Source organism: Pseudonaja textilis, chromosome 18 (assembly GCF_049901715.1).
Source record: "Pseudonaja textilis isolate UNSWEBS1 chromosome 18, rPseTex1.2, whole genome shotgun sequence".
NCBI classification, from domain to species: domain Eukaryota; kingdom Metazoa; phylum Chordata; class Lepidosauria; order Squamata; family Elapidae; genus Pseudonaja; species Pseudonaja textilis.
The window spans coordinates 1,606,209-1,741,889 of record NC_142007.1 but is presented as its reverse complement, the minus strand read 5'-3'; the positions used below and the strand labels follow the sequence as shown (position 1 = coordinate 1,741,889).

Here is a 135,681-nt window from a genome sequence, read left to right as displayed (position 1 = left end):
ATAACAGAATTAACAGAGTCAGTGGGGACCTTGGAGGTCTTCTAGTCCAACCCCCCTGCTGTCCAGTCTCTTCGTAAAAGCCTTCCCACAACGTTCTATTCTGCATATTTTCCTGTGTATTTTCTCCATTGTCTACCCTATTCTCCTATCCTATTATTCTATTCCACATTCTATTTCCATTCCATTCTATTCTATTCCCATATTCTATCCACTTATAGCATTTCAGACTTATATACCGCTTCACAGTACTTCCCAGCCCTCTTAAGCATTTTACAGGGCCAGCCTGTTGCCCCTGACAATCTGGGTCCTCATTTTACCCACCTCGGAAGGACGAGTCAACCTAGGCAGAGGTGGCCCGCGGTACAGCACTCTAACCACTGCACCCCCAAGGCCCCTCCTATCCTATCCCGTATCCTGTATTATCCTCTATTCCAAGGGGCTTCCAACCTGGCCAGTTTAAGACTTGTGGCACTTTGCAAACTCCCAGAATCCCTCAGCTAACGTGGACCGGAAGAGGAATTCTGGGAGCTGGAAGTCCGCAAGTCTTAAAAGCGGCCGAGTTCGGAGACCCCTGCTCTTAATCCCATCCTGTATCCGATCCTATTCTGCCGTGGGGGCACCGTGGCTACTAGGCGGCATTGCAGTTTCGTCAACTCTGCCCACGCCCAGCCGTTCGATCCTCCTCGCCGACTCGAGGTTGGCTCAGCCGTAAGTCGGTAAAACGAGGATCCGGGTTGTTGGGGGGCCAATGGGCTGAATTTAAACCGGGTAGGGCTGTAAAAGCACCACGAAAGGGTATATTAAGGCAGCTCTTGGTATCGGGCTGGACTCCAATCCCCAGAGAAATATGTACAGGTGTTTTCCTCTTGCCTGCCCCCGGATCTTAGCAGCTGGGTTCATTTCCCCCTCCCCACCCCACGGCCACCTGGTCCAAAATAAACACCAGGCTTCCCACTCAGCATCTCCAGGCAGCCTCACCTTGCCAAAAGCAACATCAATAACAGGGAGGCTTCATCGGGTGAAGAGTAGGCAGAAAGACTCGATTGTGTTGGAAGACCAGAAGGGGTCAAGAAAGGAGGAGCTTCAGGCAGAGGGGCTGAGACACCCCCCCCCCCCCACACACACACACACCTGAATTTGGGGTGAAGGTGGGAGAGGCCAGGCAGGCAAGGCAAGGCCTGATTCCAAGCTCTGGGCCAGGGGGATATAAATATCCCACCAACGGGTATCCTTGGCGTGGCCAGAGGCTCCCAACCCAAGTGGTCAGTTCTGCAGGGGGAGAAATGATGGAAGACAGGCAAGAGAAGGAAAAGGAGGAGGAATGAGGAAGGACAGGAGGAGGAGGAGGAGGAGGAGGAGGAGACAAGGAGTGATCGAAGACATGCAATAGAAGGAGGAGAAGGAAGAGGAGGGGAGGAGTGATGGAAGACAGGCAAGAGGAGGAGGAGAAGGAAGAGGAGGGGAGGAGTGATGGAAGACAGGCAAGAGGAGGAGGAGGAGGAGTGATGGAGAAGGACGAGAAAGAGGATGGGAGAAGGAATGATGGAAGACATGCAAGAGAAGAAGGAAAAGGAGACAAGGTGTGGTGAAGGACAAGAAAGGAGCAGGAAGAGGGGCAGAGACAAGGAGCGATGGAGGAGGAGGAGGAAGGAGCCATGGAGAAGTTAGGGCGAAATCAACACCTTTAGAGATGATAAACAGACACAGGTCGGGAGATGACAGGTAGGGTTGATAGACAGATACAGAGGACAGGCAGACTAAGAGATAAATGGGGCCCCCCCTGTCAATTCAAGGGCCGCACCGTATTCCGCCAGAGGAGCAGCCTAGCCTTCCCCCCCCCTGGGCAGAACCGGGCTCCCCACGCACGCCTGGGCCCAGCTGCCCTGGCTCTTTCCAGAAAAGCTCTTGTTGATGCCTTCAGAGCACGGATGTAAACAACTCGGCAGCCGGTCCAGGGGACGCAGCCAGCGCCATTGGGGAAAGATGCTGGAAATATAAACCACTGGGGAAGTGGGGAGGTTTCTCCAGTGGATGCAAGACGTCCCCCTGAAACGACATAGAAATTTGGGAGGTGGGGGGGTGTGTGGCTGGTGGGGGTGGGGGAGAAAATGGGAGAACGAGCCGGCTAAACCGACTCAGTTTCCCCATCTAGTGGTTCCCTTTCAAAAGTGCAGCTCTGCAACTCTGGAGACTTAAAACCGGAAAGAAAGGAAGTTTGGGGTTTTTTTTTTTGTTTTGTTTTTTTTAAAAAGGCAAAAAAAGCAGCTTTTGCAAATGGAAGCGATTGGCCCATCGTGCATTTCTGAACAGAATGAGGAAGTGAGCATCAGGCAACTCTACATCACACATGTGTGTGTGTGTGTGTGTGTGTGTGTGTGTGTGTGTTTTCAATCTCTCTGTACAGCTAGTGCTCGACTTACAACCGCTCATTTAGTGACTGTTAACAACGGCACTGGGGGAGGCGGAGAGAGAGAGAGACTCGGGATCATTTTTCACACACTAACGGCCGTCGTAGCATCCCACATTCGGACGCTTGGCAACGGACTCGTATTTCTGACGGTGGCAGCGCTCCAGGACAAGCCAGAAACCAAAGCAACACCTTGGAAGAAAAGAAAAGAGCAAACCGCTTTCTCAACGCTGCCAAGAAAACTGAGTCAACGTTGGCACCAGGCATCAACCTGGAGGTTGTGTTGTCACAGTTACACAACAGCGGGGCAGCAGGAATAACACAACCTTGTGTGTTTTGCAAAGGAACGCCATCATGTCCTTGGAGGGAGGGAGGGGGGGCGGTGGAGGGCAGGCGCCTTTAAACCAGGAATTTGCTTCCTTGGGGATCCGTTCTTTGGGAAACTCCGATGTTTCCAGGGAGCTCGTGTCACATTGGAGTCCTTAAGCATTGTTGTCACAACACACAACCGTTTGCACAACGTGGCAACGTAACTAAGAAGGCCCCCCCCACCCACCCCCAGTCAGCAGAGAGGGAATGAGAGGTCTGAATGAACGCTGGGGAGGGGGGAGAGGAGGGGGAAATCCAGAACTCGTTGCAGCCGAAGACCATTTTTAAATAGATATTGGGCTTATTTTAAAGACGCAGGGGGAAGCAAACTTGGGGTGCTGGGGAAGGAAAGGGTAGGAAGAAGAAGAAGAAGAAGAAGAAATTATGCTATTAGCCGGGCTTGTGAAGATAGTTTATGTTTAATACATCTGGAAAAAAAAAATGCATATACAAAGAACTCAGACATGGAGAAGGGGAAGAAAAACAGCCATCAGTTCCAACACTAATGAGTCTACGAGAATTAGAATCCGGGTAGATTTGTAAAAGTTATTAAAAGCCAGAGTATATTTGGGGAAGATCCCGGTGAAGAGCGGAGTTAAAGAAGATCCTCACCCATCAGACGACCTCTTGGAATCCATCCCAACCTCTTACCAGCCCTCGCAACACACGTCATCCAAATACCTTCGCCCGTTTGGGTCTCTTTCCATGAAAAACCCCCTTAGTGGCACGCGGAGAGTTCTTTGGGCTCCAAGTGTCGAACCTCCGAAGGCAGCTTGGGGGTGGGGGGGGGGGCAAGTGGGGCAGAGGGAACTTTGAACGTAGGCCTGTTATCATAGCTGGCTCTGCTTACCAAGAGAGTTGGGGTCGGGGGTCGGGGTGGAGCAAACCACCCCAGAGGCTCTTGTCCGTTAACACCTCCTATATATGTTGCCAGGTTTGAGGGTGGTGGTGGCTTTATTCCTCAAACTCAACTAACAACGACAACAAGAAGAATACCACCCCCCAAAAAACACCAGCAATTGGCAAAAACCAGGTGGGATTTCCACCCCCGCCCCCCCACCCCCAAGTGTGTTTCGACAAAACACACCAAAACGCGCGCCGAGATGAAAGCTTTTGGCCGAACCGACCCCACGACGTGGGGCTAATATATCGAGAGGGCCGAGGTTTCCCCCGCCTGCCTGGAGGTGGAAAGGAGGGTGAACGAGAGAGCCAAGGCCACGTCAGAGGAGAGGCGGGTTCCGCCGACACCTCCCTTCCAAAGGAGCGCCCAAGTTTCGGGACGGTTCTCTTGCCTGGCCAAGCGGCCCCAAAGGATTGAAAAGCCCGCTCCAAGCCGGCTGCAAAAAAAACCCCCCAAAAAACCACAACCCCACAAGAATCCGAAATACGGACAGCTTAGCAGGGTGGAAGAGGGTCTGGAGGCTAGAGACCTAAGAATTAGTCTGCTAGGGAAGGAACAAAATAATAATAATAATAATAATAAATCATTAAGCATGCCTGAATCTTGAAAACAAACAAACAAAAAATTGAACAGTAAACAAACCAAAACAAGAAACAAAACCCCAACCCCTGGTTACTAAGCAGGGTCGGGGGGATACCTTACTCTATGTCGGGGTTTTCTTTTTTTAAAGAATTAGTCTAACCGAAGGGCCCCGGAAGGAGGAAAAAGGCGTAAGGTTTGCCTCTTGACGCAGGGAGCATGATGGGGGGAGAAAGGGGCGCGTGGCGTTTTGTCATTATTGCAAAATAAAAACAAACAAAAACAAAAAAAAGAGGAAAATATTGGAAAATCTGAAACTCTTTTAGTTTTGATTTCGACATTGCTTTTAGTATGACATCAACACCAGGCTTGGCAGGAGGGGCTGTGTGAAGAGACCGGACGTTCATAGCAGTGCACACCTGCGGCCCTTCTTCGGCTCCGGAGGCTCCAGCGCAGCCAATATTGCTTCGTCAAATACATTCTTTAGGCCTTTCTGGAAAGGGGGCAAAGAGAACAGGGGAGGGTCTCATTGTCTGGGTTATTCAAAGCAAACAGATGTAAAAAAACAAAACAAAACCTAAATGAAAAAAAAGAAAGAAAGGAAACCAGCAAAGACAAAAATTAAAAGCCGAGTTTCGGAGGCCAATGGGGACTCGGTTGCTGTGAAGCAATTATTCCTAGCCGGGTGGATCTATGGATTTAATGGCCTGGGAGGGAGGTGGCGTTATTGGAAAGCAGCACGAAACAAGTTTTAAAATGCAAAAGCAGCCCCTGAAGGGTTAAAAAGGAAAGAAAGTACGCCTTGGGACCCCCAAGTTTGGAAATCTTGGAGAGAGAGAGAGAGAGAGAGAGAAGAGAGAGAGAGAGCATGAAGCCGACACTCTCCGATTGTGCAGGGAGTGTAATGGAGGAATAGAAGCAAGTGTGTCGGATCTCACACTTCACATTTGAGAAGCAATGTGCGTTTCTACCCCGGGGTTTGAAAAGAAAGAAGTTTGAGGAGTCTCGACCAGGTTAGATCGGAAGCAAGCCAGAATGGTGGGAGGGGGGAGACTTTTGTTCCCCGCAAAGTTTGCTCAAGCGCCCGGTCACCAGTTATTGAAGCAGCAAAGGAGGACTCAGAAATAGTGGGGTGGCAAACCAACTCCGGTCCAGCATGAGAAAATAAAAACAAGGTTGGAGCGCTAAGATGTTAAAACTGAAGCAAATGAAAGCAAACAGGAATAATGCTTCATCAGGCAATGTATACAAACAGCTCATTGTTTAATTTTGAAATGTTCAGGTACTACAATTGGAGATCCATTTCCTTCCTTCGGACAGCAGAGGTTAAAAAAAAAAAAGATAGGATATATTCTTTTTTTTTTTCCGCCCCCAAGAAAGCTTTTACATGTTTACAGTGCAAGCTTTAAGAAGGAATCAAAAGTGATTTATCACCATGTCACCGGAAAACAGATGTCGGCCACTGTCAGAGGAGCCCGTGCCCCAAACATCCACCCCCCCCAGAACCCCAACAAATACTGCACGACACCACAAACAGTCAAAAGTATAGCAAAAACCCACTGCACAGAGAGAGAGAGAGAGAGAGAGAGAGAGAGAGAGAGAGAGAGAGAGAGAACCATTTTAGTATTACTTGCAGGTCAGCATGTCAGATACAATCATCATGCAAATACAATTGAGAGAGAAAGAACAGGAGAGGGAGGGAGAAAAGAGAAATAAGATTGTACAGTCCTTTTCATTTAGATATAAAAATCCTATCGATTTCTTTTTCGAGTATTCCTCCCTGTTTTTTTGTTTTGTTTTTTTCAAAATTATTGTTATTCTAAGCAAAGCTACCACGGCATCTCCGAGTGACCTACTCACATAGTTATTAAAGAGCCAGCAACCCTGAAGCACATTTTAACGGGTCTATTTTCATGTTTCCGCAGCCGCACCCAACTTATTTATTTTTAAAAAGCAGTTTCTACTAATCCCTTTCCCAACCCTCAAAGCTAATACAGAGTTTGCTCTAAAGACGTTAAGTAAAGACACGGCTTCTTTTCGTTCAGGATTGGTTTTATTGGTGGTGGCGTTGGCGGCGGCGGTGTTTTTCCAACCAACTTTCTACAGCAGGAGAGAGGAAGCAGCAACAAGGAGGAAAGGAAAAGAAGAAGAAGAAGAAGAAAAAAAAAAGAAAGAAAAAAAAAAGAGGAAACTGTTTAGAATATACAGCATTTCCGTTTGGGTTGAGTTTCCGGGGGTTCGAGAGCGGCTAGGATAGCCTCATCAAATACATTCTTCAGACCTCTCTATAAGACATAGGGGGGAGGAGGAGAAAAAGATAGTAGCTTTGTTAGAGGGTTAGAGAGAGAGAGAGAGAGAGAGAGACACACACACACAGAGAGAGAGAGAGAGAGAGAGACACACACACACACAAGCAGATACAAAAGAGCATTCGGGAACAAAAGTGCACAGTGGAAGCAGATTTACTTTTGGCCCAAAGAGGATCTTCGGAGGAGGAAAGGAGAGGCAAGCGGAGCAAGCGAAGGGTTCACATGCGTTCTACCTGAATGCCGGTTCCCCTACAAGGAGAGGCGGCCTTTACTTAAGGAGCGGCGTGGTGGCCTAAGAGGCAGAGCTCTCTCACCTCCCAAGCAGGAGGTGGTGAGTTCGATCCTAGGGAGAGGCAGGTCTTTCTCTCTCCAGGCACAATGAGAATATATCTGCTGAACAAAACCCCGCCCTGGCGACAGGAAGGGCAGCCAGCCAATAAACACGCAGCTCCGTTCAGCTGCCTCCACACCGCAAGGGATTATGGGGTCATTAAAAAGAGGAGGAGGATAAGGTCTTTACTTAAATGAGACATCGGATTCTTTCCACATTAACACCGGGGAGGCAGGTGCGGGACGGGGACGACACAACCTGATTTTTGTGTGTGTAGGAGGCGGCTCTGACTATCCAGGCCCATTCGGCTCTGCAAACCACATGATGGCTTCTTAACCAGAGTTACAAACTGGCCAGCTCCATGCCCTCGAGAGAAACTAACCAGGTTTTGACTACAAAGTGTGAAAAGGAGAACTTAGGTTAACCAACATGCGCTTCTCGGATTTGTGAGCAAAATTCGCAGGATGAATTGGCCATTCCAAGGGTGGCCATTTCCAACTCTTCCCTTACTACCCTCAGCCCACCCCACCTTCAGAGTTAGTTTCTCGGGAGATGGGAGGCTGCACAAGTACGGCGGATGAATAATCTGCCCTCTGGTTTTAATATTTCAGCCTGCCACAGGCAGAGTAAAATTAGAGAAAGGCATCAACTTTCCAACAGCTGTTCCCATACAACTGGACGTGAGTTTGCTCGCAAGAAACACGTTAATACTTCAACAGGAAACTAATTACATTCGTGTCTAGAATAGCTCCCTTTCCCATTTTCTGGGCCGAGGGAAAACTACTCGGCGTTTCCAACATGAGAAATTCAACCTGTGGGATACTCGGTCAACTCCAAGCGATAAGGCAGACAGGGGGGGAGGGAAATTGCAGATAAAATGCCCTCCATCTGTCTGCAATAGTCACATCAGCACGCAGAGTCCTGATCTGCAGCAACAGATTATTTTCTAAGAAAAGAAACCACCACCGCCGCCGCAGCCAACGGGAACACTTGGCACAAAACTGAACTAGTCTTAAATCTACTGTGAGATATGAAATTATCTATCAGCACAAGCGGAGGATCTCCTACGAACTGTATATGTTAACAAAGCTCTCCACAAAAACTTGCAAATGTGGCTAAGGCGTGCCTGTATTTATGGAAAGGGTCTCTAAAAGGCTGGTTGTCTAAGGGGGAAAAAAAAATGAGAATTTGGGGCTTCAGGACTAACCAACTTCTCCTAGGAAGCTCATCTGACATGAAAGAAGCAATTGAATCAGGTTTCCTATTTATGTACCAGATATTTCCTAGCAATGTAAACCTGATTAGAATATATACATACACATATATCCTATTAGAAGCATTATAATTGGTTCTAAATTGTTTATAATTGATACTGGGCTACATTTTAAGATCAGTGCCTTAACAATATTACAAATCTATACATAGTTTCAGAAAAATGTTTACATAGTTTCAGAATAAATTGAGTGCTACAGACTAAAAAAAGGGTTTTTCCTATAGCATTTCTTTTTTATATAGGAGATAAAAATCTGAACAGACTCCTTCGTGTTCAAGAGACACATAATTAGTTCTAAACAGAGTTCCCATTTCATGGGCATTTATTTTAATCTGCCTTTTTATACAGAAGCGTTCTTCGGATTAATAATAGCATTTAATTAATCGCATTTTTTTTAAACAATCCTATCTTTAAGAAAACAAGCAGGAACGTTTGATCGGCATTAGAATTTGTTCTTGGCTGTACGCAGCAGCCACGACACTTGGAACGAAGGAAGACTAGACAATTGAAAGTTTGTTTTAAAACTAGGCTGAATTACTTCTTGCACCAAACATGCTTCGGTTTCTTTTCACTTCTGTTTGGTTTTGTGTTCTTCTTTTTTATTTCCTCTTATGTTCATATTAAAACAAGAACTTTTTTTTTTTTTTTTTAAAAAGGCTAACCACATTTGCTGAGGCTTTCCAAGTGCAAGAATTAAGTTACTCTGGACGTACCTTGATTTCTATTGCTTATTTGACACTTTACGCTCCAGAACGCCAACCTCCCTCTCAAAAATATTGTTTAAGTAGGGGAGGAAACATTCCTTATCTCCATTCCCCCCCAGAAGAAAATGCTTCTAAAACTTTCCCTCCCTGACACTTTAATGTAGTTCAGGTAAGATTTCAATTACAGGTAGCCCTTACAACAGTTCGTTTAGTGACTGAAATTACAACGGCACTGAAAAAATGGCATCCCCGTGGCCACCTGATCAAAATTCAGGGGGTTGGCAACTCCTATTTATGCTGGCTGCAGCGCCGCACGAATCCCCTTTCTGACAAAGCAGCCCATGGGGAAGCTGGGGCTCGCTTAACGACCGCGGGACTAACTTAAGAACGGCAGGGATTTGCTAAAGAATGGTGGCAGGAAAGCCCGTTAAATGGGGCAAAGTTCACTCCACCACGGAAATTCTGAGCTGAAAGTCAAAGTCTACCTTTTAACGGCTGGGGGAGAACTCGAGAGAGCTATCGTTCAAAACTGTGTATTAATACCATCCTCCTTTGGCTCTCCCTGAAGGTGCTCGGTTTCTGACAATACCGCCTCGCAAATTCTGATGCTGCGTTTGTTAAAAGAAAAAGTGGGGGGCACACTGTGTAACTCAGGCAATTTAGCCCCTTTCTGCCCAAGCACCAAGTCCCTTTGCCACCATGGCCATCGCCTCCCTCCCTGCCTCGTGCCATCCCGGAGCCCTTCCTCCCTGGGCCTGCGTGAGGAGGGCGCACTTATCAGGCAACAGACTCTGCACAGCATCCATTAAAAAGAAAAAAAACCCTTTTCTTATCTTGCATCCACAGACCAGGAATAAATCGTAACATCCGAGTTGGAAAACTTTGCAGGGTGAGCCTGACACAGATTCTGGGTTGCCCAACAAGCCTAACCCGCTTGTTTCGACCTTCGTCACCTCCTCCTCCTCCTCCTGCCTCTTGCAATTATCCAATTTCTCCTCCAAGGGCTACTGAGACACCGGCTCTGCTTGCAGTTAAGGTTTTGAATCAATGGGGAGTTAAAATACGAAGGGTTGGGAGTTGCTCTTTTGGAGTGCCGGGACGCTGAATGGCCGCCTCCATTTGTCTTTTAAAAAGCACCGCATGCAAAAGTTGGTCCGAGAGATTTGTGGGGTTTTTTTTTTTGTGGCCGATCCTACCTTGAGAATGTTTACAGGTGACTGACAGCTGCACAAACCGATGGCGAGACCCTTCCAAGAGGAACTTACCTGTCGGAAGCCCCGTTGCCCTCCGAGGTTCTCGCCCACCCAACTTCCGCTAACAGCCGCCATGCACATAGATTTGGACTGGGGGGCTGGGGGTGGGGGCTTACCTGTGTGAGCGCAGAGCATTCCACGTATTTGACAGCTTTCAAGTCCCGCGCCAGTTTCTCCGCGGCCTCGGGAGTGATGGGCTTCTGCTTATTCTTGGCGAGCTTCTCGATCGTCGAAGGGTCGTCTCGGAGGTCAATCTGGGTCCCGACGAGCAGAAACGGAGTCTTCGGACAATGGTGAGTGATTTCGGGGACCCACTGGAGAGAGAGAGGGGTGGGGGAAAAAAAACACGTTACCGGCCGTCAGCCGGGAAAAAAAAAATCATCGCATGAACGAAACACTGGGCTGTTACCGTTGAGCAGGGCTTTTCAAACTTGGCAGCTTTTAAGGCTTGTGGACTTCAACGCCCAGAATTCCTCCTCCCGTCATGTTAGGGGGGCCATATTGCTGACTCTAACCCGCTTAGAAAAGGCGGTAAAGCAGTATGAAGCGGTATAAAGTCTACTTCTCTTCTATTTCCCTTCTGTTCTATTATTTTCCTGTTATTCTGTTCTGTTCTCTATTCTGCATTCTATTCTATCCTATTCTATCCTATTCTATTCTATTCTGCATTCCTTATTCTGTTCTCTTTTCTATTCTACGATGGCACAGTGATTAGAATGCAGGATTGCTGGCTAACCATTCCCACAGCCAGGAGTTTGATCCTGACAGGCTCAAGGACAATTCAGCCTTCTGGGGCCAGTAGGATGAGGACGCAGATTGTTGGGGGCGACAGGCCGGGCCTGTTATCCACTTAAGAGAGGGCTGAAATGCGCCGTGAAGCGGCACACAAGTCTAAGGGCTACGGCTGCTGCTATCAGTCTGATGATATTGCCCTAGTTTGGTTAATGAAACACCCGCAAGAATGCAACCGAGGCTCGGGGAGCACCCGGGATCAAAAGCCTCTTGCCGTGGGTGCAGACCGAAGGCCCTCACCTTTTCCTTGACGTTTTCAAACGAAGAGGGCGAGACCACAGAGAAGCAGACCAGAAACACATCCGTCTGTGGGTAGCTGAGGGGCCGTAATCTGTCATAATCTTCCTGTCCTGTGGGGGGGAAAAAAAAATAAGAGACCGAACATTAGGAACCTGGTCTCTGGATGAAGAAAAAAGTACAACAACAACATTTCACACAGGTGTACAGGTAGTCCTCGACTTACTGACCCCCAACCTTTTATGCCGCTAAGGGGAGAAACATGTTAAAGTGAGTTTTGCTCCGTTTTATGGCCACAGCTCTTAAGGTAATCCCTGCGGTTGTTAAGTTAGCCATACGGTCATTAAGTGAATCTGGCTTCCCCACTGACTTTGCTGGACAGGAGACCCCGGGGGGCAATGCGACCATCATAAATATGAGTCCGTTGCCAAGGGCAGATTTAAATCACGTGACCATGGGGATGGCTGCAGCGGTCCTTAAGTGTGGAAAAAATGGTGCTGAGTCATTTTTTTCTCAACGCCACTGTAACTTCAGTCACTAAGCGAACTGCTGCAAACCGAGAACCACCGGCACAAGCAAAACTGCCCTCTTCTTTTCCAGGCGACTCAAACTTGAAGCATCGCTCCCCTTTGCGCCTGTGACTCAGAAGTCCAAATGATAACATGCAAATAAGCAGGGATGTAATTCCCAGAATACTTTCAGATTGCTGCTTCTAACAGGAAGAACGGAGCCCACTGTATCGGAGGGCTGTGAGGACAGAAGTCAAGGTTTACTCCAAGGCCAGACACAAATGCTGTTAATTCTCCACTTTCTGAGGAAAGATCGAGGCGACGCTTGGGACAATAAATGTAACGGTGCAGATCGCTAGCGGTTCTGCTTCTGAAGAAGCTGTACCTAAAAAAAAATCTCCTTTCTATCCGAGATATGCAAAGCAGGAAATGACAGCTGTAGTCATCCCGGGTGTCATTTCCCAAACCAAGACGTTCTGGCAGATTCAACTCGGTGTGTTCGCAGAGTACAAGGCCCAGAAGGGATTTTAAAGAGGAGAAAAGCGAGAACTATCCACCAAGGAACGTTTTATTCCTTCCCTCTTCTAGGAAGGCTTCCAAAGCAGCTTACAAATTAAAAAAACGAACAGTCCCACCGAGGGAAAAGGGGTATGTGCTTGGAAAAGAACCACAAAACAAACTAGCATTCTTTACATTACATTGCTTTGAGCGGTTATAATATTTCTCTGGCTTTCGGCATACTTGTACATTGAAGTTTTATCAGCAGTCAGTCAAGCTGTGCCATCGCAACTACAAACCCCTCTTCGCCTTCTTCCTCGAAGGATGAACAGACTTAAAAAGCAGTTACCTGCGGTATCAAACAGGCCTAAGGTGTATGGCTCCCCGCCAATCATCACGGTTACAGCATAGTTATCGAACACCTGCGGAGTTAAAAGACAAGGAACAGCTTTCAGCATCGATCATTCACCTTCCAAACATAAAGCCTACCTGGGGCTCAAATCAACTGTTTATATAGAAATATGAACCTGCAAGAAACCAGCAGAACAAGCCCATCCATCAGTGGTGGGTAGCAGTCTAATCTCGTTGGGAAAGGAACCCCCTTTCAAAATTTGCTATCGCTAATTTAATCAGCAAAATATTTCCTTAACCAACAGGCAACAACATCAGTGACAATGGGACCCAACCTGCCCTACTCAGAACCATTATTTTTAATCAAGGAAGTCAACGAGTAATTACAATATTTTAAGTTTCCTGCCTACAAATCAAAGGCTTTTCTTTCTTTTTTTTTAAGAAAAACCAGCAGACTGACATTTGAACCTAAGTGGACATTTTAAAACAAAAGGTTGTTATAGATTAAATAACTTGATTTAAATAATCTTCCAAGCAGTGAAACACACTTGAATATGCTGGCTTAAAAACCGGGAAACTTGAGGGCTGGGTTTTCCTTAGGCCTGAAAACCAGTCACTCACTCTTGCCCAACCCACTTCACAAGGTGGTGGGTGTGGAGCAAACTGGGAGGCAGGAATAAAAATGTAATCTAACTGGTATTATAAAACTAATTAAATGGCCATGTACTAAGGTCGGTATTCACATATGTACACAGCTAGTCTTATTTTGGAGGGGGGGATTTTGTGCTGCATTTAGAAACAATTACAAAATGATAAAACATAACTTAGGATACATCAGTGCCTGTAAACACACCTTTTCACTGTTGTTCAACCCAGGGAAAGATATATTAAGTTAATGCTGGTTAAATGTACTGCCAACAGTTATTAACTTACCTTTGTTTATGTAAAGTTCAGGATTTACACATGATCTCGAGGGGCCGCTGATTTGGGAAGGTACAACTGATCCCCCATTTATTTATCTACTTCATCTGAAGTTTGGGTCAAAATCTCCAGCAAGGTTTAGTATTTAAGTATTTAAATCTAAACCCCTTGCTCTTAGTACTGGGCCAAACACTTAAAAAGTTTTGTTAAGCATGTCAGAGCGAGCAAAGTAACCCCGCTGAAAGCATTAAGCCACCTTTGGAATATTTGAATCCACTGAGAGAATATTTGTAGCTCAGGGTTGGACCGTGGGGTCCTTGGTGCACTGATGAGGTTACTTAGTTTGGTAATGAAATGCCTGCAAGAATACAACCAACCTCAGAGAGCACCGAGGGTACCCAAGCTGTCACCAGTTGTTTGCATACCTAGACAATTAACTGAGACTGCCAGAGGAGAAGAGCCTTCAGCATATATATACGCTGAAGACTATTCTCCACTGGCCGTCTCAGTTCATCCATTGTCTTGGGGTGCAAATGCAGACAGCCAAGCCTTGAAAAGGATGTGGCTCCTTCAATGCTCACTCATCCATGTTGCTGAATGCCTCCTTCAAATGCTTTGCCGGACCTGCTAGCCATTGTTTCTACTACCATCATCACTGGTTAGGGTTTTATTTCATACATATATATCTAATTGGCAGCGCCATAATTCTCTGTTAACTTTGTACAAGAAAAAAGAAAGATAAAGTACCACCTTTTACTCACCGTTGGTACATATTCAGAGGGGAATTTATTTGTTGTATAAGAAATTAGAAGACATGTTTTACCAACAGCACCATCTCCCACAACCACACATTTAATTGTCTGCATAGTTCAAATTTGTTGCTATATCAGGTCCAAAATTAATCTGGAAAAAAAAAACAGGAAGTCAGGTAATTATGTGAAGGATAGAAAACGTGTCATCATTGTTATTGCACTTTCAGCATAGGCCTCTCAGGAAATTCAGCTACAGTAAGTAGAACCCCCCCAAAAGCAGATCAAAAGAGAACGGGAGCATGAAAGGGAGATTAAAACCAATTTCCCCCCACATAATCTAGCTGATTATAAGATTCTGAATTAAATTTTTGTTTTGTTCCTTCGCAAGGAAAGTTCTAGGAAATCCCATGAAAAATTTGTTATTCTCAAGGGATCCTGGGTGGTAGAAACATTGATGAAAAGGCTCTGAATCACGACTAACAAGAAGCAAAAGGTTCTTTTTCTCCCCCAAACAGAAAATGCCAGCATTTGCATAACACGTCCTGTACAGATTTTTCTGTAAAGCAGGAATATGAAACAAGAGGTTGTCTAGTGCAATGTAAGGACTTACATTAACATCACACATCATGCAACACAATGTAAAACTTTTATTATTCATACCGGCGCTAAGCTTCATGCCGATGTTAGAATTTGGTTTTAACCACGAGAACTTTCCTTCCTGTTTTGCAAGTAGGCACTCGGAGGAAACAATCGCATTCCATCTTACTGTATTTCTATCATTTGTACGTCACACCAAAAGAACATGCTTTTTCAGGATGCTGAAATCTACCAACACCAAAATCCTTCTGCAATGTTTAATTCTGCTATAAGTCATTCCAGTTCTGGGGGTGGGAAAATGAAAACCAGCAGCAGTTTTCTTATTCTTCTGATGAAATTTTCAAGGTTCCCGCATGTGCATGGTCCTATACTCTCAACAGCAACCTTTTCTAAGAAACCCAGAAGTTCTTAGAAGTTGGCTGGTTCATCATCTAAATGTAGAGGTGAGTTATTTTGAACAGCACAGATTTATACCAAGTAATGACAATTACTGTACGGCCCCTTCCTATTTGTGGGAGTGTTCCTCTGTATCACTGAACTTTGACTAGTTTCTTTTCATGTTTCTCTCAACACCAATGGGCCTACCAACAAGGAAGCAGAGCTGCAAAAGCATTGGAGACTGTTGATATAGGGTTCTAGGGAATTGGAGTAAATAATACCATAATGAAAGCTTGTTAAGACTTATTAGAGTCTCATCAAGATACATCTCAAGAGAATATATAATTACTTTCTTCTGCAGGAGGCCTGTTATGCAGCCACAGTAAACCTGGTCTGTGTGTTTGTACACAAACTTTACTTTTCACTGTGGTACAACATCTATACACTTCTGATTATTTTTCACTCACATTTGTTACATTTCATCTAAAATGGAAAATGTTTTTTCTAAGAGTCTAAACAAAAATGACTAACTTAGTATTCTACCATATCGAGAACAAATATCTGGATCTCCACTCTGGCCAGAAAAGATTAAAATGAGCATCTTTTAAAATTTAACCAGTCATAGAAAATGAAGACGCTAAAGTGCTCTAAGTTTTTAGGTTTCAAACAGACAACCTACCTGCTGCATAACATCCCAGATGTAACAACTATTGATAAGACAAAAAAAAAAATCTGGATTGTGGACAATATCTGGAGACAGAAGAATAGAAGAGGAAGAACTAGAAAAAGTCATAAAATAATATCTGCAAACAGAAGAACAGCTGTGGCAAAAGAAAGCAAAGATAGTACCAATAGTAATCGGCATTTTGGGTGCAATCCCAAAACATCTGGAGCATCACTGGAACACTGCCAGCATTGACAAAATAACCATCAGTCAATTGCAAAAGCCACTCATACACATACACACACACACACACACACACACACACACACACACATATGGATCTTTGGTTATTTGGGCTTTCTGCCACGTAAAATTGGAAGTATTTTGGAGATGTTTCGACTGCTATATACCATATATAGCATACAATATGGTAGAGATTGGACATCTTACATCCAGTATGAAATGATACCTAATTCTTAGCATATGTACAATCCCAGTAACTGCCAAATTAGCAAATTTAATTATTGCTGTCCATTTCTTGGCATCTAAGCTGGGACTGAACAACTGTTTATTGCATATTCTGCACAGAAGTTGAACAACCCGAGAGGTTTTTCGTATGACATGTTTGAACACATTTTTCCAAAACAGGGGGAATACCTAAGTGGCATTGTCAAAATGACCGATCAGAGACCAATCAACACAAAGGAATATGATGACCGAGGACAAATCAACACGCTGATCTTCCCCACTCGCCAACACAAACTGACGGGTAGAAATTTTCCAGCTCTCTGTGCAAGTGCATACAAAAAGGAAATTTTAAAGCGTAAGCAACCACAAACAAAAGTTGACTCGCAATCCCTCAAGTTATTGGCTCTCCTGCTTCGTGCCTGTCTTGCAACCTTTCTTGCAACTATGCCAAAATGGGTGCCTGACTGGGACAGGCAAGCAGAAACTCTGCAGGCACTTAAGCCCACCCGCTCCTTCGCCTATCCGAGGTCAGCATTCAAATCAGCAAAGATAACAAGAAGGTCTCCAATACCATCTCCGGCCAGGCTTACGTTTGAAACCTCTCCCTATCTCTTTCCTTCACACAATTCAGCCCACCGAGCCTTCAACCTGGACTGGTAATAAAAACCTAGACATGGATGGTGTAGCACATTTGAAGTGCTTTGTGTGTCAAGGAACACAAAACCTCTTATCATCCCGAGATGGGGAAGATTTCTTTGTAGATTATTCTGCATTCCCAGAACAGATGGCCTACAAAACAGGGACTTTCTAATTCAGAGGGTTTTTTTCTACATTAGGAGAACAGCTAAAGCATCTCAAAAACAAGACTTAAACTTTATGTTATAAAGAGAGCTTCTTCAAATTCAATCTACAAAGAATAGTAGTTCAACTCAAGACAAGGCAAGCTTCCATAATGATTTTTTTTCAGAATGTCCACATTCCATGTATCACTCAGGGGACAGAATTTTAGATTGAAAATAAAGTGTGCATGCAAAATATTGACCTAAATGAAGTATTAGAAAGAGCATTATGAGACATATTATATACCGAGTTCATTCACAAAGAGTACCAAGGACACTGCTCTCTACAAATATTATATACATGTAAGCAATCATTAAAGGACTATCATGTCCACATTACAGGTGAGCCAATCTCCATTTGAATATGTAAAAAAACTAATTGTTTAAAAAATGCTCTGATTCAACTCACTATATCATTATATAAGAGAATCCACTTTTATGATTCCCATAACTGCTTGCTTAAATACTAGTTACTAATATACAACTGTATAATCTGTATTTATGTTGTTGGCTCCCCTGAATTATTCTTTATCCTAAACCAAGGAAACGAATGGACATTTAAACTGTAAAAATTCTACTGGATTAAGATTGGGGTGTGTGTGTGTGGAATCTTCGCTAATGTAGCGTATAATGCTATTTAAATCAGAGATGGTCTAACTAGCTTTTATAATCCCTTTGCTTCTGATCTTGGGGATTCAAACTAGCGATGACACAGTATAATCCTGCCTTTTCCACCTATGAAATTCAATGCTATACACACCCATTCTTGAGACAGTGGGGTTCAAAGGCTGCAGAAGCCTCCTCCACAGTGGTGGTGAGACCTCCCAGAGGTAAATTCGATTGGGGAAGAGAAGCAAAGCTTCCCACCAGTAACTCAAATGCTGCCATCCAGATAAAAAGAACATATGTCAAACGTACCAGTCAGGGTCTCCCATCAGGCAGAGGGTGTCTCCAAACTTAGCAACTTTGAAGACTTGTGGATTTGGCTGCATGGCTGGCTGAGAATTCTGGGAGTTGAAGTCCACAAGCCTTAAAATTGCAAAGTTTAGAGAGACCCCTGAGGTACGCCATTACATTTTGGGTATATACAACATACCTACAGTACTGCCTAAATTAATTGGGGAGTTTAGCCCATGCAAAAAAAAACACAACAACTCATGACTTAACATTCCCAGTCAATGCAAGAGAGCCTTGAACTGGATTCCCAGCACTTTGTGTGCATGTTTAAACCTGCTGAGATTTTAATGGGGAGTCTTTGAGCTGGGTTGCCTTTGGCCCCACGGTATAGCCCAGCAGAAATGGGCGAAATCCCCCAACCTGCCCCCTTCCCTAAGCATCCTCAACCAGCCCCATCTTCGCAAGCAGTTTTCCGCCTTAGAATTCTAGGGCTGGAAGGGACCTCGGAGTTCTTCTTCTAGACTTCAACTCCCAGAATTCCCCTGCCAGCAGCCTTAAGTGCTTTAAGGCGAATTGAAACCATAGAATCACAGAAAAATGGAAAAGTGAAGGAAGGAAGGAAGGAAGGAAGGAAGGAAGGAAGGAGAGGGAGAGAAAGAAGGCAAGGAGAAGGAAAGGAGGAGAAGGAAGAAGAGGGGGAAGAAAGGAACGAAGGAGAGGGAGGGAGAGAAGGAAGGGAGAAGGAAGAAGAGCAAGTGGGGAGGAAGAAGAAAGGAAGGAATGGAGGAGGAGGCTGGAGAAGGAACGAAAGAATAAAGGGAGGGGAGGGAAGGAATGAAAGGAAGAAATCATGGGGGAGGAGAAAGAAGGGAAGGGAGGAAGGGAGGAGAAGGAAGAAGGAAGGAAGGAAAGGAGGCCTCTTTCCCCATCTGCCTCCCTCTTCCGCCAGGAACGCTGGGAAGGCAGCGGGGAGGACCCCCCCTCCCCCTATTCTCCCCCACCCTTTATCCTCCCCTCCCCCAGAGCCGGAAGTGGCCGATCCTTCCCGCGGCCCGGCTCTCTATGGTCTTCCGGGCCTCTTCGCCCCCTTCCTGGAGCGATCGGGGGGGGCAGGGAAGGAGGGGGGGACACAGGCAGATCCCCCCTCCCCCCTACCAGAGACCCCAGCTTGGAGGGCGTTTCCTCGCCCCCCCCCCACACAACACACACACAGGTTGCCCCCCACACAAGCGCCTCCCTCCTCTCCCCTCCCCTCCCTCGCCGAACTCCAACGCCCATCCTCCCCGGCCGTCCCGCGGTGAGGGGGGAGCTGGGAGCGAGGATGGGGGAAGGCCAGCACCCCCGTCCCGTCCCCGAGCGCCGCCGGTAATCGCAGCTCCCATCATCCCCGCCCGGGGATGGGCGTTGTAGTCGCCGCCGTCGTGTGCCCCCGTCCGTCCGTCCGTCCCCCCGCCACACACACATAGACGTACCCCGGGGGGGGAACCCCTCCCCCACCCCCTCAGGAAAGGGCCGAGCTCCCCCTCCCCCACAAAGGCTGAGGCGAGGCCGACCCGGGAGCCCTTTCTCCCCCTCCGGAGACGCGCCGCAGAGGCCGCCCGCCTACCTTCCGTCCCTCCCTCAGCCTCCGCCGCCGACCGGGCCGAGAATCCCGCCGTTGTTGCCGCCGCCTTCTTACCTCACAGCGCTGCTCCGCCGGGCGTTGGCAGCTCGCTGCGGGGTCTCCTCGCCTGGGCAGCAGGGGCGGGCGGACGGGCGGGCGCGCTTACATCACCGCGTCCCTGCAGAGGCGGGGCTTCAGGCGACGCCGGGGAGGGGAGGGGGGGAGCACGTTACGCTCGTGCGTCGGGCGGGGCCGCCGCTCCGCTCTCTTGGGAGGGGCAACCTGCCTAATGGAGGACAGAGGAGGATCCCATCTAGCTTGTGTCTGTCTGTGTCTGTGTGTGTGTGCATATACACACGCATACACGAGCACAGATAGGCTACATGCATGTATGCTGTTTTGTGTATCTGTCTATATATCTGCATGAATGTGTTCTATGGACATACGTGCGCATATCTATACATACGAGATAGTGCATATACACATATGCCTATGTATATGCACGATTGGGGGTGTATATTAGATATGCATGTGTGTGTATACACACCGGAAATAGTGTATCTCCATGTTTGTCTCTCTATATACATCTATGTGGTATACAAAGGCAAGCATATATACATATACAGATTATGCATGTATACATATACATGTACAGTAAGAAAACAAATATACAGATTTCATATATACACATACACACACACACACACACACACAGAAATACAGATATATATATACATGGTGTGTCAAATTTTTCAGCTTTCAATTTCCAAACACAAAAGTAGTGATGTTTGCATTTTTATTATATTTTTAAAAAAAATTCCATTATTGTTATAATTCAAGGCGGTGAACATATCTAGTAGTCCCTCCTCCTATTTTCCCCACAATAACAACAACCCTGTGAGATGGTGAGAGAGAGGGACTGGCCCAAAGTCATTTCATTTTGCATGAAACAAGAAAAAAATACACTCATGGTTTGATGGTTGGAAAAAAATGGAAAAGGGGAGCCTTTTCGTAATCTTCGTGATTATTTTATAATTATGTTTTGCTGTAAAGGAAATCGGAAATTTGTGGTTTTTTTATTCTTTCTTGTTGCATGTTTGTGTTTACTTTTTCCCTTCTCTTTCCTTCCTTCTTTGTTCTGTTTCAACTAGTTTCTGTTCGTTTTTAGGTTCTTAAAAAAATAATTAAAATATCCAAACTGTTAGGACCAAGATCTGTTTCCTCATACCGGACACTCAGCATTCCCCGTGATAAACATTCTTATTGCATCCGTTACGGGAAGAGAATTTTCTCCTCAATGCAATGGGATTCCTAACTAAATAAAACTATTAGTTAAATCTCCTTCCTCTGATTAAAAATAAAATAATAAAAAAAACCTGTGGTTTTCTTTCGGTCCAAACTACCTCTCAGGTTATTGGGAAAATGAAAAAAAAAAACAACTTCATTCTAGAAATAAATAATCTTCCCAATTGGGAAAGCAAGACATAAATATAATTACAGTCAAGTTTGTCGTGATGGATTTTATCCCTGGGGACAGGGTGGGATTAGATGACCTCCAAGGGGACCTTACCGCCTCTTACCTTGTCTGCTGAAGACCAAGGGGATTCCCAACTTGGGGGGGGGAAAGGAGAGGCGGTCTTAATTTGGACTATCCCTTGCAGGAGGGGACCTGAAACGAGGCAAAAATTACTTTCTCAGGCCACCGTCCTGTCGCTAAAGGGCTAAAACTGCAAGGATGGGAAACTAAAACTCAAAGCAAAAATCAGCCAAAAATTTCCAAATGGGTGTCGAAGAGGAAGCTGTTCTCCAGTCATTCTGCCCCCTTCGGTTTCTCAGAAGCAGCCAGGAGAGAACGATTTGCGAAGAGGAGAACCGGACATCACATTGTAAGGCCGCGAAAATTGGGTTCGCTACAAGGGGGCAAAATGGCTTGTTGGTCCAGTAGCTTCTCCAAGACGTTGAGTTCGGCGTCCCGTTTCTCCGCCTCGTCCAAAGGGGTCCAAGAGAGGTCGTGTTGCAGCCTGTAGCCGGCGAGGAACTCGCTGGGGCAGTTAGCCCCCCACTCCTAGACAGACGGAAGAATGGAGCGTATTAAGCAGGGTTTCCGCCCCGGAAAAAAACAGCGTGCCAACCAACCCCGCTTTTTTGTAGTTCAACGGCAGCAGGTGAAGACAGCTGAGGTCTCGGAAAGCGAGGACTCGGGTGAGGGGCCTGTGTGGGATGCAGGGATGGGGCCAGGACCATCAGGGAGTGGAGTGCTGCCTTCAGAGCTTATGGAGGCTGGCAGCAGTGAGGAAGAGGACCCTGAGGAGCCTGTGCCCAGTGCGTGTGCGCGCAGGAATGTTATCTCTTTTCACCCAGGAGATTTACCGCGTCAACTTTTTCTCAGTTTACAAATACCTTTGGGGAAAGCAAGGAGAAATAACGCTGGCCACTTTCTCTCCTGTACAGGTAATAAGTATTTCCAGGTTTTTTCACAAAGTTACAAGCCACGTGGTGGAGGTCGGCGTCTCTTTTGGCATCTTCCAGAACCTACAAGTTAAGAAAACCAGGTCATACTTAGTGCATAAAAATAGGCGAATTCCCATCAAACATATATATATATATTGCAATTTTACTTAGAGTTTTTTTTCTTTAACAACCATTAAGTGTTTGGTGACCAGTGAATTGTCTGGGTCCAGATATATTAAACACAATACTAATAATAATACTATTTAGGTGTACATAATCTTTCAACTTCTAACATTTACGTATATATAGTAATTATAATGTATTCTATTATATCTCTGTATACATAATACTATTTTCCCAATTTCTGCTTTCTACCTTTATTTTCGAACCCTTAACAAAGCAGGTACCATATTAAGAAGTAATATATATCTACATCATCTCTTGCCCTTTTTAGTATTTCAACTCTTCTTCAACTCTGGATAATTCTGGTCTGGCGTCGTGCCCATTATTACCTTTCTGGCTTGTTCTTGCAAATATTGGATTTGTTCTGCAATGACAGTTAACCGGTTGCAGGCATTCGCTCGGACAAACTCATCCGCCTGGGGAGACAAAAGGCCGGATTCTGAAACAGCAATTCGGGGTGGCGTACAAAATAAATTAACAACTCCTCTTAGGTCCTTGGTTAGGAATTTGTTTTTAACCAATCCCAGACTGTGAATCGAATTGAAGATTAAATCAACAACAACAATACCAATAATACCAATAATAACAGGAAGTGTCATTTGTGCATAATAATAATGGTAATAATAATGGTAATAATGGCAATACCAGTAATAATAATTTTTAAATATTCAGTTGACTGAGTTTCATGTTTAACAAAGAGATTATCATTACATTATTAATATTAAATTATAAAATATTATTAATAAATGCTGGCAGCATCCCGTATCAACCATCAGTGCCAGTCAATAATATGTTTTCAAATGTTCATTTGACTTTTATGTTTAATTAATTAAAGTTTATAATAATAGTAATAGTAATAATATGCAAAAAAAAAAACTTGGTTAGGACTTGAACTATTTTTTTTGTCAGTCCCAGACTCTGAATCGAAGACAATAATAATAATAAATACGTAAATAATAATATAATCCAAACAACTTAGATATAAATACAAAATCCAGCACACAAGAGGCCTCTCTTATATTATATTCGTAAAATTAGGGTTTTTTCTTCATTAACCCCAAATAATAGACTCCTATCGTTGGAGTTCCTTCGTCGTAAGCAGCCAGGTCTCCCTTGGGGTCATTCTGGACACACCGGGGATCTGAGATCCTTCGGCACTCTGCACATGCCCAGAGGCACTCTCGCTCACCTTCTCCACTTGCTCGGCCAAAGCCACCAGATCCGACGGCTGCGACTTTCGAGCGGCGGGGGTCAGCTGCAGACCCTCGGAAACCCCCCGCTCGACCAGCGCCGAGCTCGCCGGCGGAGGAACCGGAGGAGCGTCCACTTCCACCCCTTCTCTGGCCGCCATACTGGGAGACAGCACAGGCCACGCCCACTCGACTTTCCTATTGGAGGGCCTGCCCTCGCGTCTCAGTGAGAGGGCGGGGCGGAAGGAGCGGAGACGGCTTTTCATTGGAGGGATGACGAAAGAGCTGCGTTCGGGGGAACAGGCGGGACTCGCGGGGTACCTGCCAATCGGACGTCTCCCTGTGAGAAAAAGGCGGGGCAAGAGCGACTGCGTCATACCGAGAGATAGCAAAGGTTAGAGGTGAACGAAGAATTAGTAAAGGTAGAATGGGGAGTTAGTTAATGTAGAATATTGTGCGTTCAATGTAAAACTTTTTTGTAAGTAGGCCTAAGAATTTATTTAAATTTATCAGCAAAAAAAGGTGAAAGCTAAATATATTTAAAATAGGAAAATAAAACAGGTAGTTATCCTTGCAGGGGGTTGGACTAGAAGACCTCCAAGTCCCCTTCCAATTCTGTTATTCTATTTTATTCTATTCTCTATTCTACATTCTATTCCATTCCATTCTTTTATTTTATTCTATTCCTTATTGAACTTCCAGGTTCAAATCTTTTTATTAAAGGCAATATTTTGGTGGTGATTTATGAGTTCCTTGTTGAAACCTCACCCATGGCAAGAGTAATAGTCTATGCCACAACGAATCTGCCTGTCAAATGCTAAGAGGGTTGGACTAGATGGCCTCGGCACCCCCCCCTTTCATTCCATTGGTTTCAAGAGTTTTGCTGCAGGCCCCCATCCTGCCCTTCTGACTATTGCTGAGCCACAAGGCCCATCCTTTCTTCAGCCCTTTGAATTGAATTGAATTGATTTGGCCAAGTGTTGTTAAGACACACAAAGAATTTGTGTGTCTAATTGCACTAATTGACCCCAAAAGTTTGGGTTGCTTCCCCGAATCTCCCAGGCAGCCACACAGCCAAAGCGACTTAGGTACAGAAATTCGAAACTAAAGGACCACCCCGCAAATAAATCCGTGCGTTTCATCTTAAAAAGAGAGAATTTGTATCATATCACAAAGTTTGAAAACACTGCAGCCACTTTAAGAAGAGTGAACTACAACTCCCAGAATTCCCCAGCCCAGCATGACTGGCTGGGGAATTCTGGGAATTGTAGTCCACCCGGAAGAGGGGGGAAGGCACCATCGCCACGTGTTGCTCAGAGTGGGCGTGGCCGAAGAACGGGCGCGGCCCGAGTGGGCGTGGCTCCATCCTGCCAGCCCGGGCAGTGCGCGCTCCCCTTCGCTTCGCCAAGATGCTGCGCTTGCTGCTTGCGCTGCTCCTCCGCGCGATCCTGAGCGCCGCCGACGGCTCGCGCCCGACGGTGGAGCAGCTCCGCCCGGCCGACGAGTTGCTAGCGGCCGGAGCCGAGGCTTACAACCGCGGGGACTGGCCCGGCGTCATCCTGCAGATGGAGCGGGCGCTCCGGGCACGGGCCGCCTACCGGGAACGCCTGGCCGGCTGCCGATCGGGCTGCGCGGCCAACCACACGGCCGAGGATCCCGCGCGGGAGCCCCGCCGCCCGTTCCGCGACCTGCGCTTCTTCCAGCAGCTCCTCCGCCGCGCCGCCTGCCTCCGCCGCTGCCTGCCGGACGGCCCGTCTCGATACCAGCTGGGCGAGGAGGTGGAACTGGAGTTCCGCAAGCGCAGCCCTTACAACTACCTGCAAGTGGCGTATTTCAAGGTGTGGGGGGCTGGGGGAGGATCGCGCCCCCGTCCCGATTGGCACCGCCTCTGCCCCCCTTCCCTCCGCCATCCAATCTCCAATTGAGGAAGAAGAAGGGGCTGGTCGTGATCCCCAGCGCGCAATCGGGGATTTGAAGTGGGGGAAGGCGGTGGGAAACTTTGGGGGTGGGGGCCGTGGGAGCCCCGCCCGCTCCGCTCTCCGCCCCGTTTGCCACGTCGGTGGAGGGGCTGCGCCTTCTCTCCGCGGGGTCTCGGCGCAGGCGCGCGGGTGGAAAAGTGGGGGGGGCTTTGCAAATCCCTCCTGCCCCCCCCCCCCTCTGGGAAGGATGGAGGAAGTGGGGAGTGGGCCTTGGCTGGTTTTTTTTGGGGAGTGGGGGGGAGTTGTAAATGCCCAAAGTGGAAAGTTTCAGATGGAATCTCACCATCCCCTCACTCCCTTTCTTTCCACTTCCTCTTCTCTTTTCTCTTTTGTTTTCCTTCCTTTGTTTCCTCACTCTTTCTCTTATCTCTTCTTCGGCTTTTTTTCTTTCTGGTCATTCATTTCTTTTTTTTCTCACTCTCTATTTCCATTTTCTATCCTTCTCTCCTCTCCTCACCACATTATCCCTTCCTCGCATTTCTCTTTTCTTCTTTCCTTTCCTTTATTTTCTCTCTCTCTCTCTCTCTCTCTCTGTTTTCTATCCTTCTCTACCTTCTGCACTCCTCCTCTCTCCCTTATCCCTTCCTCAGCTTCTCTTTGGTTTTCTCTCTGGTGACTCCTTTTTTCTCGCTCTCTTTCTCTCCTTTCCCCATTTTTAATCCTTCTCTACCTTCCGCTGTCCTCTCCTTAGCCCTTCCTCAGCTTTCTTCCTTTTTTCTTCCTTTTCTTTTCCCTCTTTCTCTCTCTCCCCCTCTCTCTTTCTCCCTCTTTCTTTCTCTTTTAATCCAAATACAGCCGCATTCTTTCCCCAAAAAATATCAGAATTTCTCTTCTTTGTCAGATCAACAAGCTGAAGAAGGCTGTGGCAGCCGCCCAGACCTTCTTCTCAGCCAATCCGGACCACGCCGAGATGCGGCAGAACCTGGCTTATTACCAGATGATGGTTGGGGTCAAAGATTCGGATTTTATTGATTTGGAGGCTAAACCCCACATGGTGAGGTCACGTCACAGTTTGATGCACGCCCTTTCCCCCCCCCCCTCTCCCTTTTTTAAAATTAAAGGAATTGCAGAACCTTGTAGAATTAATTCTACAGAACTGCAGCAAAAGAGAGAAAAAGAATGTGCAAAATTATAAAAAAGGCAGGGGGGAAAAAATACAAGAAACTTAAAAAGCAAGGAAGAAAATCACCCGGGGTGTGTCTTTATGGTATCGAAGCTTTTTTTAAAAAATTTAAAATTATCTTGAATAAAATATTTTATTACATGTAATAAAATGCATGAAATTGATTAAAAGTGTCCTCCATCCCACCTAAGCGATTCTGCGGGGTGGTTTACAACCTATAAATGTGTGTGCGTGTACCATATAATATACGGTATATATGCACATATGGACATATAAACACACACACACGCACATGGATACATGTATGTGATGCGATGGTTCAGAAGCATAAAGGCAGTTCTCAACTTATGACCACCGTTTTGAGCCCCAAACTTCTGTTGCTAGGCGAGACGGTCGTTAAGCGAGTTTCGAGCTGCTTTACAACCTGTCTTGCCGCAGCTGTTAAAGAGATTCTTCACTGCAGTTGTTAAATGAGTGAACCGTTGACTTTTGCTCGCCGGAAGGTTGCTCGTTTAACGACTTGTCATGGTTCACTTAACAACTGCGGCCAAAAGAAAAAGTTGTAAAATGGGGCAAAACTCACTTTAACAGCATAAACTTTGGCCTCGACTGACATCGTAAGTTGAGGACTACCTGTATTTATGACGGTTTTAGTATCTCTCGATTAAGTGATCAGCATTTGCCATCTTCCCACTGGGCTTCTGATAAACAGAGCTGGATTTGCCGGTAGGAAGGAGTGGCTCTCTTAGCGACCGTACTGCCTAGCGATGGCCTCGAAGAGGGACGAAAGTCAGGGACTACTTAAGATAGAATTGCTAGCTGGAGATGCTAAGACGGTTCAGCTTTGCTTTCTGGGGTTCAAAGCTGGCTTCTCCAATTCTCTCCCTAGCAAGATTTCCACCTGGGTGTGAGTTACTACACGGAGGAGAATCCTCAGGCGGCCATTTTGCACCTGGAGAAGGCGCTGGATGAGTACTGGGTAGCCGACGAGGAGTGCCGGGTCCTCTGCGAAGAGCCGTACAACCACGATGGTTACAACTACCTCGAATACAATGCCGACTTCTACCAAGCCTTTATCGGTGAGCGGAGGGAAAGAACGGGACAACAAGTCCCATAAGGCTCGGTGGGAAGCTGTGGGCTGCTGGCTGGGAGAAGGCCATGTATCTGGGATGCCTGACTCGGTCAACCCTGCGAAGTCTTAGAAAACCGGTGTTCAGATATTCTGCTCCTGGATACGGAGGTTCTCTGTAGCTCGTTCCGTTAGAAGTCTTTAGGGGTGACACGGTCTTTTAATATTTTAAAACAAAAATGCTTTTCTAACTAGAAATGAAACAGGCCTCGTATGGAAAGGGTGAGGAGAGGTATTGGCTGCTGGGGGATTCTGGGAGCTGAGGACTCGTGAGTAGGGGATTCTGGGATTTTATTTCTTCATTTAAATTGGTTATGAGCGCTCTGCTCCAATGGATTCCGGGCAGTGTATGAAACCTCCAAAATCCATTTTTAAAAAAATAATAACATTGAAAGTCAACCAGAAAATAGATGCTGGCTAGGGAGTTCTGGGAGCTGAAGTCCATACAGTTAGTTCTCGACTTACGACCATAATTGAGTCCAGCATTTATGTTGCTAAGTGAGAAATGTGTTCACTAAACCAACTGTTGTATCTTGAGGGCTTATCTGTGCATGCTAGCTAGGGGATTCTGGGAGTTGAAGTTCACATGGGCTGCTTGCTGGGGAATTCTGGGAAGTGAAGTCCAAATAGGCTCACAAAGGTTCCAGGAAGTCAAAATCTACCTAGACTGGCTGGGGAATTCTGGGAGTTGAAGTCCACCCATCCTAAAAGTCGGGAAACGCTCGTCTGTCTTAGAACGATGTCCGAACCTTCGATCCCAATGGCTCCCTGTGAGTAATCCTCTTTTTCTCGGACCTTCCCGGGGGCAGATCATTACACCCAAGTGCTGAACTGCAAGCAAGGATGCGTGACCGAGTTGGCGCAGGAAGCCGGTCAGGAGAAACCCAACGAAGATTTCCTCCCATCTCACTTCAACTACCTGCAGTTCGCCTATTACAACAGTATGTGGGGCTTGGGGAGGGGAGTTTGGGGGGGGGGAATCCCATTAATTGCACCCCGCTCCGTCTTCCAGGGGGCTCTCGGGGAAGTTGGCTACCTTTAAACTGAGTTTTGGGGCATGTTGGTTTCTAACCTGTTAAGGTAACCTGTTAAGAACTGTTAAGGTAACACCTAAGTATGTGTTTATATGATGTTATTGTTATTATTGTTATTGCTATTATAGATTTAATCTTCAATTTGATTCACAATCTGGGATTGGTTAAAAAAAATTCAGGTTCTAATCTAGGACTTAAGAGCTGTTAGGGTAATGCCTGAATATATATTATTACGTTATTATTATTATATATTTAATGTTCAATTCGATTCACAGTCTGGGACTGGTAAAAACTTAACAGTTCAGGTCCTGGCCAAGGACTTAAGAGCTGTTAGGGTAATTTCTGAATACATATTATTACATTATTATTATTATTATTATTATTATTATTATTATTATTATTATATATTTAATGTTCAATTCGATTCACAGTCTGGTAAAAACTTAGCAGTTCAGGTCCTAACCAAGGACTTAAGGTAGCGGTAGCTCAGGTAGCATCTGAGTATATGGGAATGATTGTCTGACGATGATTGTGATGATTGTGATATATTTCCAGTCTTCCCTTAAGGCTCTCCTTCCGCCCTGTCACAGGTGGCCACTATGGGAAGGCAGTCGAATGCGCAAAAACCTACTTGCTTTTTTTCCCGAACGACAATGTGATGAAGCAGAACGTGGCTTATTACGCAGCTATGCTGGGAGAGAACCTGGCCAAACAGATCGGGCCCAGAGAGGCAAGATTTCTGCCCCACTATCCAACCACCCACCCACCCATTCACACACACACACACACACACACACACACACCCAGGCTTGAAAAGAGGGTCTTTTGAGGGGTCCCTTAACGCCCCCAGACACATTGGAAGAGAAATCTGGGCCTAGGCTGACACTGTAAAATAGGCAGTGAAGAAAAGTGGAAAGTGTATCCAGAGGTCATCTAGTCCAGCCTCCCCCTCCCGCCCAGGAAAAGAATCCAAACTGAAGCGTAGGATGAGAAGGTCGGAGGGGGACCTGGGAGGCCATCTAGTCCAGCCCCCATGCCCAGGGCAGGGAGCCAAATGGAAGCGTTGGGTTCTAAAAGGGTAAGATCAGAGGGAACGTGGGAGATCATTTAGTCCAGCCCCCTCCCCCCCCCCCGAATCCAAATGTACTTTTCTCCAAATAGAAATAGGCTCAAACCTTGTGCCCAGGTGAGCAGAGGCCAGAATAAGCCAAGCTGACCCCTCCTGAGCTTGATATAAAAATGATATTATTATATAATTTATTTTGTACTATTACATTATGACCACAAAGCTCATTCTATCCCCTTGCAACATCATCTTTATAACCAACAGCCAGAAGAGGAATTTACATAATATAGCCAAAACCGTAACAACTGAAACACTGAGGACTAGAGCCTTGCAAAGCCTAGCTCTCTCTCGAGTCAAAGGATTTTAGATGATTCCGTGCTTTTTTCAAAGCTCCACCCAGTTTTGTGCGACATTCTGAACTAGTGTTTTTACAGCCTCGGCCCCTTTAAGACACCTGGACTTCAACTCCCAGAATTCCCCAGCCAGCAAAGCTTTCTGGGAGTTGAAGTCCAGATGTCTTAAAGGGACCAAAGTTGTAAAAAAAAAAAAAATCACTGTTTTGGACATCCATTAGGTCAGCTGACTGGCAAACAGATCGATCTGATCTCATTTCTCTAATTTTGACCCATTTTTCTGCCTTTTTTTTTTTTTTTGCTGCAGAAAGTCCAGATTTATCGCCGGCGGAGTCTTTTAGAGAAGGAATTACTCTATTTTGCATATGACGTCTTTGGCATTCCTTTCGTCGATCCGGTAAGCAAAATGTGTTATTTTCCAAGGAACTGAAAAATAGGATAGACAGATTTAAGGGGACCCCCGTGCATGCGTGTGTGTGTGTTTGTGTTGTTGTGCTGTGCCCTGAAATAGCCATTTTTGATAGTGACTTAAGACCCACAAGTTGGACTCGAAATTCAAAGGAAAACAGAATATTTTGAGAAAATGCAAGGTTCGAATTTAAGGTGGGTGGACTCCAACTCCCAGCATTGCACGCTGGCTGGGGAATGCTGGGAATTGAGGTCCATATGTCTTAAAGCAGACCAAGGAATTCTGGGAGTTGAAGTCCATCCACCTTAAAGCATTCTAGCTCGGGGATTCTGGGAGTTGAAGCCCATCTTAAAGCATGCTGGCTGGGGCATTCTGGGAATTGAAGTCCATCTTAAAGCATTCTAGTTGGGGGATTCTGGGAGTTGAAGTCCATCCATCTTAAATCAAGCTGGCTGGGGGATTCTGGAGGTTGAAATTCATTCCTCTTAAAACCATCACAGTTGAGAAACACGAGTTTTGTCCAGAAAAGCGTGGCTATCTTCTTTAACCGTCCTTATCTTGCTTTTAAAGGACACATGGACCCCGGAAGAAGTCATTCCCAAGAGACTTCAGGAGAAACAAAAGTAAGACCTAAATGAATCACTATAAGCCAAGGACTACCCAGGATAATATCACAGCAATAACATAGCTAAAATCGAGAGAGAGAGAGAGAAAGAGAATCTCTTCGGGGTCGCAGGAAAAATGAACCTGGATTGCAGGGTGAAATCCCGGGTTCGGTGTCGCCTCGCGGAAGGATGAAACCTGCGTTCTCTCTGTCTCCGCAGGGCTGAACGCGAGACGGCGGCCCGGATCTCAGAGGAGATCGGTAACCTCATGAAGGAGATTGAGAATCTGGTGGAAGAGAAGACGAAGGAATCTTCCAACATGAATAAACTCGTACGGGAAGGTGAGCTGCCCCCACAAATCGGGACCTGAAGGCCTCGGGAAACCACAAAGGTGCTAAAATCAGGTAGTTCTCGACTTAGGACCAGCGTTGAGCCCCAAATTCCTGCTGCTAAGCGAGACAGCGCACCAAGGAATTCTGCCCATTTTTACGGCCTTTCTTCCCCCACCCAGTTGTTGAGGGAAGCACCGCGGTTGTTAAGTCAGTCACACGGTCGTTAAGTGAGTCTGGCTTTTGGTTGTCCAAAAGAGATCGTGTGACAGAAATTATGAAATGTAACGATATGATGTGAAATTGAACGGTCATGTTTGGATGGGAATATAAAAACCTGGAACCAACGCTGTTCACCAAAAGAGATGTTTTTTGAAACCTAAAAATAAAAAAAACTTTTTTACCAAAAGAAAAAAGGTCCCCGTTGTCCCTTCAGTGCGGTCGCTAAGTGAACTGTTGTAACTCGAGGATTTCTTTCCCGCCAAGGGGGCCCATTGGTTTACGATGGGCTCAGGGTTGCCATGAATTCCAAGACCCTGAACGGCTCTCAGCGCGTGGTGGTGGACGGAGTCCTTTCCCAAGAAGAATGCCGGACGTTGCAAGCCCTGACCAATGTAAGAAAAGCACTATGGTCTTTGGAATACCTGCCCAGGTTGCACTCACAGAGCTCCCCCTCCTCCCCTTTGGGGAAACCACGTTTCGTGGTCCCGGGAGCGAGCGACCCCCCCCAAAAAAAAACACTTAACGAGTATTTGGGCTCAATTGCAATCGAATGTTTGAGGACTGACTCGCCCATACAACCTACGGCAGTTTGTTTTGTGATCACTAGATGGCAGCATTTCCTTCTCCCGCTGCCAATTCGAACCCCAAATCCTTCTTTTTTTATACATTTTTTTTGGGTGGGGGGGTGGGCATTTTCATCTTTTAAATCTGCAGTCTCCCCAATAGGACTAAAGCAAAAAAAAACACAAAAAAACAAATCGGAGTTTTCCTTCTGGGATTTTTCTTTTCTTAATCATGCAAACTTTGTTTATAAAGTTCTATGATATTTTAATATTCCTCCTCGTATTGCAGGCAGCTGCTTCGGCGGGCGACGGTTATAGGGGACAGACCTCGCCCCACACACCCAGCGAGACTTTTCATGGGGTGACCGTCCTGAAAGCCCTCAAGGTAACCCCCACCCCACTCCCCCCAAAAAGAGCAAAGATCTAGGATTTGGGAAGCTGGTCTCCGAAAGCATAAAAATATAGAGCTAGAAGGGTCCTTCGAGATCTTCTAGCCCAACCCCTTGCCCAAAGCCAGGGCCTTCATGAGGACTAGAAGCCCAGCCTTTCAAAAGACAAGTCCAAAGCTCGTGGGAGGCAATTTGTTTTTGTTTTTTAAATTCTCAAAATTAAATCGGTTTCTAAAACCCAGTGGGTCTCAGATTTGGGGTAACCCTGGTTTTATTTTTCCTCCTCCGTGTGGATCTCTCGCCCCCGACCCCAGCTGGGGCAGGAAGGCAGAGTTCCCATGCCGAGCGCTTACCTCTACTACAACGCCACAGAGAAAGTCCGCCACATGTTGGAGTCTTACTTCCGCCTGGACGTCCCTCTGCATTTCTCCTATACTCACCTGGTGTGCCGGACGGCCATCGCAGGTGAGCAGGTGGACAACGGCGAGGTGGGGGAAGGGGAAGAGAATTGATTTTAAAACCTGGAAGACACAAAGGCCGGCAGGTTGAGGCCGAGAGAGTAGAAAAGGGGGTAAGATTCCCAACCCACCAAGTTTTTTCCCCGCTCAGAATTTCAGGCTCTCCACGAGGACTAGAAACCTGCTGCGTTTTCAGCTTCTGTTTTTCCACCCAAGGGGATTTAATTCAGCCGGGCGGGTGGGATTCGTAACTCGCAGGATGCCCCGATTTGGGGTAAGACCAGATTGAGCTGGGGGGAGGGAAGGGAGGGATCAAAAGGGATCTCCCCCATTTCTCTCTCCCCTAGATAAACAGGGGGGCCGAACGGATCCCAGCCACCCCGTGCACGTCGACAACTGCATTCTCAACGCCGAGGCCCTGGTGTGCCTCAAGGAGCCCCCTGCGTACACCTTTCGGGACTACAGGTGAGTTTGGCTGGGTCGTCTGAAGCTCCCATCTTCCCCTGCCGCAGGGGAATTCTGGGAGTTGGAGTCCCCCAGTTTTAAAAGTTGTAGTGGTTGAAAAATATGGGCCTAGATCAGTCCAACCTTGGCAACCTTAGGACTCGTGGACCTCAAATCCCAGAGTTCCCTACTCACTTAAAAACTTGTGGACTTCAACTCCCAGCTGGCTGGGGAATTCTGGGAGTTGAAGTCCACAGGTCTTAAGTTGCCAAGATCACAGCAGAATTCCAGTATTTTTCATGGAGTATCTTTCCTAATGTGGCCTACCTCGAAGGGCTGCCAGATCCAGAGAGGCTAAACAAAATGGACTACTTCAGAGCCCTTGATCTGGGGCTGCCCTTGAAGACTGCTTGGAAGCGACAGCTGGTCCAGCACGCAGATAGAACGCAATTTAATCTGCCTTGAACATTGAGGACTAGTATGTTTTTCATCCATTTACAATTGTTGTTCTCGTTGTCCCGTTTACACCATCTCAGTTAAAACAACCTGATTTTCTCCAGAAAGATCTGGAAGCTTCTCCTAAAAGTCAAGGAAAAAATCAGAATTTATTTTTTATTTTGGGGGGATTCCTCAGGGTTTAATCTCCCAGTCAGTAAAAGAGATTTATTGCTTTCTAGCGCCATCCTTTATTTAAACGGAGATTTCGAAGGAGGGGAGTTTTATTTTACCGAGTTGGATGCCACGACCGTCACGGTAAGTCTCTGAATTTCTGGATTTCCAGTTAGGGTGCATTGTCAATCATTTTTAATTTATTATTTGCAACCTGCTTTTTCAGTGAATCCTTGCCTTCCAACAGTTCATTTAGCGACTGTATGAAATTACCCCCTGCACTGAAAAAAAACCCTCCGTTTTTTACCGTTATCACTTTTGTCCCCATTATCCATATCGTGGTCAAAATTGGCAACTGACTCATATTTATGAGGATTCACTTAACAGCAGCAAGAGAAGTCGTAAAACGGAGCAGAGCTCACTTCCAGTCTCCCGTAACCACAGAGATTTAGCGCATCAGCGACATCGGTTGGGAGAGCAAAGCCCAAGGTGGCCTTGATGGATTTTGGGGTGGGGGGAATTATCTACTAAAATAGTTTTTTTGCGGGGATCCCAATTTGCTCTCTAGGCCGAGGTGAAGCCCCAGTGCGGCCGGACAGTGGGCTTCTCGGCTGGATTGGAAAACCCGCACGGCGTCCGAGCCGTCACGAAGGGCCAGCGTTGCGCCATCGCCTTGTGGTTTACCCTGGACCCCCGCCATAGCGAACGGGTGAGTGCAGCACCTCCTCGGGCCCCATGGTGGGCAAAAAAGTCAAAATGGCAGCCATCTCGACCTTGTGGGGGGGTTTTTTGATAGTGGAGGGGAAATTCGTGCAGCAAGAAAATTCTAGAGGAGACGGGTAGGGGGTTTCGTGCCGTGAGAAACTCAGGAAAAAAGAGATTTTTTAAAAAAATTATTGAAATCAAAGACTATTTTTTTAAAAAAAAAATCATATCTAGTTCACACGCCTTTGTTTTAAAAAGAAAAGGACAATGGGCTCAAGGATCTAGTCCTCAATGTGCCTTGGAACTTGCTCTGCCTGCACTTCAAAAATTCGCTCTGGGCTTGCAAGAAAATAATAATAAAAAGCAAAAAATTGTTCAAGGCTGCAAAAAATGCCTTTTTCCCCATTTTCTATTTCTTTACTTTTTTTCTCCCTCTCTTTATTGGAGGGTCACAAAGTAGCTAGTCCTCAGTGTCCCTGACTCTTCCTCTCAAAGCTCCCCCCCCAAAAGCCATTTTTTCCCCTTTCTATTTCTTTTTTACTTTCTTTTTATTTCCTTCTTCATTGGAGGATCCCATGTCACTAGTCCTCAATGTCCCTGGCTGCTCCTCCTTTTCATTCACCCTTAAAAATTGCTCAAGGCTGCAAAAAAAATTTTTTTTTTCCTTTTCCATTTCTTCTTTAATTTTCTTCCCTCTCTCTTTATTGGAAGGTCACAAGCAGCTAGTCCTCAGTGTCCCTGACTTTTATGTTGACTTTTATAAACATTTCTTGTAAATCCTGCCATCCTTCGCCTGGCCTACCTCGCAGGGGCTGACAAAATGGACGCTGCCTCAGGAATTCTGGGAGTTGAAGTCCACGGGTTGTGTTATTCAATTAAAATGGACGCCCCGTTTTCTCTCTCTCATTCTCCCATTTTTCCCTCAGGAGAGAATCCAAGCCGATGACCTGGTTCGGATGCTCTTCAAAATCGAAGAAACGCAATGGCTCCCCGAAACGGGACCGAACCCCAAAGAGGCCGAAACAGCCCCCAAAGAAACTTCTGAAAAGAAAGACGAACTATAGAGCCACATCTGGTTCAAAAAGCGGGATTATGAGATAATTTGTCATAATTTGGGGTACGAATTGGGTCTCTGGAGCAAGAGAGAAAACTGACCATAAACATCAGTGACTATAAAAATACAGGCGGGAGATATCGGGGTTTGCCCTTTCCCCGTTTCTTGAATGGCTGGAAAATTCATCAGGTTGAAAGGGACCTTGGAGGTCCTCTAGTCCAACCCGCCCTGCCCGAGGCAGGAGTTTTCATACACTGCATTTTTTTTTCCATGAAATATTCCAGCGATGGAGAACCCGCAACTTCGGGAGACATAGCTTCATAACTGATAGTCCCCCAACAGTTCGTTTAGTGATCGTTCGAAGTTACGACGGCCCTGGGGGAAAAAGGGACCGTTTTTCAGGCTTACAACCGTTGCAGGTCCCCTGCAGTCCTGTGATCAAAATCGATTGGCCACTGTCTCATATTTATGACGGTCGCCGTGTCCCAGAGCTCACGCGATCCCCTTTTTACGACCTTCCGACCAGCAAAGTCAACGGGGAAGCCGGATTCACTTAACGACCATGTGACTTAACTTTATAACTGCAGTGATTCACTTAACAACTATGGCAAGAAATGTTGTAAAAATGAGGTAAAACTCGCTTCACAAATGTCTCACTTAACAACCGTTGGGCTCGAGTGTGGTCTTAATTCTAGGATTCACCTAGGATCAACGGCCGCGATTCGCTTAAGGGCGGCAGGAAGGGTCGTAAAATGGGACAAAACTCCCTTTGCCAATGCCTCAGAAATTGGGGGCTTTTATAAATACATTTTTTTGCAAACCTGTTTGTGAGTCTCTTTGAACTCTGTAACGTGCAACGGATATTTTGAGACGGACGGTTTTTGAGGCTAGAGAGGGAAGGAAAAATATAATAAGCGGTAGGAAGACAAGGTATATTTACGGCGTGGGCTTCATCGAAAGATTGGAAGGCTTGAGAAAATAAAGCTGGTTTTATTTCTAGGCCCGGAAAACAGACTCGCAAGGAAAGGGGAAAGTGAAACAATTGTGCTTTTTAAATTCATTTAACCAGTCAGAAAAGCTTTTCTTGCAAAGAAGGGATCGAAATGAGGCAGAGAGAAGAGGCAGGAGGAAATCTTGATTTTTTTTCTAGGAAAAACAGGCGGGAAAGTCCCCATCTAGGGGCCCTACTCCAGCTCCCATCATTCCCAGCCCTGGAAATTTCCCTTGGCAGCAGCTTGGATGGAGTTTGGTCCCCTCCAGAGCAAGCAATTTGTGACTGGCTTGGACTGCATCTCCCATTGTCCTCATCTCTTGCAAGCCGGCATGCATTAAGCCGTACACACGTTTTTTGCTTTATAACGGGGGCTTCCTCTGTACGTCACTGTTTGAGGCAGGACATTCTGCCACCTTTGCCTCCTCTTCCTCCTAGCAAACTGTGGTTTGTCTTTCCGCCTGGTCCTTGCCGGCTTGTTTTTTTTCCCCCCACAAACCAGGATTGGGAAAGCTGGCTAGTGCATGCATTGTCTGCAGCTGCCGAGGGAGGGAGGGAAGTGTGCAATGCGAAATACAAAAACCCGACAGGACAAATTCCTCCTTCGCTGTGCACAATGGACACCCATCTCCAAGTTGGAAATATTTAACCGCCGTTCTCATTAGCAATCAGCTCACGATCGGCCGCCTGGTTTCACCTTAATTGGCTTGTTAACGGGTCAGCTGCTTCTCAGTTACGGCCACCTGCCTCTTTGGGGGTGGGGTGGGGGACAGTTCCCAGAACCCCAAAGGAATTCACAGCACCCTCCCCTCCTCGGTCTAGACTACTGCAGGGCAGCGTTGCTGGGGCGGCCCTTGGAGACTGTCCGTTCCTGCCTGTAGGTTCGCTACACATCATACGTCGCATAAATTGCCTTTGGCGCGGTCCTTAAGCGAATCGCTGTTTGTGAACGACGTCGCCTGGTCGTTAAGTGAATCGGGCTTTGTTGAGGGGAGGCGTTGCCAAGGTCGACCGCCAGACCCCTGAAACAGCCATAAGGACGAGGCTAGCTGCTTTTTTTTTCCAGCCTGGCTGTAGCGTCGAATGGTCACTAAATGGATGGGTCGTATGTTGAGGACTCCCTGTCGAGTTCCACGCACAATGGAGTCCCTAATTTTGGGCTGCTGAGTGAAACGTTCGTGAGGTGAGTTTTGGCCCGTTTTATTTTTCTTCTCCCGGTTCTTAAGTGAATTAAGCTGAACCTTAATTCTCCCCAGGATATTCTCCCTTAAGACTCCGCAGAATACTACGTCCGTCATAAATACGAACTAGTGGGCCTAGCCTCCGAATTTTGATCATGTGACCTTGGGACGCTGCGTCCATCATAAATACGAAGCAGTGGGCCAAGTATCTGAATTTTGAGCACACAATCACAGGGAAAAGGCTACCATGGTCATAAGTGTGAAACACGGCTTTTTTCAGTGCCGTCATAACTTAGAGCGGACACTAAATGAACGTATAAGTCAAGCACTACCTATATTGAAGTAACACCTGTAATTATTTGAACCGGGTTTCTTATAAGAAGCCCGAAGCAACTTTACAACACCCCACCATAAAACAGCAAAAGTTGCACACGTTCTCGCCAGGCCTGTTGTGTGTCAATGCCTGTTTTGTTGACAAAAGACGCAACCCACTCGGATTCCAGTCGAAATGGCAAGCGGCCCCCACAATTTTCGGACACAAAGCTCGCCTTGCTTCCAAATGCAAAGGTTAACCTTTTTAGCATGCAGCTCAGGTTGTTTCTGACAGAAAAGGCTGCAAAGGGGTGTGTGTGTGTGTGTGTGTGTGTGTGTGTGTGTGTGTGTTGTGTGTGCAAGCGCACGCGGAGGGCCCTTCCAGCTAGGAATGCCCTTGTGCACACAGACCATCCCGGGGCTGAGTGCAATTCTACGTTTTGTTTCATTTTTCTGGGTTGGGTGGGCGACGTTTTTTTCCCCAACCTGGTTAGACGTTTCATCCTTGCGATCATGGTTTGCGAGGGCAACAGACCCAGATGTGTAGAGCCAGGGGCGGATGGTGGATAGCGGTGGATGGTCAGAGGAAGTGGGGAGCGAAGAGGAAACCCTGGACCCCGATTCTTGGTGGGGTGTTCAGAGAAATCGGGGTACTCTGTAGAAGGACGGACTGACTTCCGTGCAGAGAAAAATCTGGGAATTTCCATTTTATTGGAAACGAAACCACAATTTGGACAATTTTTCTCTCTGAAATAGAAAAGGACACAAAATTAGGCGTTGGGTGTCAAGAAGAAATGTTGCCCCATCCAAGAAATAAAGGCAGAATTTAGACCTCAAAATTTGGAGAACGGGCAGGAATGACAAAACTAACTAAGTATATATTGTGTATTTATAATATTGCATTCATTATAGTATAGTTGTGGTATGATATTGTACACACACAGACACATATATAGTATATACACAATAGAAGTTGTATTGCACGTACACACACAGCGCGCACCTCTGGGTCTGCTGCTGGTCTCTCATCCTGGTGAGAGTCCGGCTCCCATACTCCCAGGGGGCTTCCCAAGGACATCCAAACGCTCCTGTTTTCCAGGCTGCTGCTCCCCATCCACCTCACCTCCCATTTTCCCGGGGGCGCTTCCCAAGCTCATCCAAACACTCCTGTTTTCTGGATTGCAGGTCAGCGCCCACCTCCCGGTAGCCTACATCTCTCCCATTCTCCTGGGGGAGGGGGGGTGTCTTCCGGAGCTCATCCAAACGCTCCTGTTTTCTGGGCTGCCGCTCAGAGCCCACCTCTGGCTTTCCTGATGGTCTCCCATCCTGGCAACAGTCCAGCTCCCATTCTGGGGGGAACGGGACACTTCCCGAGTGCATCCAAACGCTCCTATTTTCTGATCTACCACCCAGCCCCCGCCTCAGCGCCTATTCTCCTGGAAGGGGGGTCTTTCTCCCCGTGGGGGTGGGGCGGGGCGCTTCCCGAGCGCATCCAAACGCTCCCGCTCAGCGCCCACCTCTGCCCGGCTCTCCCGGTGGTCTCCCCCCCTGGCGCCTGTCCAGCTGCCCCGCCCGGAGAAGGAGGAGGAGGAAGAGGAGGGTGAGGCTTGGGGCTCCACCCGCGGCCAGGCGCAGAGCCGACCGTCCCGGAGCCGGCCAGTGGGGCTCGATGGCCAGCGCGGGGCTGCAGCTGACCGGCTACTTCCTCGCCCTGGCCGGCTGGGTGGGCGCCATCTGCGCTTCGGCGCTGCCCCAGTGGAAGCACAGCTCCTACGCCGGGGATGCCATCATCACGGCCGTGGGGCTCTACGAGGGGCTCTGGATGAGCTGCGCCGCGCAGAGCACCGGGCAGGTCCAGTGCAAGCTCCACGAGTCGCTCCTCTCGCTGGACGGTGCGGGCGGGCGCGCGCGCGGGACCCACGCGGGACCAGCCAGATACAAAGGGGACGGGGGTTGGGGTATACCGGAGACACGGGAGGAGCGGGGGAAGGGGAGGGAAGGTCTCCGGCTTTGCCCGGACGGGGCAGTTCTACTTTTTGGGGGTGGGGAGGGGGTGGGAGGGGGAGCCGGGTCGTGGGAACGGACCCACGCGCGTTGCAAAAGGCACCTGTGGCTCGAGACGGGGGCGGGAGGGGCAGATCTCTGGCTTTTCCCGGACGGTCTTCGGTCTTTCTTTCTTTCTTTCTTTCTTTCTTTCTTTCTCTTCCTTCCTTCCTTCCCTTCCTTTCCCTCCCTCCATCCTTCCCTTCCCTTTCTCCCTTCCCTTCCTTCCCTTCACTTCCCTTTCTCCTTTCCCTTCCTTTCCCTCCTTCCCTTCCCTCCTTCCTTCCTTCCTTCCTTCCTTCCTTCCTTCCTTCCTTCCTTCTTTCTTTCTTTCTCTATCTATCTATCTATCTATCTATCCATCCATCTATCTAATATCTATCTATCTAATATCTATCTATCTATCTATCTATTTCTATCTATCTATCTATATCTATCTATCTATCTATCTATCCTTCCATCCATCCATCCATCCATCCATCGATCTCTATCTATCTATCTATTTATCTATCTATCTATCCATCCATCTATCTAATATATATCTAACTAATATCTATCTATCTATCTATTTCTATCTATCTTTATCTATCTATCTATCTATCTATCCATCCATCCATCCATCCATCCATCCATCCATCCATCCATCCATCCATCCATCTATCTATCTATCTATCTATCTATCTATCTATCTATCTATCTAATATCTATCCATCTTCCTTCCAAAAAAATTTCTACGTGGATTCCGTCCCGGTGGCCGGCTGGGAGGGCAGGGAGTGGCGTGGAAAAGGAATGCCGTGGGTGTGGATGAGGGGCGTGGATGGCTGCTCCGAGCCTTTGCCAAAAGAAACGGGGCGGTTTGGGGAGGAGGTTTGGAGGTCTCTCTCTCTCTCTCTCTCTCTCTCTCTCTCTCTCCTGGTTTGGCTTCCAGATTTTTTTGGGGGGGTCAGGGAAATCAATCCATCGGTCAGAATAGAGCTGGAGGGGACCTCGGAGGTCTTCTAGACTAACCCCCTCCGCTCATGCAGGAGACCCCAGACATTTTAATTAATCAGGATAGAGCTGGAAGGGGCTTAGTCCAACCCCCTGCTGATCTGGTCTTCTGTTCTTTTGGATAGATTTGGGGATTTTTTTTCGAATAACTCCCGGCGTGGGTGTCTTTAAAATTCACCAAAATAATCCTTTAAAAACTGGACTGTGGGGGAGACTTGTTTATTTCTATTTTATTTCTTTACCAAATTTATATACCTCCCGTCACCTTGGCATACGTAGTTTAGGGCCGTTATTCACACTTACGACCGTTGCAGCCGACTTATGACAGTTGCGGCATTCCAGGGCTCCCGTGATCCGTTTTGCGACCTCCTGAGAAAGTCAACTGGGAAAGTGGGGGGGGTTCGCTTAACAACCTTGCATGAGTCACTTAAGGACTGCAGGGATTCGATGGACAACTGCAGCCAGGCTCGCTTAACAACCTTGCGTGACTCACTTAAGGACTGCAGGGATTCAGTGGACAACTGCAGCCCTCCCCAAAAAAGGGGGTGGGCGGGAAGCTCGCTTTACAACCTGCCTCGCTTAGCAATGGAAATTTTGTGGTTGTAAGGCGAGGACCGCCCATAGGGACTCTTGCCGCTTTGCGCTCTGCGCGTGACCCAATGGTTGCCTTGCCTTGCAGTTCACATCCAAACGTCTCGGGCCCTGATGGTGGTCTCCATCCTCCTGGGCTTCGTGGGGACGGTGGTCAGCGTGGTTGGCATGAAGTGTACGAAGGTGGCGGACCAGAACCCCGTGGCTAAAAGCTGGATCGCGGTTTTAGGCGGCGTCTTTTTCCTGCTGGCTGGTAAGGAAAAATGGGGAAGAGCTTCCGCCCCCCCCCCCGCAAAAAAGATACCCAGCCTGAAAATTAATTGGAGGAAGAAATAAAGACGGGAAATGAAAGAGAGAGAGAGAAAGAGGGGGAAAGAAGGGAAGAAGAAAAAGGAAAAAGGGAGGGAGGGAAGAAAGGAGAAGGAACAGGAAAGAAGGGGGGAAAAGGAGGGAGCGGAATGGAAAGGAAGGGAGGAAAGGAGAAGGAACAGGGAAGGGGGGAGAGAAAAGGAGGAGAAGGAAAGGAAGAAGGAAAGGTAGAGAAGGAGGGAAGGAAGGAAGGAAGGAAGGAAGAGGAAGTGAGGAATATAGCAAGGGAAGGGAAGGAAGAAGAGGGAGGGGGAAGAGGCAGGAAAGGAAAAAAACAGAATATGTTGATCTCGTGTTTCTACTCCCCGCTGGTCAAGGGCCAAAATAAAGATATTATGGAATTCTGTGAAGGAGGGAGGGCCGGTGGCCACGTCCTGGTCAGGGGTGAGGGTGAAACAGGGAACAAAATTCCTCTTGTGGGAGTGTTTGGAGGAATTGTGCTGCTGGAAGGAGAGGGAGGGAGGAACGGACGGAGGGAGGGAGGGAGAGAAGGAAGGAAGGAAGGAAGGAAGGAAGGAAGGAAGGAAGGAAGGAAGGAAGGAAAGGGAAGATGGAAATGTAAGAAGAAAAGAGGAAGGAAGGAAGAACAAAGAAAGAAAGCTAAGTAAAACATGCCATAAAAAAAGGAAAAGAATAAAAGAGGAAGGAAGGAAGGAAGCGAAAGAAGTGAAGGGAGGAAGGAAGGAACGAAGAAAAGGAACGAAGGAAGGAAGAACAAATAAAGGTAAGTAAAACATGCCAAAAAAAGAAAAAGAATAAAAGAGCAGGAAAGAAAGAAAGAAGGAAGGAAGGAAGGAAGGAAGGAAGGAAGGAAGGAAGGAAGGAAGGAAGGAAGTGAAGGGAGGAAGGGGAAGAAAGAAGAACAAAGGAACAAAAGAAGGAGAGAAAGCAGGAGGAAGGGAGGAAGAAATATGGAAGTGGGCGCTGAGCTGTAAAATGGGGCAAAACTCTCTTAATAAATGTTTCACTTAGCAACGTCAAGTTTGGCCATAACTAGAAGACTACCTGTCATTTCCCCCTGGCTGACCCTATTTATTTATGTATTCGTTTTCTCTCTTTCAGGGCTGTGCACAGCCGGGGCCGTTTCGTGGTACGCATCCCGGGTGACCCACGACTTTTTCAACCCCAGCACCCCCTTGAATGCCAAGTGAGTAGGGGAGTCCCCTTGAGGTCATCCATCCGGATCACATGTCCCACCCGTCTCCCAAATTTCGAATTTCAGCGCCCCAGGTTTCTTTTTTAAAAAAATTAAAATACCGCCAAGACAAAAAATAAATTGATTTTTTCTCCATCTCAAAACACTCTTTAAAAATCATATTTTCCGGAAAGTTAAACGAATCTGAAAAACGACGGGGGGATTTCGAAGGCTGGTTTGGAAAAACCCAGCCAAAAAGCCACCATTTCACTCCCCTGAGTAGAGCCTCCATCGTCAAGAGCGGGTTAGCTCTGCTGTGGTAGGAAGGAAGGAAGGAAGGAAAGGAGGGAGGGAAGGAAGGAAGAAAGGAAAAAGAATAGCAGAATAATAGAATAATAGAGTTTGAAGGGATCTTTGGAGGTTTCTAGTCCAACCCCCGGCCTAGGCAGGATAACCCTACACCCCTTCAGACAATGGGTTATCCAACATCTTTTTAAAAACCTTCCAGTGTTGGAGCATTCACAGCTACTGGAGTCAAGTCAAACACGCCATCCAAATCCGCCTGGGATAACTAACCAGCATTGGTTAAGGATCCCGGTTAGAACCTGGTTCCGTTCTTCTTAACGACATTTGGCTTTCTTCCAGGTACGAATTCGGACCGGCTCTCTTTGTGGGCTGGTCGGCGGCCAGTTTGCTGATCCTGGGGGGCAGCTTCCTGGCCTGCTCCTGCCCCAAACCGGAAGACAGGAGGGGGCAGCAATATTACCGACAATCGCAACCTCCGACAACCGCCACGAGAGAGTACGTCTAAGCTTCCCTTCGGTTTGGATCTCTTCCGGGTGACGAGACTGGAGAAACGTGTGCCGTTCTCGACGCTGGGTGGGGGGTCAGGCTAGATGGCCTCTGGGGTCGCCCTTCCCATTCTACAAAATCTCAGGGTTGCTTTTTTGTTTTTGGCATAGGAGGGAGGGAGGGAGGGAGGGGGGCGGCCTCCCCAATTCATACACTCCTCTTTTTTAAAAATAAAATAAAAATAAATTGCAGCGTGGGGTGTCCCCAAAATGAAAATCTCCCACGCACGGCCGGACAAACACACACACACACACACACAAACACACAAACACACAGCTTTCCTTGCATTGATAGTTGTTTGTTTGTTGTTGTTTTTTTCCCCTTTTCAGACTCCCCGTCAAAAGAGATAATCACCAATGTGTATAGACACCTTCCGACATGGGAAGCCCAAAGGAGGCTTGAAATAATTTTTTTTTTTTTTTTAAATGATAAGAATAATGATAATAATAGTCCAGTTTTCCAACATTCAGGCCGTCTCGTTTGGGGAAAGCGAAAGGAAGAAAAGAAAACGCCCCATTTGGGTAGAATTAAAGCCGCTTTTTAACATTATTATTGCTGTTATTATTGGTAATTTTTTTTGGCGCCTGGTTCTGCTTTTGACAAGATGATGTTCTCCCGTTTTGTAAAATAAATCAGTACATAAATTCTTGTATTCTGTTTGCTTTGTGCTACATTAGGGTCCCCTCGTTGAACAGTGGGGGTCGGACTAGATGACCTCCGAGGTCCCTTCCAGCTCTATTCTGATTGATTGATTGATTAACATAACATAAGCTCACTTGCTTGAGCAGGGGGTCGGACTAGATGACCTCCGAGGTCCCTTCCAGCTCTATTCTGATTGATTGATTGATTGATTGACATAATATAAACTCACTTGCTTGAGCAGGGGGTCAGACTAGATGACCTCCGGGGTCCCTTCCAAGTCCGTTATTCTATTTCAGTAGCAGAAACCCCTGAATCAGCAATTCCGGCTCTTCAAAGTTGATTGTTCAATTCAACCTCCTTTTTTTTCTTAATTTTTGGGGGGGAGAAATGGGGAGGGAACCAGACACACTTACGGGAAAGACTCATTAATCTAATTAATCTAATTTTTCTGCACAAATTGATGCTGCGAAGGAAACAGCTGGTGTGGAATGTCCTCCGGCGGCTATTTTTCGGCATCCAGCTGGGATTTTGCCGAGTTTTTCCTCTCCGAAAGGGGGGAAAAAAAGGGGGTGGGGAAATTCTGCAAGAGTGAAGCTCAGATTTTCGGTTTGGTATCTCCAAAGCTGTTCTTGCGCACGGAAGCGTCATAATGCAGAACTTTTAAATGGGGAAAAAAGGGATGGAAATATTCGCAATCGGCCGATGGATATTGTTTGGAGGCCCTCTTCCAAGATACAGGCGGTCCTCGACTTACCACAGTCCGTTTAGTGACCGGTCAAAGTTGCAACGGCACTGGAAAAAAAAGTGACTTGGGACCACGTCTCACACTTACGACCGTTGCGGCATTCCCCCTGTGGTCACGTGATCCAAATTCAGACGCTTGGTGTGCGACTCCTGTTTACGGTGGTTGCGGTGTCCCTGGGGGCCCCGTTTTGTGACCTTCTGACAAGCAAAGTCACTAAACAAGTTGCAGGCTGAGGACATTTGTATTGATTTAGCCTTTTCTCTTTTTCATTCTAATTTTTAATAGTGGGAAGGAAGGAAGGAAGGAAGGAAGGAAGGAAGGAAGGAAGGAAGGAGAGAGATAGAAGGGGAGGGTGGAAAAGGAAGGAAGGGGAAGGAGGGAGGGAGGAAAGAGAAAGGAAGGAAGGAAAGAGAAAAGAAGGAAGGAGGGAGATAGATGGGGAGAGTAGAAAAGGAAGAAAGGAAGGGTAAAGATGGAGGTTGGAAGGTAGGAAAAATGAAGGAGGAAGGAAGGAAAGAGAAAAGGAAAGAAGGAGATTTTGGGGAGGGTAGAAAAGGAAGGGAAGGAAGGGAAAGGAGGGAGGAAAGAGAGGAAGGAAGGAAAGAAAAGGAAGAAAGGAAATAGAAGGGGAGGGTAGAAAAAGAAGGGGAAGGAGGGAGGGCAGAAGGAAAGGAAAATGAAAGGGGGAGGAGGGAGGGAGGGAGGATGGAAAGAGAAAGGAAGGAAGGAAAGAGGGAGGAAGGAGGGTAGAAGGAAGGAGAGAAGGAAGGAAGGAGAGAGGGAAGGGAATGAGAGAGTAGAAGAAGGAAGGAGAGAAGGGAAGGGAAGGGAAGGGGAGAGTAAGGAAGGAAGGAAGCAAGGAAGCAAAGAAGGAAAAAGATTTGCAGCCAATCACACATTTGCTCTTCAATATCCTCCACCTTTTTTCTTTTCTTTTGGAGACAAATTAACTGGAATTATTAATAAACACACACACCCGCTTTCGCCTTCAAAGAATGACAGCTGGAACAACCACCGAGCTGAGTTTTTGGTTTTTTTTTTAACCTTCCCCGCCAGGTTTTTGAAGATGTCGACGGGCCCCCTTGGTGCTCCCTGACCCATAAGGCTTTTAATTGCCAGAAAGCCGTCACCCGTCAAACCCCAAAGCTGGACCGACATTAAAAAAGCAACGTTTAACCCTCCCCATTCGAATCATGCTCGATCACGGGAGAAGGGAGTGGATTTGTGAAATAAAGGCTGGTTTATTTTATTATTTTTTTTCCAGCCTGTTTTTCCTGGCTCAGATCTTACTCCTGACTCATAAAATATTGCATTTGATTGACCCCCCAAGTTGGTGGGGGCATGGTCTCCAGGTAGCTTTGCCTTCACAAACCAGAGCGCCTTCTTGGACCATCCCGTCCATCCATTGTCCAGGTAAAATTCCATTTTTCAGCAGGAAAAAATCCATTTTTCATCACGTAAAATTCTTCGGCAGGTAAAATAGATAGATAGATAGATAGATAGATAGATAGATAGATAGATAGATAGATAGATAGATAGAGAAAGAAAGAAAGAAAGAAAGAAAGAAAGAAAGAAAGAAAGAAAGAAAGAAAGAAAGAAAGAAGGAGGGGAAGGGAAGGGAAGGGAAGGAGGGAAGGGAAGGGAAGGGGAAGGAAGGAAGGGAAGGGAAGGGAGAAAGGGAAGGAAGGAAGGAAAGAAGGAAGGAAGAAAAAGGAAGGGAAGGAAGGAAGGAAGAGAAAGAAAGAAAGAAAGAAAGAAAGAAAGGAGGGAGGGAGAGAGGAAGGAAGGAAGGATAGATACTAGAATGCTATTTTAATATATATATAATCTTATTTTTATTTTTAGTTGGTTTTGGCTTTTTAATTCTTGTTTCAAAATTCCTTTAGTAATTTATTCCTTCCTTCCTTCCTTCCTTCCTTCCTTCCTTCCTTCCTTCCTTCCTTCCTTCCTTCCTTCCTTCTTTTTCTTTCTTCTTTCTTCTTTCTTTGTTTCCTTCTTTCTCTTTCTTCCTTTCTTTCTTTCTCTCTCTCTCTATCTTTCTTTCTTTTTCTCTTTTTTTACCGGCACCTATTCCTCAGCCGTAGGGGGGAGGGGGGGAGGAGAGAAGAGAAAGAAATGACGTCTTTTTAAAAACCCAATGAAAGCTTTATTCTGGTTTCCTCCAGTCCTGCAAAAATGGCAGCCCCTTTGCAACTGGTGTGCTTCTTCGTGGCTCTGCTTTCCACTCTGTTTCTGGGTGCAGCGACCTGGTCGGATTGCTGGATCGTGAACGCTGATGATAGCTTGGAGGTCAGTGGCAGAAAAACGTCGTCACAACTGAATCGCGAGAACGCCGGCCGAGCCCGTCGTATCTTCCAACGGACATAAAGCCGAGGACTACCTCCAGTCATAGGGCTTTTCTTTCGTAGGTCAGCCACAAGTGCCAAGGACTCTGGAGGAAATGCGTCACTAATGTCCAAGACGGCATTAAGACCTGTGACCAGTACGATTCCATTTTGGCTGAGCATCCCAGTAAGTGGTTTAATTCATCCCATTTAATTTGATTCAATTTAATTCCATTTAGAACAATTTTGTCAACACGGGCCGGCAGCAGCGTTTCGGCCATTCAGCCAAATATTTTATCCCGTATGTTCCTCTTGGCTTCTAGGGGCTCACTAAGAAAGGATTTTTCCAAATGACCCTCAGGGCATTTAGAGTATTTCCTATATTATTATTATTATTATTATTATTATTATTATTAACACGCTCTGATGCTAAGGAGTTCGACTCCCCCTCCCCACCTGAAAAGAAATCTCTTCCAAAGGCAAAACACAAGCAGAGGAGTTTTAGTTTCAGTTTCAGTTTTACTTTCACAGCACCAAGCAGCTTTAGTACAGAACAGTTGAGCTAAGCCACACCCAGGCTCCTAGCTGTCTCCTTGCTCACACCGCAAATACTGTTTCAGTTTCCAAACAGCCTTCCACTCTCTCACACACCGATAAGACGCTAGCCAGACGAATAATGATGGTTGCTGGGAGGCAGAGGCAGAATTCCCCTCCTTGCTTAATTTTCCTCCCCCAAAACTAAGCCCCGCTACCTAGTTTCGTAGTGAAGCTTGTTATCGATAGATGACCTTCAAGGTCCCTTCCCACTCTGTTATTCCGTATGAAAGTGTCTCTTGCCTGAGTAGGGGTATTGGGATAGATGACCTCCGGGGTCCCCTTCCCCTTCTGTTTTTTTTTTTTTTTCTGTTATTTCTCTTAACTCCCTTCCCTTGCAGTGAAAATTGTGGTGACGAGGGCATTGTTGATCACTTCCGACCTGCTTTCGGGCTGCGCCCTGGTGCTTTTGGTGAGCGGCCTGGACTGCATCAAAGGCTTCCTGGACGAGCCGCGGATGAAGCGGAAGATGCACTCGGCGGCTGGATTGGCACTCGGGACCGGAGGTAAGAGATCTCGGGGGCTGGTCTTGGTTTGACGAGCGCGCCACCATTTTCGGGCCACATGCCGACAGGTTTGCTCCTAATAACTCCTCTGAGGTGTTTTTGAAGCTCGACGTCCAAGCTCACGATTTAATGAGGGCGACTACCGGAACCCTGACAGACATTTAGGAAGAAATGTTGTCGTTTCTAAAATGTTGAGATTTGGGAGAGGTTTTGGCTCAAATAATGACGGTCCTTTTTTTTTCCCCTTGACCAACCTGCCCAGGTGTACTGGGATTGGTGGGCTCCCTCTGGTACGCCGTAAATGCGTACATGGAAAAGGCTGCCCACGTGCCCCACAATGTCTTTTTGGACGCCCACCAAGACTTTGGATGGTCGTGTTGGCTAGGATTGATCGGCTCGGCGGGAAACCTGGCGGCCTGCATTCTCCTGTCGTGCTGCCTCCATTGTTCCTCTCCAGGTCAGTGAAATGGGTACACAGACGATTCTCAACGCGTGCTGAGGTCTTCCTTCACGTTGAGCCACGCTTCCCCATTAGGGACCTTCTAGAAGATCTAGCCAACTTCCAAGCAGAGCAATGCGTTGCTATTTATGAATTCATCGATCGATAGGTTCATTCATTGATTATGGCCGCTCTGTTCTGCAAGACTGGAGAAAATTCGTGTCTGTTCGATAGATGCTCTGAGGCAAACGCGTGGATGTTCGCTTAGCCCTCAGTGAGAACTCATCCTGTCCATCATCCTGGCCTACCTTACAAGGATGTTGTGAGGTTTCCAACACCAGAAAAATATTCCACAGCCTCAATGCATCTGTTTCTCTGAGCCAGGATAAGCTTTATTTTAAGAGTTAGAGGGGCCATAATTCTCAACTTCCTAAACATTTAGCATTATTTTAGTATAAGTACCGGAATGCTGGCTGGGGAATTCTGGGAGTTGAAGTCCATATGTGCCAACTGGGGAATTCTGGGAGTTGAAGTCCCCCCCTCTGAAATTTGCCTCATTTGAGAAACAGCACCCTAAAAAGAGTTTCCTAGTCTCCTTGAGCTATGGATTAATCGATTAATTTGTATTTATCCAACTGTTTTATCCATCTCGCAGAGTAGATCCCCCTGGTGTTCCTCTGCGTTTCCCAAACGCAGGCAAAATCTTTCTTATTTTATCTCCTTTTCAAAACACGGCAGCCAGGGGAGGGTTAAATAAACCACCATATAACCCCCCGTAGTCCGGATGCGGTCGAGGGAAGGAACGCCGACGGTTTGAGACCAGCTGCCCAAAAATCCATTCAAAATAAAACCCGTTTTGGTGGGGTGCCAGCCCAGCTGTTAACCTTCACATCCCGTTGCAAACTGAACTTTGCTTCCCGGTCGTTAAACAGGAGCTGACCTGGGCAGGAAATCCCGAGGTGTCCGCACCGCTTTGCAGAGATCTACTCCCAAGATGTACGCGGTGGCTTCTCGGGTCTGAGGTGGAAACCGGCGTTCGGAGATCCCATCTCTCACATCTTTGGGGAAGCCCACAGAAGATGTGTCAACTCGTAAAGCATCCCTGGCTTGCTTTTGAGTTGCCATAAGAAGGATGGTGGGGGGGGCGGGGGAGATCGGATGGAGCAGGCTGACAATGCTCGGATTAAAGATCTCATTGGTGCATCCTTGTCTCCATCCTGAGCGACTCATTGGCTGATAAAGTAAAAAGGAACGTGTCTTCCACTTCTCTCTTTCCGCTCACTTTCTCCTTGCTGCGCACAACCTAATCAATCTCACACACCATTATCAATCAATCATATAGAATTGAGCTGGAAGGGATAGGTAGGTAGGCAGGTAGATCTAGCTAGATGATAGATAGATAGATAGATAGATAGATAGATAGATAGATAGATAGATAGATAGATAGATAGATAGATAGATAGATAGATAGATAGATAGATAGATAGATAGATAGATAGATAGATAGATAGATAGATAGATAGATAGATAGATAGATGATAGACAGACAGACAGAAAGACAGAGATAGATAGATAGATAGATAGATAGATAGATAGATAGATAGATAGATAGATAGATAGATAGATAGATAGATAGATAGATAGATAGATAGACAGATAGATAGATAGATGATAGATAGACAGAAAAAAAGACAGATAGATAGATAGATGATAGATAGATAGATAGATAGATAGATAGATAGATAGATAGATAGATAGACAGACAGACAGACAGAGATATAGATAGAGAGATAGATAGATAGATAGATAGACAGATAGATAGATAGATGATAGATAGATAGATAGATAGATAGATAGATAGATAGATAGATACTGATTATATAGAGTGAATAAAAAGATGAGACAGACATATGAGAGAGAGAGAGAGACAGAGAGAGAGAGAGAGGGAGAGAGAGAGAGAAATATAGATATAGCTATATAGACACAGAATTTATTTCATGGATCACATTCCAACTCCACCCACCAGCTAAAAGCAGAGAGGCTGGGATTTCCTGCCATCCTGTCCCTTTAAGTGGAGGGGGGAGGAAGTGGGCGGGTGCCTGCAGAGCTGGTAGTGGGGGGAGCAGAGGAGGGCGGAGGCTGGTGACATCACCTCCCGGCCTGAAACCCCCCACAGCTTTCCTTATGGGGAGGGGGGCGGATGAAGTTAGCCAGGGAGCTGCTGGAGGACTCCAGACCTCTCTGCAGGAATTCCGTTCCCAAGGATGCTCTTTTAGGCCTCGTGATCCAGGTGAGGCTTCCCGATTGGTACCCGAGCTCCTCGCCTCCAGGCCCTGCAGAGGATACAGGAGCCAAGCATCCTTGCTCCCGTCTGCATCTCCCCCGTCCTCTTGGCTGGGTGGGGAGCGGGGGGGGGGGGAGACAAAGAGAAAACCGGGGGGGGTGTCCCATACTCTGACCCCCACCTTTCCAAAGGGGCCATGATTTTCCTACACTTCCCTCAATCCCTCCTCCTCCCCACCCCCAAAACGATTAAAATTGCTTCCTAAGGCCAGGAGCGAGATGTTCTCTGCGTTTGCTCCCTGGGATGATTTCCTCCCCCCGCCAAGTTTCTAGTCCTCTTGATTTTAGGTTTCTGTGCAGAGGGAAGCTTTCCCCATCTCTTGGCAACAAGCCATGGAGTGTAGAGTAACAGGGGCCTTGGAGGTCTTCTAGTCCAACCCCCTGCTCAAGCCCGATGCCATTTCACACAAATGGTGGTCCGATCTCTTCTTAAAAGCTTGCAGTGACGGAGCGACCCACAACTTCTGGTGGCCAGCTGTTCCAGGGGTTAATTGTCCTCCCTGTTAGGAAATTCCTCCTTAATTCTAGGTTGATTCTCTCCTCGATCAGTTTCCACCCGTTGCTTCTTGTCAGGTGCTTTGGAAAATAAGTCAGAAAATGTTTTATGTATCACTGCATTCTCTACCCAGATTTAAGGGGTCATTTTAGTTCAGGCAGTCTCTCTCTCTCTCTCTCTTTTTTTTTTGGATCGCCATCGATCGGCTTCCTAAATCAAAATATTTGGCTGTCTCTCTTTAGGCTTGGCAGGAACAAAAGACAGCTCTGTGAAAATAGCCATCCCCGCGCATAGAAATCTAGCATGTCAGGAAAAGGATGCGCTTAGCTTTCCAGTTGAGAAGAAGCAAAGTGGATTTTTTTTTTAAAAGAAAAAAGAGTGGATAAGCGATGGAAACCATAGTACATATATTTTCTTTGCCAGCCAACATTTAGCAAAGTGGACGAAAGATATGGCTAGAGATATTTCCATTTGCTGGTTGGCATTCAATATTTTTTAAGCTTTATTAACAAAATTCCAAACAGGTCAAACTTTGCTCATATTATATAACGATTTTTCTAGACACAGAAATTAAATATGACAAATATCTCTGTGTAAGCTTTCAAACGTATTCTTCATATCCACGACTAAATTCTGTTTCTCTTTTCTTATTTTTAGTCCCCTTTTTTAAAAGCATGGAATGTTTTATTGATTTTTTCCCCCCACCCCAGCAACCAACCAGGGTGGTTCCTAAATGTGAAATTTATTTGATCACTTTTTCTTCTCTTATTTTTGTTGTTGTCAAGGATCAATGTACGCTTTTGTTTTGTTTTTCTGTTTTGTATTTTACTCTTTGTGATAAAACAATAAATAATATTAAAAGAGAGAAAGAGAAAGAGGGAGAGAGGGAGAGAGAGAGGGAAAGAGAGAGAGAGAGAGAAAGAAACACAGAGAAAAAGAGAGAGAGAGAAAGACAGAGAGATAAAGACAGAGAAAAAGAAAGAGAGAGAGAGAGAGAAAGTATTGTCAAGGGCAGGAAAACCAGGAAGTCCAGGCAGTTCAAATCAATATAAAGATTTATTGCAAGCTTAAGCTCTCCACAAGAATGCAAACTACTGACATTCAAAGTGAATTGACAGTAGATAAGAATTCAAGGAGGGCTGGACTTAGATCGCTTGTGGGAACGAAGGGATTCGAGGCCGATGAGGCGTTTGACTCCTCCTTCTCTTGGGCTCAGCCTGGTCATCTCCTACGAGTAAACTCATCACGTCTCTTCCTTGCAGCACACCCAACATGACGGCGCCGACCATCCTCGCCAGTCCGTCCAGCGAATTGCTCTTCCCTACCGTCTCTTCGCCGGATCTCTGGAGGACTCAAGTCATGCATTATTCCAGCTCCGTCCCTCGGCACATCAGCCACCGGGCCAACAACTTCAAACGGCATCCAAAGCGGAGGAAATCTATCCGGCCTTCTCCGCCGCCGCCTCCTAACACCCCCTGTCCTAAGGACCGGGCCCCCTTCGCCGAGATCCACCCGGAGAGATCTTTTTTGGAACTGCTGTTCAACGGGTGCATCTTGTTCGGGATCGAGTTCAGCTACGCCATGGAGACCGCTTACGTCACGCCGGCCCTGCTTCAGATGGGCCTGCCCGATCAGCTGTACGGGATGGTGTGGTTTATCAGCCCAATCCTGGGTGAGGGAGTTAAAATCGGGGACGCGGTCCTGAAATGTCCGAAATGCCCTGCGTTTCCGGTGTAGGACTCATAGATCCATCTCTCTCGGCTCTTATCAAGAGAGCCCTGGCCTTAAGAGCTGTTAGGGAGAAAGGAACCAGCTATTACACCCCGGGAAAGAGGGTGAGGGTGAGAAAGAAGCTCTAGATGAACCGTTCTTGATTCTCTTTGGTGTAAGAAGTGAGGTGGATTTTCTGTCTGACAGAAGAGGGTCTTTGCAGCTTTAGGGTTGAAGAGCGCCCTGCATTTGATTGGGGGGGTGGGGGGAAGGTTTTGCAGACGTTTCGTGACCCAACGAGGTAACCTCATCAGTGCTGGAAGAGAGCGAGGTTTGCAAAGAGGAGGAGGAGGAGGAGGAGAATAATGATGGAGGAGGGAGGAAGAAGAGGAAGAGGAGGAGGAGGAGGAGGAGAATAATGATGGAGGAGGGAGGAAGAAGAGGAAGAGGAGGAGGAGGAGGAAAAAAGAAAGGAGGAGGATAATGACGTTTTATTACCGAACTGGGTAACATCCTCAGTGCTAGAAAGGAGTGGGATCTGTTCTCTATTTATATACTAGTGGCTTGTCCTGGGTTGGTGTGAGTGAACCAGCAGGAACTCAAGTCACGTGGCTGCAATTTTCTTTCGTTTTCTCCCCTACTCCAGGTTTCCTGCTGCAGCCCTTACTGGGAGCTTGGAGCGATCGGTGCACCTCCCCGATGGGCCGGCGGAGACCTTTCATCCTTGTTCTGGCGATCGGTAATTGTGGGAGTGTGTGTGGGGGGGTGTCTCCCCGCACTGAGAGAGCTAGCCCTCCAAGAAAGCCTGGGTTAAAATGCTGACACGCTGCCTTTCTGCTTGCGGGGAGATGCGTTTAGCTTATTGTTTTAGCTGGTTTGGAGAAACGCGACGAGTTGGCGGGGGTGGGATTCAGCCGGTTTGGACCTTTTGAATGGTCGCTAAGTGAATTGTCGTAAGTCTGGGACTACTTGTAAGGAGGTTTCGGGGTTTTGAAGAAACACACGGTTGTGGGGATGCGAGTATTATTGCCCGTTGCTTGCGTGGACCTACTGTTCTTCCGGCGGACGTTTCTGCCTACTCCACAGGGGCGTTGGTGGGACTCTCCCTGATGCTGAACGGCCAGGATATCGGCGCTGCCATCTCAGACACGGGCAACAACCACGAATGGGGCATCGCGCTGACTATCTGCGGTGTCATCTTGATGGACTTCTGTGCCGACTCGGCCGACAACCCCAGCCACGCTTACATGATTGACGTCTGCCGCCCGTCGGATCAAGACCGGGCGGTCAACATTCACGCTCTTTTAGCTGGTCAGTTTTCCCCACAACGCCTGGTGGTTGAGTCATGGTTAGGGGGTGTTCCCAACAGCCATAAAGCCAAGCGAAGCAAAACCCAGGCTGGGATTCTCTCCGCCAGAGTCTTGTGCAAATTCTTTTGAGCAGGAATTGTAGTCCAGCAGCTCCAATAACAACAAAAACAACAACCACAGCCATGCCTTGCTTAGATTTAAGGCAAAAGCACCAGGCACCTATTTGCAGCTCTTTAAAGTAGCTGCAACCATCTGTTTGCAACTCTTTAAAGTAGCTGCTTCCATTTGTTTTACTGAGTTTCAAAGTAGCTGCACCCATCTGTTTGGACCACTTTAAGATAACTGCACCCAGCCATTTGCAACTTTTTAAAATGGCTGCGTCCAACTGCTTTTGAACTCTTTAAAGTAGCCGCATCCATCTGTTTACAACTCTTTAAAGTAGCTGCATCCACCTGCTTGCGACTCTTTAAAACAGCTGCATCCTAGTGTTTTTGAACTCTTTAAAGTGGTTGCATCCATTGGCTTTGAACTCTTTCAACTGGCTGCATCCATTGGCTTTGAACTCTTTAAAGTAGCTGCATCCCTTCATTGGGAACTCTTCAAAGCAGCCGCTTCTTTTTCCTTTCCTGTGAAAAAGGAGCTGCTTCTCTCTAAGGATGTGGAGGGAGACTTTCCAGAAGTTAAACTGACCCAGGTTTTTGTTCCTTCCTCGCAGGACTCGGTGGCGGCTTTGGCTACGTCGTGGGTGGAATTCACTGGAACGGCACCGCCTTCGGGAAGGCCGTGGGGGGACAGCTGCGCGTCATCTACATCTTCACTTCCATCACCCTGACGCTTGCCACCGTCTTGACGTTGGTCAGCATTCCCGAACGCTCCTTGCCGTCTTTCGTCAAGGAGAAGAACATTATGAAGAGCCCAAATCTGACCCTCCCGCCTTCTCCCCCATTGCTTTTCGAGGAGTGTCCCCCGGATAGCCCTGCGGGGTCCCAAAACCCGGCCCGTATGTATGCCAACTTTACCAGCCCCATGTCTCCACTCAGCCCCCTGACCCCGAAATACGGGAGCCTGATCAGCTGGGATAACTCGTTGACGGGGCTCAATGATTTCGCCTCCTCCTTCGGCACCTCGAATATCGACAGCGTCCTCATCGACTGCTTCACCAGCGGAACCGACGGCTACCTGTCCATCCCGGGAAGCTTACCAGGGCAGAGTGTCGGTGTCAGCGTCAGCCTGCCCCGAGCTCCAGAGGGGTTACATTGTCCCGAAAACGGGGCGTTGGAGAGCAGAGAAAATGGCAGGGAAGGACACAGAGTGGGGTCCTTGGACATGATAAAGCCCCATTCGTCGGGGATCCTGAAACGGCCGCAGACTTTGGCAATTCCGGATATCATCACTGGGAACCTTCCAGAAAGCACACGGCGGAGGAATGTCACCTTCAGCCAACAGGTGAGCTGGAAAGGCAGTCGGGCTCACTCGCTCGAGCCTCCTGTTGTTGCTCCGTGCAAAATGTACTGCAGGTGATAAACGTTGGGAAAAGGTGAGGCTGTGATGGGAATCAGCCAAAAGAAATGGTGGCTCTGTTTTTTTCTTTCTTTCTTCTTTCTTTTTCTTTCTTTCTTCTTCTTTCTTTCATTCTTTCCTCCTTTCTTTTTCTTTTTCTTTTTTGTTCTTTCTCTTTCTCTCTTTCTTTTATTCTTTCTTTCTTTTTCCCTTTTTCCTCCTTTCTCCCTCTTTCTTTCTTTCTTTCTTTCTTTCTTTCTTTCTTTTTTCTTTCTTTCTGTCTCTTCTTTCTCTTTCTTTCTGTCTTTCTTTTTTCTTCTTTCTTTTTCTTTCTTTCATTCTTTCCTCTTTTCTTTTTATTTCTTTTTTGTTCTTTTTCTTTCTCTCTTTCTTTTTCTTTCTGTCTTTCTGTCTGTCTTTCTGTCTGTCCTTCTGTCTGTCTGTCATTTCTTTCTTTCTTTCTTTCTTTCTTTCTTTCTTTCTTTCTTTCTTTCTTTCTTTCTTTCCTTCCTTCCTTCCTTCCTTCCTTCCTTCCTTCCTTCCTTCCTTCCTTCTTTCTAACAACCTATTCCAGAGTGGTGTCGTAGCAAAGAAATTTCACTTTCATGGTAGCAAATTCTTCTATTTAAATTGTCTTGGAGAACCATCCCATGTAAAGTTAGACTAGAATAACAAACCAACAAATAATAGAACAAGAACAAAGCAAAATAACCCCATGGAAATTCCAATGAGGACCTTGGGATATTAATCTTCAGCGAGTTGCAATAATATTATATTTGTGTCACAGGTAGCAAATATTTTGCTGAACGGAGTTAAGTACGAGAGCGAATTGAATGGCTTGAATGATGTCCCTGAACAGCCGCTGTCAATCAAACTCCTGTGTTCCACCGTCTGTCACATGCCAAAAGTTCTTCGCAATCTTTGCATCAACCATTTCCTAGGTACAAAAAAAAAAAAAATGGTTTGATTCCTTCATCTAGGAGAATGTTTCTCAACTTCAACAACGTTAAGGGGCGGGGATTCTGGGAGGGGAGGTCCTCTAATTCCAGCGGTGGGATTCACGCGGTGTAACTGGTTTGGTGAGCGCGTGCTTCAAGCGCACAACGTTCGACAACCACCCGTTTTCAGCTCTAAGACTTGCTTTCGGCTGCAGCCCCGGTGAGTAAAACAGCTGAGCCCTGGCTACGCGAATCAGCTGGGCTGCAAAACATGGAAATATAGGACAGATAGCGGGGCTGATGGGCGGGGCTAAGTAATTGCTACCGGTTTGCTCGAACCGGCCCAAACCGGCTGAATCCCGCCCCTGTCTAATTCCTGAGGTGGAGAAACACAGATCAAAGAGATCTCTATGGCTCTCCTTTGTCCCTTAAACTCACAACAACCAGGAGAGGTAGGCCAGCCAGTCAGTTAAACTAAGTTCCCATGTGATTACAATGGTTGCAGGCCGGCCACGGTTGCCAATCCAACCATCGTGGCTGGCCAATCCTGGTTTGTTGTGTGTCTGGGGGCAGAAGATAGCTCATCAAGGTTTGGGAGGGCCGTCAGTTCTCCAACCCCCTTTGAGAAACCGTCTTCAAACCATCTTCTCCTCCTTCCTTCCTTCTTTCTCCTCTTTCCTCGTTGCCCCTTCCGACACATTCTCCGCTCGCAGGCTGGCTGTCCTTTGAAGGGATGCTGCTTTTCTACACTGACTTCATGGGGGAGGTGGTCTATCAGGGGAACCCCAAAGCCCCCCCGGATTCAGACGAGCACCAGAGGTACAACTCCGGCGTCACCATGGGGTGCTGGGGCATGTGCGTCTACGCCTTCAGCGCGGCGTTGTATTCAGGTAATCGGAGGGATTTTCCACTTGGGTACAAGACCCCTGGGGATGATACGGGGGGGCGGAGTTTCAGACGGCGGGTTTTTTGGGGTGTGTGTGGAAATTGTCCTGAGCTCTGAGAGGGCTGGACCACTTTGCAGACACGGTAAGGGCAAGGAGGCTGCACCCATTTTAAGGACTGTCTCATTGGGGGTTTTAAGACTCTTCCAGACTTTATTCCACCGGTGGCTTTCATTCTGAAGTTACAGTGGAAAATTCCTATAATTACTTTCTCTTTTTTTTCCTTTCCTTCCTTTGTCCCTCCCTCCCTCTCTCCTTCCTTCCTTCTTGTCTTTCCTTCCTTCTTTCCTCCCTCCCTTCATTCCTCCTTCCCTCCCTTCTTTCTTTCCCTCCTCCTTCCCTTCCTTCCTCTGTCCCTCCCTCCCTCCTTCCTTCCTCTGTCCCTCCCTCTCTTCTTCCTTCCTTCTTTCCTCCCTCCCTCCCTTCCACTCCTTCCTTCTTTCCTCCTTTCCTCCCTCCGTTTGACTTTCCTTCTTTTCTCCTGTATAAAACTGAAGATGGCTCGTAAACAAGACACAAAAATACACTTTTTTAAAAAAAAAAAGAGAGAGAGACAGAGAGAATCAAATCGCACGCACAACGGAAACACCAGGGATAGGTTTAGTCACTCCGAATAATTTATTTGCAATTAACGCTTTTGCAACGTGCAGTTTCTCCTTTTAAAGGTCTGGAACGGGCTGGGTTGTGTACTGGGTTGAATCAATTTCCCTTCCTTTGGCAGCCTCCCTTGAGAAACTCGAAGAATATTTCAGCATCCGCACACTGTATTTTATAGCCTATTTAGTTTTCGGCCTGGGCACCGGTCTGGCTACCTTGACCCGGAATATCTACGTGATCCTGTCGCTCTGCGTCACTTACGGCGTGTTGTTTTCCACCCTTTGCACACTCCCTTATTCCTTGCTGTGTGACTACTATCAAAGTAAGCAGGTACGGCAATTGCTCAGATTCCTCGGCCGGAGGGTCTCTGGGCATGTACAGAGAGCCCTCGTCTTTCAGAGGGGAGTCCCTTAGAAGAGAATGGTGTAAGAGTTTAGAAGTGGCTTAGAAATGTGAATACTCCTTACTCTACGGAAGTTTGAAGACGGGTGGACTTCAACTCCCAGAATTCCCCAGCCAGCCATGCTGGCTGGCTGGGGAATTCTGGGAGTTGAAGTCCACTCATCTTCAAACATCCAAGGTTGAGAAACATTGCTGTATAATTACAGTATTTTCTATGTATCTTTGTATATAATCTCTCTCTATATAAAAGCGAAATACCCCTCACGCATCATGACAAACTCTTCAGAACCGTCAAGCCTACAAACTTGAAATTTGGCACGTATGTTCCTCTTGGCTTCTAGGGGCTCCCTAAGAATGGATTTTTCGAAATGACCACCAGGGCATTTAGAGTATTTCCTATATTATTATTAACACGCTCTGATGCTAAGGAGTTCTACTCCCACATCCCTACCTGAAAAGAAATCTGTTCCAAATGCAAAACACAAGCAGAGGAGAGGACTTTCAGTTTCACAGCCGCACCAAGCAGCTTTAGTAGGGAACAGTTGAGCTAAGCCACACCCAGGCTCCTTGCTGTCTCCTTGCTCACACAGCAAATACTCTTTCAGTTTCCAAATAGCCCTCAACTCTCTCACACACTGACAGGACGCCTGCCAGATGAATACCGAAGGATGCTGGTAGACAGAGGCACAATTTTTCCCCTTCTTTCCCTCCCCAAAAACTAAGCCCCACCACATAGTTTCATAGCGAAGCACAGGGATGAAACTAGTCTCTTATTATCGCCATGCAGTTATCGAGGGTACAAAGCTAGCAAGTTTTGCAACTTTTAAACCTTTTTAATCTTCTCTCTCTCTCTCTTCCCCTCCGTCTCTCTCTCTCTCTCTCTTTCTCTCTCTTCTCTCTTCTGTCTTTCTCGTGACAGTTTGCCGGCACCGACAAAGACGGCACTAAACGAGGCATGGGTGTTGATATCTCCCTCCTGAGCTGTCAATATTTCCTGGCCCAGATTCTGGTCTCGATCGTCATGGGTCCTTTAACGGCCGCGGTGGGCAGTGCCAATGGAGTGATGTACTTTGCCAGCGTGGTTTCTTTCGTGGGCTGCCTGTATTCCTCGCTCTGCGTCTTTTACGAAATGCCCCCAGGGGAGGAACTGGCTGAAGAACAGCAGCCTCTGATGTTGAGCATATGAACGAGTGCAAAAAAAAAAAAAAAATTAGCAATTCAGGCCCCATGTACCGTGTTCTCTTTTTCTCTCTTTTTTGGGGGGATCAGGAGTAGGAAGGAGAATCCTAGATGCATATCTAATAAAAATAAAATATCCAAGCTGGCTGGTTTGATTTTTTTTTTTTTGTGGAATTATCAAAATGTCAAAGGCGGTGGGGGTTCTAAGAGACCATCTAGTCTAACCCACTGCTCTGGATCTCAAGGAAGGGCTTTATGGACTCAGAAATAGTCGGGCAACATTCCTGATTCATATGCTGCTTGGGGAATTCTGGTAGGCGAAGTCTGCAAATGCTGGCTAGGGAATTCTGGGAGTTGTACTCCAGTAGGCTGGCTGGGGATTTTGGGTGTTGAAGTCCACACATCTCAAAAGTTGAGGAAGTAGAGAAACACTAATTTAGAGGGGGGGGGAATTAATTATGCCCTAATTTAGAGAGAGAAAATAATAATGATGCACCATCTTTTTGTCTGCAAGAACCATGAAAACAGTAAGCATTACAAAAAGAAATGGTCCTGCCCAAAATAAAATAAAATAAAATAAAATAAAATAAAATAAAATAAAATAAAATAAAATAAAATAAAATAAAATAAAATAAAATAAAATAAAAATCAAGTCAAGTCAAGTCAAGTCAAATCAAATCTTTATTTTAGCGATAGCCCAGCTTAATATACACATTGAAATGATGAATGGAGAAGCCCCTCCCCTCCCCATTGCCCTCTCAAGTTCTAACCAATCAGCTTTCGGGTTTCACTTTGCCGGCCAGTCAAGACTCATTTTCTTTTCATGACGTCAGCGCCCCGCTGGAAGAACCTCGCACCAATGAGGAGCCAGGAGGGGGGCGTGGCCTGGCCAGCTGGGGTTTAATGTCTATTTTGTTTCCGAGACCGTTTGCTGCAATTATATTCTGGGCGGTGAGTAATTTCCTTTTTCTGTAATTTTTATATTTTTTTTAAATTGCATTGGATGATCCTGTCGGGAAAACAAAGCAGATACCGAAGGCAGAATAATTTTTTTGCATTGCCAAGGAATATTTTTTTTTTTTTGCAAAAGAGGAACAGGCTAGTTTGTAAGAAACTGAGATTTGTAATCCTGTTTTTTGTCTATAAAGGAACCTGAGATTTGCGATCGTGGTTTGTCACTCTAGGGAAGGGTTGGCATCTTGGAAGCGACGTCTTTTCCCCTTGGGAAAGAGTTTGCCTTGAAAAACTGAACCTTTTGCCTGCGTTCACAAAACCCGGGGGGGGGGGGAATCCCTACACGTGTTTGCGGGTGGGATGCGTTTTATAAATGCTTTAACTTGCGTGTCCTGTCCCTTTCCAGCCCCTCCAGGAAAGAAAAAAGCAGCCAGTTTTACGACCAATTTTAAGCCCGGCCAGTTTAATCCTCCAGCTTTTTTTGGGGGGGGGGGAATCCGTTTATGCTAAATGGGTTTTTTTTAAAAAAAAAACCGCTCTGTAAAATGGAGTTTTCCTCATTCCCAGAAGGAAGTCATTTGGTAAATAAATAAATAAATAAAGTCCTATCCAGGTTATGTAAGGTTAGACTCAAATAAACAACCATATTCAGGCTGGTTAATTTTTTTTTTATTGAATTATTTATTTACCTCCTTTGGACTCCCAGTCTCCTGGTGATTGGTCCAAAGTCCAACTGCCTTCCATGCCTGAAAGGTGAGTCTAGAACTCATCACCTCCTGGTGATTGGCGCAAAGTCCCAGCCAGCTTTCATGCCTAAGGGCGGGACTTGAACTCAGGACCTCCTGATTTCAACCCTGATGTCTTAATCCCACGCAAGGAGGGGATGAGTGTTCAAAAGGTTTTCTGAACTCGTTCTTTCCTCGATTAGGTCCATGGGGAAGCTCTCGTCCAGATGTCTTGCAAAATCACCGTATTGGTTATTGGCGCGGGAAACCGGGGGGAGAATTATTCTTCGTATGCTCTGTGTTACCCGGATCGCATGAAGGTAAAATTCTGGTTTGTGATTTATATAGTTATTTATTTTGCTCTTATTATTATTATTATTATTATTTGGCTTTTGAGCAGACTTTGTATGAAGATAAATCCAGCAAAATACCTCTAATCGGAGGAGGAGGAGGAGGAGGAGGAGGCGGCGGCATGGCCAGCCTCCTCCTGAGGCAACCTGAGAGCTTGTGGGGGAGCGAGAGGGAATGGAGCTGTCGGAGAGAGACGGAGGCAGAGCCTGGGCCGTCCGTCAGCCCTTAGATGGAGAGTCAGCAGCCCCCAGGTCTGGAGGTGACTGATGAGGAAGAGGAGGAGCAGCCGGGTCCAGTGCCTGACACATGAATGCATAGCAGGCAGAGGAGAGGAGAGCAGTGGAAATCTATGGGCTGGTCCTTGGGACGGAAAAGCCCTTGCTGCTAGTGAAGCCACACCGAGCTCAGGGGATAAAAGGCAGTGGGCGGAGATGAGTAGATGTGCCAGGCAACTGTTCATCTTCTGGCCTGACGGACTTGTTAGCCCGCGGTGAGAGAGAAACTCTTCGCCGGGGCTGCCAGCGCTCCTAATTAAAGGAATCTTTTGAATTCACTTCCAGAGGGTTTGTCGTGTTTGGGCAGGTGGGTCAGAACAATTCTCTTTCTTCCAGGTGATTGGTGTGGCCGATCCTCGGGAACTTGTCCGTCAAAAACTACAAGACGTGCATCAAATCCCGGCGGAGAATGTCTTCGACGGTGAGGGCCTGCTGCATTTTTAAAGTTTTTTAAATACTTAAAAATATTTTTTTTAAAAAAAATACAAAATAGTTTACATTATTTTTTTTTTAAAAAAAATCATTAAAATCGTTTTGAAAACACGGGGACGGCCGCCGGGAAGCCCAACATTTCTGTGGCTAAAGTGAGACATTGGTTCAGTGAGTTTCCACAGGGAAGATGCAATGGTTGTAAGTATGAAAAATGGTCATAAGTCCCTAAGCTGTAACTTGGAACAGTCACTAAACGAACTGTTGTAAGTTGAGGACTACCTGTAATGCGTTGAAGTTACAAGAAAGCCAATCTTGACTGTGTTAGGAATAAACCACATGCCTGTAAGAGAAGTCGGCCAGGGCATGGGGTTGGATTAGATGACCTCCAGATCCCCCCCTTCTGATTTTCTGGTCATTGGAATCCCCCAATTCCTGCAATGTTTTTAGCGGGTCCTTCTTTTAAAGATTGGATCGCCGCTGCGGAGCGAGAAAAGTTTGCTGACGCCGTGATTATAGCAACTCCAGACAGACTCCATAAGGTGAGTCCATTTATTTTTCTTTTAATTGTCATTGTAAAAATTGTAAACACACAAATCAGTTTTTAATTTTTAACTGTACGGCAGTTTGCAAGTTGTTTTGTGTCCCCGGGAGCATCTTAACCGCCAAAAACTGAAACTAAACATTTTGCCGTTAGAAAAAAAGACGTTGGAAGCCGTGCAATCTTTTATGACATCATTCAACTTTGGTTTTTGTGTGTGTGTGTGTTGTTTGTGTAGTTTTTTTTCCATTAATACTTTGCTATTGTACTTTCATTTTGATCACATTTATATCTTGCTCATTCATAGTGCAAGACACTATTATTATTAATATTATTATTGCTTTATACACAAAAAATGACAATGTAATGACAGTGCAAATGAGATAACTATGCTGGGTTTTATATCACAAATCACTAGTCAAACATCATTATTATTATTATTATTATTATTATTATTATTATTATTATTATTATTATTATTATTATTATTATTCCATCAGGCACCTGCAGTAGCTTTTGCCCAAAAGGGATATCACATCTTGTTAGAAAAACCCATGGCGGTAAGTTCTGGCAATGACTAAAATACAAATATTTGGACTTACGAATATTGTTAATAATATTACATTAACATAATTGGGAATTATTAATATTGATGCAAAGTATATTTCTAGCAGTATATTTATCAAACCCTAAGCCTAGAGGAGGAATCTCTGTTTTTTTTAACCCTCCAAATCACTGTTGCAAAACTCCCAGGTTTTGTCGCTGTTTTGCACGCACCCCTCATGCAATGAGAAAACAGTGCATTTGTCCAAACGAAACAAATATTTAGGGGAAAATTCTATACAAAACCAGCATGGGAAAGGAAGAAATGAGAGAAAAAAAATAGAAACCTGACCTTAAATAAATAAAGATAATTTTAAAAAGGTCTTCCAATCAAAATCCTAACTTTTCAGAGCTGAAGCAGACTGATGGGTTGTGATTTGCTTTGCTTTGGATTTAACTTAATTTTTATTGTATTTCATTTCATCATTTTATTTTATTTTTATTTTATTAAAAAATTCTTCACTCATGAATTAGGTGACGGCCGAAGATTGCATAGAGGTCGTCCGGGTGTGCGAAAGTAACCACGTCATCCTTGCTGTATGTCACGTGCTCCGTTACCATCCGGTCACCCTGAAGATCAAGGTGATGTATTCTTAAGAACTCAACTTGGGGAGCGGGGTTGGACTAGATGACCTCTCTCTTGTCTCGACAGCATGATGGTGCTCTCTTTCCAACAGCTGACTTGGCTGGCGATGTTAACTGGAAGATAAGAGGGACCAAGATTTGAATCTGAGGTTTTTCTTTCCCCACCAAAGGCCGAAGGCCTGGAGAAATTATCTTTTAACAGATAATTTAATTTAAAAGACGTAGCACACACGGAAAAAGAGAGGAACAGGAGGGAGGAAGGGAAAAAAAACAGGCTCAGATGCCCCTTCTCAAAATTGCCATTATTATTATTTTTTTTTACGGGTGCCGAAGAGAACAGAACAGCTTTCATGAACCCACACATAAAAAAAGAAAAGAAGGGGAAAAAAAAAATAGAAACCAAGCTTTTTTTTCTTTTTAGGAATTGCTAGACGCTGGCTTGATCGGCGACATCTGCCATATTCAACATCTGGAACCTGTAAGAATTATTTTATAAAAAGGAATTTATGTCGAAAGTGTATCCTTCGCTCCCGTTGTATCTCCTTCTCCAATTTTATTTTTTTTAATACACGTTTTTTTCTTCCAGGTTTGAGATTTTATGTTCCTTAAAGCCACCCCTCCCCCCCTTAAGTTCCATGCTCAGATTAATCACTCTAACCACTAGGCAGCATTGCCTAACTGGTTGTTAGTTCTTGTTGGGAACACGTCAAATGTAGGTTGTCCCACTGCTTATAAGGATCTTATATACAGGTAATCCTTGTCTTACGACCCACAGTGGAAGCCAACATTTCTGTTGCAAAGCAGGACGGTTGTTAAATGAGTTTTGTCCCATTTTATAACCTACCTTGCCACGGCCATTAGGTGAATCTGTGGTTATTTAAGTTAGAAATACAGTTGTTAAGACGCCAAGCATCTGAATTTTGATCACGTCAAAATGGTGCAATGGTCATAAGTGTGAAAAAACTGTCCTACGTTAATGTTTTTCTCTGCCGTTGTTACTTTGAACGGCCACTAAGTCGAGCTTGTTGTAAGTCGAGGACTATGGTATGTGAATCTTGCTAAGGGGATTTGAACTTACAAGTCTTCAGGGTATGAAGCCCTGGCAGATAAACCAGCTTGGCTTTCTACAGTTAGAGGAAAAGAACTAAGAAACCAAGATTCATAGCTTGTTGACACCAAGGCCAAAGTAGCCCTAAAACTGCATTAACGGCTATCAAAATGCACGCTTTTTAATTTTCAGCCTTTCTAGTGTATCAATTGCCTTTTTTCCCCCCACTCTAGATAGGTTTCTGGCATTTTGCCCATTCCTTCGTCCGCGGGAATTGGAGAAACGAAACTGAAAGTTCTTTCTCTTTATTGGCTAAATCCTGCCATGATTTCGACCTGATCAATTTTTGGATGGGGAGGAAAAGGTAGGAGTATTTTACCTTCTCTCTCTGTCTCTCTCTCTCTCTCTTTCCCCCCATAGAAATTTTACTCGTCAAAGTAATCCTCTTGGTCACCATTTTTCTTGGAAGTTGGGTGGCAGTTAGCATTTAGCATGATCTGCCCACTTTGGGCTTCACAGAATGAAAAGAGTGATGTGCTTTTAGCTTTTCTCGCCATGTCTGCAAAGGTATTTTTTAACATTATCATTTTCAGCCCTTAATTGAAATTGTTCCTCTTTTGTGCTACAAGAGATGTGCAGTCACATTTTTGGAAAAATATAACATCTGTCCACAATACAGGTGGTCCTTGACTTGACTTTAAATTCACTTTAAAAGTGTCATACTTAACAGCAGAAATGTTGGGTTGTTGTAAGTTGAGGACTAGAGACTTTGACACAGCCCCTGTGATTAAACCTTCAAATATTTTTTCTTTCTCTCTCCTGTCCTTTCAGATGTTTACAAGTTTCCTCTTTTGGCCACCTGTCGCATTTCACAAAAGAGAACAAGGTTTGTCAACGGTTGCTGTTGTATTTTGTTTTGATGGGGGTGGCACAAGAATTGAATTAAATGATCAAACCATTTTAATTGAATTGAATTAAAACTACATGTTTAAGGCTTAAATTGAAATGATTTCCATTCGTTAAAACAGTTCTTGATTGTGGGGTCAGACATTCAGTGCAAATGTTGCACTAATTTGCATGTATGCATACTCATGCAACACACACACATATACACACACACGGTCCTCATTTTACGATTGTATATTTCCTTATTTTTGTCTTTTATTTTGATTTCATTCCAGCCCAAAGGAGCTGGCGATCGCTGTTTGGACTGTTCAGTGGAACCAAACTGCCCGTATTCTGCGCGGAAAATCTACCTGGAACGTGCAGAAAAGGTGAATTAGATCATAAGCCAGTTTGAGCCTCCAATTCCTTTATTTGCATAATCAAGAAGTTTAGTTTTAGTTTACTTGATTGTCATTGCAACTCATAGAAGGAAATTAAACTCTTTGAAGTTTTTTTTTTTAAAGGTGTGTCGAAGTCCACGCCTCTTAAAAGTTGGCATACTGGAAAAATGCTGATCCAGACTGAATTGAACTGAATTTAAAATCGAATTCAAGTTTTAACTGAAAAATCAGTGAAAATTGGATTTACAATTGCATTTAATTGCATTTAATTGAAGATTTAATTGAGCCTTTAACTTCATTTAACAATGAATTAAACGTTTTAACTTAAAACTTTGAGTTGGGTTTAAAATTGAATTCACAATTGAATTGAGCAATTGAATATTGAATTGAAAATCGAATTGAACATTTAACTTCATTTTAAAATTGAATTCAATGTTGCAACTTAAAACTGAATCGCATTTAAAATGGAATTCACAATTGAATTTGAGCAATTGAATGCTTAATTGAACATTTAATTGAATTGAGCATTTAACTGGACTGAATATTCAATTGACCTGAATATTTAATTCCATTGAAAATTTAATTGCATTGAAAAATTAATTGAATTGAAAACTAAATTGAATTACCAGGGTGTTGGGCCTCTGCGGTTGAGTGCAATGTGTGAATTCAGCACGCAACCAGAGGGGGGGTGCCCCAAATCTCCCCAAATCTTGCATCCCTGCTGATTATCACCACCACAGGGTGCTTTTCACTGGCCAGTCTCCGTGGTCTGCAGCAACAGTGGGTCAGATATAGAAACCTTGACGGAGGCTTTGCGGCTCGGCCCGTACGGAAGATGTGTTTACGATTGTGACAACGATGTGGTTAGCCACCAGGTACGCCCTGAATTCATCCTTCGGTAAGCAGGCAAAAAGCTTTTTTCGCTGCTCCTTAACTTTGCTTCATGTCTTGCCTCACAGTCAGGAGCCTGTGAGTTTGATCCAAGATAAGAGGCAGATTATTTCTCTCTCTGGGCAGAATGAGAATATATTTGCTGAAGAAAACTCCACACTGGTGACTGGAAAGGCATCCAGCCAGTAAAAACACTCTGCTAGCTCCATTCAGTTGCCCAGACACTCTATAATCCCACATTACGGGATCGTTAAACAATGATGATGATTGTGTTCCCAAGTCAAGGATGGCCTGTGTTTATGGTTTTCCCAGGTGGTCAATATGGAATTTGAAGGCGGAGCGACGGCTGCATTCACGATGGTCGCTTTTACTGAAAAACTCGGGGTGCGGATGACAACCATTTACGGAACGAAGGTGAGTCCCAAAACGCTAATTTGGGTTTTTCTTGGGAAATGGACAGGTTATTTTAGAAGTGGAAATATTTCTTCCAAATCTCAAGATTGCATCAAACCTTGGTTTATTGAAGCATAGTGGAATGAGTATAAACCACAATTGGCTGGGCTCTAACTGGGCTTAAATACGATCAGATATTATCGCTTAATCTTTGTGAGTTCAAGACTTGTGGACTTCAACTCCCAGAATTCCCCAGCCAGCCAAGCTGGCTGGGGAATTCTGGGAATTGAAGCCCACTCTTTCTAAAGTCTCAAAAATTAAAGAGATATTGTTTTAAGCCATCACACCCAATGCTCAGTCATTGCAGTAGGGAAGTAAGGAAGGCAATGCAAGCCAGATAAAATCCTATTTATTACTTCTGCCTTTCAGCCTGGTCTACTCTACAGGACTGTTGTGCCAGGAATAGAAATTCTCCCCCTCAGTTTATTCTTTCTTAGTTTTTCCTGGAGTTTCCCAGTCATTTTATTTTCCCTTTTCTTCCCACCCATGCCGTTTCCAGTTGCAAAAATGTAATTTGCTTTTCTCGTCTTTTTCCCAGGGCGAGCTTTCCTGCAAAGGGGAGGGGGGAGACGTGGAAATTTTCGACTTCCTTCAAAAAAAAAAGACCTCGTTTTCTCCCCAAGCGATGCCCGACATCCCGGCTTGTTTAAATGGTCACTGCGGTGCAGATTATTACTTGATCCACAACTTCGTCTCAGCCGTATTGGTGAAGTTTCATTTTATTTTTTCCCCTCTTTATTTAAAAAAAAAAAAAAACTATAGAAAAACTCAGAAAGACTGCAGTGCTCTGTGCAGGTTCTACTAGGGTGAATTAAGTTTCCCCAGCGTGGCAGTTTCCGGCTACAAATCCAATTATTTATTTTTTTATTTGTTAAAATTGGTCTGCCAGCCATCTTGCCATGAGGTGAGCTACCCCTAGCCAGCACGAGTAGTCCTCGACTTACGACCACAACGGAAACCAACATTTCTGTTGTTGTTGAGGGAGACACTTTGATGAGTTTTGCCCCCTTTTATGACTTTTCACGCCCCTGTTGTTAAATGAATCACTGCCGTTGTTCAGGTCGCAAAAGGGGATGGCGTGACACCCCTTCCCAGGGCGGTGCGACCGTCATAAATACGAGTTCATGTCCTGAATTTTGATCACAGGGATACAGTGATGGTTGTAAGTGTGAAAAAGTCCTAAGAAACTTTTTTTTTTTGCACCGCCATTGTTAACTTTGGCCTCTAAATGAATGGTTGTAAGTTGAGGACTAGCTACATAGCACGAGATGGCAGCCTTTTTTCCCCGTTTCCAACAGGAAAACGACCCGTCTCGAATTCTGACCAGCGCCGAAGAGACGCTCTGTTCTCACCTTTTGGTGTTCGCAGCCGAAAAAGCTCGCAGAGAAAACAGAGTGGTGGTTTTAGAAACCGGATGGGAAAACTCGCACTCACAGCTGGCTCACGTGCACGGTGAATGACTACAAAACCCCTGCTGAGGAGGGACAGGCTCAAAGCACCCTTCTCCCCCGGCCTTTCTGCAGCGACTTTCTCTGCCACCACCACACCTATCGTCTGCCACACCTAAGACGGCGGCGGCTGCCATCTCAAAATTCCAAAATTTTTATTTTTCGTTTCGCCGGAAAGTGTGGAAAATTACGAATTCTATGGAAAAAGCTACCTTTCTGCCTTGAGGCTACTGGGCACCTTATTTTAAAAAACACTGCAGAAAATTCATATTTAGAATTCCGCTAAAATGTGGCCGCAGCTCAGCCGCGACCCACAGCGGCATCGAATCCGAACTTTTCTGTGGTTCGTTTTAAATTTGGGATTTAATTGCATGAAAAGCCGCTCAGGCTAGGAAGACACGAGTTCCAGGTTGTGCGAACCAGACCTTTTGTTTTGGTGCGCGCTACAAGGTGTGTGTGCCTCTTTTAAAGACAGGAGCCAACTTTCCTTCAAACGAGTAAGAATCCAAGGTGAGAGTTTGTAAACCGAGGTCACACCGTCGTGCGTTAAAAAACCACCACCCTAAAATCAACATTATCCTTTCAGTCTCCAGCAATGTGAGGTTTTTCTCACTCAATGTTGCTGTTGTTCTCCCCGCTTTTCCTCCAAATCTTCCTTTTCTCTTCTTCGTTTTCGGCCTCCTTCTCTGCCTCCTGGGCTTTTTTCTTCCTTAGCCGTTCCGCGTTTGTGACTGTCATCGGATGCAGGGGAAGGAATCCAGAAAGACCTAAAAAAAAAAATTTTTTTTTAAAAAACTAAAATTTAAAAAATGCATTGTTTTGCAAATACAATAGGAAAAAATATCGAGCGTATGGGGAGTCTTTGAATTACGACAGCAATCGTGACCAGGAGATTTGCCATTAAGGGAGGCATCGCGTGGGTGCGCCCAAATTTACAACTATTTTTGCTGTGGTCATTAAGCGAGTTGGTTTCCTCATCTTTGTAAGTCACTGAGAGCGAGTTGAACGGACCTATAAATGTTCTTAAATGAATATAAAATAAATAAAATCTGATTTTGCTTGTGGGAAGGTGCTTGGAACGGTCATAACTGAGGTTCAGGCAACTGCGGACATATCTGCGAGGATTAGCGATCCCTTTTTCAGTGCTTTTGTGACGGGAGGGCTTGTGACAGGAGAGCTCTCAAAATGGGCGTGCGACAAACGGTCATAAGTCAAGGACCGCCCCATATTCTTCAAAAACGTCTAAAAATATTTTACAAATTTGATTTTTGAAAAGCGGAGCTGATACAGGTAGTCCTCACCTTACAGCAGTTCATTTAGTGTCCAAAATTACAACAGCACTGAAAAAAGGGTGACTTGAGACCGTTTTTCACACGACCATTGGTCGTGTGATCAAAATTCAGACCTATGGCAATTGGTTCGTATTTATGACGGTCACAGCGTCCCGGAGTCATGCGATCTCCTTTGACGAGTTTCTGACGAGCAAACTCAACGGGGAAGTGGGATTCACTTAACAACTGCAGCCAGGAAAGTCGTAAAACGTGGCAAAATTCAACGCCTCGCTTAAAGACAGAAATTTTGTGCTCCGTTTGCTACCGGTGAAAAAGTGTTCCTCAGGACTACAAGCCCAGGGAAGGACCCTTGAGGGGATTTTTTCCCCTGGAATGCACCTTCCAAGAAATGTTTGGCTCGGTAAAGCGGTCATTAAACCGAGGATTGGCGTAACCGAAACCAAAAGGGGGGGGGGGGCTTTACCTAGCAGCTTTTCAAGGGGTTTGGTCAGGGTCGCTCCGTAGGCAAACCAATATTTGAACCGGTCGAAGTTCAGCCCCATAATCTTCTCGCCGTAGCGGTTGGGCAGTGGGTCGTAGCAGCCAATCTGCTCGAGGTATTTGCCGTCGCGGGCGCGCCGGTTGTGGGCGGCCACGATCCGGTAGAAAGGCCGGTTCGTGCAACCGCCGAGGGACATCCGGATGACCACACGGACGTTGCGGTATTTCCTCAGCAGGGGCCGCCCTGGTGAGAGAAACATTGGTGGAAGACACCGTCAGTCAGCAATAGAGGGAGACCTCGACGACAATGGAGGCCAACCTTTCGGTGGCTAAGTGAGGCAGTTGCTAAGCGAGACTGACACAAAGTCACCCAGGCAGCTTTCATGGCTCAGGCAGGACTAGAACTCCCAGTTTCCTGGTGATTGGTCCAAAGTCACCCAGCAGGCTATACTGGGAGTTGAAGTCTTAAAGTTGCCAAGTTTGGGGATCACTGTTGTAGGGGAATGTAGATATAATATTCTGTAATGCCAACTTACCGAGTTGTACCATGACGACGTCTTCCAGCAGAGAAAACGGGAAAAAATATCCGAATTTAAAAGAGGAAACAGAATCCAGATGGCTGCTGGGAAGGAACAGAGAGAGAAAGGCAGACTTTGCAGTTATAAAGTGGCATTTATTTAAGGGAAAAAATGGGCTCTGGGAAGCCGAGATGCAATTCACACAACCAGTATTACCCAACTTTTAAACTTGGGTGGACTACAACTCCCAGAATTCCCCAAGCCAGCCATCTTCCTATTTCTCCATGCTAGTTGGGGAATTGTGGGAGTTGAAGTCCACCCAAGCTTAAAGGCGAGCCAGTTGAAAAATTGGAATGAATCCTATAATTAATTCAGATTTCAATAAATATAAAAACATAAATTCCTTGATTTACAAGAAGCTTGTTTAGAGACCGAAGTTACAATGGCACTGAAAAAAGGGACTTAAGATCGTTTTTCACAGTTACGACCGTGGTACCCATGGTCACATGATCAAAATTCAGATCCTTGGCAATGGTCTCATATTTATGACGGCTATGATCCTTTTTTTGTGATCTAACAAGCAAAGCTGCGCCTGTTGAATTTCTGCAGCGTTGCAAGGCTGGCTGCAAGAGGGAAAGCTGTTTTTGCTCCGTTTTTGTAAGGAGCTGATCCGACCGGAGGAGTTTCACATCCCCGTCCTTTGCAACAACAGCTTCTTGCAACAGCCAGCCTGCAATTCAACCGGTGCAGTTGATGCAAGTATTATTGTTATTATTATGGATCGAGTTGGAAAGAGATGGATAAGCTGCACCTGGTGATTTTCTGCCTTACCTGCAAGGATGGGATTCCCAGCCGCGATCCCTGATCCAGTGGCCCGGAAAGAGCGATCCTTAAGATCCCCCCGCGGGCTTCCCAGCCAAACCCACGCCGATCCAGCGCAACCCTCAGGCGCATGCGCGGAGTCTCGAATCCGGGCCGCCCGTTCGGAGGTGCCCTTCCTCGTCCCGTCTGCCCTCGACCACGCATGCGGCCCGCGTGTCGCAGGGCTTGGCGTCATCGCGCCGCGCGGCGAGTTTTCCCCGCGTTGCTAAGCAACCGAGGCTGGCCTAACCTGAAAAAGGAGGCCCGAGATCCGTTGAGCGACCCCCGCGGGCCTAAAGCGGCGAGGGGTCCGAGGGGAGCGAACGTAAGACAGCCTCCTCTTCCAACCTTCATCTCTGGCCTTACAACAGCCCTGTGAGGTGGGCTGGTCTGAGAGGAGGACTGGCCCAAAGATGGGTTAGCCATGAGCTCCCTAAAACCATAAGCATTCAGCAAAGTTTGTGACTCAAACCTCGTCACTGTCACAAGCAATAAAAATAAAGCAACCTTAGCTTTTAAAAAAAATCTTGGTCAATGTTTTGCCTGGCCTTTTTCTCCTAAGGTAGATATTTTCTGGGTGATTTTTTTTTAATGCTCTTGCTTCCCCACCCCAATACAGGGGTTTAAATCGCTGATGGAAAGCTACAGATATTTCTTTCCAAAGAAATGAAATTAATAACAGACGGAGAAGTCATCTCTTTATTTCCCCCTCTTTCAAAGCAGGTCCTGGGTAAAAAAAAAACACCAAAAATCTATTTATTGATCCAGGACGGAATCGATCGCATCTTGATGGCGCATGACCAACTTGATATTTTTTTTTTTCAAATTATCCAGGACTTTTTAATTGGAAGAAAGGACGAGGTTTCTGCATTCATGGAGAAAAACCTTACCTTAATGACGAAGGGGATCAGAGAGTTGAGGAAGACGAGTTCTCCCCAACAGCCCCTTGTGTGGAATCATCCAGACAGCGACAAAATTCATCCCAGCAAAGCATTTCATGCCGTCAAGCGTTATTATGAGAAACAGGTAAGCGGATTTGCAAAAAGGGGGCATTAGTCGTTCTAATACTTGGGTAGGTATTAATACAGGTAGTCCTTGACTTAACGGCCACAATTGAGCCAAGCGAGAGATTTGTTCGTTTGCCCATTTTACAAGTTTCCGTGGTTAAGTGAATCGCCGGCGGCGTTAAGTGAGTAACAAGGCTGTTAAGTCAATCCTGCTCCCCCATCGACATCCCTGGTCAGAAGATCGCAAAAGGGGATCCGGTGACTCCTGGGACAGTGAAATCACCCCGTTTTCCTACCGATTAATCGTTCTTTATTTGGGATCGCAGCATACCGTTTCCAGCTCCGTTCTCAGGGGGGAGAGAGAGACTTTTGGCTTCATGCAAGGAAAGCAGCAGGAGCTGCAGAAGTTTTTCTTTCTCTCCCGCCAGAAATGAGCCTTTGCCAGCACAGCCGCTTGGAGCAGGAGGCCTTGCAGGGTCCCAAAGACTCATTTCTGGCGGAGTTTGGGGGAGAGAAAGAAAGACTTTGGCTGCTTTCCTTGCGTGCAGCCAAAAGCGGAAGAAGAAAGAAGTGGAAAGAAGCAGCCCGGGGGCCCAGGTGAGGCGCGTGGGGCAAGTTCCCCCCCTCTGCCCTTCCCCCCCCTCCCCTCACTACCTCGTGTTGTTCACAATGCAAGCAACGCAAGCCTTGTGTTCCCGCGGGCCATGTGGGCAGCGCAGCCTTGTGTTCCCGTGCAGCCTGGATTAATTGCTTTGGGGGTGACATTTCTCTGCGGACCACCAAAATCTTTTCGTGGACCACGTCCCTCTGGTTGGCGACCACTGCTCTATAAAACACCTTGTACAAATTCTCTTCATATGCTGTTGATATTGTCAGTTTTTAATCCCTGTACACAAACCACAATCCTGATCAAAGCCAAAGGTGTTGAGAGTTTGACTTTCTCTCGTCTCCCAGGGCAAGGAGCAAAGGAAGATCTCCAATACAGTCAATGATTTTTCTGACTCCTCGTTGCTGCAGAAATGCTTCTTGAAACGGCCCGGATGTCCTCAGTATTGCAACCAGGCGACGTCAGCAGTCCCTCTCGGTAAAAAAATCCATTTGGCCGGTGTCCATTTTGTCCCTGGCTTGGCCTCCGTGCGCTGCTTTAGAGACGGTCGTGAAACAGAACCTCTCGCCCCAGTTTGGTGGCCGGTCGTTCAGGGGAATCCCTGCTGCCGTTAAGTGAGACCCACGTTTTGTTGAGTGAATCCAGCTTTTCCCCACCCCTATTGGTTGGAAAAGGGGATCGCGTAGGCACACAAATGCTGCGACCATCGTAAATACAAGTCAGCTGCCGAGCGCCTGAATTTGGGCCATGTGAGCCTGGAGGAACGCTGCGACGGTCGTTAAGTGTGAAAAATGGTCCTTTTGGAAAGTACTGTCCCTTCAAACGGCCACTAAACTGGGGGTTGTAACTCAAGGACGATCAGTCCATGTTTGGTGCTAATGCAGGCAGCTGCTTAGCGCAGTGTGAATCCACATTTTTTTCAAGCTTATCGAAGAGTCACCTAGAATCCCAGGGCTGGAAGGGACCCTGGAGGTCTTCTAGTCCAACCCCCCCTGACCCGAGGCAGGAGACCTGATACCACCCCAGACCTGGGAAAAGAGTTGGGATTGAATCCTCTGCTCGCTGTCCCAATTCCTCACCCCTTCCTCTCCTCCCCAGAAAGCAGCACTTCAAAATCTGGGGATCTCCCTGTCAACATCAGCACCATGAGCCTCACTTCCCAGATCTCCCTCGACAACTGGAATTCCCTGGTCCAAAATCCCGAAATTTGGGACTCGAGGAGCCGCATCAGATGTAAGTTTCTTTGTCTGGCTTCAATTACAGGTTTTCTTCCCACCAGCCTCCCTCAAAACAGAAGAGGTTTATAGCACTTCTGTCAACCTGGTGATGTGTGGGCTTTAGCCGAGGACCCCATAATTCTTATTCTCCTCTTCCTCCTCCTCCTCGTCAACCGATTCCCCTTCTCTTTCTTCTCTCCTTTTTTCTCCTTCTTTCTCATTCCCCTTCTCTTTCTCCTCTCCTTTCTCCTTCTCCTTTCCCTTTCTTTCTCCTCTTCTTCTGTTTCTCCTTTTCTCATTCCCCTTCTCTTTCTCCTCATCTTCATCTCTCCTCCTTTCTCCTTCTCCATCCCCTTCTGTTTCTCTCTTCTCCTCCTCTCCTCCCCTCCTCTCTTTCAGCACTGATGATGTTCCTATTTCTACAAGAAAACCACCAAGCTCAGAAAGCACCAAGGCCCCACATCGTCCTTCCTTCCTTCCTTCTTCTCCTTCCTTCTCCTTCCTCCTTCCTCCTCCTCCTCCCTCCCTCCCCATTCCTTTCTAGCACTGATGATCCTCTCCCCTTAGTTGGGCCATGAAACGTCTACAAGAAAACCACCAAGCTCAGAAAGCTTCCAAGGGCCCCACTTCCTTCCTTCCTTCCTTCCTTCCTTCCTTTCCTTCCTTCCTTCCTCCGTCCTCTCCCCTCCTTCCTTCCTTCTCTTCCTTCCTTCCTTCTTCCTTCCTTCTTCATCCTCTCCCTCCTTCCATCTCTCCTTCCTTCCTTCCTTCCTTCCTTCCTTCCTTCCTTCCTTCTCTTCCTCCTTCCATCTCCTTCCTTCCTTCCTTTTTCTTCATCCTCTCCTTCCTTCCATCTCTCCTCCTTCCTTCCTTCCTTCCTTCCTTCCTTCCTTCCTTCCTTCCTTCCTTCTCTCTCCCTCCTTCCATCTCTCCTTCCTTCCTTCCTTCCTTCCTTCCCTCTCTCTCTCTCTCCCTCCCTCCCTCTCTCCCTTCCTCCCTCCCTTCTCCTCCTCCTCCTGGAGCACCAAGGACCCCTCAATTCCACCCTGGAGCTCCAAAGCGTCTCCCCTAACGGTCGGCCTCTGCTCCTCCCACATCCAACGAAGAGGGGGAAGGGGACCCAGCAAGCCTTTTGGGGGGGGAGGGGGGGCAGGCTGTTCTCTTGAGACGTTTCTCTTTCCGCCTCCCCAGTTTATCCCTCTTTCTCCTCGGAAGTGGTCTTGCCCAAGTGGAAGAGCTTCACAGAAGGCATCATCCCCCACAGCCAGCTCAAAGCCCGCTCCATCAACCGGATGCCCTGGTACATCCCCGTGCTTCATGACAAGGTGAGGATTCGAACCCAGCGCAAGCCCAGCGGGAGGAAAAGAGGGCAGACAGGCTGGGCCAGCAGCGTTTCGGGACGTGATCAGGCGAAGGCCTAAAACCAGGAGCCTGTTTGCTGCTTTTCCGACGTGCCAAAGTTCCATTAAAAAGCAGGACATCTTTTAAAAGATGAACATGCGGCAATTTGATCAGTCAGAAAAGGGGCCGAAGGGAGCAGTTTGCAAGGAACAGGTTACAGATGAACCGGGTTGGAAGGCACCTTGGAGGTCATCTAGTCCAACCCCCCCCTCCCGCCCAAGCGGGAGGCCCTACACCATTTCTGACAGATACCAGTCCGGTCTCTTCTTGAAAGTCTCAAGTGATGAAGCTCCCACAACTTCTGAGGGCAACTTCTGTTCGACGGGTTGATCGTTCTCCCTGTCAGAAAGTTTCTCCTTATTTCCAGGTTGAATCTCTCCTTGGTCAGTTTCCCATCCATTCTTCCTTGTCTGGCCTTTGGGTGCCTTGGAAAATAGCTTGACCCCCCCTTCCTCCTCCCTGTGGCAGCCCCTCAAATATTGGAAGATGCTCTCCTGTCTCCCCTGGTCCTTTTCTTCCCTAGACTAGTCAGGCCCAGTTCCTGCAACTGTTCATCGTACTTTTTAGTCTCCAGTCCCCTCATCATCCTGGTTGCTCTTCTCTGCACTCTTTTAAGACTCTCAACATCGTTTTTATAGTGCAGTGAACAAAACTGGATGCAGGACTCTAGGTGTGGCCTAGATAGGTGGAACAACAGGCAGGTGTTGTTTGCTTGCAAATGCCATAGAGGCCTAGAGTAGGAAACCCAGTTTTGTGCGGATGTTGGGCTAAAGGAAGGTTGGTTCCCTTCCCAGGATCTGAGCCTCAATAAGATGGGAGAGGAAGTTGCCCGCTTGGCTCCTTTTGAAGCCGAGTGTATCCGGAAGGAGGCCGTGATCACCGTTCTGCGGGAAGAGGTCCAGGCCATGCAGAAACAGTTGGAGCAGCTCCAGAAATGGCAGGCCACTGTTTTAGAGGGAATTTCAGAGGAGGTAATCACTCACTTTTCTTTGCTTCCCAGTCTTGTCTCGATAGCTGCCGGGACCTTTTTTTATTTATTTATTTTCCCCCTCCCAAAGTTTTCTTTAACAAGATTTATTACCAGGACTAGCAATAAGCCCTTCAGCAGGCTTATATACTGCTTCACGCCATGGGAGAATAGAACCGAATGGAGTGGAGTGGAGTGGAATCGGATAGAAATAGAGTAAAGTAGAGTAGAACAGAATGAATTAGAATTAGAATGGAACAGAATAAATTAGAATAGAATAAAATGATTTAGAATTAGAATGGAATGAATTAGAATTAGAATGAATTAGAATAGAATGAATTAGAATTAGAATGAATTAGAATAGAATGAATTAGAATTAGAATAGAATGAATTAGAATTAGAATAGAATTAAAATAGAATGAATTAGAATAGAATAAATTAGAATTTGAATAGAATAGAATTAAAATAGAATGAATTAGAATAGAATTAAAATAGAATGAATTAGAATAGATTAGAATAGAATAGGATAAAATAGAACAGAACGAATTAGAATTAAAATAGAATAAGAAGTAAAATAGAATTAGATTAGATTAGAATTGAATACAACAGAACGAAATCGAATAGGATAGGAATAAGAATAACAAATAGAATAGAATGCGTTAGAATTAGAACAGAACAGAATAGAAAATAAAAATAGAATAGGAGTAGACTAGAGAAAAATGCAGAAGGTAGCGTGACTAGTCCTCAACTTACAGCCATCACGGGCAGCCTCCCTTGTCGTCGTAAGTTGAGGGCTACCCACGTTACCTCCCGTAAATCCAAACGTTCAGAATCGCCCAAACGGCCGAACCCTCACCCACCCCCACCCCATCACCCCCCAACCCCCAAAAAATAATCCATCAAGTTTGCTTTCGAACCCTCCTTCCCAGAAGCGTGCCAAAGTGGACGCTTGGTCCGAATGGGAACTCAACCAGCCGTCTACGTGTGGCACCTGGCCCTCCCTTGGGCTGGAGCAGAAGAGCATCCCCTCGGTCTACGTGGACCAGGTCGACCGGTCGGAAGGCTCCAGCCAGGAGTTTGAGCGCCTGAAAGAGCTGCTGAGCCAGTCGGAGGAGACGTTGGATTCGAAAGCGCTGTTTGTGAAGAAGGAGCTCTTAAAAGACCAGGTGGAACTTGAGCACTTAGAGAAGGAGGTTAGTAGAAGCCACCCCCTCCTCCCCAAAAAACCCACGGGGGTCAGTCAAAGATCTGGAAAAGTGCGTGGGCGGGATAGGAATGCAGGGTGGTCCTCGACTTACGACCACGGTGGAAGTGTTCTGACACACACACAGGGACACGCACACACAGGGACACGGCGACCGTCATAAATACTGATCCATTGCCCAAGTGTGGGAATTTTGATCCCGCGGGGAGGCTGCGATGGTTGTAAGGGTGGAAAAATGGTCCCGTCGCTTTTTCCAGTGCCGTTGTAACTTTGGTCATTAAATGAACTGTTGTAACTGGAGGATTACCTGCATTGCAAAAAGCAAAAGTGAATTACAGATAGTCCTCGACTTGCAACTGTTTGTTTAACGACCGAAGCGACAACGGCTCTGAAAAAAAAAATGACTTAGGACCGTTTTTCACACTTAGGACCGTTGCAGCCTCCCTGCGGGATCAAAGTTCCCACGCTTGGCAACGGACTCGTATATATGATGGTTCGCCCTGCCCTGGGAGTCAGGCGGTGATTCACCTTTGGCGACTTCCTGATGAGCGAAGTGGACAGAATAACATAATGAAAGAGTTGGCGGGGGGGACGGACGGGACACCTCAGAGGTCTTCTAGCCCAACCTGCTGCTCAAGGAGGAGACACTTCCATACCGGACAAAAGAACGACGAGAAGTCCAATTTCACGGAAGAAACTGCGCAACTAATCAACTGCAGCGAATTCCCTCAATAACCGTAGCAAAGATGATCGTAAACGTGGGGCAAAATTCACGTTTAACAACTGTTCCTACTCAGCCGTCTAAGCTTTGGTCTGGCTCTCTCATGAGAGAGAGAGAGAGAGAGAGCACAGTTACAGCTGGTGCCTTCCCCTATCCTTAAATCCTCAGAAAGACGATGGCATTTTCCCCTCCCCCTCCCTTTTGTAATCAACAACACAATCACAATCGCAACAACGAGTCTCTTTTCTCCCCCCGCCACACCCCACTCTTTCCCGGCCGCCTCCCGCAACATCGACGTGGCTGAAAAGAGCCTGGTGGAAATAGACGATGAGATGCTCTCCAGCAGCGGATCCAAAGGGCGGGAAGGCGATTCGAGCGATCTGGACGAATCGGAGAACACGCTGATCCTCTACAAGCTGCTGGAGTTCCAGAAAGTGAACGAGATCCTCTACGAAGAGCTGAAGAAAGCGCGGAACGAGTACGAGCTGGCCACAGGTATCCCTAGGCACCTCGAGAACTCGGAGGGGAAAATAAAGAGTGAAGTAGAGCGGGGTCGGCCACCTTTTGGACCTCAGGGACCGCCAAACGCATCGTTTTAAATCCCGCGGACCAGAGACCCTGGGAAAATCCGTAAAAAAAGTCTGCAGGGAAATTCCCCACTCCGTTTTCCTACCGATCGATCGTTCTTTATTTGGGATCGCAGGATAATGTCTCCAGCTCTGTTCTCAGGGGGAGAGAGAGAGAGAAAGAGGAGAGACTTTTGACTTCATGCAAAGAAAACAGCAGAAGCAGCAGAAGTCTTTCTTTCTCTCCCCCAAACTCTGCCAGAAAGGAGTCTTTGTGAGAGTTGTCATGCGGGCGCAGCCTCTTGGAGTAAGAGGCCTTGCAAGGTCCCCAAAGATTCATTTCTGGCAGAGTTTGGGGGAGAGAAAGAAAGACTTTGGCTGCTTTCCTTGCGTGCAGCCAAAAGCAGAAGAAGAAAGCAGCCCGGTGGCCAGGTGCGTGGGGCGCGTGGGGCAAGTTCCCCCCCTCCACCCTTTACCCCCTCCCCTTACTACCTTCACGTTTACAGTGCAAGCGATGCAGGCCTTGTGTTCCCGCGGGCCATGTGTGGGCAGCGCAGCCTTGTGTTCCCGCACAGCCTGGATTAGTTAGTTAATTTACTTTCTTTTCATTGCACCTCGTACAATGAAATCAAACTCAGTGCACTTCAAGACCATGAAAATAAACACAAACACACATCCTTCACACTCCACCTTAATTGCTTTGGGGGTGTGTGTGACATTTCCCTGCAGACCACCCAAATTTTCTCATGGACCACCAGCGATCCCCGGCCCACCGGTTGGCGACCCCTGGAGTCGAGTAGAATAGGAATGCGGAATAAAATGTCGCCTTGAGTAGACCTTAAGCAAACTGTTCTAAGTCCAGGACCGCCTGTAAAAAAAAAAGGCTGAGAAAGGAAGCATGGGGTGGAAAGGTGGGTGGGTGGGCTTCCTCTCCTGCCTCCCACTTGCTTCCACAGGCGCGATTTCATCCCTGCAAAGAGAGCTGTCTTTCGAGGAATCCCAACTGCGCAAAGCCGAGGTGGAAAAAGAAGCTTTGCAGAAGGAACTCGGGGAACGAGGCAAACAGCTGGAGGCCATGTCGAATAAGGTTCGGTCACACGGGCTCGGCCTGCAGGACAGTCCCAGCGCAGTGGTGGAATTCAATTTTTTTTTTAACTACCGGTAGTAGTACTGATGGGTGGGGCATTGCTTGGTGGGCATTACTTCATGGGCGTGGCATGGCTTGGTGGGCGTGGCAGGGGAAGGATATACTGCAAAATCCTCCTTCCCTCCTTACCCCACTAACCTGCTTTCCAGCTCCGTTCTCCTGGGCAGGGCAACCGAAGGAGACCCAGCCAATCAGCCGGGACTCGGGAAGCGGAGAATAGATGGGGGCGGGGCCAGTCAGAGGTGGGATTTGCCAGTTCTCCAAGCGACTCAAGATTTCCTCTACTGGTTCTGGAGAACCGGTCCGAACCGGCTGAATTAGCACCTCTGCTCCCGGGCGGTCGAGGAAAAATGGATTTTTACAGGGTTGGGATTCGCACTCTGCCCCCAATGAGTTTAGCGGCTCGGCTTGCAAAGGAAGCCATCCTGAATTTAGAACAGAACAGAAGAGCGTAACAGATTTGGAAGGGACCTTGGAGGTCTTCTAGTCCAACCCCCCTGCTCAGGCAGGAGCCTCTATATACCATTTCAGATAAACGGTTCTCCAATCTCTTCTTTAAAACCTCCCATGTTGGAGCAACTCAGCACTTCTGGAGTGGTGAAAAACGGTCCTAGATTTTTTCAGCGCTGTTAACTTCGGAAACTAAATAAACTGTTCTAAGTGGAGGACTAGCTGTGTGGGTGTGACGGGCAGCAGAAGTCATTTTGAAAGAGAGGAAGAAGAGACCAAAAGAAAAAGGAATCCCAATTTGGAAAAGATAAAACAAAAGATAAAAGAGAAGGAAGCTCAAATCCAACAGGCTTGCTTTTTTATTTTGTTTTTACGATTAAATATATATATATTTTTGGTGATCAAAATACAGAATACATCTTGATTTTTTTTTTCTTTGTTAGCCTAAGAGGCTTTCTTGGTCATCTTGACTTTTGTCCTTCTGTTGATGCAACCTAGGATGGCTTTTTGGGATGGGGGGGGCAGCTACAGCGTTCTCCTGACTAATCTGGTTGGGAAGACACGTTTTATTCCAAAAACGAATAAAATAAAATAAAATAAAACTTGCTCGTTGGAGATCCCCAGCGCAGGAACTTTTCACAAGCGCTGCCTTTCCCTTCTTAGTTTTCCAACTTGCGGGAAGAGAGGAAAAACGAAGAAATGATGGGCACCATCGAGAGAGAGAATTGCAAACTTCGACAGGTAAAGGAACACCCCAGCCCCCCTCTTTCCTTGGATATCTTCTCAGGAGATTTCTGTTCTTGGTTGGGTGTTTGGGTTGGCCCCACTCCGTAAACCCAATCAACTCCTGTGTACGGTTAATGCAATATCAGGGGTTTTCAATTCAATTGTATAGAATGCGAAGGAGGTGCATTTGTGTTTTATTTTGATATAGTTATAATCTACACTGAAGATGGCATTTAATTTTATTGTACAAGGTGCAGTGACAATAAAGTAAACTAACTAACCGTTCTGTTCTATTCCTATGTTCTATTTCTCTTCCTATGTTCTGTTCCTATTTTTAGTTTAGGTAAATTTCTCTGGTAATATCACACTACTAACTAGAGCATGCAAAACATTTGCTAGACCAATACTTGAATACAGCTCATCCGTCTGGAACCCACATTATGCATCTGATATTAGCACAGTTGAGAAAGTCCAGAAATATTTCACAAGAAGAGTTCTCCACTCCTCTACTTGTTGTAGAAAACCTTATGCCACCAGACTTGAAATTCTAGACCTAGAAAACCTTGAATTATGCCGTCTTTGGTCTGATCTAAGTATAGTACATAAAATCATACATTGCAATGTTCTACCTGTCAGTGAATACTTCAGCTTCAACCATAACAACACAAGAGCACACAATAGATACACACTCAAGGTTAACCTCACCAAACTTGATTGCAGGAAATACGACTTCAGCAACAGAGCGATCAATGTCTGGAATACTCTACCCGACTTAGTAGTTTCTTCCCCAAACCCCAAAAACTTTAACCTCAGACTGTCTACTACTGACCTCACCCCTTTCCTAAGAGGTCTGTGAGGGGGCGTGCATAAGCGCACCAACGTGCCTACCGCCCCTGTCCTGTTGTTTCTTTTATTTTTCTTTTATTTTTCTTATATGTACCCATTTCATGTATTCATAACTGTGTATACACTTATTATCTTGTAAACAATTGACAAATCAAATGAATAAATAAATAAATAAATGACTGCAAAAATGACCGGATTCTCTAATTTGCCCTTTTTTTTTTCCCCCTCCTCCTCTTCCTTCCTGCCCAGGAAGTGACCAAGCTGGAAGTCCAGCTGGCAGACAGAGACCAGGCCATGCACATGTTACAAACCAACGTCCAGCAGCTTCAGTCCGAGTTACTGGTGAACAAGCACCATACCAGTCAGCAGCTGACCAGCCAGGATGAACTCCAGAAGCAGCTGGACATTTTGCAACGGGCAGAGCAGCAGACAAGAGTCACCCTGGAGAGTGTCAGCGCCCGGGTAAGATTGGAACACGGTCATTAAGTGAATCCGGCTTCCTTCGTTGACTTTGCTGCTCAGATGGTCGCAAAAGCGTATCCCGGGACCCAGGGGGGAAGGGGGAAACACTGTGACCGTCATAAATAGGGACCGGTTTGGAAGGCGTCCAAATTTTGATCGCATGACCGCAGGGACTCTGCCATGGCCATAAGTGTGCTGTTGTCCTTTCAAATGGTCACTAAACAAGCCGTTGTAAGTTGGCTACCTCTACCTGGCTCAAGAGCAGTAACCGCTTCCTTAGGTGTCTTAGTAACAATCACTTAACTATGAGCCAGCGGTGTGTTGCAGCTGCCAAAACCCACCCAAAAACTCAGTCATTTTTTTCAGTGCCGTCGTAACTTTGAATGGTCACTAAATGTGGCAATCCAAGAACTACCTAGACTGTATCCTTATAATAAAAACACCCTGTTTCCCTGAAAATAAGTCCCAACTGAAAAGTAAGCCCTAGTATGATTTTTCCTCCCCTGGGATGCTCGTAATATAAGCCCTACCCTGAAAATAAGACCCAGTTAAGATCGTCAGCCAGACGGACGTGTTTAGTATCGTATTTCCCTGAAAATAAGACCTAACTAGAAAATAAAGCCAGAATTCCGGCGATCGCCCGAATTAAATCGCGAGCCTCGGGCAACACTTCAAAGATTTTATTAGGAGCAACCTACTGGCATGATCTGTAGGACATCGAGTCTGAGATATGTAACTTACAATCACTCTGTGACCCTGTTTCCATCCCCACCCCATCCTTCTGGGCGTATCCTAATTCAGATTGTCCCACGGGACGTGTTCCTGAGCTAGAGGTCATCAATCACATGCTCCAATAGAGGATTTTCGAGTCCAGAATTCCCGGCTGCCTCAAGTTACAATCTCTAACGCGTCTTTTGGAGCAAAAAAATTAATAATACAAGACCGGGTCTTATTTTTTTGGGGAAAACATGCCAGCATTAGCCTGACTGACTCTGGGGGCTCTAATGTGCTCGACCTTGAAGGGAAGCAAATATCAAACCTTAGCAAGTCCTCAGCGGCTGCCTGTTCCTCCCATTCTGCGTTCCGGTTTTTACGCTTTCCCTCTTTTCTCTCTCTCTCTTTCTCTTTCTCTCTCTTTCTTTTGAAAGTTCGAAAGGTTCCGCAGCAAAATCATCCAAGCCGCTTACAGCACACCCGGCACCAAGTCCCCACAGGCGGAAATCACCGATGAGGAGGTTTTGGAGGCCTTGCAGGTAACCCTGGAGTCGTCGGGATGGTGGAAAGACAGCGGCGGGTGTGGGCGTGGGGCCGGGGGGGGGGAGACTCCTGGCCCGGCGAGGCTGTCCCTCCCCCCACACCTTCCTGACGGACACCCCTGTCTTTCAGAAAATCATCACTGACCGCCTCGATTTCCATCAAATGCTGAAGCAGAAAGGCGTGAAGGTCCCGTCGCTCAGCTCCGAGCCTGCCCCACCACCGACTCATAAGAAAAAAGGCGGAGGGAAATAACCAGCCCCCCCTTTAGGAAAAAAACAACAACCTTCCCCCCATCCAAAAAAGAAAACTCTTGAATTTCTTATTCTGCTCCTGAGCTGTTGCTTTTCCTGTCTCCAATTAAACGATGGCACTCGCATTTTTTTTCCTCCTTCCCTTTGCTTGTGCGTGAGTAGGATTGTTAATTGAAGTCAGTAGGATTACTAGCTGAAGTAATTACTAGCTGTATAAATTAGCCTTCGTCTGGCCACACCTGCATCCAGTTCTGGTCCCCGGCATTACAAAAAAGCAATGGAGGCGTTGGAAAAAGTGGAGAGAAGAGCAACTAGGACTGATCGAAGCGCCTGGAAGGGTGAAACAATACGAAGGACGGCATTGCAGGAACCGGGGGTGTCTAGTTTAATGAAAAGAAGGACTAGGGGAGACATGAGAGCAGCCTCCCAATATCTGAAGGGCTGCCACTGAGAAGAGGGGGGTCCAACTATTCAAAGCAAATTGGTAGTAGATAAAAGTCAACATAATTTAAGGTGAATTGGACTTTTGTGGAGGCGAAGATGACTCGAGATCGATAACGTGTTTGACTCCTCCCTCCCTCGGGCTCAGCCTAGTCATTTCCTACATCAACCTTGCCAAATCATTTTTTTTGGGGGATGCTAAAGGCCCCCTGGGGTTCCTTGACCGGTGGATATTTTGCCAGAGCAAGGAAGGCCACGGATGTTTTTCATCCTTCGTTCTGCCCACCTCTTCAAGCTCTTCATTTCGGCCTCGCACTGGGGAAAGGGTTCGATTCCGTTTGGGGAATCTCTTAGCCGCGCATTGCCGCCCCCCCTTTTTTTTTTTCATCCAGGTCTCTTCATCCGGCCCGTCTTTTGGGGCCTTTTTCCCCCCACGATGCCACTTTGGAGATGATGAAATCTCTTGGGGGGGTGGGTAGAATCCAGAACTGGAATTTTCAGAACGGTTTAACGGACTCTGGATTCTCGCGCGTTCCGACCGGACGCAGATGGACGGGCTGCTGGCGGTTCGCTTGCGTTCTTCGGCCAAAGGATGAGGGGTTCACAGGGGGGAAGGAAGACTCCCTTGAGCAAAATGCCGAAGGCTCTCCTGCCTTCTCCTCTCCTCTTCATCATCCTCTCCACCCTGCAGGGTAAAAACCTGATTAATGGTGAGTTATTTCCCCTCAAAATGGCCGGTTCAAAATAATACGGGTGTCTTGAGTTACTTATCAAGTAACAAAGGCGGGATAAGACTCTTAAAATCACTCAATAAAACAAGTGATCATGAATTTCTGGTGCTGTCGTTCTTGTTTTTGGCTTGGCTTCCCTCGTTCATGGGAAGCAGATAACAGATAATCAGAGCTGGAAGGGACCTTATAGGGACCTTATAGGTCATCTAGTCCAACCCCCCGCTTAAGTGGGAGACCCTACATCATTTTGGAAAATAGAGTAGAGAATAACACGTATCCTAAATAAACACAGAACACTCAGTAAATGAAGCTTTTTTTTTTCAGTGCCGTTGTAACTACGGTCACTAAATGAACTGTTGTAGGTCGAGGACTACCTGTGTAGTAGTGTTTTTTTCCCCCATCTCTATTTTTTTTCTCTTTTGTTCCTTAGATCCTTATAAACCTGAATGTGTCCGCCGGAAAATGTTGTGCCACCCGAAAGCGATTTGTCAACTGGATGCTCTCTCTTCGGAGTTTTATTGCCGTTGCTTGCCAGGCTACGACGGAGACGGGATCCATCTTTGCCAAGGCAAGTCCCACTCGTCTCTTTCTCCTTCCCACTCACGTCCTTTTAGGTGACCTCAGCAGCTTCCAAGGGTGTGGGGACTTCAACTCCCAGCATTCTCCTCAACGCCCGGTGGAACTCTGGGATACAAAGCCCACCAAGTCACGGCTGGGAATTATGGTGGCAGGAGAATTCAGGGAACTTGATGGAGAAAGAAGGAAAAGAAAGAAAGAAAAAGCAAGAGAGGGAGAGAGAGAGAGAGAAGATGAAAAGAAAGAGAAAGAAAGAAAACGAAAAAAGAAAGAGAAAAAGAAAATAAATAAATATTGGCATCTATTTGTACTTTTAAAAAAAATTTCTGGGCTTGATGGAGAAGGAAGGAAGGAAAAAGGAAAGAGAAAAGAAGAAGAGGAAAGAAAAGAAAAGAAAGAAAAAGAAGGAAAGAAAAAGGAAAAGAAAGAAAGAAAAAAAAATACTGGCATCTATTTGTAGTTTTTTAAAAAAGTTTAAAGTAGCCTGCTTGGAACTATTTCTGGGCTTGATGGAGAAGGAAAGAAAGAAAGAAAAAAGAAAGAAAATGAAAGAAACAAAAGAAAGAAAAAGAAAAGAAATAGAAATAGAAAAAAAGAGAAAGAAAAGGATTGTCATCTATTTGTACTTTTAAATTTTTTTTAAAGTAGCCTGCTTGGGACTATTTCTGGGTTGTATTTTTAATCCCAAAATTCACCTTCCTTATCGTTTTGCAGCCCCCGCTTTCCACATCACCGTTTCTGACGCTTCCGTTTGTGACGAGATGGGCGAGCAGGTGTGCCTCCTCCACTTGAAAGAGCCGCGCGTCACTTTCCACGTCTCCGTCTCGTCTTCCGCCCACCGACGTTCGCCCAGCGTGATCTGGTACAAGTTTTACAACGGACAGAGCCCGCAGTACCACAGGTGAGGTTGCGCCGTGGAAGGTTTCTCCGGCTTAAACAGAAGAGCGTCTGTTTGGGAACAGCTAAAATTACGGGTATTCATTGGAAGGCAGGAAATTTCCAAGGTACAGGTAGTCCTTGACTTATGGCAGCTTGTTGTCGTAAAACTCACTTAACAAAGGTCTCCCTTTGCAATGTAAATTTTGAGCTCAGTTCTGGTCGTAAGTTTTTCGTATGCTTTTTTTTTTTTTTAAACAAAGCGGTTTTTTTTTCTTCCTCGTAGCTACCGACAGCGGTTGGGATCCATGGGAAACAGGACTCTGAGGATAACGGTGCACAACCGTAGCCATATCCTGACCCTCCTCACGATCCAGGACGATGATTTTTACCCCAATCTTTTCTGGGCAGAAGTGAAGCTCTGCACCCTGACCCCCAAAACTCTGGGAATTGAAGCGTACGACTTAACCCGCTTTCAAATGTTAAACCCTTCTGGACTGAGGTTCTATTTCGCCCTGGAGGGAGAATCGATCGGTAAGATGGAGGGCGTGGTGAGAAAAGCGCCGTCTGGCAGTTAGGCAGGAAAAACTCAACACGCGGGTGTAGAACAGGTGATACCTGGTTCAATAGAAGTAACGGGAAGAGGACGATCACTTAAATAGGAGCCGGCCGTGTGCTGCAGCAGCCAAAAACGCCAATGCAATCCTTGGCTGCATTAACAGAGGGATAGAATAAAGTGTTACTATCCCTGTCAACTCATCAAACATTCCTATGCCTGTTTTAGTAGTTGCCAAAAAAAAAGGGCGAGGCAGGAAGAAAATCTGGAAGGGCAGTGCAGCAGTTTGAAAGCGGAAGTACATTCCAACTCTTTATCTTGAAAAGAGTGTAGCTAAGCTACCGGAGCTTTTGCCCGCAAATATGTTTAATTGGAGAACCTGATTGATAACAACCCGGCCCGTAAACGGGCTCAATTGGAGAATTTGATTTATGACACACCCAGGAGTGGGGGAAACAGGGTCACCGTGGGCTATAAATGACATAGGCCAGAGTTGGCTTCATACAGGGCAGTGCCAGTATGTCACCTCTAATAAATCCTTTGAAGTTTGGCTTGAGAATCATGATTTAATTAGGGCGATTGCTGGAATCCTGACAATCAATTTACAACGCCTTGGTAAGGCCACCCTTGGAATATGGCATCCAGTTTTGGTCGCCACATTACCAAAAAGATGTTGAGACTCTGGAAAGAGTGCAAAGAGAAGAGCAACCAGGATGATTAGGGGACTGGAGGCTAAAACATATAAAGAACAGTTGCTGGAATTGGGTATGTGACTCTAGTTTAATGAAAAGAAGGACTGGGGGTGACGTGATAGCATCTTCCAATATTTGCAGGGCTGCCACAGAGAGGAGGGGGCCAACTATTCTCCAAAGTACCTAAGGGTAGGGCGAGGAGTAACTTATGTATAAAGAATGGAATGGAAGAGAAGGAGGAGGAGGAGGATTTAGAATAGAAAATAGAAAATGAAAAATAAAAAATAATAGAAAATAGAATGTAGAATAGAATAGAAAAGAGTAGACTATAGAATAAAATAGAATATGGAATGGAATAGGATAGGATAGGATAGGATAGGATAGGATAGGATAAATGAAGAATAGAATAAATTAGGAATGGAATGGAATGGAATAGAATAGAATAGGAACATAGAATAAAATTATATCTATAAGATTTTCCTCTTTGCCTTCTTGTCTTACCTGATTAATTTCCAGAAGGGAATTAGCCCCTTTCTTTTCCCTGACACGTTTCCAATTTGATGCAATGGAACATTGAGAGATTTCTTCGTTGTTTCCCTTCTCCCCACCCCCCCAAAAGAGGTTGGACCCTTTCTGGAAGGAGATACAGTGGCCCTCCGCTTACCTGAGTACCTTCACCTCTCGCCTTCCAGCTTCGTTCAGTGGATCAAGGAACCACGCCCGCTGACCCTGAGGGACGACCAAGCTGTGGTCATTGCCGACGACGTGGAAAAGATGGAGATCAGCGGTTTAACGTAGGCTGGCTTGCTCGCTGTCTGCTGGTAAAATAAGAGGCGGGTTAGCCGTTCATCCAGCCCTTCCTGTTTGTAGAAGGAGAGCCATCACCAGACACATAGAGAGAAAACCACGTTTACGCGCCATTTAAAAGAGGCAGTAAAAAGCTAGGAAGGAAAAGCTAGGAAACAAAAAGACCAGAGCTCCTCCCTTCCAGCAGGCAATGCATTGGAGATAAGCGGGGACGAACCCCAGACAAACGACCGAGCAGAAAACAATCTTCTCGTTGATTTATTTACATTTCTTCGTCAAATGAAAATTACAAATTCGAGCGAGCAAAGGGCAAAAATTAAAACCTGACAGGGACGATGGATACGTTAGTGCCCTCACACACATCCCCCTTGGGGATCTCTGAAATACGGGGTGAGGCCCACAGAAGTGAAGTTAGAATTTAAAACTGTGGACGTTAATGACTGAGACAACCAATATTCTAGACTTCGACAACAGGCAAAAATCATTTTTTTTTTCTGATCACATTTAAAGCGATTGTAATAGTTCTTTACGGCTACGTAAGGAGAAAACACCTCCACCAATAGAGGCAGGGCAGCCTACTATATAACAAACCAGGAACAAACCCCACACTCCCTGGCACTGATGAGGTTACCTAGTCAGGGAATGAAACGTTTGCAAGCAGACAACCCAGCTCAGAGAGCACCAGGGACTCCACAGAAGCAAAGCAAATCCAAAAGAGGAAACAAAAATAGCTTTCTGTTTGGGATCGATAAAAATGTTGCCCCTTTTCAGGAAATTTTCTGCAAGCCTTTTTTCTCTTTTTTCCAGAATTGGCCAATGTTTGCTGTGTGTTTTTTCTCCCTTCTTTCCATCTTGCAGGGAGTCCAGTTTTGGTTACGTCCGAGCCCTGGTTTACGATTTCCATTCGGAGGTTCCTGGGCGTGTTTTGGTAGCGGAAAGGCTCTTCTTCATAAAAAAAGGTAGTGGTTTTTTTTCCCTCTTGTCTCTTCGAATTCCCGGACAGCGTCCTAATCTCGGTTTAATTGGACTGGGTTAATTCTGATTTGACACTGCATGGGAAACCCGGAACAGACAAACCATGTCGCCTCTGTTTCTAGACGCCAGCAAAACCTGCAAGGGAAGTGGAGAAGGAAGGCGTTGCCGTTGTCACCCGGGGTTCGAAAGAAGGGGTGTGCATTGTGTCGGTAACTTTTGACCTTTGTCTCTTGGTAGCTGCGTGTTTCTGGGTCTGGGTTGTTAGCATTGGCGAGGATGGAAATCTGCTCAGAGCCACGGTTACCGAAGTAGGTTTTGTAACCGAAAAGGAGATTTTAAAATGATAGGAAATCCCCTAGCAACGTTAAAAAAAAAATAAACAACTCAGAGAGCCTGTGGATTCTCCAGCAAAGGATCCCAGATTAGTAACCTCTCAGATCAAAAGCAGCAGATTGATAAATGGGGAGGTAGTATGGCTGTAGTATTATTATCGATCCTTATTATTATCTTTCTTTAAAAAAGGTTTTTAATGTTCAGAATATTATCAGTGTTCAATATCAACATCACGTTCGAAGTATTCAAATTCTGTTTTCTATCCTCCCCTTACGATTATAATTCTGCCCATTTTTTTAATAAATAGTGTATTTTTATTTCTCTCTCTCTCTCTCTCTCTCTCTCTCGCCTTCCTTCCTTCCTTCTTCCCTCCCCTTCCCTTCCTTCCTTCCATTCTCCTTATCACCTTTCCTTTCTTCCTTTCTGCCTTCCTTGTACCTTTTCCTTCACTTCTCCTTCTCTCCCATTCCTTTCCGCTTTTTCTTTCCCCCTTTTCCCTTTCTTCCTCACTCTTTTTCCACTACTTCTCTATTCCTCCTCCTCTACTCCATTCCTCTTCCTCCCCCTCCTCCTCTTCCACTATTCCTTATCTTCCTCTTCTTCTTTTTTCTTCCTTCATCTCCCTTCATCTCCCTTCTTCCTTCATCTTCCTCCTCCTCCTCCTCCTCCTCCTCCTCTTCCTTTTTTCCCCTCCCAAAGACATCAATGAGTGTGAAAGGAAAACAGCCCCGAGTTGCCTGGCTGAGGCCACCTGCACCAACACCTACGGGTCGTATTTCTGCCGCTGCCCTCGGGGCTTGGAAGGAGACGGCCTACTCCGCTGCGTAGGTAGGGAGAAGATTCTCACTTGCCCGATGAGGTTTTAGTGAGTTTGTCTAAGTCTAAGTCTGGCTGGGGAATTCTGGGAGTTGAAGCCCACAAGTCTTAAAAGGGGCCAAGGTTGGAGACCCCTGGTTGTAAGTAGTCTTAGAACTACCTGTATATGATTGTGGGTTCCATGTTGGACCTCCCTTCACAGGTACTTCTGCTATGAAGCAATGACTTTGGCCCGCTTCCGTGTTTTCCGCCGCTTTATTTTACTTCTGGTTTTCCCCCCTTCTTTTTTCCTCAAGACGTCGACGAATGTACGAGAGGCACCCACAAGTGCAACCGAGGCGCGTTGTGTTTGAACACCCTGGGCTCCTACCTCTGCGCCTGCCAGAGCGGCTTCGTGGGCGATGGCTCACGCTGTGCAGGTAAACCCAGGGGTGGGGTTCAAAAGTCCCAGCGACTGGTTCGGCTGTCCGGTTGCTGGATGGCCGTGGCCATGGCGTGCGCGGCCTTCCGGAACTTCTGGGAGAGCCGTTTTCTGCCTTCCCCAGAGTCCCGAGGCTTCCCTCAGGACTCTGGGAGGGCGAAAATGGCCTCCCCCCTGGGCTCCCGAGGCCCTCCGGAAGCCGGAAACAGGCCCCTTTCCAGACTTCTGTTGTTAGATGAGGTCTACCTGTGTGTGTTTTTTTTCTTTTCTTTCCTCTCCCGCCTAGCCAAGAGCACCTGGTCGCCGTGGTCGCCGTGGTCGCCCTGCTCCGTCACTTGCGGCATCCAAAATCGGATGCGTATCCGCAAGTGCACCCACGAGGAGAGCGGGATGCGCTGCCTGGGCCCTTCGGCTGACCTCAAGGGGTGCCCCAACCTGCAGCCTTGCCCCAGTAAGTCCGTATTCTTCGCTGTCTGGAGAATAAATTTTTGAAAAATCTATCTATCTATCTATCTATCTATCTATCTATCTATCTATATACACAAAGCGGAATGCCGCTCGTGCGTCATCACAAAATCTCCAGAACCGTAAAGCCTACAAACTTGAAATTTGGCCCATATGTTCCTCTTCAACTCTCTCACACACTGACAGGACGCTAGCCAGATGAATACCGATGGATGCTGGTAGGCAGAGACACAATTTCCCCCTTATTTTTCTCCCCAAAACTAAACCCTACCACATAGTTTCTTAGCAAAGCACAAGTATCCAGCTAGTCTTTTATATATGGTTCCCCTTACAGATGGGAGCCCCCTGGCTCCAGTCCCAATGCTCTTCCCCTTTCGGCCAAAAATCGGTGGTGTTACAGGAAGTCCTCAACTTACGACCATGTTAGGGGGTTGGAATTTCCCTTCTTAAGCAGGGTGAGGTCATAAGTCGAATTGCAACGGCCCTGAGGGAAAAAAAAGGGACGAAGGAACGTGTTTCTCACGCTGACGACTATTGCAAAATCCTTGCATTCGTGCGATCGAAAATTCAGATCCTCGCCCACCGACTCGTATTTACGACGGTCGCAACGTCCCCTTTTTTTGCAACCTTCTGACCGGCCAAGTTAGGGAGGGGGGAAGCCAGTTTCACTGAACAACTGACTTAACGACCGCAGGAATTCGCTTAACAACTATGACAAGAAAGGTCGCAAAACGGGACAAAACTCTCCGAACGGGTTAGGCTCCACTTCAGTCGCAAGTCGAGAACTAAGAAATCTGTTTTACTTGGTCCCAGACCACCTCTGTAGTATTGTTTCTGCTTCTGTCTACCCTCGCCTCAGCTGACGGCGGCTGGTCGGTGTGGTCCCCTTGGTCGGTGTGCCTGGAGACGTGTTCGGGGATCAAGAAACGGGTCCGGTTATGTGACAGTCCTCCCGCTTCCAGAGGAGGTCTCCCTTGCGCCGGGGAGAAGGAGCAACTCGGATTGTGCCACTCGAGCCACTGTGCCGGTATTTAATGAGGACTCCCGACCCGCGACTCACGGGTTCATCCTTTCAGAGATCCTTCCTGAGTAGACTCCTCAGTTCCTTCAACAGGGAAGGAGCTTCTAATCATCTTCTCCTTTTAATGATCCCGTAATCCATTGCTGAGTGTTTTACTGACCCCCCTCTCTACTTGTTCAGACCTGTGCAGTACCCCTCTCCCCCCAAAAGATGGTTGTGGAAGTGGGAAAGACGCTTCCCCCCCCCCATCCCGGGGATTGTGGGATTCGCAACTCCCCATCGTCCCACACCGGCAAGGCTCTGAAAGTCGCTAGCGGGAGTCTTGCAGCCTTTTTTCTGAGCCGCCTCTCGGTCTCAGGAGATTAAACGACGGTTTGTCCTTGGCCTTAGTGGATGGCGCATGGTCTCCCTGGGCCTCGTGGACCCCGTGTCCCGTCTCCTGTGGATTGGGGGTCGTGCGGCGGTCGCGGCGGTGCAACAACCCTTCCCCGGAACACGGAGGGGAGAACTGCAGCGGTCACGGCTACGAAGAAGGCACCTGCGGCTTTCCGGTGAGGGACCCCTGATAGGTACCACAAAGAGAGAGAGAGAGAGAGACAGTTCTTGATCCAAGCAGGCTGAGGTGGCAAACACCATTTGATTCCCCTTGCTCTGAGTGTGGAAACTGACTGGGGTCAGATTTATTATTGTTGTTGTTACCATTATGATTATCATCTCTTTTTATTCATTAAACATGAAACTCAGTCGATTGAACATTTAAAAATACCACAGATATCATTGATTGGCGCTGGTGGTTGATACCAGCGATTCATTGAACATGAAACTCAGTCGATTGAACATTTAAAAATACCACAGATATCATTGATTGGCGCTGGTGGTTGATACCAGCATCCTAAGTATTGCTCAGTCGATTGAACATTTAAAAATACCACAGATATCATTGATTGGCGCTGGTGGTTGATACCAGCATCCTAAGTATTGATTGAGTAATATTACTATTATTACTATTATTATTATTATTATTTATTGCCTCTTTTATTCATTGAACATGAAACTCAGTTGACTGAACATTTAAAAATACCACAGATATCATTGATTGGCGCTGGTGGTTGATACCAGCGTCCTAGGTATTGACTGAGTATTATTATTATTATTATTATTATTATTATTATTATTATTATTATTATTATTTATTGCCTCTTTTATTCATTGAACATGAAACTCAGCCACTGAACATTTAAAAATGTATCACAAACTGTCTCTGATGGTTGATACGGGTTGCTGCCAGCATCTTAGGTATTAATAATAATAATGATGACGATAATAATAATAATAATAATAATAATAATAATAATAATATAATTTTGCTTGCAGGAGGCCCTCTGCAGATTCCTAGCCAAGCCTTCTGGATCCGTCGTACCTAGGAAACTGAGTCAATAAAAATATCAGAACCCCAAAAGTGAGTATTTGCCGATCCATCCCGAAAACCCAAATATTGTCTGAAGCCTTGCAAGGAATCCCACCTGGTCTTGGAGGGTTACCTGGGAAGATTCTCAAGGCATCCGAACAAAGGAGAGGCTTTGCAACAGGCCCGGGTGCGAGGAATCGTTTTGGAAGTCCCTTCTTTTTAATTTGTCTTTCGTTCATTCGTTAATCATCGGCTCCCGGCAGGAGGGGTTGCCATTGGATTTTTGCTAATGTTCAGTTAACCAAGCTTTGGAACTAAGGGGAGGTTTTTCCAGCAGGATGGGAACTGTAGTTGTTGGGTCATCAATCAGAGGCTGAGCAAAGGATGATGAAGGTCTTTGGGTACCACTTGACCACCCCACCCCCACCTCTGAACAGCAAAATTTGATGAAGACTGTGATTAAAATGTGATGGCCATTGGACCAACGTCTCCTTCCTTTTTGGTGAGTGGTGGTTTGTTTTTTTTACTTTTATTCTGCGTTGGTTTTCGAGTTTGAATCTTTTTCCAAGGGAGATGTCATTAAATTCTCCTGCATGGAGAAAGCTAGCTCCTCAGGATGTGCTTGGAATTTTGATACCCCCTTTTAAAAAAAAAAAAAATTGTCTGGATGAAGTAATTGCTCAGAACGCTCCTTAGGCCTGGTAGGTTTAAAGTTAAAAATAAAATAAATGTTTCTAATAGATTTCTTTCTGGATCAGCTTACCTCCCCTTGAATTCTCTGGGCTGTTCCCAGTGGTCATTCTGGGCTGTGGTTGAAAACGGTGTTTCTTTCTCAACTTTAGTTGCTTTAAGATGTATGGAGTTCAACTGGTTAGGGAATTCTGGGAGTTTTAATTCCAGATATACTTGCTAGGGAATTCTGGGAATTGTCCAGATATAATGGCTGGGGAATTCTGGGAATTGAAGTCGAGACATAATGGCTGGGGAATTCTGGAAGTCGACCCATTTTAAAAGTTGCTAAGGTGGAGAAATACTGCTTTAAGACACTTAGAATAATCAGTGTTAAGCAGGGTTAATATTTTGGCTACCGACAGAAATATTTACTTAGGAATGTGGGGAAAAAAATATGCATTTCTACAAAAGTGATTCTTTTTCCCCTCCCTGTAGAAGGGAAAACAACATTTGAAATACATTTATTGTATTACCAAAAGGAAGAGAAAAAAAACACCTTACAAAAATAAGAATTATTATTAATTTTTTTGGTTCCTCAAAAAGATCATTACAACAAAGCAAACATATTTAACCATTCAAGGGGGGGGGAAAGTCCATTTCTGTCTGTTTCTTGGGCTCCCAGTCAGATTCCCCCAAAACTGAAGCCACGATCGCTGTCTGAATGATCACCTCAGAAAGAGGCGGATATATTTGCTGTGTGTCCTGAGCCGGACTCCCCAAAAGCCACGAATTCTAAACAACCTTTAAACTCTTCGCTGCATTATTTGTGGTACAGGTAGTAGTCCTCGGGGTACGACCACAATGGAGGCCGACCTTTCTGCCACTAAGTGAGAGGGGTTGTTAAACGACTTTCGCCTGATTTTTCCTATTCTGCCGTGGTTGCTAAGTGAATCTGGTTCCCCATGGAAGGTCGCAAAAAGAGGATTACGTAAACCTCGGGGACCTGCAACCGTCATAAACACGAGTCAATTGCCAAGCGCCGGAGTTCGGATCGCGTGAACCACGGGGATGCTACAACCGTCGTAAGTGTGAAAAACGGCCATAAGTCGCTTTTTTTTCCCCTCAGGCCCGCATGGGAGAAAATATCCATCTGGCACACGTGTGGATTGTTTAGATATGTCCAGTATCCCAGAAGCTTCTGCTTGGCCCTTTATGGTCACTTAAGGCCACAGTTTAAGAGATACAGATTAACAGAGTTGGAAGGGACCTTGTAGGTCATCTAGTCCAACCCCCTGCTAAGCGGGAGACCCTACACTATTCCTAACAGATGGGAGTCCAGCCTCTTCTTGAAAGCCTCCAATGATGAATCTCCCACAACTTCCGAAGGCAACTTCTATTCCATGGTTTGATCGCTCCCACCGTCAGGAAATGTTCTCCTTATTTCCAGGTTTTAAGTTGTGGAGATTTAAATTGTGGGGATAATAAATCAGTTTTTTTTTTAAATCTATCACTGCCCTATCACTGAAGCAAAGACTTTGAGATGACAAGATCGTTCTCCATCTCTTCCCCTATTTTGCCTCCTCAAGCAAATTAAAAAAACCAACACAAAATCCCAGAATCAACCATCGTTCCCCTTCAAGCAAACAAGCCAGTGATAATAGCTTCATGGCTTCTTCCTGGACATTTTTTATTTTATTTTATTTTTTGCTGCCAATCTTGGCTTACCTAGAAATCTTCGATAGTTAATACTGCTGCCAGGGAAAAGGCGGGTCAGAAAAGGCATTTATCTTACTCCCACAATATAAGAGATGGAAAAGTTATATATATTTCTTTTCCTTCCTTTTTTTTTTAAAAAAAAAGTAAAGTGCTTCAACTGGATTTCCACTTGGCCGGCGTGATTCGATCTCGGGATCTGGGCTCACAAAGCACAGTTTGAGGATACCTCTCTCAGTTGGCTCGGGGAATTAGTTAGACAAGGAGGAAGTTTTTTACCCCTCATCCTGCTAAGAGAAATGGGGAATTTGAAATGACCTGGAAATGTGTTTGCTTGCGAAACAGCCAGCTGTTTCAGTACACACACACACACACACACACACACACACACACACACAGCAGCAGCAGCAGCAACACAGCGTAACACCACTTGTGCGAGCAAATAAACCAAGCCCTGTGAATCTCTTGTTTGGCTGAGAGAGGTGTGTTGCATTAAAAAAAATATTAAAAGGAATGCTTTTGAATAGTCAACTCAATCCTGGATTTGGCTGGAAAAATCTTGATTTTTTTTTTTCTTTCCCTCCTGCAAAAAATAAATAAAAATTGGAGCGCTGTTAAAATTGGGACCTCAAAGCTTCCACTTGAAAGCTGTGAGAACTGTGGTTGGGATCAGAGGACAGTCTTCAAAAATGAACACAACCTTCTCTAAAATATTTACGATCCGTTGAATTTACTCTTGGGACTAGCAAGTGTGAGGGCTTTTTTTTCTTTTACACTTTCTTACGCTAAAAGATTTTAGGCAGGAAAGCCAATTATTTTCTTCTTCTTTTTAATCTTAGCTATTTCTCCCCCCACCTTAAAATTCCCCAGGAATTTGCTGCATGTTTGGGACGGAGATTGAAAAATGTACGTATGTTAAGTTGTCATGTAGGTGTTCTGTATAGATTGCTTATCTTGGGGGGGCTGTTGGTGACCCCCAACCCCCAATGACCCCTGAATATTTCTCCTAATTTTATCATTAAGCAGAATGAAACGAATCTCCTAGGCAGCAGATTGTGACCAAACGGGAAAACTTTGCATCCGTAAATGACACCCATTTTCTGAATCGCAACCCTGTCACACGAGCATAAATTACTTCTGCAACATAGGAAATGTGACTTTGGAGTTCATGGCAAAGCACATATAATTTTAAAATGTCTGTTCCTTATGGAGATTGGACGGTCAGTTTAGGAGCGGATTCCCCAAGCCGAATTCATCCGTGAAATTTTTATCCCTTTGACTGTACAAATAAGTCTTTCTCTCCAAACTTAGCAACTTTAAGACTTGTGGACTTCAACTCCCAGAATCCCCCAGCCAGCCATTTGCTGCTGGCTAGGGAGTTCTGGGAATTGAAGTCCACAAGTTGCCAAGTTTTGTGGACTTCAACTCCCAGAAAGCCTTAAGTTGCCACGTTTTGTGGACTTCAACTCCCAGAATTCCTTAGCCTGCTATTTGATGGTGGCTGGGGAATTCTGGGAGTTGAAGTTCACAAGTTGCCAAGTTTTATAAGACTTCAAGTCCCAGAATTGCCCCATTTGCTGCTGACTGGGGAATTCTGGGCGTTGAAGTCCACAAATCTGAAAGTTGCCAAGTTAGGAGATTCCCCGGAATAGACGCCCCAAATGGTCAAACCTTGGTGGTGGACAAAACCACACCCATCTTAAAATAGCTTACATAAACCTTACAACAGTGGTTAAATACAGTTATGTACAGCGTATGTCTGCTCCAACGGAGCAAAGGATGAACCTAACTAATACAAACGTCACTTCGGTTTGTTGACCGAGTTATAAACATTTTTTTTTCTTTTGCTGTTGTTTTCAGTCTACGTAGCACTGTAGAAAAACAAACACTTTTTGGCAGTCCGTTAAGGGAAGGGATTGGGGGGGGGCTTGGTGGGACCCCTCGTTTCTAGATTTCTTTTCAACCAAACGAGAGGGGTGGAATTGAGAAGCAACGAAGCCATTTTTCAGAAGAAAGGACGGCCGTCGTTGGAGGAAAAAATGAGGATTGTTCAGGAACGAAACCAGCCCATCCTCTCTCTCCTTGCGGACGCCAAATCGACCCCCAGATTGTTCAGGAAATTCAAATGTTCATCGATTTCCCCGATTCTGCTGATCGGACGCGTCTCTTCCGTTCTGGTTGGTTTGCATTTTTTTGTGTGCGAACAACGTCGGACCAAACGTACGAAAGTTGAAATGCACGTTTTTTGTTGATTTCTCGAGTCTGCTGATGTAACGCCGTCTCTTTCCTTCTGGTGGCGGTTGCCCTTTGGCCCACGGCAATGTCGACAAACGTACCAAAGTTGGACGGCGCGGAGGTCCCATCGCCACAACCTCTCCGAAATACTTTTTCTTTTGTTTTGGAGGGGGCGGCTTCAGTCTGGCGGCAAAATCTACGGTGTCCGCAGGCCCAGCTGGCTTGCCCCAGATCCCTCCCTCCCTCCGCCCCCGTCCCACAACCTGAGATCCTTTCAATTGATTTCCCCCTCGAGGAATTCCTCCTTGATGGACTGTTTGCGGGATTTGCAATCTGGCAGGTCGAAGCCAAAGTCTGCCCATTCATCGGACCCGCTCCGGTTTGGGATGGTGATGGTGTGGCGAACGCGGAAATGCACGGCTTCCATCACGCGCTGCCGTTGCAGCTCTCCGGAAGTCCCGATGGAGATGGTGGCGGCGTTGCTACTGCTGGAACGGAGGAGCGGCTGGCCACCGTAATCGTGGCTCTGCTTCAAATCCTGGAGGCCCCTCCAGATGATCATGCGGTACTGCTCCGGGATCTTCAGAGCCGCAAGATCCTACCGAGAGACGGAAGGCACGGATCAACTCTGGGTGGTTTTCTTGCCAGCGTTTCGAGACCCAACCAGGTCGCGTCATGACTGATGACGTACTGAGGACGTTGCTTAGTTGGGCAATGAAATGTCTTCAAGAAAACCACCAAGTTCAGAGAACACCAAGAGACCCATAATCCTCCTCCTCCTCCTCCTTTTCCTCCTTCTCTCTGCAAACCTCACTCGTTGCTAACACTGATGATGTTACTTAGTTGGGTAATGAAATGTCTTCAAAGAAACCACTAACCTCAGACAGCACCAAGGACTCCACAGACCTTCTCCTCCTCCTCTCCTCCTCCTCTCCCTCTCCTCCCCCCTCTTCCCTTCTCCTCTCCTTCTCCCCCTCCCCCTCCTATCCACAACCCCCACTCCCTTCTAGCACTGACGATGTTCTCTAGTTTGGTCATGAAACGTCTTCAAGAAAACCCACAAGCTCCGAGAGCACCAAGGACCCCACGGTTCAACCCAGATCTGCAAATATTCTGTTCAGGAATATTTGCAATAAAAAGAAAACAACACCCCCCCCCCCCACCCAGCAATCTGCCAAACAATCGCCAGCCCGCTGACCATGACAGCTGCTTTCTCTTTCGGGGGAGCGAGTGCAGGGCAGGAGAAGGCAGCCTGTATCCATCTTTGCCACCGGATATGAATTTAGGTGGGTTTTTTTTTTTTTGCAAAACGGGCCAGTCCTCGGATGGGGAGGGATGGAGGCCTCAGATGGAGCGAAGGGGGAAGGAAATAAATGGGTTGGGTCCAGAGGTGGGTGCTCAGCCGGTTCTGACCGGTTCTGGAGAACCACCGGTAGCTGAAATCTTGAGTCGTTCGGAGAACCGGCCAATCCAACCCCTGACTGCCCCCCCCCGCCAACCCCACATCTCTTCTCTGCCTCCCATCGAGTCCCAGCTGATCGGCTGGGACTCCTTGGGTTGTCCTGCCCAGGAGAAGGGAGCTGGAAAGCAGGTCAGCGGGGTGGGGAGGGAAGGGGGGATTTGGCAGTATATCCTTCCCCTGCCACGCCCACCAAGCCACGCCCGCGGACCCAGGAGTCAACGACGTTGAATCCCGCCCCTGGTTAGGTCTCCCGAAGGAGGAGATCTTTCCAAACAGGTGTATTTACCTCCAAGGTCAAATTCTGCAGGTGATAAAGGGTCTGTAAACCTTGAGAAGTAAAATAGTCAATGCAGTTCGGGCAGCCTAATCCGGTTAGAAAACTGCAAAGGGAAATAAAGGAGAGAGAGAGAGAGAAAAAAAAAGAATTATTTAGATGAAATCCCAAGGCCCTATCCCAATCTTTTTGGAAGGGGGTTGCGATGCAGTGTTGGGCAAGCACTACAAAACCCATCCTCCCCAACAAGGGGGGGAAGACGGTGCCCTCTGCCCAAATTTCGGAGAATTGGGTTACAAAAAGAGCCTTGGCCGGAGCAGAGTTTTCCGTGGCAACCAGCTGCGGGGATTCTGGGAGTTGAAGTCCACGAGTCTTCAAAGTTGCCGCGTTAAGAGACCCCCGGAATTGCGTGCAGCCCTCAGCCCAAAACCAGCTTGGTCCAGACAGGATTGAAGATGGGGAATAACAAGAGTCGGAAGGGACCTTGGAGGCCATCTAGTCCAACCCCCTGCTCACGTAGGAGACCCTAGACCAGGGGTGGGCAACTATGGCCCTTTTATGAATTATGGACTTCAACTCCCAGAATTCCTGAGCAAGCCATGCTAGCTCAGGAATTTTGGGAGTTGAAGTCCACAAGTCATAAAGGGGCTATAGTTGCCCACCTCTGCCCTAGACCAACCCTGGCATGGCTGGCTGGAGGATTATGGGAACTGAAGTCCGCAAGTCATCAAGGTCACCACACCTAGAACCTCGTTGGGGTCCCAGCCCTGGATCAGTAGAAGTTTAAAACAGACAAGAGGGGCTGCCCCCCCCCTCACCACCACCCGCGGCACCCATACCTGACAAGGCTGGGGTCTGGATTGTAGGGTGGCGGGGGAGTGCAGTGAGAGCTGGAGACCATCGGCTGGGAGGAGTGCACCCCGTTCAACTCTCCGTTGGACTGCATGGTGTGATTGTTGAGCATTGTCGGGCCTGAGGTGCGGAAAAGAAACAACGCCCGGGGAGTTTACAGATCCCATTTTCCTTGCAATTATGATGTCCTAAAACTTTCCTATGTCTGTTTTTGAGTTGCCATAAACCAGGGGGAGCGGGGATCGGAAGGAGCATGGCAGCAGTTGAAAACCAGAAGTACATTCCGCTCTTATCTTAAAAAGATTGTAGCCTAGGCTACCGGATCTTCCGCCCGTGAAAATCCTTCATTGGAGAATGCTGACAGCCGTTTCAGTAACTTCAAGCGGCCAACAAATGAACCGTTGCAAGTCAAGGACTACCTGTACTTGTAGAAGTGATGGGTAGGACCACAACCTCACAACGGCCTGAACTGGTTGGCGTTCAACCAACCCTGTGTTCCCTGAAACCATCAGCGGGGCAGGTGTGAAATCAGTTATGGGGATACCTTTGAAGGGGTGGGGGGCAGAGTCTTACCCATAGGCCCAAGGTTTGGTCCCGTGCCAGGCCCCTGCTGAAGAGGCTGCCCGACCAGCTGGTTCACCGATGGTAGCTTGTTGATACCTCCTGGATGAAGCTTGTTCACGGGGGACAAGACCGGGCCATAGGACGATGGAGAATGGAGGTGCGTCCTGGGGGTGAAGGGAGCCGAGAGTGAGTCCAAGACATGCCGGGGGGGGGGCACCCTTCCTTCCAGCCGGGCCAAGGTGGTGCCCTCCCCGCAGGTGGGAGAGGAGCTGTGCCCATCCTCCTCAAAAACCAATGTGGAGAGATATGGGCACTTGATTTTCCCAAGCAGGCCACATGAGGGCGCCGGTCAGCTGAAGGTTCTCCTGGCCCCTGTGGCCTATTTTTATTTTATTTCAGGAGTCCTTGGCGCTCTCTGAGCTTGGTGGTTTTCTTGCAGACCTTTCATGACCCAACTAGGCGACATCATCAGTGCTAAAAGGCAGGGGGGCTTGCAGAGAGAGGGAGGGAAGGAGGAGGACTGTGGGGTCCTTGGTGCTCTCAGAGCTTGTGTGTGTGTGTGTGTTTTTTTTTTCTTGCAGATTGTTGGAATGTCTTTGTACGCAACAACTACAGTAGTATTCAGCCAGCAGATGGCAGTGTTTACAAATTTGGATATATGATATTAATACTCTATGCTCTTTTGTTCTAAGTAAGAGTTTCCTGTTACAGTTAAAATAGCTGAGGAGTAAAGCACATGGTTATTGTACTCTTTGCCCTTTGATGCCATATATAAGCAGAATTTCTAACAGATGTTTCATGAGCCAGCTGGATAACATCCTCCATACTAGAAGGGAGAGGGTTTGCAGAGAGGTGGAAGTGGACAACGACTGGGGGATCCTTGGCGCTCTCTGAGCTTGGTGGTTTCCTTGCAGATGTTTCATGATCCAACTAGGAAACATCTACCAGTGGAGATCCTTCTCCCTTTTAGCCCTGATGATGTTCCCTAGTTGGGCTATGAAACATCTGCAAGAAAACCACCAAGCTCAGAGATCACCAAGGACCCTACAGTACTCCTCCTCCTCCTCCTCCTCTTCTTCTCCTCCTCCTCCTTCTCCCTCTTCCTCCTCCTCTTTGCAAACCCCACTCTTTTCTAGCATTGATGATGTTCCCTAGTTGGGCCCTGAAACGTCTACAAGGACCTTCAACCCCGAGCTACACACACGATTATTATTTTATATAGTTATTTCATTTCATTTCTCCTTCCCAATTGACCTCATGCTGGCTGGACAGGGACAACTAAAGAGCCCCGAGGTGGCCCTGGGGTCCATAAGGTGCCCAGCTGTGCTTTAAGCCGTTCTCGGCCACCTCTAAGACTTGAAATGCAGGGTTTACACGTTTCATAGGAGCAGCCGGACACCAAGTCCCAGATACAAAGATCCGGGCTGCCCACCCCTGTTAGGAGAAGTGAACCTATAAATTAACACACGAGATTTGGGGCGTCAGCAGGATTCCCTCCTCCCCGGTCAATTGCAAAGTTTTCGTTGCAATGAGGAAACAGCGCTGACAAAGGATGTGGGGGGCGGGTGCGCCTGCGCAGGACTCACTGTCGCTGCAGAAACTGCTGTTGCTGCTGTCGGTAAGAATCGACCAACTGCTGAGGAACCAGCTCAACCAGTTCCAAACTTTCTTTGATCTTCATCAGCATCTCAAAGTTTTCCCGACCTCGAACCTGAGCGAAGGAGAAGCAGAGGGGAACCGCTCGGATCTGAAGGAAGCCACCTTGGGGACTACAGCTCCCATCGGCCTCTGCCGACGGTTGGAAAGACTGAGTGCCGGAGATGAAATTATCTGGAACCAACTGCGGCGTCCCCAACTTGGGTCCCGCAACCTGCAAATATTTCTAATTTTCAGGGTGTTGTTGTTGTTGTTTTTTAATGGTAAGAAGCTGGCTGCCAAGATTTTTATTTTATTTTTTTTTAAAGGCACAAAATCGGGATTTTGGGGGGGATTTTTTTTGCAAATTTACTACTTACAGGCACGTAATACGTTTCCTCCTCGCCATGCCTCCGTTTCTTAACCCCGGCCCCCAACGCTGGGATACTTTGCGGGTTCTGTTTGAAAGCTGGGAAGAATCATAGCATCACAGAAGGGAAGGGACCTCGGAGGTCATCTAGTCCAACCCCCTTCCTGAGGGCCAGGAATCCAAATAAAAGCTTGGAATCCTAGAAGGGAAGGGAACTTGGAGATCATCGAGTCCAACCCATGCCCAGGGGAAGAATCTAAACTAAACCTTAGAAACGGAGAACGGAAGGGGAATCGGAGGTCATCTAGTCCAACCCGCTAATACAGGGCGGGAATCCATTACTACATGTTGGACAAGACAATATCCTGGAAGGATTCCCCCCTTTAACCCTAAGCTGATGCCTTCTCTCCCATGATGGGACTCCATTTCCCATCTCCCTAACCAGCCTACAAGGATCGGGACCCCCAATCCCAAAACTCACTCCTCTTATTAGGGTTTCCGTTCTTCGCAGCGTTTTCGTTCAGAGCTTGCTGTTCTCGGAAGTGATCCTCATCGGCTTTCCGGTCTCGTCCCGGACAGGCACAAATTCGGCCTTCAAACGATCGGCGGCCCAAGACTTGTCCACTATGGGGGGGGGGAAACAGCACAGATCGTCCTTGACACAATCGAGTGCCAAATTTCTGTTGCAAAGTGAGAAATTTGCCTCGTTTTACAAACTGGTGACTAACTTCCGTCCTGCTGGGATTGGGAGGTTTTTAACAGCTACATGAGAGAACCAGTCTCATGTCGTGGCGATGGCATCAGGCTAGAAACGGTTCTAATCTCACCTTGGGAATAAAAGCCAGCTGGTTGACCTTGAGCCAGCCACTCTTTCTCATGCCTAGGAAGGAGGCAACGGCAAAAAAAGTTGGCAAGAAAACCACAGTGTCTGAAAATCGGGACACGATTAAAAAAAAAAAAAAAGTGCCATGCAAATCGTGCCACGCTCGAGAAGCCGCAAAATATCTTCAATCAGCTCGGTGGAGTTTCTCAAACCCTTGGAAAACTTTTTACAAGGATCAAACAACTTTTCCAGTTTGGGCGGAAAGCAAAATTCTCACGGGGTATGGGAGGGTCCCCCAATTCTACGAAATCTCCCGTACGGAGTGTCCGGTTTTCTCAAAACAAACCCAAACCCAACAGGACCAAGCAAATGGGAATCCGTCCCGTCCCGACTCCCGTTTCAACCCCGGGAATTCGTTCCCGGCGCTCGGGTTCTAATCTCAGCAACGACCTTGCAGACCGGGACTCCGGAGAAGCACCAAAGGGGCTGAACTCACTCTCTCGTCTCCAGCGTGATGATGATTAAAATCGGTCTCCGGTTCATGCCTCCCACGCAGCTGCTGTTGCACATGAAGTTGTATAGGATGGTGGTAAATTCGGTGCCCACCTTGACGGAGACCAAACGAGAGAGAGGTTCAGTTTCCAAACGAACGGAGAGTGGAATTCATAAGCTACGTGTTCGGGATCCAGCTCCCCAGACACAACAAACCCTCTGTAGTTAAATCAATGATTCCTCTATTTGGGCCACAGCACACAAGGGAATGACCCTGGCTACCCGGTCCGTGGCTTTTCTCATTTGCCCAGTCTCCCCTCCAACTCCTAACCCGCCCTGACCCTGCTTAGCTTGCAGCTGGGTCCTGTCCCTTTAAACGAGACTCTTACAGACTTGGCTGCGGTTTTTCAGAGGGCCACCAGGTGGCAGCAGATTTGTTCTCACTAACCTTTATTGCTGCCTGCAAACACATCCATTCCGCCCATGGGAATTAACCCCGTAATGGGGTTAATCTTGGCTCAATAGCAAAAGGGAAATCAAAGGTTCAGCTTTCCCTCCTTTTGAGGCGATAAGTTTGCAAGAATCATTTCTTGAATGCACCGCTTTCCTGGCCCCGAGCGCTGCCAATCCTTTTCTCCCCCCAAAACCTTAACGAGGACTAGCACCTTTGGTAGCCCAACAGGGAGACAAAGAGCAAAGCAAAGCATCCCATAAATTTGCAGGCCCGGCGCATCACCTGGGGGGACTCATAAGGGACCATGACGCTCTGCCTTCCCGTCACGGGGTCATCGACATACTGGGAGAGATTGTTGCCTTCTACGCGGATTAAATGGCTGGCGGGCGCCGAGAGGCCTAAAAAACCAAGAAAATCGATTTATGGCAAAGTTGCCGATTTGAGCAAGGAAATTGCATGGCAGCGGAAGAAGGAAAAACGTCGAATTATCTGGATTTAATTCACGATGGCTGTGCAAAACCGTTTGAGAGAGAAAGGATGGAAAAGATCGCACCGTCGTTGAAATCGCGTCCAAGTTCATGATTTGGGCACCGCTTGACCACTTCCGTGACGTGTTCGGCCTTCTTGTATACTGGCATGGCTCGGATGACCGTCCCAGGAGGCGGCGGCGTGGAGACCTTAATCTGGATTGGACATGTCTTTGCAATCTGACAGTAGAGTTTCTTCAGCAGAGGCGAATACTGGAAATCGGAATAAAATTTGCGTAAATCAACCGAGCCTAATTTTTCTCTAGCGCTCACTCCTCTTAAATTTAACGTTTCAGGCTCAGATGGAAACAATCCGGCCCGTTCAAAGCAGCAGCGGCAGCAATTCAAATCATTGCAAACTCAAAAGGGTGCTCTTCAAGATGTTTCATGTTTCTAGTCCTCAGTGCTTAAAGCTTCACGCTTCCGGTCCTCGGTGCCCAACTTTGCAACCGGCCCTTGGAAAATACCTACTCCAAAAGAGCTTTCTCCTTTTAACTTTCTAAAAACAAAAACAAAACAAAACCCCATAATATTCTTGTGGGCAGGCTTCAAAGGAGATGCGCAAATGGGTGAATTTTAGATTTGCTTGGACTGGATTAAATAAATTCAAAGGCGGAAATTGGACAGCTCTTCTTCGTCAATGCGGCCCGTGCAAAATTTTTAAATTGCAGCACGCTTTTTTAAAGGACAATTTTGTCCAGGCTTTGAACATTTCCTTGGGATTATTATCAGTGAAGCTCTCGCTGAAGGCAGCCTGCGGTGGGGAAAATCCAACTACTCTTTTCCTAATTCATCCAGACGTCAACCCTTTGCCAACCTGGATTTTATTCCCGTCAACCTGTCAAATTGCTATCCTAAAGCTCAATTATCGGCTCATCGTCTTAAAGCCGGGTTCCTTTTGCATTCGTTTGTTTTCTCTCTCTCTCTCTCTTTTTGTTTTTTTGCAAAGCCAAAAAAAAATTGACTTTGCTGCCAGAGGTGGGGAAAAAAAACAGGGTTTTGCGTTCAAAACGCTTCTCAGGCAGCATCTGTAGCACCAAGTTGAGAAAGGCAGCTATAGATCTTGAGTAAATCAAACCAGGGAGTCCTTGATTTAACCGTTCTGTTTAGTGACATGATTGCACTCCATGAAGAGGAGGAGAAGTGCCGCCACGTCGTTTGCGTTGGGATGTCGTGACTCACAATATGACACTGCTGTGACTCTCTGGGAACTAGTGATCCTTGTGGCTTAGCGGTGGGGATTGGCAATTTTGTTTTAGAGGAGGGTTGCACCACCCTTTGCAATGTTAAGTAGTTCAACTTCCAGTAGGAGGGAAGGAGGAAGAGGAAAGTTTGGAAGGAAGGAGGGAAGGGAGAGAGGAAGGAGGGAAAAGGGAGACGGGGAAGAGAGGGAGGGAGGAAGAGGAAGGAAGGAGAGAAAAAGGAGGGAGGAAAATGAAGGCTTGGAAGGAAGGAGGGAAGGAGAGAGGGAGGAAGAAAGGAGAGAAAGGGGAGATGGGGAAGAGAGGGAAAGAGGAAGAGGAAGGAGAGAAAAAAATAGATGGGGAAAGAAGGGAAGGAGGGAGGCAGACAGGAAGGAGAGAAAAGGGAGACGGGGAAGAGAGAGAGGGAGGAAGAGGAAGGAAGGAGAGAGAAAGGAGATGAAGGAGGGAGGAAAATGAAGGCTTGGAAGGAAGGGAGAGAGGGAGGAAGAAAGGAGAGAAAAAGGAGATGGGGAAGAGAGGGAGAGAGGAAGAAGGAAAGCAAAAAGAGATGGGGAAAGAAGGGAAGGAGGGAGGAAGAGGAAGGATCGGAAGGGAAGGAAGAAAGGGAGGGAGGAGGGAGGGAGGAAAAAATTAAGGAAAGGAAGGAAGGAGAGGAAGAAGAAGAAGAGGGAGAGAAAGAAGGGAGGGAGGGAGACAGAGGAAGTCAGGGAGGGGAGGAGAGTGAGAAGAGAAAGGAAAAGGAAGGAAGGAAGGAAGGAAGGAAAAAGAAGGAAGACTGACACAAACCATGGTTAGGCCAAGCCACTTTCCCCATGCAGCCAGTTACACCCCCCCACACACACACCCCGGGACTCACCCTCCACCCGCTTGGCCTTCCAGCCAGAGACCCTGCCCTCTGCAGAGGGGCAACCCTTGACCCAGGCCAAGGTGTGCAGGGGGCTCCTGGTTCCTCTCCCCCACCCTTGGCTTCCCCCATTCAGCGGGTGGGGGGGGTTTGAGAGCATGGCTCGGCGTGCCCATCCCGCCGGGGCAAGCCTCACCGCCGTGCCAAGCATTCCGCCCGCTTCCCGCGGAAAGGCGAGCCCTGTGCCAAGCCTCCCACCCACCAGCGCTTGCACACATGCTCGGAAATCCCTGGATCTGAAGATCACCTCTCTCTCACACACACACACACACACAAACACACACACACACCCCAAACTCCACACAGGTATGTTTTGACGCCAAAGCAGCGCCTCCTGTCCGGACACGCCGCCTCCCTCCCTCTGTGCCAGCGGTTCCCGTTGGGAGGGGGGAGGATGATGGGAGCTGGAGTCAGCAAGAAGCGGGGGAAGAAGGGATGGAGGGGCCAGGAGAAGGATTGGAAAGGAAGGGAGGAAGAAAGGGGGAGGGAGGGAAGGAAGAAAAGGAAAGGGAGACGGGGAAGGAAGAAAGGAAGGAAGGAGAGTGAGAGAGGTGAGAGTGAGGTAGGGAAGGGAAAGGAAAGGATGGATGGACCAAAGAAGAAAGGAAAGGAAAGGAAAGGAAAGGAAAGAAAAGAAAAAGGGAAGGAAGGAAGGAAGGAAGGAAGGAAGGAAGGAAGGAAGGAAGGAAGGAAGGAAGGCAGGCAGGCAACAGGGAAAGGAGGGAAAGGATGGATGGACCAAAGGCAGAAGGGATGAAGGGAGAGGAAGGATTGGAAGGGAGGGGAGGAAGAGAAGGAGGGAGGGAGGGAGGAAGGAGAGGGAGGTCAGAGGGAGGGAGGGAAGGGAAAGGATGGATGGACCAATGAAGAAAGGAAAGGAAGAGAAAGGAAGGAAGGAAACTGGGAAGGAGGGAAAGGATGGATGAACCAAAGGAAGGAGAGTGAGAGTGTTGGAAGGAAGGAAGGAAGGAAGGAAGGAAGGAAGGAAGGAAGGTGAGAAAAGACCGAAGGAAATAAAAGTAGATGGATGCATAGAAGAGCAAGAAAGGACGAATGAAAACTAGAGACGTTTCCCCTCCTAACCACCCATCAGAGATTTCCCAAGAAAACAAAATCCCTCAAAATCCCTGCATTTAAACGACAACCACCCAACCCTGAAGTCTAAACCATTCCAACTCTTCCCCGTTGGGCAGCTCTCCCCCATCCTTCCGTAGCCCCGAGTCACTGCAAAGACCCTCCCCCTGCCCCCCCATGACTTAAAAGAAGCTGGCTCCCCCCTCCCTCCCCTCTTTCATCCCCAGCTCAATCCACCCCCCCCCCTCTTTCCTTCCTTCCCAGCAAAGCCCCCTCCTCCCTTTAGCCCCCCTCTCCCCCTTTGGCTGATCCCCGGAGCAATTGGGAGGCGAGGGGAATTTGTAGAAGAGAAGAAACAAGTCATTCAAACAACCCAGCCAAAAGATAAACCGATTGGGTACACACCTGTGTTTTTTGTGTGTGTGTGTGTGTGTACGCACCAATTGTTTTTATGAAAACTTTGGATTTCAGGATAAAATTTAAGCATCTCCCTTAAGCGGAAGAGCCACTTCTGATTTTTTTTTGTGGGGACTAAGAAACGAAATGGAAGTCATTACACACACACACACACACACACACACAAAAAGGAATTATAGTTCTACAATAGGGTTGTATAAGGTTTCCTGCTCGAGCAAAAGGGGGCTGGACTAGAAGACCTCCAAGGTCCCTTCCAACACCGCTATTCCGTAAGCTGTAAAAGAGGTGAAGTTTTAGGATTCCAATTTTAATCTCTTTCCAACTCTTGAGTGGCCTCTGTTTGCCTTCAAGGAAAAAGCATTGTGTTTTTCCTTTTTGGGTGCAATTATGCTAAAATATGGTTTGTTTAAAGCTGGTTTGTGGAATAAACCACCGAGGACTGAAGGCATGGGACACGTTTGGTCACCACCAACAAGCAAGCTTCATTTTAATCGTATCTTTATATATATATATATATATATATATAGATAGATAGATAGATAGATAGATAGATAGATAGATAGATAGATAGATAGATAGATAGATAGAAGATGGATGGATGGATGGATAGGTAGGTAGGTAGGTAGGTAGATGATGGATGGATGGATGGATAGATAGATGATAGGTAGATAGAAGATGGATGGATGGATAGGTAGGTAGGTAGATAGAAGATAGATGGATGGATGGATGGATAGATAGATAGGTAGGTAGGTAGAAGATGGATGGATGGATGGATGGATGGATAGAAATATACATATCTGTATACATACGTAATATAATATGTAGATATACATATTTATATATTTAGATTTGCAATATTTATGGCCCTCTGCATGGATTCCAGGTGGGGTAGACTCCTAGCTGGAAGGGACCTTGGAGGTCATCTAGTCCAACCCAGTGGACGTATCCTCGTGTACGCTCACGTCCCCTCCAAATAGAACAAATCTGGAATCTTGGCTTGGGTCATAGCATTGTGGCTAGAACGAAACCGAAGAAGCAACCAATCACCGTTTATTGATCAGGGCGCGCAAAACCCTCTGGCTCGGGGCATTGCGTGAACATAATCCTCCAAGGGGTCTTGTTTGCGGCTGGGCTCGCTTGGCTTCCCAGAAAAGGAGAGCATCTTCCAGGGAAGGGAGGTGCACCGCCCCCCCCTGCCCTCCCCCCCAAACCCAAAACAAGAGAGGAGCAGTTCTATGCATGTTGGCTTGTCCTGCCGTGTTGGGACAGGAAGAGCGGAGAGGAGCCCCGGGGCCATGGCAGCGATCCTGGTCGCACGCAAAGGAGCTTCCGCCTCTGTCAAGCCCCAACAGCTCCCGCCAGGCGGCCCCAGAGAGGGCGAGGATGGCAACAACAGCCCCTGCGGAGGGGGGGGGAGGGGGCCACACCTGCCAAGGGTGCCTTGTTCTCGGGAAGGTCTGGCAGGGGATGCGGGGGGGAGAGTTGGACCCACCCTGGCTCTTGGGAAGGAAGCAGGCAGCCCTGCTCTCCAAATTGAGACAGACAGACAGACCTTCCTTCCTTTCCCTCCTTCCTTCCTTCTTTCCTTCCTTCCTTCTTTTCCTCCCAAACTCCCTCCCTTTTTCCTTCCTTCCTTCCTTCCTTCCTCCTTCCCTCCCTTTTTCCTTCCTTCCTTCTTTCCTCCCAAACTCCCTCCCTCTTTCCTTCCTCCCTTTATTTCCTTCCTTCCTTCCTTCCTTCCTTCCTTCCTTCCCTCCCTCCTTCCTTCCTTCCTTCCTTTCCTCCCAAACTCCCTCCCTTTTCCTTCCTCCCTTTTTATTTCCTTCCTTCCTTCCTTCCCTCCCTCCTTCCTTCCTTCCTTCCTTTCCTCCCAAACTCCCTCCTTTTTCCTTCCTCCCTTTTTATTTCCTTCCTTCCTTCCTTCCTTCTTCCTCCTCCTTCCTTCCTTCCTTCCTTCCTTCCTTCCTTCCTCCTTCCCTCCTTCCTTCCTTCCTTCCTTTCGTCCCAAACTCCCTCCCTTTTTCCTTCCTCCCTTTTTATTTCCTTCCTTCCTTCCTTCCTTCCTTCCTTCCTTCCTTCCTTCCTTCCCTTCCTTCCTTCCTTCCTTCCTTCCCTTCCTTCCTTCCTTCCTTCCTAGACAGTAGAGCAGAATAGAATAGAATGGAGAATACCGTACGATAATACAGAAAATAAAATAGAATAATATAGAATAAAGAATGGAATAGACGAACAATAGAATATAAGAGAACATGGAATAGAAACTTAATTGTCACTTTAAATATACACTAATCGGCAAAAAGATCAAAATGAAAATTTCATTGCATTCAGCCCTCAAAAGATAATCCTTGTGCATATTGCAGGCTTTTGACAACTCTTGTTACCCAAAGTGTGATGCTGGATTGCGCGGAAATGCACAAACCTGGCGAGGGGGAGTTGTGTGCGATTGTGTTTGTGTGTTGTTTGGGGGAAGAGAGCGGGGGGGGGGGTCCTGGGGAGCCTCATTTCCTTACCGCCTTTTGTACAAGCAGCTGCGAGGCGTCCCATCCGCAGGGCAGGCCCAGACAGATTGCGCGAGAAAGGTGCTAATAACACACATGTCGTCTCGCTCTGGCGTGTAGCGGCTTGCAAACCGCAAATACCGTTAACCAGCTTGGCAAAATCTGTCCGGACAGATCCAGGGAGGGGAAAGACACGCGGGGTCCTGCAACGTGCCTCTTCCTATGGTGGGGAGTCCTCCACTTACGACCACAAGGGAGCAATTCTTATTGCGTCAGGAACGGAGTAAGAGCAGAATTGTTATTCTGTTTACGAATTTGCCATTTGTCTGGAATACGGAACACGAAGGGAGGAAGGAAGGAAGGAAGGAAGGAAGGAAGGAAGGAAGGAAGGAAGGAAGGAAGGAAGGAAGGAAGGAAGGAAAGAAGGAGAATAGGAAAAGGAAGGGAAGGAAGAAAGGAGAATAGAAAAATTAGGAAGGAAGGAGAATAGAAAAAGAAATTAGGAAGGAAGAAAGGAAGATAGAAAAAAGAAATTAGGAAGGAAGAAAGGAAGATAGAAAAAAGAAATTAGGAAGGAAGGAGAATAGAAAAAGAAATTAGGAAGGAAGGGAGGAAGGGAGGAAGGAAAGGAAGGGGAAAGAAGGAGAATAGAAAAAGAAAATAGGAAGAAAGGAAGGGGAATATAGAAAAAGACATTAGGAAGGAAGGAGGGAGGGAAGGAAGGAAACGGAAAGTAGAATAGAAAAAGAAACATAGGTGGGAAGGGAGGGGAAAGAAGGAGAATAGAAAAAGAAATTAGGAAGGAAGGAGGGAGAGAGGGAAGGAAGGAAAGAAAGAAGGAAGGAAAAGGAAAGTAGGAGAACAGAAAAAAGAAATGTAGGTAGGTAGGCAGGGAAGGGAAGAAGGAAGGATAACAGACTTGGGAGGGACTTTTGAGGTCTTCTAGTCCAACCCCCTGCCCAAGCAGGAGACCCTCTCTAATGATGCTATCAGGTCTCTTGCCTTGAGCAGGGGTTGGACTAGAAGACCTCCAAGAGTCCCTTCCAGCCCTAGGATGCCGCCTTCCAGGTTCTTTTCATCTTACTGACGAGACCGCAAGGAAGAATAATTTCAGGGACGTTTTTGTTCCTAGTCTTTTTTTCGGAGTTACAGATTCATTTCTGCCCCCTTCCCCCGACCCCCCAAAAAAAACCCCAAGCCCTTCCACCGCCCCCAGATGCCAATTAGGCCAGACGGAGGCGAGGTTGCCCCCACCACCCAACCCTGCCAGTTGCCAGGCCATCCAAGGGGATCGCACGACTGGAGGTGGATTTGTGAAAAAATATTAATTATCTCTCGGTTGGGAAAAAGGAGCAACAGCTGTGGAGCAGTTCCTAATTTCCAACATGCCCAAACAGGCAGATCCCCAATTTTTATTTTTTTTTATTTTTATTTTTTTGCACCGGTTGGCGTGTAACCGTCCCTCCAGGCCCTGTCGCAGCTGACCAATCGCGCGCGCGTGTGTGTGTGTGTGAAGAGGGAAGGATGAATATGCGCTGGTGATTGGGGTGTTTCGTTTGCTTTTCAAAGAATGTGCGCGACTAGGGCAATATATATATATATATATATATATATATATATACACATATATAATATACATATACATATACACATACATACATACATCATATATACACTAGCTGGATAGATACCCATGTGCTTCGCTACGAAACTCTGTGGTGGGGCTTAATTTTGAGGGAGGAAAATAAGGAGGGGAAAATTCCGCCTCTGCCGACCGGCATCCATCACCTAGCGTCCTGTCGGTGTGTGAGAGAGTGGAGGGCTGTTTGGAAACTGACACCATATTTGCTCTGTGAGCAAGAAGGAGACAGCAAGGAGCCTGGGCGTGGCTTAGCTCAACTGTTCTGTATTAAAGCTGGTTGCTGCTGTGAAACGGAAACTCCTCTCCTCTGCTTGTGTTTTGGAAGAGATTTGGAAGAGATTTCTTTTCAGGTGGGTGGGGAGGGGGAGTAGAACTGCTTAGCATCAGAGCCAGGGGTGGGATTCTACCAGTTTGCACCTATTCGCTAGAACCGGTTGTTAACATCCTAAGCAGTTCAGAGAGCTGGTTGTTAGAAAAAATTACTGGGCTAATCCTGTAAGGAAGGCAGGAAGGAAACATTCTGGTGTTGCTTACAGAAACTGCCTCTCCGTTAACCTTATTATATTCTTGGCAGGACTAGACTTCCTGTCTCTGGAACTTCTCTGGAGTTTTTTCCCCTCCTTTGCTTGTGTGGAGGGACCATTCAAAGTTACAACGGCACTGAAAAAAGTGACTTATGACCATTTTTTCATACTTATGACAGTTGCAGCATCCCCACAGTCATGAGAGGCCAAGGCAAGGAGATGCGTGCCTCAATGTGAGTGATGTTGAGTTGGCCACGCCCACCAACTAAGCCACGCCCACAGAACCGGTTGTTAAAAAAATTTGAATCCCACCCCTGATCAGAGCGAGTTAATAACAATAATAAGAATCATAGGAAATACTCTAAATGCTCTGATGATATATATTTCCTCCAACTTTTCTCACAGATGACTAGGAGATTGGCTGGGTTGTGGATGGCTCTCGGGAAGGCCGGGCGATGCATTTGGCCAGTTTGGAATGTGAAGGTTCATGCAAAAAATAAAAAATCAAATCAAATCACAAGAATTGTGGGGTTATTCGATGCCCAATTACTTTCTGGATGATTTGGGGCTCCAATTAGATATTTTGTTTTCCTTCATCTCAATTTTCTTTCTTTCTTTTTTTGCAAGGAAAAGAAAATTGTGATGAAATCCTTGTGGGTGACGAGCCACATTTTTGGGACGGCTTAAAATTAGGAAGTGGTGGCGAGGTATTTGCAACCGATTCCTAATCCTTCAGTTTGGTTCCATCCAGGAGACCTCAAGAGGAGGAAAAATGATTTGGCAGAGTAAGAAAGATGGCAGTTATGGGTTTGTTTTTTTCCCCTTCAAGAAAAAACTGGCAAAAAACCCCCCCCCAAACCACATTTTATCTAAAATCCTGGAGGGAGACATCTATTCCATCCCAGACACCGGTTCAAAATAATCACTTCTGGAAATGCTGAATATGTGGACGATATTCTGCAGTAATACAGGTTGGAGTTCAGAGGCAGATATTTCTCTCCCTAACCACAATGAGAATTTATCTGCTGAACAAAACTCTGTACTGGCGACAGGAAAGGCAGCAAGCCAGTAAATTGCTAGCTCCATTCAGTCGTCTCTGACTCCACCCCGCAAGCGATTACGGAGTCATCCAAAGAAGATGATTCTGCAGGAATACAGGTAAGTCCTTGGGTTACAACAGCAACTGGGCCCAAAATTTATCTTGCTTAGTGAAACATTTGTTAAGTGAGTTTTTTGCCCCGTTTTATGAGCTTTCTTGTCATTAAGTGGATCACTGTGGTTGTTAAATTAATAGCATGGTCACTAAGCGAATCCGGCTGACTTTGCTCGTCAAAAGGTTGCAAAAGGGGGACCATGTGACCTCGGGACACCGCGACCATCATAAATATAAGTCAGTCGCCAAGCGGCTGAATTTTGATCCCAAGACCACAACGGTCATAAGTGTGAAAAACGGTCCTGAGTCGCTTTTTTCAGCGTCGTCGTAACTTGGAACGGCCAGTGAATGAATAGTTAGGTCCCTGTATTTATACTCCTCCAAGAAAAAGAGTTGGAGAGAAAAACCGGCTGAAAAAAACGTAGCCCATCTCTCACCTGAGTCTGGGCACCAACCTGGCAGGGCGGCCTACATTTCGCAAACACTGATTGGTCGTGGTGGACAAGCCACACACCCCTGCTTCCTTCGTGGCCAATGGCGCAGGAGCGGGTGAGGTCATGAAGCCATGCCAGAATGCTTCCGCTGCAAAGGTGGCTGGGATATCGGAAGTCACCTGAAAAGCAGGTATGCCTCCAAAATAGCATCAGTTGGCCCAGTTTATGGGATTGGAGTTAACCTGGTTTGTGATGGGTCTGATGATTTTGGGAACGACCTCTTTGGATTGGGTTGTCCTAAGAGGTGGCTAGTAAAACAGGATACTCGGCTTGTAAACTTGGTTTGCCTGACCTGTTAAGCTCAACTGGTAAACTTGGTTTGCCTGATTTATTAAGCTCAACTAGCAGACGTGGTTTTTCCAACTTGCAAAGCTCAAGTGAACCTGGTTTGTTCAACTTCCTCAGCTCAACTAGTCAACTTAGTTTGCCTGACTTCAAAAGCGCAACTAGTAAAGTTGGTTTGCCCAACTTGTAAACTTTAGTTCCACATCTTACTAAGCTTAATTAGCTATTTGTAGCTTGATGGATTGATCGTGGCTGATAGAGTCCCTTATGGGGACCCTATGGTTGGTTGCAGCCAGAGGAAAATCTTTTCCTGGGTGATGGAGGGTCTACTTGGGAGTAAAGAGAAACCCCTCTGGCAGAGAAAAAGAAGTTGGTTTTGTTAAAAAAAAAAATAGATACGATGTTTTGTTACATTAACAGCTTCTAGTTCTTAAAACCCAGACACAGAACTAAATATTAGAATATTACAGGGGAGAATTATAATATGAGGATGAGAAAGAAATATAGATATTTTTTCTATCGAAAAGAAATGTACATAGGTCTGTCTGTCTGTCTGTCTATCTATCTATCTATCTATCTATCTATCTATCTATCTATCTATCTATTATCTATCTATCTATCTATCTATCTACAATCTCTCTCATCTATCTCTATCTGTCTGCCTGCCTGTCTGCCTACCTACCTACCATCTCTCATCTATCTATCTACAAACTCTCTCATCTATCTGTCTGTCTATCTATCTATCTATCTATCTATCTATCTATCTATCTATCTATCTATCTATCTATATCATCTCTCTCTCTCTCTCTCTAATTAATTCACTTTAAGGCTGTTCAATCTGCCCCTTCGCCGCACACTCTGGAAACGAATTCAAACAACAGATATTTCCCCCCCTCCAGATGCGGCTTTTGGGTAAAAGAAAGCACCGAGGTGTTTTTTTAAAAGGGAGCATCGATATGAAGGAGAGACGGCAAAGGGCAGCATTGACACACACAGAAACACACACACTCTTACACACCCATTCCTGAAGGTAAACCCTGAGAGTATTTAACGGTAAATGCCACCTAGCTGTTTTTACTGGAATGCAATGCAGCAATGCTGTTTATTGTCGCTATCTAGATAAAAAAAAAAACTGTAAAATGGACACAAGGATCCCAGACCGAGTCTTTTATCTGCTTTCCAAGCAAAGAAGGCAGATATGACGAGGACATCCTGGAAGGGACGGTCACACAACGTGAAAAACCCAAAACACTTAATCCACGTGCCGGGAACTTTGGCCCGAGTAACGTAACCTGCCCTGCCACAGGGCGAGAAAAAAAATAAAAAAATTAAGCCGGTAGAGAACCAGAGATCAATCTCGGTTATCAATTTAAAAAAACAACAACACATGTTGGTAGCTCAGGGTTGAAATGTGGGGATCCCCTCTGAACTTGGGGTTTTGTTTTTGCAGAGGTTTCATGAGCCAAACCAGGTTACAAACTAGGACTTAGCCCTGATCACGTTACCTAGTTTGGGTCGTGAAACATCAGCAAGAAAATGACCCAAGGTCAGAGAGCCCCAAAGAGCCCCACAGTCCTCCCCCTTTTCTTTCTACTCTCCTGCTTTCTCCTTCCCCTTCTTCTCTTTCTCCTCCTCCTCCTCTTCTTCTTCTTCTTTCCCTTCTCTTTCTCGTCTTTCTCTTCCCCTTCCTTCTCCTTCTTTCTCTTCTACTTCTTTCTTCTACTCTTTTCTCCTTCCCCTTCTCTTTCTCCTCTCCTTCTTCTCCTCCTTCTTTCTAATCCTCTTTCTCCTTCTGTTTCTCCTCTCCTTCTTTCTCCTTCTCCTTCTCCCCGCTCGTCCCTCTCTAGCACTGGTGATGTTACCTAGTCTGGTAACGAAACGTCTGCAAGGAAACCACCAAGCTCAGAGAGTACCAAGGACCCCACAGTCCTTCTCCTCCTCCTCATCTCCCACTCCCTTCTAGCACTGATGTTACCTCATTGGGTCATGAAATGCGCGTGCTGGAAAACCACCAGGCTCCGAGAGCACCACGGACCCCCGATCAGTCTCATTTTGGGGGGGGGGGAGGAGGGGGCTAATTTTGGAGAGAGACCAACCTTCAAAGTCTTGGAGAGGTTGCCTGCGGAGGGCTGGCCATCCGTTTCTGGAGGGTGCCAGGGTGCTGGGGGTGTTGGATTGGGAGGGAAAGCACAGCAAGGGAACCCCTATCCCACCTGGGGTGGCATTCCCACAAGGAAAAGGGGGGAAACCCCCCCCAAAAAATAATAATACGAGACCCCTCCATTACGAACCCCCGCCCCACCTTCCGAGCCGCTTCGGAGAGAGCAAAGGAAAGAGAAAGAGAGAGAGAGAGAGACACACACACACACCAACTTACCGTCCAGGTGGCTGATTTCGCCGTGCTGGATTGCTGGAAGGTGACCTCGAAGTGATGGGGTCCCGGGTAGTCCGTATTGGAGGGGATGATGGGCGCCGGGGACATGGTGTCAAAGGTCGAGCTGGGCTGGGAGTAGGGCGAGAGCGTGGGGACATTCGCGATGTGCTCGGAGCTGTAAGGCGTGGAGGAGGCAGCTTGGCTGTCAGCGGTCTGATCCATGCTCCTGTTTAGCAAATTGTACTGGGACTGGGGGGGGGGGGGGGGGGTGGGGGAAGGGAAGGGAAGAGAAGGGAGAAGAAGAGAAGAGAAGTCACACCGCCAGTTGCACAGCGGAGGTGCCCCCACCCTGCAAAAATGCACCAGGTGTAAGGAGAGGCTCCTGCTTACATACCTGGCCGGGGTCCTTTCGGTGGAGGCTTTTTTTTTTTTTGCATTCCACCCCTCCCCTTCAAAACAAGCCCACGCTTGCTCCGTGCCACAGTTTCCTTTCTTTTTTTTCCTTCCTTTCTTTCTTATTTTCTTTTTGCAGTTTGCAAAGGGTGGAGGAGAAAAGTTGTCGAAGAGGAGGGGGCGGAAGGTTAGGGTTGGGTGGGAATGGCGGCGGGGGTCTTGGGGCGGCAGGGTGGGCGTGAGGGAGAGGATGGAGAGGGCTTGTATGGCTGGGCAGGGGTGGGGGTGGGGTCAGGTTGGGGAAGGACCGCGAGAGGGGTGACCTGGCAGCAGAAGGAACCGGGGGTTGCGCTAACGCGCTGAGCATAAACTGAGCGGGTGGGTTGTGTTGGGGATGGGTGGATGGATGGATGGATGGATGGAGAAGGAAGGAGGAGGGATGAAGGAAGGAAGGAAAAGGTAAGGGAGGAGGAGGGAGGGAGGAAGGAAAAGATGAGGGAAGAAGGAAGGAAAAGGGAAGGAAGAAGGAGGGAGGGAGGAGGGAGGGAGGAAAGGAAAAAGGAAGAGGGAGGAAGAAAGGAAGAAGACCGGAAGTAAGGAAGGGGAGGGAGGAAGGAGGAAAAGGAAGAAATGGAAAGGAAGAAGGGAGGGAGAAAAAGGAAGGAGTGGAACGGAATGAAAGAAATGGGGAGAGGAAGGAGGGAAGGAAGGATATGAAAGAAGGAGGGAGGGAGGAAAAGGTATAGAAGAAGGATATGGAAGAGAGGGAAGAAGGAAGGCAGAAAGGAAAGAAGGAAAAGGGAGGTGTAGAAGAAGATGGAAGGGAAGAAGGACGGAAGGAAGGGAGCAAAGAAGGAAGACACAGCCAGGCCAAGCTAAGCTCAAGTTTTCCTCCGCGTCAATATTTTTCCTGCTCTGGGAAAGGCTAAGACCCATAAAGGCTCATAAAATGTGTGTGTGTGTGTGTGAAGAACGAAGAAATTGGGGAGGGGGTGGCTGTCGACTTTGCCAACCGGAGCCTGTCCCGGCCTGCGTCTCCAATCTGACACTCAACCCCTCCTGGACTCCAAACTCTGCCCGTGGCAAGTTTGCACAAGCGGGTTGGAGCGAGGCCCATCCTCCTGTGCTTCCTAACCAACAACCCCCCCCCCGCGTTTATGGGCTTTGGTACTCCGCTTCCCAGAGAGAGAGAGAGAGAGAGAGAGAATGAGAACGAGAGTAAGAAAAGGAGTAAGAGAGAGAAAGAGAAAAAGAGAGAAAGAGAGTAAAAGAAAGAGAAAGAGGGAGAAAGAAAGAAGAGAAAGAGAACAAGAGTAAGAAAAAAAGAGAATGAGAGAGTAAAAGAGAGAGAGAGAGAGAGAGAGAGAGAGAATGAGAACGAGAGTAAGAAAAAGAGTAAGAGAGAGAAAGAGAAAAAGAGAGAAAGAGAGTAAAAGAAAGAGAAAGAGAGAAAGAGGGAGAAAGAGAGAGAGAGAGAGCTGTGATGGAAGCAAATGATCCAGTGACCACTATCTCCACCATGGGGGCTTACCTTAAGCTGAGATTTATGGCCTCCAAAATCTGGACAAACCATCAAAGGAGGCTTATTGGGAATCTTAATCTAGACTTCAGGCTGTTTGGGTTCAGCCCCCCACCCCCAGGAGTTACTGGATAAAAAGTACACGTATGGTTGGAAAATTATCTATATATCTATATATCTATATCTCTATATTATAACATGAAATGTATATTAAATATGAATATATGCACAAGATAGATGTACCCAGTTAACACACTGTTGAAGCGAAAGATGGTCATTTTGTAAAATAGTAATAATAATAATAATAATAACAACAACAACAATTTGCTGTTCCTCTCACTGTGCAGCAATTCTCAACAACCTCTTAACAGCTTTCCACCAGAGGTTGTCAGTGGCTCCAGCGCTGGAGGTTTTTAAGAAGAGACTGGACAGTCATTGGTCTGGAATGGTCCAGACTTAGGGTCTCCTGTTTGAGCAGGGGGCTGGACTAGAAGACCTCCGAGGTCCCTTCCAACTCTATTCTGATTGATTGATTGATTGATTGATTGATTGGAATGGTCTAGGGTCTCCTGTTTGAGCAGGGGGCTGGACTAGAAGACCTCTGAGGTCCCTTCCAACTCTATTCTGATTGATGGATTGATTGATTGATTGGAATGGTCTAGGGTCTCCTGTTTGAGCAGGGGGCTGGACTAGAAGACCTCTGAGGTCCCTTCCAACTCTATTCTGATTGATTGATTGATTGATTGATTGGAATGGTCTAGGGTCTCCTGTTTGAGCAGAGGGCTGGACTAGAAGACCTCCGAGGGCCCTTCCAGCTCTATTCTCATTGATTGACAGGAAAAAAAAACAACGTGCGTTCTCCATGCTGGAAGGGCTGCAAAAATCCGGTCACAGCAAAAAAAATAATAATAATTAAACAGCTTCCGACCAGCAAAGTTCCATGGCGGCAGCAGCGGCAGTCAGATGCGCTTAAGGACCACCCAACTCACTTAAGGACCCCACGAGGGTTCGCTTCACAACTGCGGCGAAGAAAAGGCCGTCCAAATCCGACGCCCCCCTCGCTTTAACGCCAGGAACATCCCGTCCCCGTTTTTGGCGTCGGTCGGTCGGTCGTCGGCGGAGGGACTAGCCGCCGATCACCTCGCGCCTGGCCTCTTCGGCGTGGATGTCGGCTCCACTTCCACCCTTTTCTTTTCCAACCTTGGCAGTCGAGGGAACGTGTCGAAACTTGGGATTCGAACCTCACCCACTTAGACCTTTTCTGAAGCTGTTCTGGAATTGTGTGTGTGTGTGTGTGTGTGTGTGTGTGTGTGTGTGTTTAAATGAGGAGGGGAGGTGGAAGAGACCTCCGGTTGTGTTGTGTTGTCTCCCACAATCTTTCCAGTGTGTTTGGTGAGTAACGGCTGGAATTTGCAACAAGCTTTGACTTGCGCCGGCAAAAAACGAAACATCTCTTTTCTCCCCGAAAGTATGCAGGATGGTACGAGAAATATATATATATATATATATATTTTCATCCTTCTCTCCAGAATTCCTCCCCCTTCTTTGGAGACAGGAACTTCGATCAGGCTGGGATCCTTCCCAAAAACACAGTGTGAACCAACATGGATCTTAGAGGATAATGGAGTTGGAAGGGACATTAGAGGTTGTCTAGTCCAGCCTCGGCTCAAGCCGGAGAGACTCTAGACCATTTCAATCCATCCGTCAATCAGAATAGAGCTGGAAGGGACCTCAGAGGTCTTCTAGTCTGAACCCCTGCTCAAAGGGGAGAGCCTGGACCATGTCAATCAGTTGGAATATAGCTGGGAGGGGCCTTGGAGGTCTTCTAGTCCAGCCCCCCACAAGTCACTTGGTCGTTAAATGAACCGAGCTTCCCCATGAAAGGTTGCAAATGGGGGATGTGGGAATCGCGCGACCCCAGGGACACGCCGACTGTCCTAAATATGAGTTGCCAAGGCGTCCGAATTTGGCTCATGCAGCCGTGGGGTCGCCACAATGGTCATAAGCCTGAAAAACGGTCGTTAAGTGTGAAAACGGGTCATAACAAGTCCCCTTTGTTCAGTGCCGTTTGACACGAATTGTCGTAAGTTTGAGGACTCAAAAGAATAAGCTTCCTGGCTGGCTGTGGCTGCTGGGAATTGTAGTCCAGCCTAACGATGAAGAGAGAGAGAGAGAGAGAGAGAGAGCGCGGCAGGTTGTAAAAAAACAACTACCCAGGGTTTGCATGTGACTTGAAAAACAACAGTTGCCGAGTGTGGCACAAATTCAAAGCAACACAATCCCTCCCGCTTGGCAATTAAGTCATAAGGTTACCGCAAAACACACACAGAAGGTACCGCAACAACATCCGACCGGTATGAACAACTGCTGGCAAATCAGTGCCACATTTTTTAACAGGCATCTCCTCTTAAATCCACGCAACCCTGCAGCTGCCTCGAAAAATCGAGTTTTATTTTTATTTAGGGAAGGATGGATTTTTTATTTCCAACTCCCGGAGAAATAAATCCTCTTGGGTTTTGTTTTTTTGCACCCTCGATCTTCCACGATCTGAATCTCCTTTTTAAATTTTGCCATCCTGGCTCCCCCCACAAAATCTTGGGATTTAATCCCCTTTGACCCTTGCTTCAGCTTGGAGAAAGGATGTGGCCCGCTGCCTTGTCAACAGCAAACTGAGCTCGCTAACTGTTTTGCGGTTTGGTGGAAACCGCCAAACACACACCCAACACACACACAGAGGCGCGCATGAAAAGCTGCAGATGTTTGTCAGGCGGCTGCAACAAACAAGACCACACCTTCGCGGACGAGGATCATGTCCCCACCACCCACCCCAGTCTCAAAAACACTGCCTCCTGTCCATCCTCAAATCCAGATTTTAATCGGATTTGGATTTGTTTGGATCCAGTTTATTTTTATTTATATATTTTGTCGAAAGCTTACGATGCAACAGAAATAAGAATAAACATAAGTTTAAATATAAGAGATAGGAACTAATAATTGGGGACAATAGGGCGGGGACGGTAGGCACGATTGGGCGCTTATGCACAGACTTATGCATTTTATTTGGGCAAGTCCTAATTCTTGGCACGGGCGAATCATAAAAACTCGGAATTGGAAAGCAAGTAATCGAGAGCAGAGTGGCAAATCTTTTATCGAAACCGAAGCTCCCGTCGGGGTTATTGGACGTTATCGAATAAAATTCAGCTCCATTGGATATTGTAAAATAAAGGCAGCTACGTGCGTATTTGATATTATCCAATAAAGCTGGCTGCATATTATATTTATTTTTTTAAAAAAAGAGAAAGCTGTTGGCGGACAGTTGGCATCGTTTATGCAAGCCAGCTTGTCATCTAATATCTCCTTCGACGAGAGCGACAACAGACTCTGGACCTCCGTGGCTATTGCCAGCAAAGTCCGTCGAACCTGTGAGCAAGAACTCAATCCGGCCCTAATTTAATTTAAATTTGGTATTTAAGTCACAGTTAGCCAACCGTGGTTTGGCACCCATCTCCAAGCCTTCCATGAACTGCATGGAAGTTGTACGGAAACCCGTTTGGGTGCCTTTGTCCACCTGCCCCAAATTTTCTGGCCTTTTAGGGGAATCGACCCATGAAAATTGGACAGGTGGGGACCAAGACAAACCAGCTGTCAACCCAGGAGGACCACCTTCAGCCTCCTCAAACCCAACCAAGATTCGGAGGATGGTTTGGGGCACCGCACTAGCCTGGTTCCCCCCTCCCCCCGCCCCGCGCCTTCCTAAGTGGAGAAAACCATCACCTACCGTGGTGTAAGGCTGCCCCAAGTTGCTAACATACAGCATGTTTATCTCCTTGGGGTTGGAAGGTGACCAACCAGTTCCTGGCCTCTGGAGTCATGAGGGTTGAGGGAAGCTACCACGGAGGGAGGTTTTGTGGGGGTCCACCAAGGGGGTGCCAATGGCAGAAGGACCAGGGGGGGCCACAGATTCGAAGCTGGCTTGTTGGTGGTTGCCTCGATGGCTTCGCTCTCCCTCTCTCTCCTCCTGCCACCCGTTAGATTGTGGCGCTGTCATTGAGTTGCATCTAACAACCAAGCCTTCGTAGCCAACCTCTTTCTTCCCCCCACCCTCCCTTATGACTACTCATTAAAGAGAAGGCAAGTTTGAACATGCCCGTTGGAAGATTGGGCAGTACCAAGGGTGCTGCGTGGGGGGGTGGCGGAGGGCAGAGCTGGCACGGCGCACGGTGGATGCCGGTTTGCACAAGACGGCGAAGGCCCGTCCGGCCCTCCCTCTGCAACGCAGGTGGTTGAAATGCCCTCCCAGGCCGTCGGCAGCGGCAGAGGTGCTCCCTGCCCTGGTGGGAATGAAGCGCCTGGCGCAACGGAGCCGTGGCGAGGTAGGCCTTTGTGGCCGGCGATGCGGTTTGATTCGCACGGCAGCATGGGGCAAACGTTGGAAACACGCCCAGCACGGACCCCGATGGGGGAAAGAAGGCACGCATCACGGTCTTTCTCTCTCTCCCCGTCCCCATTAAACTAGAATTTGTCCCATAGAAAAATCGATGGGAGAACATTTGGATCCATGCCTTAGTTGTTTTCCACCGGTACCCCCCCAAAATGTAGCCCCCTCAAAGCACAAAATTTGGGGCCTGTCCACCCCTGGACCAAATGGATCCCTCGTGCAATTATGACACAATTCAGTCTAAGAATTGCAATTCATTTGCCAAACGTTTGAAGCCGCGAAGTGACCCCCGAAAACCCCTTCATGGTACGGATTTATTATTTTCTATCTTCCCTTTGGTCGAATGGAAAGACCCCCTGTCTGGCTTGCAAATAATACCAGGGGAACTCACAACTAAAACCAAAAACCAGGACTTGCTCCGAGAGAAAATAGCACAGCACAGAAGACCAAGCGACAGAAACAACAATTGCTAGCATGTCACCAACGTACACTTTCTTTTCTCCAGACTAGCCAAATCCTGCAACTGTTCTTCGTCTGTTTTAATCTCCAGGCCTTTAATCCTTGTTCTTCTCTGCACTTTTTCCAAAAATCACAACCTCTTTTTGGTTTTTTTGGAACATGGTCACCACACCTGGATTTTTTTGCACCAAAACCTGGAAGCAGACAGCCGGCTCTCAACTTACAAGCACAACCACTGTCACTAAGCACATTCAGCAAGCCGCACCCAGAGGAAGACCCAGGCCCATCCCATCTTTATCCTAGGGCACGCAGGGAGGAGTGGATAAGGGAGAAACGTAAATGGTGTGATCTACGGGGGAGGTATGGGCCCTGATCCCCTTCATGGGCTGCAGCTGTGAGGACTGTTTGAAAGGATGAACTGCGCATGGGCCAGTGCTGGAAGCAAAGCGTGACAATATTTCTAGTTTGTCAGTTCTTATCTGAGTTCTGGCGTCCTTCCCAGTGTGTGTATTTCGATATCCGTGGACGTCTTCAAGCCCTTATCCTTAATTGCTTCCGTGTGGTTTGTGTTGTTTTTTCCTATTTATAATTTATATGTGTTTTGAGTTTGAACGGCATTTCTTCCTTTACGTAACTGTTTGTGGGGGAGTTTTTGTCTCCAGTCAATGATAATAATTGGAGCTTTGAAGCCAAGTTGAAGGAATTAAAGGGACTTCATCTGTTTTTGTGACTTTTTTGTTGCTTTTGTATCCCACCCTGGGTCATCACGGATGAGCACCACACACACACACACACACACACACACACACACACACACACACCGGGACGCTGCAAATTATAAATACAAGCTCATTGATTTTGATTGTGTGACTGTAACGGATGGTGCAATGGTTGTAAGTCTGAGGACCGGTCATAACTCCCCCCTTTTCAGTGCCGTTCTAACTTCCAAGGGCCACTAAACCAATGGTTGTAACTCAAGGACTAGTGTAGCACCATTCCCCCCCACCCCCACCAATCTCTAGCATCCTAATTGCAGCTTGCTCAGACACCACCGATTTTTGTACATTTGTCTATCGCCGCTTTCCCAAAACTTACCATTACTGAATCATCCATGCTCCTCATCTGGAAAACATCCATGGTGACTTCGGTTTGGTTGTGGGGTTCTCCCCCTCCCCTATTTCCAGATTGGGGGAGGTCAAAATAGGTACTGTCCGGCTCCCTGCCCAGAGAAGGAAACACAACGTCAGATATTTTGCGCTCGATTGAAAGCTTGCCGCAAACTCATCCCTAAATTTGGGGTGCTCTTTTGCAACCCAAGCTGGGGTCATTCATGTTCCATGGTTTGGCCAGAGGGGCCCAGATTTCAAATAATAATTGCCTTTAATTAGGAGTACATATAAGGGGAGCTATATAAATGGAATAAACGGAGAATTAGGGTTGAAATTCTCAATGGCTTTTGAAGAGGACCAGGGGAGACAGGAGAGCAGCCTTCCAATATTTGAGGGGCTGCCCCAGAGAGGAGGAAGGGGGTCAAGCTCTTCTCCAAGGCACCCGAAGGCCAGACAAGGAAGAATGGATGGAAACTGACCAAGGAAAGATTCAACCTGGAAATAAGGAGAGATTTTCTGAGAACAGTCAACCCATGGAAGAGAAGTTGCCCTTGGAAGTTGTGGGAGCCTCATCATCCCTGAAGGCTTTCGAGAAGAGACTGGACTGCTGTCTGTCAGAAATGGTGTAGGGTCTCCCGCTTGGGCAGTGGGGGGGGGGGTTGGGCTAGATGACCTCCAAAGCCCCTTCCAACTCTGTTCATCTCTTTTAAGTTGAGTGGTGACTTGGATGGAGGGCCAACAATGGCTGACAAGGCGCTGGCCGAGGTGCTGAATTCTCCCAGGCAAAGGGGATTCCCCAGATCGCCAAATAAGATTGGATCACATTGGATCCAGAACGTGGGTGGATTTGTTAATGGATCGTGGCTTGAGGATCATGGTTTAATTAGGGTGATTGCTGGAATCCTGACCTTAGGATTTAGTAAAGGATTTAGGATTTAATTCAGTGAATAAATCAGTAACTGGGATGAACCGTCCCTCCGTGGCTAATGGACTCGTCAAATTACAAAGGGTAGTTCTTGACTTACAGCCACCCTTTCTGTTGTTAAGCGAGATGTGTGTGAATTTTGCCCCGTTCTATGATCTTCCTGGGCTCGGTAGTTAAGCGAATCACTGCAGCCAATTAATTAGTAAGCCGGTCGTTAAGCGAAATCTGGCTTCCCCGTGGACTTGTCGCAAAAAGGGGTCAAGTGGACACTGTGACCATCGTAACGATGAATCAGCTGCCAAGCGTCTGAATTTCGTTCCCAGGACCATCGTGGGGATGCTGCAAGATGTGTGAAAACTGATAATTCCCTTTTTTTCCAGCTCTGTTGTAACTTGGAATGGTCACTAAACGAACAGTCATAAGTCGAGGACTACTGTATTAGAGGCCACCTTGAAGACGTTAATTTCTTCTTCTCAGGTCAAGCCAAACCCAACTTGGCTGCCTTTTCAGGATCATGTCGCTGCTCTGTTGTGTCACCATTTTGGGAGTGCCCCCACGAGGTTCAAAGGAGCCCCCTTCTCCCCCCCCCACCCGCCAATCGTCTTACTCACAAGGTACTCCAGAGATGCTCAAAGGTTGTGCCTTCATCTGCCGGAGAAGCCCGAGACATCTTCAACGAAGTTGGGGAAGGATAGGTGGCCCTGTTGGAGGAAAGACAAGTTGTGTTAGATTGTGTAGCTTTCGCATCGATTCATTTCTCTAGAAGGAGGAGGAGGAGGAGGAGAAGAAATTGAGGAGGAGGAGGAGGAGGAGGAGGAGGAAAAATAGAAGGAGGAGAAGAAATAGGAGAGAAGGAGGAGGAGGAGAGAAGGAGAAGAAGAAGAGGAGGAGAAATAGAAGGAGAAGGAGAAGAAAGAGAAGAAGAAAGAAGAAAGAGAAGGAGAAGGAGAAAGAGGAGAAGGAGAATAAGAGGAAGAGGAGGAGAAGGGGAAGAAGAAAAGGAGAAGGGGAGAGGGAGAGGGAAGAGGAGAAGAAGAGGAGGAGGAGAAATAGAAGGAGAAAAAATAGAAGAAGAAAGAGAAGAAAGAAGAAATAGGAGAAGGAGAAAGAGGAGAAGAAGAGGAAGAGGAGGAGAAGGGGAAGAAGAAAAGGAGAAGGGGGAGGGAGAGGGAAGAGGAGAAGAAGAGGAGGAGGAGAAATAGAAGGAGAAGAAATAGAAGAAGAAGGAGAAATAGGAGGAGGAGAAGAAATAGGAGAAAGGAGGAGGAGGGGAAGGAGAAGAGGAGGAAGAGAAGAAGGAAGAAAAGGAGAAGGAAGGGAGGAGGAGAAGAGGAGGAGGAGAAGGAATAGAAGGAGGAGAAAGAAGAGGAGGAGGAGGAGAAGATAAACTTTAGTGTCACTTAGAAGAAGATAAACTTTGTCACAGAAGAAAAAGGAGGAGGAGGAGGAGGAGGAAGGTCACAAGGCAAGGACTATCCGTATCGTGTCACTGATTACCTAAAGCTACTTGAAATTCCCAGACAGGAAGTCCTCAACTTACAACCATTCATTTAGTGACGTTGTGGATGCTGCGCCGCTGGAGGTTTAGGAGACGTTACAAGGCTCCCTCCGAGCTCTCTCTCTCCCGATGGATGGATTGAAATGGCTGCTGGGGCAGGGGGCCGGACTAGATGACCTCCCGGGGCCCCTTTACCACTCCATCCTCCCCCCACCCCCGCACCCCCTTTCCACGTCCTCCTTCCCTCCAGGCGCATCAAAAAAATCAATCTCGGTGTCGTTGTCGCCTTAAACACACACACACACACACACACACACACACACACACACCCGAGAGAGGGACGTTGTGGCTCGCTCTCTACGCAAAGACTTCCAAAGTGCCCAAAAAGGGGAAGATTAAAGGTTGAGGCCTGGCCTGGTTCCACAACACCCACCTTGGAAGACACACACACACACACACACACACACACACACACACACACACACACACACACAGCACCGGTGCCAAGGGATTAACTTCTGAAAATAAATTCCTTTTCCTTCTCTTTTTAAAAAAACAAAACACCCCATGGCAGTTTTGCACCAAGTTCAGAGCGGAGGGGAGGAAAAAATATAGGGATTTTTTTGTCTTTCTTTCTTTTTCCCCCTTTGCACATGTTTTATTTTCAGAGTTTTGGGCCCCGGGAGGGAGGGGCGAAGGCCTACCTGCTTATTTCCCGGGTCCCTTTGGAGAAAAGAGAAAGGGGGAAACTGTCAGGGCAGGGAAGGGAATGCGATTCGGACGACGCAGGGCGCTAGCGGCCAAGGAGCGTCCCGGTCACCAAGGAGATGGCGCCGGAGCTGTTCAAAGCTATGCCCAAAAAAAAAAGTAAAAAAAAGTTGTGGCTTTGCACACAACTCCTTCCTGGAACAGGCAAGCGGAGGGCGGGGGTGGGGGAGAGAGGAAGCATGGACCAACCCCCGAATTTGGGTGGATCCGTTTAATGAACAAATCCGGCCGGCACAATTTTGACAAACCGCTTCCGTTTTTCGGCCTCGAATCCATCCAGCAATTTTCCAGCGCTGGTGGAGGAGGAGGGGGAGGAATTTGGCTTATCGCTGGTTTTTTTTTTTCCACACTTAACGACCGTTGCAGGGTGTGGGTCTGCGCATCACGCGATCAACCATCCAGATGTTTGGTAGAACTGATTCACATGGATGAGGACGGGGTTTGCAAGCGTCCCCAGGGGTCAGATTCCAGGTCCCGGATGGGGGTTGGATTGGATGACCTCAGAGGATCCCTCCTTCCAGCTCATACGTTTATGATGGGTTACAGCATCCCGAGGATCAGATTTTAGGACTGGATGGGGGTTGGATTGGATGACCTCAGAGGACCTCCTTCCAGCTCATACGTTCATGATGGGTTGCAGCATCCCGAGGATCAGATTTTAGGACCGGATGGGGGTTGGATTGGATGACCTCAGAGGACCTCCTTCCAGCTCATACGTTCATGATGGGTTGCAAGATTCCCCGGGGACTCAGATTCCAGGTCCTGGATGGGGGTTGGATTGGATGACCTCAGAGGATCCCCTTCCAGCTCAAATGTTCTCCGGCTTTGCAGATCCCACCCTCCTTCCAGAGGTAACCCTCAACTTAGATCCATTTGCTTAGTGACAGTTTGAGGTTACAACGGCACTGGGAGGGGGGGAAGCGACTTACGGCCCTTGTTCACACTTACGACCGTTCCGTCATCCCTGCAGATCCCGTGATCAAAATTCAAACACTTGGCCACCGCTTCCTATTTACAACCGTCGCAGCGTCCCGGAGTCACTCCATCGCCTTTTTTTTTTTGCGACCTCCAGACGGGGAAACTGAGTCACTTAACAACCTAACTTGAACCCCGGCGGGGGTTTCGCTGAACGACGGGGGTCGGGAAAAGCGGTAGAAGAAGGCAGGGTTCCCTTGACACGTGTCTCACTTAGGAACGGAGAACCCTCATGGCCGTAAATCGAGGACTTCCTGTATTTTTAATCCGACTTGGTCAATCGAGACGACATTACATCCCTTGACTGAACAGCTTGGCAAGAAATCTGTTTTTTTTTTTCTCTCTTTCTCTCTTTTTAAACCCAATTAACACATTGTTTACCAACTTGGTTCCAGCCCCACCAAGCAAAGCGGGGGGAATTCTCGGAGCCGCTCGTGATGGACTCGCCGCTCATTACAACCCATAATTAGCCGCGATCAGAAATTGAGAATCGGAGCAACAAGTCGGAACAAGTTCCCCGTTCGAAATAAGAAGTGGGGGGGGGGGAGGCAATATCGTGGGAGATTTCGTCGTGTGTTTTTTTTTTCCTCCTTAATTGCAACCGAGGGGAGTCGATGGATTGTTGGTTTGGTTTGGGGGTTTTTCTTTTGTGTGTGTGTGTGTGTGTGTGTCCTTTATAGCTATTTTTATTTGTTTTACGATATCAAATCCAATGAAAATAAAAATAGGAAATTAAGGGAAGGCAAAGGAGCAGGGAAAAAGGGATGTGGAGATATACGGGACAAAGAAAAAACAGTAAAAAAGCAAGGTTTTCTTAGGTTTTCTTTAGATAAAAACCCTCAACGTTTGGCTTTTACACATTAATATATAGATATATAAAACTATGTGTGTGTGTGTGTGTATGTATATATATATATATATGTGTGTGTGTGTGTGTGTGTGTGTATGTAGATGTATGTATATAAATATATGTATCTGTGTGTGTGTGTGTGTGTGTATACACTTGTACGTATTTCTATTTGCACCCAGTAATCTTTGGGAATTGTCCCCCTTTTTATTAACAAGATTTTTTTAAAAAGACTTTTTAAGATTTAAGACACTATTTTTATGAACAAGATTTTTTTAAGGCTTTTTTTTAAGGCTTGAGACACCATTTTTATTAACAAGATAAAATAAAGTCTTTAAAAATGAAAGCTTCTTTTTAAGACTTAAGACACCATTTTTATTAACAAGATTTTTTAAAATACTTTTCTTTTTTTAAAGGAAGGGGTGGTTGGTTAACGTCCTGCCCAAATGGCTGAATTTTTAGGTCTGCTTCTCCCTCCTGTGGCCACCGAGAAGAAAAAATTCCCGGTATGGAAAACAAAAGAGTTTATTCTATGAGAAAAAAAATAAAAGATTTTCCTGCTATAGAACCTGGAACCATCCTTCCCAGTGAAAAATAATGGATTTATATTTTAATTTTTTTTGGCCCCCTTTGGCCAAGCTCTTAATGTGAGAGAAGAGCTGGCAGGAACATCTGGGTTTCTGCAGCGTTCGTTCCTTCATCGGGACTAGCATCTTTGCAAATCGATTTTAAATTTTACCTTTCGGTCTGATTAACGTTGGCGGCCCATTTCAACTGTGGAAAAGGCGTCAGAGTCTTTTTGGGGTGAGGTGCTTAAACGAAGGCCTGATATGTTGGGGATACTTGTAAGTGGCAGGTTCCAGGTCTGGATGGGGTTGGATTGGATGATCTCAGAGAACCCCCTTCCAGCTCAAACGTCCCATAGTTTTCCAGATCCCATCCTTCCTCGACTTACATCCATTTGGTTAGTGGCCATTTGAAGTTACTGGGAAAAAGCCGCTGACGACCATTTTTCACACGACCCGTTGCTCATCCCCATGGTCGCATGATCCAAATTTGGACGCTGTCTCATATTTATGACGGTTGTGCCGTGTCCTGAAGGGGTCATGTCATCCCCTTCGGACAAGTAAAGTCAACGGGGAAGCCAGACTCACTTAACAACCGTGTGACTGACTCCACAACTGAGGGGATTCACTTAACAATTGTGGCAAAACGGTCGTAAAGTGAGGCAACATGCCCTTCTCTGCTGTCTGGCTTAGCAGTGGAAACAGAGAGCTCAGCTGCGGTCATATTATTCTCCTCCTCCTCCTTCTTCTTCTCTCTTCTTCTTCTCTTCCTCCTCCTCTTTCTCCTTCTTCTT

General features: G+C 46.8%; 11 protein-coding genes across 23 annotated transcripts; 7 read left to right on the top strand and 4 right to left on the bottom strand.

The window, feature by feature from the left end:
• Positions 1–4,558: 4,558 nt before the first annotated feature.
• CDC42 (cell division cycle 42) lies at positions 4,559–19,768 on the bottom strand. 4 transcript variants are annotated; one of them, XM_087915011.1, is made up of 6 exons: positions 19,636–19,768; positions 14,196–14,337; positions 12,512–12,584; positions 11,159–11,268; positions 10,243–10,440; positions 4,559–4,749 (listed from the first exon to the last, which is right to left on the bottom strand). In XM_087915011.1, the coding sequence occupies exons 2-6, from the start codon at positions 14,298–14,300 to the stop codon at positions 4,660–4,662; spliced, it is 576 nt and encodes a 191-aa protein (XP_087771137.1). In that variant the 5' UTR covers positions 14,301–14,337; positions 19,636–19,768; the 3' UTR covers positions 4,559–4,659. The 4 variants fall into 4 exon arrangements, with proteins under 4 accessions (XP_087771137.1, XP_026578763.1, XP_087771139.1 ...); XM_026722978.2 differs by having other exon boundaries at positions 19,708–19,768; XM_087915013.1 differs by lacking the exon at positions 4,559–4,749 and adding an exon at positions 5,503–6,541.
• A 646-nt stretch (positions 19,769–20,414) lies between these two features.
• C18H1orf50 (chromosome 18 C1orf50 homolog) lies at positions 20,415–23,648 on the bottom strand. The gene is made up of 4 exons (XM_026722981.2): positions 23,456–23,648; positions 22,596–22,682; positions 22,033–22,164; positions 20,415–21,697 (listed from the first exon to the last, which is right to left on the bottom strand). Exons 1-4 carry the CDS (start codon positions 23,615–23,617, stop codon positions 21,512–21,514), a joined length of 567 nt encoding a protein of 188 aa, XP_026578766.2. The 5' UTR covers positions 23,618–23,648; the 3' UTR covers positions 20,415–21,511.
• A 1,130-nt stretch (positions 23,649–24,778) lies between these two features.
• Positions 24,779–36,750, top strand: P3H1 (prolyl 3-hydroxylase 1). Its single transcript, XM_026722976.2, has 15 exons — positions 24,779–25,294; positions 26,277–26,429; positions 27,448–27,637; positions 28,497–28,628; positions 29,312–29,451; positions 30,448–30,537; positions 31,120–31,172; positions 31,374–31,495; positions 31,970–32,097; positions 32,558–32,653; positions 32,972–33,122; positions 33,463–33,580; positions 34,237–34,312; positions 34,737–34,877; positions 35,800–36,750. The coding sequence occupies exons 1-15, from the start codon at positions 24,866–24,868 to the stop codon at positions 35,935–35,937; spliced, it is 2,157 nt and encodes a 718-aa protein (XP_026578761.2). The 5' UTR covers positions 24,779–24,865; the 3' UTR covers positions 35,938–36,750.
• Positions 36,751–40,026: 3,276 nt separating this feature from the next.
• Positions 40,027–44,808, top strand: CLDN19 (claudin 19). Its single transcript, XM_026722977.2, has 5 exons — positions 40,027–40,303; positions 42,124–42,288; positions 43,467–43,551; positions 44,185–44,340; positions 44,721–44,808. The coding sequence occupies exons 1-5, from the start codon at positions 40,081–40,083 to the stop codon at positions 44,755–44,757; spliced, it is 666 nt and encodes a 221-aa protein (XP_026578762.1). The 5' UTR covers positions 40,027–40,080; the 3' UTR covers positions 44,758–44,808.
• Positions 44,809–46,970: 2,162 nt separating this feature from the next.
• Positions 46,971–50,844, top strand: LOC113451605 (claudin-16). Of its 2 annotated transcripts, XM_087915199.1 has the most exons (6): positions 46,971–47,191; positions 47,944–48,067; positions 48,187–48,289; positions 49,038–49,202; positions 49,465–49,659; positions 50,574–50,844. In XM_087915199.1, exons 2-6 carry the CDS (start codon positions 47,954–47,956, stop codon positions 50,660–50,662), a joined length of 666 nt encoding a protein of 221 aa, XP_087771325.1. In that variant the 5' UTR covers positions 46,971–47,191; positions 47,944–47,953; the 3' UTR covers positions 50,663–50,844. The 2 variants fall into 2 exon arrangements, with proteins under 2 accessions (XP_087771325.1, XP_087771326.1); XM_087915200.1 differs by lacking the exon at positions 49,465–49,659 and having other exon boundaries at positions 46,977–47,191.
• Positions 50,845–51,762: 918 nt separating this feature from the next.
• On the top strand, positions 51,763–61,228 carry SLC45A1 (solute carrier family 45 member 1). 3 transcript variants are annotated; one of them, XM_087915207.1, is made up of 9 exons: positions 51,763–51,931; positions 53,743–54,152; positions 54,837–54,929; positions 55,277–55,501; positions 56,216–56,946; positions 57,788–57,941; positions 58,652–58,828; positions 59,658–59,809; positions 60,801–61,228. In XM_087915207.1, the coding sequence occupies exons 2-9, from the start codon at positions 53,753–53,755 to the stop codon at positions 61,065–61,067; spliced, it is 2,199 nt and encodes a 732-aa protein (XP_087771333.1). In that variant the 5' UTR covers positions 51,763–51,931; positions 53,743–53,752; the 3' UTR covers positions 61,068–61,228. The 3 variants fall into 3 exon arrangements, with proteins under 3 accessions (XP_087771333.1, XP_026578767.1, XP_087771334.1); XM_026722982.2 differs by having other exon boundaries at positions 59,604–59,809; positions 60,801–61,224; XM_087915208.1 differs by lacking the exon at positions 59,658–59,809 and having other exon boundaries at positions 60,801–60,969.
• Positions 61,229–61,923: 695 nt separating this feature from the next.
• On the top strand, positions 61,924–70,869 carry LOC113451592 (uncharacterized). Of its 2 annotated transcripts, XM_026722968.2 has the most exons (14): positions 61,924–62,011; positions 62,943–63,059; positions 63,702–63,786; positions 64,263–64,336; positions 64,836–64,895; positions 65,413–65,520; positions 65,945–66,001; positions 66,805–66,935; positions 67,403–67,457; positions 67,753–67,845; positions 68,598–68,732; positions 69,061–69,162; positions 69,740–69,907; positions 70,500–70,869. In XM_026722968.2, exons 1-14 carry the CDS (start codon positions 61,964–61,966, stop codon positions 70,659–70,661), a joined length of 1,395 nt encoding a protein of 464 aa, XP_026578753.2. In that variant the 5' UTR covers positions 61,924–61,963; the 3' UTR covers positions 70,662–70,869. The 2 variants fall into 2 exon arrangements, with proteins under 2 accessions (XP_026578753.2, XP_087770972.1); XM_087914846.1 differs by lacking the exon at positions 69,740–69,907 and having other exon boundaries at positions 70,500–70,795.
• Positions 70,870–70,993: 124 nt separating this feature from the next.
• MRPS16 (mitochondrial ribosomal protein S16) lies at positions 70,994–73,902 on the bottom strand. 3 transcript variants are annotated; one of them, XM_026722969.2, is made up of 4 exons: positions 73,771–73,902; positions 72,958–73,043; positions 72,405–72,665; positions 70,994–71,416 (listed from the first exon to the last, which is right to left on the bottom strand). In XM_026722969.2, exons 2-4 carry the CDS (start codon positions 72,968–72,970, stop codon positions 71,259–71,261), a joined length of 432 nt encoding a protein of 143 aa, XP_026578754.2. In that variant the 5' UTR covers positions 72,971–73,043; positions 73,771–73,902; the 3' UTR covers positions 70,994–71,258. The 3 variants fall into 3 exon arrangements, with proteins under 3 accessions (XP_026578754.2, XP_026578755.2, XP_087770973.1); XM_026722970.2 differs by having other exon boundaries at positions 71,060–71,416; positions 72,958–73,040; positions 73,771–73,885; XM_087914847.1 differs by lacking the exons at positions 72,958–73,043; positions 73,771–73,902 and having other exon boundaries at positions 71,060–71,416; positions 72,405–72,681.
• Positions 73,903–73,961: 59 nt separating this feature from the next.
• Positions 73,962–87,554, top strand: CCDC27 (coiled-coil domain containing 27). 2 transcript variants are annotated; one of them, XM_087914845.1, is made up of 13 exons: positions 73,962–74,362; positions 74,635–74,826; positions 75,762–75,891; positions 76,513–76,647; positions 77,823–77,956; positions 78,827–79,003; positions 79,929–80,192; positions 81,233–81,419; positions 82,447–82,577; positions 83,751–83,828; positions 84,909–85,121; positions 86,270–86,374; positions 86,508–87,554. In XM_087914845.1, exons 2-13 carry the CDS (start codon positions 74,674–74,676, stop codon positions 86,628–86,630), a joined length of 1,830 nt encoding a protein of 609 aa, XP_087770971.1. In that variant the 5' UTR covers positions 73,962–74,362; positions 74,635–74,673; the 3' UTR covers positions 86,631–87,554. The 2 variants fall into 2 exon arrangements, with proteins under 2 accessions (XP_087770971.1, XP_026578760.2); XM_026722975.2 differs by having other exon boundaries at positions 74,023–74,125.
• Positions 87,555–87,662: 108 nt separating this feature from the next.
• On the top strand, positions 87,663–97,227 carry LOC113451595 (uncharacterized). The gene is made up of 14 exons (XM_087914849.1): positions 87,663–87,780; positions 88,232–88,369; positions 89,092–89,278; positions 89,540–89,787; positions 91,121–91,295; positions 92,167–92,267; positions 92,406–92,492; positions 93,316–93,444; positions 93,729–93,851; positions 94,140–94,304; positions 95,178–95,345; positions 95,730–95,890; positions 96,714–96,798; positions 97,085–97,227. The coding sequence occupies exons 1-13, from the start codon at positions 87,663–87,665 to the stop codon at positions 96,777–96,779; spliced, it is 1,866 nt and encodes a 621-aa protein (XP_087770975.1). The 3' UTR covers positions 96,780–96,798; positions 97,085–97,227.
• Positions 97,228–99,944: 2,717 nt separating this feature from the next.
• TP73 (tumor protein p73) lies at positions 99,945–132,504 on the bottom strand. Of its 3 annotated transcripts, XM_087914842.1 has the most exons (14): positions 132,436–132,504; positions 130,845–130,934; positions 129,295–129,418; positions 121,394–121,639; positions 108,847–109,033; positions 108,576–108,691; positions 107,844–107,953; positions 107,006–107,148; positions 106,535–106,623; positions 106,106–106,230; positions 104,529–104,683; positions 103,943–104,075; positions 103,116–103,209; positions 99,945–101,965 (listed from the first exon to the last, which is right to left on the bottom strand). In XM_087914842.1, the coding sequence occupies exons 2-14, from the start codon at positions 130,901–130,903 to the stop codon at positions 101,642–101,644; spliced, it is 1,905 nt and encodes a 634-aa protein (XP_087770968.1). In that variant the 5' UTR covers positions 130,904–130,934; positions 132,436–132,504; the 3' UTR covers positions 99,945–101,641. The 3 variants fall into 3 exon arrangements, with proteins under 3 accessions (XP_087770968.1, XP_087770969.1, XP_087770970.1); XM_087914843.1 differs by lacking the exons at positions 129,295–129,418; positions 130,845–130,934; positions 132,436–132,504 and adding an exon at positions 127,081–127,369; XM_087914844.1 differs by lacking the exons at positions 129,295–129,418; positions 130,845–130,934; positions 132,436–132,504 and adding an exon at positions 121,785–122,751.
• Between the last annotated feature and the right edge of the window lie 3,177 nt (positions 132,505–135,681).

Excerpts from the sequence above, each read along its gene's own strand:
- CDC42 (XM_087915011.1), bottom strand. The coding sequence starts at position 14,300 with ATGCAGACAATTAAATGTGTGGTTGTGGGAGATGGTGCTGTTGGTAAA. Across the intron at positions 11,269-12,511 it reads AGGCCTGTTTGATACCGCAG|GACAGGAAGATTATGACAGA; the intron begins GTAACTGCTTTT and ends TCCCCCCCACAG. Across the intron at positions 4,750-10,242 it reads AATGCTCTGCGCTCACACAG|AAAGGCCTAAAGAATGTATT; the intron begins GTAAGCCCCCAC and ends CCCCCTTTCCAG.
- C18H1orf50 (XM_026722981.2), bottom strand. The coding sequence starts at position 23,617 with ATGGCGGCCAGAGAAGGGGTGGAAGTGGACGCTCCTCCGGTTCCTCCG. Across the intron at positions 22,683-23,455 it reads TGGCCGAGCAAGTGGAGAAG|GCGGATGAGTTTGTCCGAGC; the intron begins GTGAGCGAGAGT and ends TTGTCTCCCCAG. Across the intron at positions 21,698-22,032 it reads TCTCCTTGCTTTCCCCAAAG|GAGTGGGGGGCTAACTGCCC; the intron begins GTATTTGTAAAC and ends CCGTCTGTCTAG.
- P3H1 (XM_026722976.2), top strand. The coding sequence starts at position 24,866 with ATGCTGCGCTTGCTGCTTGCGCTGCTCCTCCGCGCGATCCTGAGCGCC. Across the intron at positions 26,430-27,447 it reads TGGAGGCTAAACCCCACATG|CAAGATTTCCACCTGGGTGT; the intron begins GTGAGGTCACGT and ends TTCTCTCCCTAG. Across the intron at positions 33,123-33,462 it reads GTGCCGGACGGCCATCGCAG|ATAAACAGGGGGGCCGAACG; the intron begins GTGAGCAGGTGG and ends TCTCTCCCCTAG.
- CLDN19 (XM_026722977.2), top strand. The coding sequence starts at position 40,081 with ATGGCCAGCGCGGGGCTGCAGCTGACCGGCTACTTCCTCGCCCTGGCC. Across the intron at positions 42,289-43,466 it reads CGTCTTTTTCCTGCTGGCTG|GGCTGTGCACAGCCGGGGCC; the intron begins GTAAGGAAAAAT and ends TCTCTCTTTCAG. Across the intron at positions 43,552-44,184 it reads AGCACCCCCTTGAATGCCAA|GTACGAATTCGGACCGGCTC; the intron begins GTGAGTAGGGGA and ends GCTTTCTTCCAG.
- LOC113451605 (XM_087915199.1), top strand. The coding sequence starts at position 47,954 with ATGGCAGCCCCTTTGCAACTGGTGTGCTTCTTCGTGGCTCTGCTTTCC. Across the intron at positions 48,068-48,186 it reads ACGCTGATGATAGCTTGGAG|GTCAGCCACAAGTGCCAAGG; the intron begins GTCAGTGGCAGA and ends TTTCTTTCGTAG. Across the intron at positions 49,660-50,573 it reads CCTCCATTGTTCCTCTCCAG|GAGCTGACCTGGGCAGGAAA; the intron begins GTCAGTGAAATG and ends GTCGTTAAACAG.
- SLC45A1 (XM_026722982.2), top strand. The coding sequence starts at position 53,753 with ATGACGGCGCCGACCATCCTCGCCAGTCCGTCCAGCGAATTGCTCTTC. Across the intron at positions 54,930-55,276 it reads CATCCTTGTTCTGGCGATCG|GGGCGTTGGTGGGACTCTCC; the intron begins GTAATTGTGGGA and ends CCTACTCCACAG. Across the intron at positions 56,947-57,787 it reads ATGTCACCTTCAGCCAACAG|GTAGCAAATATTTTGCTGAA; the intron begins GTGAGCTGGAAA and ends TTTGTGTCACAG.
- LOC113451592 (XM_026722968.2), top strand. The coding sequence starts at position 61,964 with ATGTCTATTTTGTTTCCGAGACCGTTTGCTGCAATTATATTCTGGGCG. Across the intron at positions 66,936-67,402 it reads TTTTGGATGGGGAGGAAAAG|ATGTTTACAAGTTTCCTCTT; the intron begins GTAGGAGTATTT and ends CTGTCCTTTCAG. Across the intron at positions 67,846-68,597 it reads ACCTGGAACGTGCAGAAAAG|GGTGCTTTTCACTGGCCAGT; the intron begins GTGAATTAGATC and ends TCACCACCACAG.
- MRPS16 (XM_087914847.1), bottom strand. The coding sequence starts at position 72,681 with ATGTTTCTCTCACCAGGGCGGCCCCTGCTGAGGAAATACCGCAACGTC. Across the intron at positions 71,417-72,404 it reads ACCCCTTGAAAAGCTGCTAG|GTCTTTCTGGATTCCTTCCC; the intron begins GTAAAGCCCCCC and ends TTTTTTTTTTAG.
- CCDC27 (XM_087914845.1), top strand. The coding sequence starts at position 74,674 with ATGGAGAAAAACCTTACCTTAATGACGAAGGGGATCAGAGAGTTGAGG. Across the intron at positions 74,827-75,761 it reads AGCGTTATTATGAGAAACAG|GGCAAGGAGCAAAGGAAGAT; the intron begins GTAAGCGGATTT and ends CTCGTCTCCCAG. Across the intron at positions 81,420-82,446 it reads CGAGTACGAGCTGGCCACAG|GCGCGATTTCATCCCTGCAA; the intron begins GTATCCCTAGGC and ends TTGCTTCCACAG.
- LOC113451595 (XM_087914849.1), top strand. The coding sequence starts at position 87,663 with ATGAGGGGTTCACAGGGGGGAAGGAAGACTCCCTTGAGCAAAATGCCG. Across the intron at positions 89,279-89,539 it reads CAGAGCCCGCAGTACCACAG|CTACCGACAGCGGTTGGGAT; the intron begins GTGAGGTTGCGC and ends TCTTCCTCGTAG. Across the intron at positions 93,445-93,728 it reads CGGCCTACTCCGCTGCGTAG|ACGTCGACGAATGTACGAGA; the intron begins GTAGGGAGAAGA and ends TTTTTCCTCAAG.
- TP73 (XM_087914842.1), bottom strand. The coding sequence starts at position 130,903 with ATGTCTCGGGCTTCTCCGGCAGATGAAGGCACAACCTTTGAGCATCTC. Across the intron at positions 107,954-108,575 it reads TCCCTTATGAGTCCCCCCAG|GTGGGCACCGAATTTACCAC; the intron begins GTGATGCGCCGG and ends GTCTCCGTCAAG. Across the intron at positions 106,624-107,005 it reads CGGAAACCCTAATAAGAGGA|CTTTCAAACAGAACCCGCAA; the intron begins GTGAGTTTTGGG and ends GATTCTTCCCAG.